The 144,179-nt window shown below is 46.0% G+C and overlaps 1 protein-coding gene across 3 annotated transcripts; it reads left to right on the top strand.

Moving 5' to 3' along the window:
• The first annotated feature begins 32,086 nt into the window (after window positions 1-32,086).
• Window positions 32,087-139,081, top strand: KATNAL2 (katanin catalytic subunit A1 like 2). 3 transcript variants are annotated; one of them, XM_082255113.1, is made up of 16 exons: window positions 32,087-32,211; window positions 55,527-55,597; window positions 57,377-57,543; window positions 62,101-62,146; window positions 67,529-67,652; window positions 79,147-79,239; window positions 81,345-81,443; window positions 90,555-90,632; window positions 98,837-98,935; window positions 101,078-101,141; window positions 105,776-105,894; window positions 116,775-116,866; window positions 128,260-128,370; window positions 132,104-132,266; window positions 134,890-134,992; window positions 138,721-139,081. In XM_082255113.1, the coding sequence occupies exons 1-16, from the start codon at window positions 32,161-32,163 to the stop codon at window positions 138,858-138,860; spliced, it is 1,620 nt and encodes a 539-aa protein (XP_082111239.1). In that variant the 5' UTR covers window positions 32,087-32,160; the 3' UTR covers window positions 138,861-139,081. The 3 variants fall into 3 exon arrangements, with proteins under 3 accessions (XP_082111239.1, XP_082111240.1, XP_082111241.1); XM_082255114.1 differs by lacking the exon at window positions 81,345-81,443; XM_082255115.1 differs by lacking the exon at window positions 55,527-55,597 and having other exon boundaries at window positions 32,116-32,211.
• The last annotated feature ends 5,098 nt before the right edge of the window (window positions 139,082-144,179 follow it).

The raw sequence follows: 144,179 nt of genomic DNA, 5'->3' as shown, positions 1-144,179 counted from the left end.
ATTCTTTGAATAGGCGAATGTCGTTCGAAAATTGTCTTTTGCTTTTAACATTTAATTTTAAAATGAATGTAATTTCTGAACGATTACCACATACACTGCCCGAAAATTCGTTGATCGAGAAAAGTTTTCCCTTCTGCCCCTACGAATTTTCCCGCCGCTGCAGTCGAAAAAGGACATCGATTTAACCCCACTAACGATTAGAAAATCAAACGAATTTTCTTGAAACGAAAATTTCCGGACGAAAATCTATACGTGTATGGCCAGCATAAGAATGGTGGCCTATGGACCTCTAACATGTAGCCCTGCTCTACAGCCGTTTCACGTCACCAGACGGGGACTAAGAATGGTGGCCTATGGACCTCTAATATGTATCCCTGCTCTACGGACGTTTCACGTCACGCGCTTCTTCAGGAGAATCAGTAAGAGCTGTGAAAATGTGGAATAGACTCCCTCCAGAGGTGGTTCTGGCCAGCTCACTAGATTGCTTTAAAAAAAGCCTGGATTCCTTCCTGGGTGTACATAATATAACTGAGTACTAATATTTATAGGTAAAGTTAATCCAGGGAATATCCGATTGCCTCTCAGGGGTTCAGGAAGGAATTTTTTTCCCCTGCTGGAGAAAATTGGATCATGCTTTGCTGGGGTTTTTTCGCCTTCCTCTGGATCAACTGCGGGTATAGGATTGTGTATATGGGATTGTATAGTTGGGTTTTTATTACTGTTTTTTTTTATTGGCTGAGACAGATGGACTTGTGTCTTTTTTTAACCTGACTAACTATGTAACCATGTGAACCAATCACAGCTGATCACATGTAAACAGACTTTACAGTTATCGGAAGTCCTTTCCTCCCACGCTGTAGGAGGAAAGGAGGGCCGTTAACTGACAAGCCTGTCAGCACATCGTTTACACTGATTATCAATGCAGCCTATTACTGCCTTCTCATCAGTGCCCATCCGTGCCTTCTCATCAGTGCCGCCTTTTAGTGCCCATCAGTGTCGCCTATCAGTGCCTTCTCATCAGTGTCACATATCAGTGCCCATCCGTGTCGCCTATAAGTGCCCATCAGTGCTGCCTATCAGTGCCTTCTCATTAGTGCCCATCGGTGCAGCCTCATCAGCAAACATCAGTGAAGAACATTTTTTCAACATTTTCAGTGTTTTTTTCATTTGTTGCAAAAAAAATATATGATCTGGATCTAACATCAAAGTGGGGTGTCTCCATCCCAATATCCATACAAAAAAAAAAGAGAGAAAACCACAAAAGTGGATATATTTGCCCAAGGGACTTTATATGAGGCACCACACTTATTAAAACAATAACATATCATATAATATATAAAAGCTTTAATTAAACAAGTAACAGAAATTGTATTGTCCAGTATGACATGATAGACTGATCAGTAAAAGCAATACAAACAATGATAATATCCCAATATAAGCATACACATGAAGACCATGATGAGAACTACATCTATTGCACTCTACGCGTTTCGCGAAGTATAATTTGCTTCCTCAGGAGTGGATGCACATCATGTGTCTATAAAGTAAAATAGTAGTATAAGTAATATATATATATATATATATATTGAGTATCTAGACTGTGTCAATATCATGAGTATAAAACACGTGTGGCATACTTGGCGTGTGGCGCCGACTATTTATTGCTGGCGCCGCACGCCAGCATGTGGTTCACACATCTGCTGCCATAGTGGGGAGACCACCGACTGCTCATGCACCCGGCGGTCACGCTGACTTCTTGGCGCTCCCCGCATTCTGCCGACAGCAGACATGGCGTTGCGGGGGACGCCCGGTGTATGCATTTGGGGATCTCCATGAGGGAGCAGAACTTCACCTTCTTGCACCAATTTTGGGGTTTATACATTCCAATTACTGCCACAGCAAGTGAGTTTATTTCATTATTTTTTACTTTTTCATTTTTTCTCTTTTATGTATCCACCTTCCTTTCCTTTTTTTGAGCCTTCACTACTCTCCCACTTTTATACAACAGTAAATATCTGTTGAATCATGTGTTCATACCACACATATTATACCTCTACCTTGCCAGTCAGTATCACTCTTTTTCGGTCACTCATACCTATATATATATATATATATATATAAATATATATATTTTTACAATTCCTGATTTTTTTTTTTTTATTTCTCCAAACCTCTCCCCCTTTTTCAATTTATTTTAGATTCATGGTTTATACACCACATCATTTTTTGTTCTGCTCTCCTCGTCACCCCTTTGCTCACTGGTCCCCCCCACGGCTCCCGGGTTAGACTCTTCGGCCGCCCATGTCTTCCTGCTTTTGTCTGGTTTAGACCGATCTAGTGAGTACAAGCTTTGATGGTTTATCTGTCCAATGTTTGATTTTATACTCATGATACTGACACAGTCTATACTCAAAAAAAAAAAATATATATATATATATATATATATATATATATATATATATATATAACTTGTACCCAAAATACTCAAAAAAAAAAAAAAATATATATATATATATATATATATATATATACAGTGCCTTGCGAAAGTATTCGCCCCCCTTGAACTTTGCGACCTTTTGCCACATTTCAGGCTTCAAACATAAAGATATAAAACTGTAATATTTTGTGAAGAATCAACAACAAGTGGGACACAATCATGAAGTGGAATGAAATTTATTGGATATTTCAAACTTTTTTAACAAATAAAAAACTGGAAAATTTGGCGTGTAAAATTATTCAGCCCCCTTAAGTTAATACTTTGTAGCGCCACCTTTTGCTGCGATTACAGCTGTAAGTCGCTTGGGGTATGTCTCTATCAGTTTTGCACATCGAGAGACTGAAATTTTTGCCCATTCCTCCTTGCAAAACAGCTCGAGCTCAGTGAGGTTGGATGGAGAGCGTTTGTGAACAGCAGTTTTCAGTTCTTTCCACAGATTCTCGATTGGATTCAGGTCTGGACTTTAACTTGGCCATTCTAACACCTGGATATGTTTATTTGTGAACCATTCCATTGTAGATTTTGCTTTATGTTTTGGATCATTGTCTTGTTGGAAGACAAATCTCCGTCCCAGTCTCAGGTCTTTTGCAGACTCCATCAGGTTTTCTTTGGTCCTGTATTTGGCTCCATCCATCTTCCCATCAATTTTAACCATCTTCCCTGTCCCTCCTGAAGAAAAGCAGGCCCAAACCATCATGCTGCCACCACCATGTATGACAGTGGGGATGGTGTGTTCAGGGTGATGAGCTGTGTTGCTTTTACGCCAAACATAACATTTTGCATTGTTGCCAAAAAGTTTGATTTTGGTTTCATCTGACCAGAGCACCTTCTTCCACATGTTTGGTGTGTCTCCCAGGTGGCTTGTGGCAAACTTTAAATTACACTTTTTATGGATATCTTTAAGAAATGGCTTTCTTCTTGCCACTCTTCCATAAAGGCCAGATTTGTGCAGTATACGACTGATTGTTGTCCTATGGACAGAGTCTCCCACCTCAGCTGTAGATCTCTGCAGTTCATCCAGAGTGATCATGGGCCTCTTGGCTGCATCTCTGATCAGTCTTCTCCTTGTATGAGCTGAAAGTTTAGAGGGACAGCCAGGTCTTCGTAGATTTGCAGTGGTCTGATACTCCTTCCATATCAATATTATCGCTTGCACAGTGCTCCTTGGGATGTTTAAAGCTTGGGAAATCTTATTGTATCCAAATCCGGCTTTAAACTTCTCCACAACAGTATCTCGGACCTGCCTGGTGTGTTCCTTGTTCTTCATGATGCTCTCTGCGCTTTAAACGGACCTCTGAGACTATCACAGTGCAGGTGCATTTATACGGAGACTTGATTACACACAGGTGGATTCTATTTATCATCATTAGTCATTTAGGTCAACATTGGATCATTCAGAGATCCTCACTGAACTTCTGGAGAGAGTTTGCTGCACTGAAAGTAAAGGGGCTGAATAATTTTGCACGCCCAATTTTTCAGTTTTTTATTTGTTAACAAAGTTTGAAATATCCAATAAATTTTGTTCCACTTCATGATTGTGTCCCACTTGTTGTTGATTCTTCACAAAAAATTACAGTTTTATATCTTTATGTTTGAAGCCTGAAATGTGGCAAAAGGTCGCAAAGTTCTAGGGGGGCGAATACTTTCGCAAGGTACTGTATATTTTTATATATATATATATATATATATATTTATATTACTTATACTACTATTTTACTTTATAGACGCATTATGTGCATCCACTCCTGAGGAAGCAAATTATACTTCGCGAAACGCGTAGAGTGCAATAGATGTAGTTCTCATCATGGTCTTCATGTGTATGCTTATATTGGGATTTTATCATTGTTTGTATTGCTTTTACTGATCACTGTGATCAGTCTATCATGTCATACTAGACAATACAATTTCTGTTACTTGTTTAATAAAAGCTTTTATATATTATATGATATGTTATTGTACTCTGTTTTAATAAGTGTGGTGCCTCATATAAAGTCCCTTGGGCAAATATAGCCACTTTTTCTTTTCTTTTTTTCTTTCTTTTTTTTTAAATTTGTTTAGCAAAAAATAAAACCCCAGTGGTGATTAAATACCACCAAAAGAAAGCGGTTGAAGTGGTTGAAGATGCAGTGTTTATGTTAGAGATTGTGGAGAATAGGATGCTCTGGATAACAAGGAGGCTACATACACCTGACCCCTGCACTTTGTTCGCTGGGCTGTATGTTACTTTCACTCCTGACCCCTACACTTTGTACATTACATACTTATGACACCTGCAGTTTGTACCGAACATTCTCCTGACAAATGCACTGTGGACATTACATGCTCCTGACCCCTGCACTCTACCACCTACATACTCCTGACATCTGCACTTTGTTCAGTACATTCTCCTGACCCCTGCACTCTGTACATTACATTCCCCTGACCCTAGCACTCTGGACATTATATACTCCTGACCTTTGCACTGTGGACATTACATACTTCTGACCCCTGCACTCTGTACATTACATACTCCTGACATCTACACTTTTTTCAGTACATTCTCCTGACCCCTGCTCTCTGGACATCATATACTCCTGACCCTAGCACTCTGTACGTTACTTTCTCCTGACCCCTGAACTCTTGACATTGCATACTCCTGACCCCTGCACTCTGGACATTACATACTCCTGACATTTGCACTTTGTTCAGTACATATTCCTGACCCCTGCACTCTGTACATTACATTGTCCTGACACCTGAATTTTGTACATTACATACTCCTGACATCTGCACTTTTTATGGTACATTCTCCTGACTCCTGCACTCTGTACATTACATACTCCTGACCCCTGCCCTCTGTACATTACGTACTCCTGGCCCCTGCACTTTGTACATTACATACTCCTGACTCCTGCACTCTTTATATTACATACGCCTGACCCCTGCACCCTGTACATTATATATTTCTGACCCCTGCACTTTGTACATTACTTATTCCTAACCCCTACACTGTGTACATTACACACTCCTGACCCTTGTGCTAATTATTTTATTATATGATTTAACTGCACCATGTCACTTTATATTATCCAATCATGTCACACTATATCATCTAATTAATTTGTAGCGCAGCACATATTGTCACTGGATGTTATGTGGGGATTTTTTCTATGATTCCTATGTGCAGCAGCTGGTTTCTTTTATTAATTCTATTTTCTTAATTGTCATCATTTTATTAGCGTGGAATTGTATACGTATTTATCAATGTATGGACTCTGCACAGTACTGCTTCTCTTGTCCTGTATGCCGGGTATAATTCTCGGTATCTGTTTTTATTCTGTATGTATGGAATGTTCACAGTGCCACTTCTCTTGTCTGGTATGTTGGGTAGATTTCTCGGTATCTGATCTTACTCTGTATGTATGGACTCTGCACAGTACCCCTTCTCCTGTCCTGTATGTCCGCTGTAATTCTCAGTATCTGATTTTATATTGTGCTTATAGACTCTGCACAGTAGTTTCTTGTAATAAAATACTTTTTTCTTTTTGCATTTTTCTTGCATTCTCTTTACAGCCGCTTCCTGTCTACATGTACCCCAGAGATGGCTGCATGACATTTCCCGGGCCGAGTTGCCTAGTAATTACAATCGTAGACCATGCCTGTGTAATGTGCACTGAAATGCAGGAGAACAATTAAAATAAAGGGACACTGCGTTGTCAACCCTTAAGAGGAAGTGCCTGAACAAGGACCCTAATGGCAGGACCATTGAGTATTATTTTAGTGAAAGCCGTATACTTTTTTTTTTAATTAAAATACTTTTGAAATTATATTAACATGATACAACTTATAGTTATAGAGGTTTTATTGATGGGGTTACTTGTACTTTAAGTCCCCACTCTCATGATCGGACCAATCAGGTCCGCCTGTCCGTTTTTCAGGCGGACCTGATAGGGCCACTCGTTCTACTCTATGGAGAGGCGGATGTCAGCGGAGATGTGTCTGCTGACACCTCTCTGGCATCCGATCCGACAAGATCCGCTAAAAACAGACAGATGGCGATACGTTCGCCATCCCTTCAGCTGGTCGGATCGGATGAAAATGGACATGCTTTCATCCGATCTCCCATAGAGGAGAGCGGGACTCTGACAGTGAGCAGAGATGGACCTGTCATCTGCCTGTTCTGCGGGGATCAACGGAGCGATCCCTGCTGAGTTATTGGAGTCCGCCGAGCGGATCGGCACCATGAGAAAGGGGCCCTAAGGAAAACTGAAAAAAATACAGAGGCTGCCAGAGCTGATCTCCTGAAAATGTTAGCTGACTGGCTGTCATGTCTATTTGGTGGCTTCAGTACTATCTGTGTCACTGGCCTTGAAAAATCACACAGGTCAGGAAAGTCAGCAAAAAGTCAGAGGACGTACCTGCTCTTATTCATTGACTTAAAAAGTATTTAAACCACTGGAGGAGATACAGTAGAATTGGTTTTACTTAGACCTGTATTCCTGTTCACATTCGTACAATGTGAAAGTAGCCACGACTTTGCAGCGTGACTTTGCCAAAATGCCTGAAGACCTCAAGTCGCATCAAAGTTGGACCAAAGTAGTGCAGGGACTACTTTGAAGTCGATGCGACTTGAAGTCGCACAGATATGGTACTCGTTGGAAATCATGGTACTCGTTGGAAATCATGGAGTAGGACTTGACATACAACATTGCAGTCGCAGGACAAGTCGCTCAAGTGTGAAAGGGGCCTTATAAATACTCTATAATGTACAGATCATTGTAGTCTCAGAAAGGTTGACCTAGCTTTTATGTGAGCAAATTCGCCCTCTACTGGCGGCCTCTAGGATGACATGTGGTGATTATGGTAATACGAAAAGATCACCTTTTTTTTTTTTTAATTCCAGCTCCCCTATGTACCAATACAGTAATCCCCCGCTCCATCGCGGTTCAGTTTTTGTGGTCCCGGTAATTCGCAGGTTTTTTTGTAATGTTATTTTACTATATAAATCATTAAAAATGAAATAATTTTTTGTTTTCCATAGCTCTTGCTATGTCTCTCAGTATCTTTTATGTGTTTAAATGAGTTTCTATTGTTTTAAAAGTGTGTTTAAAGACCTTAAAATGCTTTTACACGTACAGTGACAGTAAACAAAACATGCCTACAATGCATTTTAATAGGATTTTTCTATTTCGCGGATTTTCACTTTTCGCGGCTGGGTCCGGAACGTAACCCCCGCAATGGAGGGGGGTTTACTGTATACCATTAGTGTACTTCTTTAACAGAAATAGAAAGCTTTCTATCTATCTTACACTAAGGTGACCAGATTTTTAAAGTAAAATCCGGGGGCATATACATATATATTTGGCAAATAGTAAACTATTTTATAAGCATATTTTCCTCAAATTATACAGTATCTCACAAAAGTGAGTACACCTCTCAGATTTTTGTAAATATTTTATTATATCTTTTCATGTGACAACACTGAAGAAATGAATCTTTGCTACAATGTAAAGTAGTGAGTGTACAGCTTGTATAACAGTGTAAATTTGCTGTCCCCTCAAAATAACTCAACACACAGCCATTAATGTCTAAACCGCTGGCAACAAAAGTGAGTACACCCCTAAGTGACAATGTCAAAATTGGGCCCAAAGTGTCAATATTTTGTGTGGCCACCATTATTTTCCAGCACTGGCTTAACCCTCTTGGGCCTGGAGTTCACCAGAGCATCACAGGTTGCCGCTGGAGTCCTCTTCCACTCCTCCATGACGACATCACAGAGCTGGTGGATGTTAGAGACCTTGCGCTCCTCCACCTTCCATTTGAGGATGCCCCACAGATGGTCAATAGAGTTTAGGTCTGGAGACATGCTTGGCCAGTCCATCACCTTTACCATCAGCTTCTTTAGCAAGGCAGTGATTATCTTGGAGGTGTGTTTGGGGTCGTTATCATGTTGGAATACTACCCTGTGGCCCAGTCTCCAAAGGGAGGGGATCATACTCTGTTTCACTATGTCACAGTACATGTTGGCCTTCATGGTTCCCTCAATGAGCTGTAACTCCCCAGTGCCGGCAGCACTCATGCAGCCCCAGACCATGACACTCCCACTACCATAGTGAACTTGGTGTTGAGTTTTGAGTGAACTTGGTATTGGTGTTGAGTTGTTCACTTTAAGCTCAACACAGAGGACAAGGGGGCACTCTTTATGTCTAGAGGAAAACAAATTTCGTCTCCAAATAGGGAAAGGTTTCTTCACCGTAAGAGCTGTGAAAATGTGGAATAGACTCCCTCCAGAGGTGGTTCTGGCCAGCTCACTAGATTGCTTTAAAAAAGGGCCTGGATTCTTTCCTAGGTGTACATAATATAAGTGGGTACTAATATTTATAGGTAAAGTTGATCCAGGTAAAATCTGATTGCCTCTCAGGGGATCAGGAAGGAATTTTTTCCCCTGCTGTAGCAAATTGGATCATGCTTTGTTGGGGTTTTTTCGCCTTCCTCTGGATCAACTGTGGGTATGGGATTGTGTTTATGGGATTGTATGGTTGGTTTTTCATTACTGTATTTTTTTTTTTTTTTTTTTATTTATTGGTTGAGCCAGATGGACTTGTGTCTTTTTTCAACCTGACTAACTATGTAACTAAGTAACCATGCTTGACTGTAGGCAAGACACACTTGTCTTTGTACTCCTCACCTGGTTGCCACCACACACGTTGACACCATCTGAACCAAATATGTTTATCTTGGTCTCATCAGACCACAGGACATGGTTCCAGTAATCCATGTCCTTAGTCTGCTTGTCTTCAGCAAATTGCAGGCTTTCTTGTGCTTTAACTTTAGAAGAGGCTTCCTTCTGGAACAACAGCCATGCAGACCAATTTGATGCAGTGTGCAGCGTATGGTCTGAGCACTGACAGGCTGACCCCCCACCCCTTCAACCTCTGCAGCAATGCTGGCAGCACTCATATGTCTATTTCCCAAAGACAACCTCTGGATACAACGCCGAGCACATGCACTCAACTTCTTTGGTGGACCATGGCAAAGTCTGTTCTTAATGGAAACAGTCATGTTAAACCGCTGTATGGTCTTGGCCACCATGGTGCAGCTCAGTTTCAGGGTCTTGGCAATCTTCTTATAGCCTAGGCCATCTTTATGTAGAGCAACAATTCTTTTTTTCAGATCCTCAGAGAGTTCTTTGCCATGAGGTGCCATGTTGAACTTCCAGTGACCATTATGAGAGAGTGAGAGCGATAACACCAAATTTAACACACCTGCTCCCCATTCACACCTGAGACCTTGTAACACTAACGAGTTACATAACACTAGGGAGGGAAATTGGCTACTTGGGCCCAATTTAAACATTTTCACTTAGGGGTGTACTCACTTTTGTTGCCAGCGGTTTAGACATTAATGGCTGTGTGTTGAGTTATTTTGAGGGGACAGCAAATTTACACTGTTATACAAGCTGTACACTCCCTACTTTACATTGTAGCAAAGTGTCATTTCTTCAGTGTTGTCACATGAAAAGATAGAATAAAATATTTACCAAAATGTGAGGGGTGTACTCGCTTTTGGGAGATACTGTATATGCAGTGTATGTAGTATATGTTTATTGAATGATTGTATGATATGTATTTCTCACATTTCGTCCATGAGATAAAGGAAAGAAACTATATATACTTATTTTTTGGGACATGACTACCAAATGTTTTTTTGAATTGTATTGTAACTGTATTGTCTTCCCTCACATTGTAAAGCGCTGCGCAAACTGTTGGCGCTATATAAATCCTGTATAATATAATAAAAAATATAATAATAATGCATATTTTGTATTTTATTCTTACCAAAGAAGTGCAGACAGAGGTGCACTATGTACAGAGTGTAGAGTTCAGGGGTGCGCTTGTACATAGTTCAGGGGTGCGCTATGTACAGAGATCAGGGGTGCGCTATGTACAGAGTGAAGGGGTGCGCTATGTACAGAGTGAAGGGGTGTGCCATGTACAGAGTGCAGAGTTTAGGGGTGTGGGATGTACAGAATGCAGAGTTCAGGGGTGCGCGATGTACAGAGTACAGAGTTCAGGTGTGCGCAACGTTACAGAGTTCAGGGGTGTGCTATGTACAGAGTTCAGGCATGCGCAACAGTAAGAGTGCAGAGTTTAAGCGTCCACTATATACAGAGTTCAGGAGTGTGCTGCGTACAGACTGCAGGGTTCAATAGTGCCCTACGTATGCAGTGCAGAGATCAGGAGTGTGCCATGTACACAGTGCAAAGATCAGGAATGCGCTACATGCACAGTGCAGAGATCAGGAGTGCGCTATGTACACCGTACAGAGATCCGGAATGCGCTACATACACAGTGCAGAGATCAGGAGTGCGCTATGTACACCGTGCAGAGATCAGCAGTGCGCTACGTACACAGCACAGAGATCAGGAGTGCGCTATGTACACCGTACAGAGATCAGGAATGCGCTACATACACAGTGCAGAGATCAGGAGTGCGCTATGTACACCGTACAGAGATCAGGAATGCGCTACATACACAGTGCAGAGATCAGGAGTGCGCTATGTACACCGTGCAGAGATCAGCAGTGCGCTACGTACACAGCACAGAGATCAGGAGTGCGCTATGTACACCGTACAGAGATCAGGAATGCGCTACATACACAGTGCAGAGATCAGGAGTTGTAACGCTCCTGCGTTTTACGTATGATGTGGATTTTCAGCTGCAGAAATATTCCACTTCAGTAGTCATGTAGAGAAACGCTGAGACACCAATCCCAACTCTCAATGACTCATCATGTGTGGATGATCTCAATTCAGCAAGTAAATACACACACTCAATAAGATGTTTCCTAGAGTGACTTATGTATATAGTAACACAGTGATGATAGGCTGAAGAGACAGGTTGGGTAGAGATGGTAGATGACAGACACTTGAAAGGAAATGTTCTTGAAAGTAAGATAGTAGCAGATGGGATGCAGATAGGTTTAGCAATCATGTATGGTAGAGGATGACAGAGTAGCAGGTGGACATACAAGAGAGATCAACCCAGTGCAAGAACAGGTGGTAGTAGGCTCAAGAGCTAGCAATCTTAGATAATGCAGATGTAGTAATAGTCCTTAGTATGCAGAGCTAGATAGTGTAAGCTTTAGTATAAAGGTTATAGAGGTTTCCCCTGTGGGGTACTTATCACTAATAGCAATGTAGCAGAGGAGAGGTTCGGCAAGAGCGGATGATCCGGTAGCGGGATACAGGGATCAGCGCAGCGTGGTTCCGACAGCGAGATATGCTTGCAAGCATGAGAGCTTCAAGACAGGTTAGCATCAAGGCACAAAGCAGTTTGAACGAACACATGTGAGTGAGAGCCGGCGATCTAAATAGCCATCCAGTCCGGCGCTCAGTGATGACAGCATCAGTCTTAAAGGTGTATGCGCACCTTACCAAAAGAGAATGGTGGGGCGCATACACTTATGAAAGAGTAATTAGGGTACCCAAAGGTACCAGAACATTACAGTACCCCCCCCCCTTAAGGCCGGCTCCTGAAGGCCTCTGGAGCTGGTTTGTCTGGGTACTTCGCATGAAAATTGTGGATTAATCTAGAGGCATGTATGTCAGAGGTGTTTAGCCAGGTGTCGTCTTGGGGCCCATAGTTCTTCCATCGAACCAAGTACTGAAGTCTTCCTCTGTGGATACGAGAATCCAGAATCTCTTTTATCTCATATTCTTCTCCACCTTCAACTTGTACAGGAGGAGGAGGTGGGATAGTAGGCCCTATTCCTTGGTCAGGAACATGGGGCTTCAGTAGTGACTCATGGAAAATGGGATGTATTTTGAGGTCTATTGGCAATGTAAGCTGTACTGCAGCTTTTCCAATAAGTTTCTTGATTGGGAAAGGTCCCAAGAACAGAGGTCCAAGCTTTTTGCTAGGGATTTTCAGTCTTAAATTTTTTGTTGAGAGCCAAACGAGGTCCCCGATAGCGTACTGAGGAGAAGGTCTTCTGCGAAGATCATAGTACTTCTTTTGTTGACTATGATCGTGTGCAATGGTAGTATTAAGCAAACCCAGAGAGTCCTTTATTTGGGTAAGATAGTCTGAGGCTACTGGGTTATTTGAAGGAAGGATGCGGGGTGGAAGAATAGAGGGATGAAACCCATAGTTCAAGTAGAACGGACTCTGCTTGGTCGTACTGTGGGTTGCGTTGTTGTAGGCAAATTCTGCCAGAGGGAGAAGATCCACCCAATCATCCTGTTGGTAAGAAGTGTAACAAAGTAAATATTGCTCGATGCATTGGTTGACTCTTTCAGTCTGTCCGTTGGTCTGCGGATGGTAAGGAGAAGTGAGCTTCCGCTCGATCCGTAGTATGTCACATAGTTCTTGCCAGAACTTGGAAATAAATTGTGATCCACGGTCAGACAGAAGAGTTTTTGGGATACCATGTAACTTAAAGACATGTTTCATCAGGAGTTCTGCCGTTTGTTTGGACGAAGGTAGTCTGCGAATAGCAATGAAATGTGCCATTTTTGTCAGATGGTCCACTGACACTAAGATGGTATTAAATCCTTTGGAAGGAGGCAATTCCACTATAAAGTCCAAGGACACAACTTCCCATGGAGTTTGGGGTATTGGTAGACTGCATAGTAGACCGGATGGTCTCGTAGTGTCAATTTTGGACCTGGCACAGACATTGCATGAAGAGACGAATTTTTGTATAGATGTTTTCATGTCAGGCCACCAGAATTGCCTGGTAATCAGATTAAGAGTCTTTGTCATACCCATATGTCCTGCCATAGGCACATCATGCGATAATTCCAAGATCTTGGTGCGTATGGTAGGTGGTATGTAAAGTTTGTCGTTGTAGTAGAGGAAGCCTTCTGCATCAGTATTTAGTTGTGGTGGGGGTGAATCCAAACTTATACCATGCAAAACCTCTTCCTTCAAGGAACGGACAACTCCAATAATGCGTTTGTGAGGTATTATAGGAACGGAAGGGATTTCAAAGTAGTTTTCTTCAGTTAGTCGTGATAGTGCATCCGCCTTTTTGTTCTTATCTGCAGGTGTGTAGGTCACTAGGAAGTTAAACCTTAGAAAGAATAGTGACCATCGTACCTGTCGGTGAGAGAGAGTTTTGTTAGTCTGAAGATATTGGAGATTTTTATGGTCCGTGTATATAAGTATTGGTAATTGGGTGCCTTCGAGTAGATGTTGCCAATTCTCCAGAGCCAATTTTATAGCAAGCAGTTCCTTTTCACCCACGGGGTAATTTATCTCTGGACTGCTTAGGGATTTAGAAAAAAAGGCGACTGGATGAAGTGGTGAAGTGTGAGTTGGTCGTTGGGAGAGTATTGCTCCTACTGCCATGTTTGACGCATATACTTCCAGAATGTATTGGAGGGATGGGTCTGGATGGCGTAATATGGGAGCAGAAGTAAACCTTGTCTTTAACAGGTGAAAAGCTTTATTTGCTTCATCTGACCATTTGAATGGTTTTTTAATGCTAGTGAGCTGTGTGAGGGGTCTCACAATGGCAGAGAAGTTTCTGATGAACTTCCTGTAGAAATTCGAAAATCCAAGGAATCGCTGTAGCGCCTTGCGTGTGGTTGGTGTAGGCCAATCCTGAATGCAGGATATCTTACTCATGTCCATCTCGATTCCTGTTTTGGATATGATGTAGCCTAGAAACAGTACCTCTTCTTTATGAAACAAGCATTTTTTCAGTTTCACATAAAGGTTGTGTGCAAGCAATCTCGATAATACTAGTCTTACATGTCTTATGTGTTCAGACAGGGATCGTGAATATATAAGTATATCGTCCAGATATACCACAACACAGACATCTAGTAAGTCTCTGAAAATATCGTTTATAAATCGTTGAAAAACTGCAGGGGCGTTGCATAGCCCGAATGGCATTACAAGATATTCGAACAATCCATATCTGGTTCTGAATGCAGTCTTCCACTCGTGTCCAGCACGGATTCGAATGAGATTGTATGCTCCTTTCAGATCCAATTTTGAAAAATAGGTAGCTCCACGCACCTGCTCAATGAGCTCAGGGATAAGCGGTAGAGGATAGTGATCTTTTATTGTAATAGCATTCAATTGCCTATAGTCGATGATAGGCCTGAGACTTGAGTCCTTATTGCGGACAAAAAAGAGTCCTGCTGCTGTGGAAGAAGTGGAAGGTCTAATAAAACCTTTCTTCAAATTCTCATCCAAATAGTCTTTGAGATGGGCAAGTTCATCCTGTGAAAGAGGATAAACATGACCGAACGGCAATTTGCTATTTGGGAGTAGATCAATGCTACAATCATAGTCTCGATGGGGAGGTAGTGCTTGAGCATTTTTCTCAAGAAAAACCTCAGAGAGATCCTGATAACATAGTGGTGCAATCTCATCTGTCACCACAGACAGGATCTTCCCGAAAGACGGGAGGTTACACGTACCCTCGCAATAGCAAGAGAGGAAGGTCAGGGTCCGTTCCTTCCAATCTATGGTTGGTTGATGTGTGTGCAACCAGGGAAGTCCCAACACAATGGGAAAGTGGGGTGAAGGTATTAGATCAAAGGTAGTGGTCTCCATATGAGACCCGTTAGTAGTGACTAGGAGTGCCTGTGTCTGATCAGTGATCGGACCAGAGGATAAAGGAACACCGTTAATAAGACTTACTGAGACAGGTTTAAGTTTAGAAATAATAGGAACTTTATTTAAAGCAGCAAAACGTATGTCAATATAATTTCCACAAGATCCTGTGTCAATCATGGCCTTAGTAGTAATCCTGTTCTGGTCCCACTGTAATGTTAAGCAAACAGAAAGGTAAGGGTTAGTGATTGAAGTTGTCAATCCCCCTAGGAGGACATGTGAACACTCACCCTTCTTTTTGTAGACTAGGGGACAGACGTTTATCTTGTGATCCGGGGATGCACAGTACAAGCAGAGATTACCAGATCGTCTTTTGGCTCTTTCCATAGTTGATAGAGGTGGGCGTATGGTTCCTACCTCCATAGGAACGGGGTCAACGGCCGAAATCCGAGAAGAACTGGATAATGGCATTCCCATTTTCTCATCCTTTCTTTCTCGTAGTCTTCTATCTATGGTGATACTGAGTTGTATCAATGCATCCATTGTTTTTGGCAGATCCGCTCGGGCGAGCTCGTCTTTAACGGCCTCTGATAGGCCAAGCCTAAATTGGGTTTTCAGAGATGCATCATTCCATTCTGAATCAAGGGTCCATCTCTTGAATTCTGCGACAAAGTCTTCTACAGGTCTCCTACCTTGTTTCAAGGATCTTAATTGAAGATCGGCAGTACTCTGCCTATATTGGGATCATCATATAGGCTAGTGAGTTCTGCTAGGAACAAGGCATAGGAGTTGAGAAGCTGGTCGTTTTTCTCAAAAAGAGAGTCTGCCCAGGCCCGAGGATCGCCTGTTAGGTAAGAAATAATAGTACAAACCTTAATGTGATCAGTAAGGTAGGTACGGGGTTTTAGCAAGAAAAGTAACTCACATGCGTTTTTAAATTCGCGAAATTTTTTGCGATCGCCTGTAAATACCAAAGGAGGATTTATTTTGGGTTCAGGGGACTGAGCAGTGGTAAGTTGTGTCAGTCTAATTACCTGCTGCGACAGAGCCTGATTGTCTTCTTATAATTCAGCAAGTGCGTGTATTAACGCAGTTACTTGCTGTTTTAATTGTGTCATCTGAGTGGTTATTTCTGCTGAATCCATTTGTGGTTTGTTCAATCTGTAACGCTCCTGCGTTTTACGTATGATGTGGATTTTCAGCTGCAGAAATATTCCACTTCAGTAGTCATGTAGAGAAACGCTGAGACACCAATCCCAACTCTCAATGACTCATCATGTGTGGATGATCTCAATTCAGCAAGTAAATACACACACTCAATAAGATGTTTCCTAGAGTGACTTATGTATATAGTAACACAGTGATGATAGGCTGAAGAGACAGGTTGGGTAGAGATGGTAGATGACAGACACTTGAAAGGAAATGTTCTTGAAAGTAAGATAGTAGCAGATGGGATGCAGATAGGTTTAGCAATCATGTATGGTAGCAGATGACAGAGTAGCAGGTGGACATACAAGAGAGATCAACCCAGTGCAAGAACAGGTGGTAGTAGGCTCAAGAGCTAGCAATCTTAGATAATGCAGATGTAGTAATAGTCCTTAGTATGCAGAGCTAGATAGTGTAAGCTTTAGTATAAAGGTTATAGAGGTTTCCCCTGTGGGGTACTTATCACTAATAGCAATGTAGCAGAGGAGAGGTTCGGCAAGAGCGGATGATCCGGTAGCGGGATACAGGGATCAGCGCAGCGTGGTTCCGACAGCGAGATATGCTTGCAAGCATGAGAGCTTCAAGACAGGTTAGCATCAAGGCACAAAGCAGTTTGAACGAACACATGTGAGTGAGAGCCGGCGATCTAAATAGCCATCCAGTCCGGCGCTCAGTGATGACAGCATCAGTCTTAAAGGTGTATGCGCACCTTACCAAAAGAGAATGGTGGGGCGCATACACTTATGAAAGAGTAATTAGGGTACCCAAAGGTACCAGAACATTACAGGAGTGCGCTATGTACACCGTGCAGAGATCAGCAGTGCGCTACGTACACAGCACAGAGATCAGGAGTGGGCTATGTACTCAGTGCAGAGATCCGGAGTGTGCTACATACAGAGTGTAGGAGCACGCTATGTACATAGTGTAGCATTGAGGCATGCACTCAATAGAGTGCGGAGCTGCGAATTTGCTGATTCTCTTGAAAAGATTGCATTTGGTGATGGTACTGACCAGCAAACTCAATATGAGATAGAATGTATACTAACACGAGAAGAGAGAGATAGTACAGAGAGAAAGTCCACATTACTTTTATTGCGATTCAGGGCTTTTGCACACAGGTGGCTGAACCCATTCAGTGTAATTGCAGCCCAGGTGCAATGATGTACAGCCAGTCATTGACATGAATAGTTGTACGCTGCTGTACTCGTGTTTATCATCGCTGTATAGAGTAATACAGCAGCACACAACTAGTCATGTCAGAGATGGGCTGTACACTGCACCTGGAAGAACTGGAGGGAGGGATGGCGCATAGCGATGTTATGTTCCCTCCTCTCGTCCCATTTTTCTTTTTTAGTTTACTTCTATTTCTTTTTTGCTTTCTGCTCTGCCCACTCCCCGCCCTCCTCATTGGCTTAAAATAGCTTGTGGTTGTCGACTGCCGTGATTTGACAAAGCGCATGCGCGCAAAACATGTAGTCACGGCAGCCAGAAGCTTGAGTTCCACGCCGGCCCGCGCTCCGCCCTGTCCATGGCTCACTGGTTCCTGTGACGTTGTGCTGCACGAGATCCCGGTAGTGATGTGAGGTCCGGCGTATGTGTGTACCGGCCGACACACACGCCGGGCGGATTTCCTTCTCTGTCTATGTATTTCATCTGGATCCACTCCCTGTCCCTCCCAGGATTTGGTCAGTGTCATCCCACTAGACCGAGCGGGACCCCCACTGCACCCTCATGTGATGCCGAGGACCAGTTGACTGGTGGTTGGTTTGTGGATTTTATTGATTACCTTCAATAAACTTTTCAATTGTCATTATGTACTGACTGTTCCTTATGCTGAAGTATCAGTCCCACATAACATTGCTATGCGCCATCCCTCCTTCCAGTTCTTCCACTACATGCAACTCACCCTGTGCTAAGGGATTTGGCAGCACTGCGTGTGGCATTTATCTTATAATATTTTTCCTTTATTGCCTCCATCACTATACAGTTATGGGTCATGGCCAGGGGAGGACTGGGCCAGGGGGCAGGGGGGCAATTGCCCCCTGGGCTGCTCTGATGCCCAATAAAAAGGCTGCACTGCTTCTGCCACAGACATGCCTAAAGGATTCCTGGTAAAGAGAAGTAAAAAGTCCCTGCTGCTGACCTACTGAGTGCAGGATGAAGACAAGGACAGAGCGTGTCCTTGTCCACCCCCCAGCATGGATGGTGTAAACTGTGTTTGAGCAGAAGCCGGTTTAATGCCCCACTGTAGACTCTCCTCCTCTGGCCAGCCCCAACCAAGCTGTCCCAGCTCCCCCCAACAGCCCCCTGCTGGCCAGGTCGGGAACCCGGATTCAGCTGGTGAGTAGAGAGTACCTGGAGTGGAGCTTCAGGCCTGTAATGGGGGTCAGGAGGAGGACAGGAAGAGGGAGACTGGGATGGGAGGCCGAGTCACTGCACCATGGGCCTCTGGTTTGTACTTGCCCCCAGGGCCGAAAGTTGCCAGTCTGTCCCTGGTCATGGCTCCAGTATTCCCATAAGTGGTTTTGGAGGGAGGGAATGGAGTTGGAGGGAGGGATGGATGAATTCATGGATGGATAGGGGGTGGGATGGTTAGATGGATGGAACAAGAGTGTAACGCTTCTGCGTTTCTTATATGGTGTGGATTTTCAGCTGCAGAAATAGTCCCACGTCAGTAGTCATGTAAGAGATATGCTGAGATACCATTCCCAACCTCAATGACTCATCATGTGTGGAAGGTCTTATTTCAGCCAGTAAATACACACAATTAGCAAGCTGGTTCCTAGAATGACTTTATGTATGTGATAACACAATGATGAAGGTTGAGGGATAGGTTGAGTGGAGGTGGTAGGTGATAGACACTTGAAGGTGAGACAGTAGCAGATGGATGCAGGAAGGTTTAGCAATGTTGTATGGTAGCAGCTGACAGAATAGCAGGTGGACATACAAAAGAGATCAACCCAGTGCAGAAAAGTAGCAGTAGTCTCAAGAGCTAGCAATCTAGTTATGCAGATGTGATAAATAGTCTTTACTATGCAGAGCTAGATAGTGTAAGCTTAGTATAAGTTTATAGAGAATTCCCCTGCGGGGTACTTAGCACTATTAGCGATACAGCCGAAGGGTGGTTCAGGAGTGGCGGATGATCCAGTAGCGGGATACAGGGATCAGCGCGGCGAGGTTCCGTCAGCGAGGTAAGCTTGCAAGCATGGAAGCTTCAAGCAAGGTTAGCATCCAGGTAAAGGTGTTTGAACGAACACATGTGAGTGAGAACCGGCGCTTTAAATAGCCATCTAGTCCGGCGCTGGGTGATGACAGCTCCAGTCTTAAAGGTGTATGCGCACCTTTCCAAAAGTAAATGGTGGGGCGCATACACTTGTGGAAAGTGTAATTTAGGGTACCAAAGGTACCGGAACATTACAATACCCCCCCCTTAAGGCCTGCTCCTGAAGGCCTCTGGAGCTGGTTTGTCTGGGTATCTCGCATGAAAATTGCGGATTAATCTAGGGGCATGTATGTCAGAGGTGTTTAGCCAGGTGTCGTCTTGGGGCCCATAGTTCTTCCATCTAACCAAGTACTGAAGTCTTCTTCTGTAGATACGAGAATCCAGAATCTCTTTTATCTCGTATTCTTCTCCACCTTCAACTTGTACAGGAGGGGGAGGTGGAATATTAGGCCTTATTCCTTGGTCCGGAACATGGGGTTTTAGTAGCGACACATGGAAAATGGGATGGATTTTTAGGTCCATTGGCAATGTAAGCTGCACTGCAGCTTTTCCAATAAGTTTCTTGATTGGGAAAGGTCCCAAGAACAGAGGTCCAAGCTTTTTGCTAGGGATCTTCAGTCTCAAGTTTTTTGTTGAGAGCCAAACGAGGTCCCCGATAGTATACTGTGGAGAAGGTCTTCTACGAAGATCATAGTACTTCTTTTGTTGACTAGGGGACAGACGTTTATCTTGTGATCCGGGGATGCACAGTACAAGCAGAGATTTTCATTTCGTCTTTTGGCTTTTTCCATAGTTGATAGCGGTGGGCGTATGGTTCCTATCTCCATAGGAACGGGGTCAACGGCCAGACTCCGAGAGGAAACGGATAATGGCATTCCCATCTTTTCAGCCTTTCTTTCTCGTAGTCTTCTATCTATGGTAATACAGAGTTGTATTAGTGCATCCAGGGTTTTTGGCAGATCCGCTCGGGCGAGCTCGTCCTTAACGGCTTCTGATAGGCCAAGCCTAAATTGGGTTTTCAGAGATGCATCATTCCATTCTGAATCAAGGGTCCATCTCTTGAACTCTGCGACAAAGTCTTCTACAGGCCTCCTTCCTTGTTTCAAGGATCTTAACTGAAGATCAGCAGTACTCTGCCTATTGGGGTCATCATATAGGCTAGTGAGCTCTGCCAGGAACAAGGCATAGGAGTTGAGAAGCTGGTCGTTTTTCTCAAAAAGAGAATCTGCCCAGGCTCGAGGATCGTTTGATAGGTAAGAAATAATAGTACAAACCTTAATGTGATCAGTAAGGTAGGTACGTGGTTTTAGCAAAAAAAGTAACTCACATGCGTTTTTAAATTCGCAAAATTTTTTGCGATCGCCTGTAAATACCAAAGGGGGATTTATCTTGGGTTCAGGGGACTGAGCAGAGGTAAGTTGTGTCAGTCTAATTACCTGCTGCGACAGAGCCTGATTGTCTTCTTTTAATTCAGCAAGTGCGTGTATTAACGCAGATACTTGCTGTTTTAATTGTCACCTGAGTGGTTATTTCTGCTGAATCCATTTTTTTTGGTTCGTTCAATCTGCAACGCTTCTGCGTTTCTTATATGGTGTGGATTTTCAGCTGCAGAAATAGTCCCACGTCAGTAGTCATGTAAGAGATATGCTGAGATACCATTCCCAACCTCAATGACTCATCATGTGTGGAAGGTCTTATTTCAGCCAGTAAATACACACAATTAGCAAGCTGGTTCCTAGAATGACTTTATGTATGTGGTAACACAATGATGAAGGTTGAGGGATAGGTTGAGTGGAGGTGGTAGGTGATAGACACTTGAAGGTGAGACAGTAGCAGATGGATGCAGGAAGGTTTAGCAATGTTGTATGGTAGCAGATGACAGAATAGCAGGTGGACATACAAAAGAGATCAACCCAGTGCAGAAAAGTAGCAGTAGTCTCAAGAGCTAGCAATCTAGTTATGCAGATGTGATAAACAGTCTTTACTATGCAGAGCTAGATAGTGTAAGCTTAGTATAAGTTTATAGAGAATTCCCCTGCGGGGTACTTAGCACTATTAGCGATACAGCCGAAGGGTGGTTCAGGAGTGGCGGATGATCCAGTAGCAGGATACAGGGATCAGTGCGGCGAGGTTCCGTCAGCGAGGTAATCTTGCAAGCATGGAAGCTTCAAGCAAGGTTAGCATCCAGGTAAAGGTGTTTGAACGAACACATGTGAGTGAGAACCGGCGCTTTAAATAGCCATCTAGTCCGGCGCTGGGTGATGACAGCTCCAGTCTTAAAGGTGTATGCGCACCTTTCCAAAAGTAAATGGTGGGGCGCATACACTTGTGGAAAGTGTAATTTAGGGTACCAAAGGTACCGGAACATTACAAAGAGATGGTTGGTTGGATGGATGGAGGGCTGGTTGGATGGATGGGCGGAGGTATGGTTGGAGGGATAGATGGAGAGACGGGCTGATAAAAGGGATGGAAGGAGGGAGGGATTGTTGGATGAAGGAGGGGATATTGATGAGGGAGGGATGGTTGGATGGATGGATGGATAGGGGGAAAGATGGTTTGATGGATATAGAAAGGGATGGATGCGTGGAGGGAGTTGTTTATGGAGGGTTAATACCTTGGATCAGGATGGGAGGTTATGGGATGCCTGCTTGATTTAGCAAAACTTTGGCTACAAATTCAGGGACATCTTCCTATACACCTAGTCTCCTCAACTTACCTTCTGCACAGCGCTTGCTTACTGGCTCCAGCTGAATCACTGTTCACAGGCTGTCAGTCAGATTTAGCAATGGCCCTTTCCAGGCAGGAACTTGCAGCCCCTTGTGGTGTAGCAAAAAAATACAGTGAGACAGCTTGCACTCCTCCTCTGTGGCTACTGATCCCAGCACTACTTCTTCAGGCACTGACAACCCACCTGGCTGTAGCTGCCCCTTTCACTAGCTCTCCAGGCTAACTCTCCAGACCAGTCCTCCATACTGAAAAAAACACAAATAGTGGGGGTGGTCCAGATTGGAACCCCCCACCGAAAAACCAACTAAGGATACTCAAGCAATGAAGTAATGAAAAAAAGTAAATTTTATTGAGGCACGTGTGCCTGTAGGTAAAAAATAAGACACAATGCAGGGCAATGGAGAGACACACTGCAATAACACTGTTTAAAACCAAAACATAAAAAGTGGCACTGAACACATATGAAAGTAGGACTAGAGCATGTCACATAAAACATGAGAGTGAACCAATATATTAGCTGAGATAACTGACACACCCAAGGGGGGTGATATGGGCCCAAGACCAGCTAATAGGTAACCCACTCAAAATGACCTGACATACCGCGCGGCATATGTCGAACTATAAGGTCGGCACAATTGCCGGGTGGTATGTGGTAACCACTATGGATGCATCCAAAGTACAACCTGAAAACCAAATCCAGTGGGATATAAACCCGCTGTCACCTCAATAGCTCACAGTATACCTGTATAGGTGTGCACATGAAACAGGAAATAGCTGTAGATCATACAGTCCTCTCAAGGGAGAGATGTAAGGGGGCTGCGGGGTCCAAAGGAAAGGGGACAGTGGATTGATCACAGGGAGTTGGCAAATGGATGTGATGGTCAGCTGCTAGAGTCCCGTGAAACCTCGGATTCGCTGCTGCATGTGCCGGTAAGGGAAGAGTATCCTCATAGGGCAAGCTTACGTGCAGGAAGCATGGGGAATGTTCCACGGGTATTCGGGTACATACAGCTTTTACCTGCAGGTGTTTAGATGGATGTGCAGTCCGTCTGGGCTCTAGACGGGATCCATTGAGGGGTAAAGCTCCGTCCCAGTCCTGTTGTACTGTGCAGTCCGGTCCACTGGCTTCTTCCGTGCGGCGTTCAACCCGGGTATCGGCTACCACGGCATGAAGGATTCAATAGCTTCCTGGTGTGAGTGGGAAACGTCACTTCCGGTTAGTACGATCCGCCGGGTGCCTGGTAAGGGGAACAGCCGCTGGCCAAGACCATAGGGATAGCAAGCAATGTGGATAATGTTGCACAGGGGGACACAATGTGCGGGGTGCCACGACACCAACGCTGACGCGTTTCACCGACAGACAGTCGGTTTCTTCAGAGCTAGTGGTGTTGTCCAGGGTGCCCGCCTTTATGTTGGAGATAATTGGCTGCAATAGATTAACCGTATCATCACCATCACGGCGCTTAACCCATTCAGGGGATACCTGAGGAAAGTAACCGCCCAATGGATCTAAAGCATCCGTATCTTTAACTAAGGTGAATGTGCCGATCATAAAGGGTAGCACCACGTTCAAATTAATGAACAAACAAGATAAAAATACTGCATAATACATGTATAATTGTACTATAAACAAAAAATAGAGAAAAATTGTTTTAAAAGTTAATGGTCAGTGTGATTGCCACCACCGTGGGGACTCGAACAGGAAGGGGAGAGAAGATTATCGATATCTTATAGAGTCTAACCAATACCTCAGTCTAAGTCTAAGTAGACTGGGAAACATCACAGTATTGAAGGCCAAAGATTAAGGAGATCTGTAAACTAAATAATTCTGTCAGTCAGATTTAGCAATGGCCCTTTCCAGGCAGGAACTTGCAGCCCCTTGTGGTGTAGCAAAAAAATACAGTGAGACAGCTTGCACTCCTCCTCTGTGGCTACTGATCCCAGCACTACTTCTTCAGGCACTGACTACCCACCTGGCTGTAGCTGCCCCTTTCACTAGCTCTCCAGGCTAACTCTCCAGACCAGTCCTCCATACTGACTTTTCACCAGCCCACCCCCTGACTCTTCAGGAGATCTCCTGGGGAAGGATGGAGATTTAAGCACACTGCTGTCTTCAGGGAGAACTGGCTACATGTGGCAGTCTCCCCCTTGTTAGTCCCCAGCAGTGCTAATCTACTCACTCTGTCCTCTCTTGCTCCCGTGCCTCCAGGAAGGGCTTCCTCCCATGTGTAATGGTAGGATCCTTCCAGCACCCGAGCCCCGGCCCAAGGCAGGACCCCCCCCCCCGGACTAGAAGGTACTCCTGAGTTCCACTGACAGCATCCTCGGCACTGTATCTATATCTTCCACCCGTCTGCCCTACTGGCATGGCCCATGACTATTTATGAGATAAGATCTGCCCCTCACCAGCCCAGTACTGTGGATTGGCTGAGGCTTCATTAATATTTGAGGCAGCGCCTCCTCACCTCTACCCACTAATTCTAGAAGATTCTACAACCTTCTAGACCAGGAGGAGGCACTGGAGGAGCTGTCAAGATGAGTCACCCAGCCCTGAGTCACTTAACCCTGACCCAAATTCATAGCTCAGGCTTAGCTCTGAGCTAACTAAAATTGACCTACTCTAACACAACCTACACAACATCTAGCATATACTAGAGGCTCTTTCTCCCCAGGAGAAAATTGAAGTAGTTGACAGTAGTCTGCTCAAAGACAAGGAATCCCATTGGACACCTAGCCAGCTAGTTTGTATATTGAGATAGTGCCACCGTGATTAACAAGTTTGAACTCCCCCCTCCACACACACACCTTTGTGGGGATTTCTTCTCCCTATGGGAGCTATTCATGAGAAACTGGGAGTGATCGGGAGTAGTATGCTCAAGGACAAGGAATCCCATTGGACACCTAGCCAGCTAGTTTGTATATTGAGATAGTGCCACCGTGATTAACAAGGTTGAACTCCCCCTCCACACACACACCTTTGTGGGAAATCCTTCTCCCTATGGGAGCTATTCATGAGAAACTGGGAGTGGAGTGCGCAAAGACAAGGATTCCCTTTGGCAACCTAATGTGCTAGTTGGAATGTGTAGAGAATATACAAAGTATATTCCACGCGCCAAGGGATTATGGTGGAGATTATGTGTGCAAATAACCTATGTGCCTATAAATGGATGAATAAGCAGCTGCTGTAGAACAAAGGGTATACTGAAAAAAGAATGGTCTTATGGAAAAGCCAAATACAGCGCTTGCTAATAAATCACTAATGGATAGCAATATCCATGCCAATCTCTGTGATAGGTATATATGATCAATCAAATGAAGGTGTTATGGACTGTGAATGGATGCAGAGAAGAGAAGACTGCAAATACACAACTATGTAGGAAGATTTGTTTCATCTCTGTGTACCACCCGAGGATAGTCACTTCGCTAGGTATATGTGAGGGATTACAACCGCTATAAGTAGTTTTTCTCTGTCCATTTGGACCGCATAGCGTCATTACGTCACGTAGGTGGAACGCAAGCCGGAAGCTAGCTCGCCATTCTGCGAGGAGGACGCGCAGCCCGCACCGCTGACCACCAGTGATATGTTATTTCTCCTGCATTTTAACCCGATTTATGGGAAATAAACTATTTGAATCCTAATACTACTACACTATCTGGAGCCTTCTTTCTCCTTTCTTTACCACATTTGGTTGTTTACCCCGGAGCCGCCTAAAGGAACCGTCACCAGCCCATAGGACCACAAAGGGGAAACCTATTTAGCCCAGGGGGCTACTAAGCTCGAATGGTTCTAATGCCATAAGGCATATAGGACCCACTAGATCCGGTAAGTCAGTGGTCCTCAACCCTGGCCTACAGGGCCCACTAACAGGCCAGATTTTAGGTATTACCTTGGGGAGATGCAGACTAGAGTACTGCAATCACTGAGCAGCAAATGATATCACCTGGGATGTATTTCAGTTATCTTGCAAATCTGGCCTGTTAGTGGGCCCTGTAGGCCAGGGTTGAGGACCACTGCGGTAAGTGATCCAATCTATTCACTCACACGTGGCAAGGAATCGATGATTCGGCCAATCACACCTGAGCACTTGCACCTTCGAATTTTGAAGACTCACTTTCACTGAGGACTTTATTAATTTTTGAGCACTACAGTCACCATTCATTCTGGACTATTCATATTCATTCATATTTTAATATTGTTGATTGTACTTGTTTTTTACCATTTTTATATCTATTAATAATTTATATTTTATATCTCATTTTATATATCATTCACCAAGTCACTTATGCACATTATGGCACCTATTTCATTATTTATTGGGAGTTTTTTTATGCTAGTTGGAATGTTGAGATAGTGCCCCAGTAGGTACCAAGGCTTCCCCCCTCTGTGGAAAACCCTTCTTCCCACGGGAGACATTTATGAGAAACTGGGAGTCGTCACTGGATGAGTTCTGTAGTTAAAAGCTATGGTGAGCTTAATGGAGATATCCTCCAGTAATTCCCATTGCTCGGTAGGAATTGAATATCGGTTTGCTGAATCCGCTGCATCGATACTTGTTAAATTTCCTTTACTGCTTGGAAAGATAAAATGGAAAGTTTCTATAGGTTAAAGTGCTGTGTGTTCTGGCCTCCTTGATAAAAGTTTGTTTGAAAAAGGACAGTCAGTGTGTTTTGCCCGTGTGGTGAAGTTTACACCCATAACATGTTAATACATGACGCCATTCTTTGCCGCATTCAGAAAACCGCTCACTGCCAGAGGAAGCAAAGGAGGACCTGTGACCTCACACAACTGGACCAATGACTATAGGAAAAATGGCAAATATATTTCGTTTTTTTTAACACAGGGGAGTGGAAAACAGTTGGCTCATTGAAAGATCTGCTTATCTATGGGCAGTGTGATCCCCCTCCAATCCATAGCAAAAGTGAACAAAGAAAGGAATTTACTGGATATAACAAATAGACGGCTTGTCCCGATCAGACGACCTTGTGTTTGTTTTGTCTCTTCCAATCTGCCCTGGTAAGAGCCGCGGACAGTGTTGTGTGACTACAAAACCGCAGTCCCTAAGCACAGATCTACAGAAAGGGTCTTAGTTTTGCTTAAAACATTTAAAGATTAATTGTGAGCTCTTCCTCCTCTCTTTAATGTGTTTTCTTTGTCGTCAGAATAAAAAAAATGATATAATCTTTAATAAACTCAGATCTGCCATATGTCAGTATTTAAAAAGCTCCCTGTGACTTTGTAGGCAAGTTATTTACTATGCTCCCAGTAAGAAGGGTTTTAACTTTCAAGTGTAAAGTACTTAAAGCTGCGCAGAGCACGAGTGAATGGAACGGAGGGGTTGTATAATCTGATTTATATCTGTGTACATATGTGATGTCCCTTCTTTTACTGGTGGGATAAGAACTCAACTGCACTTCAACCTCGCTGATCTCTACATAATCTTTATGTAACAAATACATTTATTGCCGGAGTCAGAAGCCAGAGAATGGGCTTTATTATGAGTAAAATAGCAAGACGGTAAATTGTAGGTTTGTTTGACCCAAGCCTACTGTATGTTCCTGTTGTCTTTTGTTTGATTGCATTGTTCATTGTGCAGCTGTTATAATGACTGTTTTGTAGTTTGTACTTAGTGACCAGGAATTCCACCCTGTGCTCCTACCACTGGCTGCCTTTTATTGTGACTAACTGAAATGAACAAAAAAGATTTTCTGAGTCCCCATCCTGCAGTTGGGCTTTAAACAACATGTATAAAAGGTGACAGCAAGCATCCTTCATGTTGTTGTTGAGTGAAATGGCACCTTACATTGGGAATCAGTAGTGCTCCAATACTTTGATTTCTGTGCCCCATTACATCGCTGGTCAATGGAAGAAAGAATATCTTTTACATTGGTGGTCAGGGGAAGGAAGAATGCCCCCTTACCCATACACTGGTGGTCAGTAAAAGGAAAACTGTCTGTTACATTGTGAGAGGAAGAATGCCCCTTACACTGGTGGTCAGTGGGAGGAAGAATGCCCCTACATTGGTAGTCAGTGGGAGGATGAATGCCCCTTACATTGATGGTCAATGGGAGGAAGATTGCCCCTTACATTGGTAGTCAGTGGGAGGATGAATGCCCCTTACATTGATGGTCAATGGGAGGAAGATTGCCCCTTACATTGGTAGTCAGTGGGAGGAAGAATGCCCTTTACATTGGTGGTCAGTGAGAGGAAGAATGCCCCTTACATTGGTGGTTAGTGAGAGGAAGAATGTCTCTTGCATTGATGGGAAGTAGAGGGAACAATTCCCTCTTACATTGGTGTTGGTGGAGGGAAGAGTCCCCCCTTACATTGGTGGTCAATAGGAGGAAGAATGCCCCTTACATTGGTAGTCAGTGGGAGGAAGAATGTCCCTTCTATGGTGGTCAGTGGGAGAATTCCCATTACATTGGTGGTCAGTTGGAGGAAGAATGGCCCTTACATTGGTGGTCAATGGGAGAATTCCTTTACATTGGTGGTCAGTTGTAGAAGAATTCCCCTTACATTGGTGGTCAGTGGGAGAAAGAATGCCCCTTCTATGGTGGTCAGTGGGAGAATTCCCATTACATTGGTGGTCAGTGGGAGGAAGAATGGCCCTTACATTGGTGGTCAATGGGAGAATTCCTTTACATTGGTGGTCAGTTGTAGAAGAATTCCCCTTACATTGGTGGTCAGTGGGAGAAGAATGTCCCTTTTCATTGGTGGTCAGTGGGAGAATTCCCCTTACATTGGTGGTCAGTGGGAGAAGAATGTCCCTTACATTGGCGGTCAGTGGGAGCTCAGCTAAAGATATTTTTTAAACAGTTACTTACTTTAAACTGGACAGGTGTCAAGGACTGGGGTACTGAGGGTACTAGGGTGAGGGAGGGCAGCCAGCACATGAGGTACCGCTGTCCATTGTGCATCCTCGAAAAACAACCAGTACACTGGAAGAATGTTGTGAGAACCCCAAGTTCCCCAGTCTGGTGACAGGTACAGCACACACACTCAAATACCTCACTGCTGCCACCAAATGTGCCCAACCCCCCCCCCCCCCCCCGCCGACCGCCCACCTAAAAGACAGCATCCAAGCATTCAGGATTGTAAAAATACTATCCCCTGTCATGTTCAGTAGGTGGTAACCCCAAAAAAACCACGACCCATTCAATAAACAGCATTGCGCTACAATGTTATGACATAATATTTACGTAACAAATCCCAGTTTGGCTGTAAAATGCATAAATAAAAGTGTATTCAGGAGGTGACAATAACCCCCTTCTAAATGCCTGGCACAGACACCGCTCTACCACTCCCTGAAAATCGATCCATTGTGGGCCACTTTTTAGAAGGACAACAAGGGCTTCTGCCCATGTGAATAAGCCCTAGGAGAGGCATGCTGTGAATATTCCCATCGATCTGTAAACATTTTGGATTTAAAGTTAAACCAGGGGCATCTGTACTGTTATTAAAGTGGAAGATACTACTACTTACAGTAGGCCTCGTTCACACAGGGATTCACAGGTGTTCCATGCATGTCAGTAGGGACACAGCAGCCGTACAGACACAATTGCCCCCAATTTGACAGCCGTACAGAGGCGCCTGTGTGGCCCCGAACACAGAGTGTGCATTTGGGGCCACCCACCTGATCCTGCATACCTGTGAAATTAGGGCATATGCCTGTGTCCATATACATTAGCTGCTAAGCTGCCTGCACCCAGCTCGGGAAAATCGTTATTTTTTTTCCCGTACGAGAAAAATTATGGAGTTTGTCCCTTCAAGTATTTTCAAACGAAAATTCGTAATCGGCTGTGGAAAGTTGTGTACACACTATACGAAAATCATACAAAACTTCTTTGGATGAAAATGTTCACCCTATTTTCTTCTTAGTGTGTACGAGCCTTAACTAGTAACTGGTAACCTGTAGAAAATTTTAAAATGTCGCCTACAAAGATTTTTAAGTACCGTAGTTTGGCGCCATTCCACAATTTTAAAGCATGACATGGTTGGTATCTATTTACTCAGGGTAACATCATCTTTCATATTTTACAAAAAATCTGGTTATATATTGAGTTTTGTTCTTTTTTAATTCATTAACCACTTGCCGACTGCTCACATGGAGCGTACTGCGGCAAAGTGGCTCTTTATCGTCCAGCGACGATAACGAGGAGGTACGTCGCTGGACTCCTCCCCTTGAGGGCGGCGCGCGCGCCACCAGAGGCTCGCTCCCGCTGTATTCAGACACATCGGGAGTCGGGCCAGGGGAGGAGAGGCGGTGATCACCGCCGCTCTTCCCCAATTGTTGGGGATTGAGTGAGGAGATCTGCCCACTTGTGTAAACAAAGCGGGCGGATCTCCTAAGTGACAGGCAGGGACAGATTACAGGATTCAGCATAGCTGAACCTGCGATCTGTGTCTGTGTCACACAGACCCCCCCCCCACACACGTCAGTAAGCACCAGGCATACATTAACCCCTTTATCACCAATAAAAGTTAACCCCTTCCCTGCCAGCGTCATTTTTACAGTAACAGTGCATATGTATAGCACTGATTACTGTAGTAATGTCACTGGTACCCCCAAAAGTGTCAAACATGTCAGTTAGGGGTCCGATCTGTCCGCCGCAATGTCGCAGTCCCGCAAAAAAAAATCCCAGATCGCCGCCATTACTAGTTAAAAAAAAAAACAATAAAAATGACATAAATTTCCCATAGTTAGTAGCTGCGATAACTTTTGCGCAAACGAATCAAAACACGCTTTTTTGCGATTTTTTTTACCGAACATATGTAGCAGAAAACAAATTGGCCTAAAATGTTAAAAAATTTTGATTTTTACATTTTTTGGGGGGAATTTCATATAAAAAAATGTGGAAAATATTGTTATTTTTTCAAAATTGTCGCTCTTTTTTTGTTTATAGCGCAAAAAGTAAAAATCGCACAGGTGATCGAATACCACCAAAAGAAAGCTCTATTTGTGGGGAAAAAATATTTTATTTATTTAATTTGGGTACAGCGTCGAACGACCGTGCAATTGTCCGTTAAAGTAACGCAGTGCCGAATCGCAAAATATGGCCTGGTCAGGAATGGGGTAAAATCTTCCAGTCTTAAAGCAGTTAAAAATACGCTCATTGAGAATTTTTGTCAAAGACATGTAGCTAAATACATTTTGGCCTAAATATATGACAAAAATTGAATATATTGGATATTTTTTAACTGTCAAAGTAGAAAAATATTGTTATTTTTTCAAAATTGTCGCTCTTTTTTTTATTAATATCGCAAAAAATGAAAAGCGCACAGGTGATCAAATACCACCAAAAGAAAGCTCTGTTTGTGGGAAAAAAAGGACCTAAATTTCGTTTGGGTACGGCGTTGCATGACCGCGCAATTGTCAGTTAAAGTCGCACAGTGCCGAATCGCAAAAAGTGGCCTGGACGTAAAGCAGGAAAATCCTCCGGTCCTAAAGTGGTTAAAGTGTATTTTTCCCCCAAATAAATTGCGTTTGAAAAAATGCTGTGCAAATACCGTGTGACAGAAAAATTGCAGCAACCGCCGTTTTATTCTCTAGGGTCTCTGCTAAAAAAAAAATATATATATATATATATACATATATAATATATTATATTATATTTGGGGCTTCTAACTTATTTTTTAGCAAAAAAAAAAAAACACAGATTTTTACATATATGAGAGAAAAGGTTCAATTCTAATAGGTTGCTATGGGTCACTGCAAACCTCCATGAACAGTGTACACGCTGCATTCTGAAAAATAGACACTAGGTGGCGCTCTGTTCAATGTGTATAATTATCACATGGTTCTTCCTTTCTATCTAGCGAGTTATTTCCTCAGCCCGACCTCTGCTTTCTGATTGGATAACGTCACCCGGCAGTCTCCTGCTATTGGTTAGGACTTCCCGGCCTGCGTGCCTTGCTTGGTGAAGGGGATTCTCTGTTACACATCGCAGAGAGGAGAATGGAGATGTCCTACCAGGCCATTAAGAGCGCTTCACAGAGTAGAGAGGCGGTAAGACGCGGCATGGACTCTGTTCCCAGCCTCCGTGTGGGGCCTGTGGCTGGGGAGCGGGGGAATGAATGGCTTCCTGGTTACCATGGTTACTGTGTCTGCGGGTTGCCGTGGGAACAGACATGCGGCCTCGGTCGCGCATGCGCAGTCGCCATGTCTGTGTGTTGGGCATGCGCAATTGAGCTCTTTGGGCCTTTATACATAGCCATTGGTAAAGAGATGCGGACGATTATACCTTCATAAAGAAGGACAGAAACACCTATAGAGTTTATACAGATGATGTGGTTTCCATGGAAATGCTTATTGACATGAATTACAATGCAGTTTATACCTGCGCCATAATGCGTTAATCGTGCGATGATGAGAATCGCGCTGTCACAGAGATGCGTCACATTGTGCGTTTTATGGGGTTTGCTGCGATTTCAGACAAAAACGTAATACAAATCCTCATCATGGCATTGCGCTTTTCTGCCGCATTACGTTTAATTTTTTATTTTTTTTTCCGTGTGCGTCAAACCTATCCGCTTCCAGTCCCCGCCTTTTCTACCACTTTTTGTTCAAGTGTAAAAATCTGTATTTTTTTGCTAAAAAATGACTTAGAACCCGCAAACATTAAACTTTTTTTTTTTTTAAGCAGAGACCCTTGAGCACAGGTGTCAAACACAAGGCCCCCGGGCCGAATGCGGCCCCCCAGGCCATTTCACGTGGCCCTCGCACCTCTCCTGCAGCTGCGGCACCCCCCTTGTCTCTGTAGTCGGCAGCAGAGAGGACAGAACTTCTTTGCCAGATCCTGTGCAGCTGCAGAAAGGCTCGTCGTTGCCCACCCCCTCTCCCTTTCTCAGCAATTCGCAGCAGAGAGGAGGGCAGATCTCCTCCTACAGATCCTGCACCTCTCTGTGCGGCCGCAACACCACCTTGTCTCTGCCCCCACCTTGTCTCAGTATTCGGCAGCAGAGAGGACAGAACTTCTTTGCCAGATCCTGTACAGCTGCAGAAAGGCTTGTCGTTGCCTACCCCCCTCTCCCTTTCTCAGCAATTCGCAGCAGAGAGGAGGGCAGAACTCCTCCTACAGATTCTGCACCTCTCTGTGCGGCCGCAACACCACCTTGTCTCTGCCCCCACCTTGTCTCAGTATTCAGCAGCAGAGAGGACAGAACTTCTTTGCCAGATCCTGTGCAGCTGCAGAAAGGCTCGTCGTTGCCTGCCCCCTTTCCCTTTCTCAGCAATTCGCAGCAGAGAGGAGGGCAGATCTCCTCCTACAGATCCTGCACCTCTCTGTGCATCCGCAACACCACCTTGCCTCTGCCCCCCCCCCCCCCCCCAGTCTCAGCATTCAGCAAACTCTATAAGCTGACTCCAGCCCTCCTCTGGTTCTCCTCCAGACCCTGCATTTCTTCCCAGACCCGCCCGCATCTTCTTCCTGACAGCTGCACAAGATAAGGGGCTGTATTGTGATGTAAGGAAGGGTGGGTGACTCTTGACTTCTGATGGTGGGGGGGGGTTCTTGTCATCTCGTGTAAGGGGGGGGGGGGGAATGCTCTGAACATCTAATCCTACAGATATAACCGACCCTTTGAGAGCAACCATAATGCTGATGCGGCCCGCGATTAAATGGAGTTTGACACCCCTGCCCTAGAGAATAAAATGGTGGGTGTTGCAATTTTTTTTTATGTCACACGCTATTTGCACAGTTTTTTTTTTTTCAAACACAATGTAAAAAAAAAAAAATGCACTTTTTGAATTTTAACGCACAAAACAATACCCAGTTCTTTGGTAAAACATATAAGGTAATGTTACGACGAGTAAATAGATACCAAACATGTCACACTTTAAAATTGTTCACGTCCGCGCAACGGCGACAAACAACGTAAATCTTATTATTCGCAGGTGACGCTTTAAAAGCCTTTATGGGTTCCCTCTTTAGATGTACAGAGAGGTCTGGTGCTAGAATTACTGCCCATGATCTGACTATGGTGATACCTCACATGTCTGGGACGATCGCTGTATGTGTGCGTGGGAGACCGAGGCATGTGTTCGCCTTTGCGTGTGAGCATGGGGGGTGCTTTACATTTTCTTTTTACATTTTATTTATTTATTTATTTTTTTAAACTGTTGCTTTAATTTTTTTTTTTTTTAAATCACTTTTTTTTTGTTATGGCAGGGAATATAAATTTCCCTTATGATAGCAATAAGCAGGGACAGGTACTCTTTTATGAAGGGATCTGGGGGTCAATAGATCCTCCCGCTGTTTGTAAAAACTATCTAGCAGCTAATTAGCTGCTAGGATTGCACTTACAAGACAGCCGACCGTCAGCTTAAGGCCCCTTTCACACAGGGGGACCGTTCAGATCCGCCTGTCAGTTTTTTAGGCAGACCGGATCGGGTGCCCCATGCATCCCTATGGAGCGGCGGATGTCCGCTGACACCTGCTGTCATCCGATCCTGTCCGTCAAATCCGGAAGGATTGAAACCCTATTTTCCATCTGTCCATCAGATCGGATGAGAATGGACAGGCGGTCTGTCCTCATCCGATTCCCCCATAGAGGACAGCGGGGATCTGACACACAGAGCAGAGACGGAGCTGTCATCCGCCTGCTTAGCGGGGGATCGGCGGATCGATCCCCTGCTGAGCAGCACGGCTCTGCCAACGTAATGGAGCAATACCAGGGGGGATCATTCCAGTATAACCATTTGAAATCCAGTGAGGTACTTGTATGTGGTCATCACCAGCAGGGATCACTGAGCCAAACCCCCCCCCCCCCTTGTGACCCTCAAACCGGGAAAAGGGGAGGGAAACCAGCAGAGATCACTGATCCCCCCCCCCCCTTGTTACCCACAAGCCAAGGAGAGGGGAGGAAGACCAGTAGAGATCACTTTGCCCCCCTTTGTGACCCTCAAGCCGGGAAAGAGGGAAGGGACACCAGCAGAGATCACTTATCTTTCTCCCCCCCCCCCCATGTGACCCTCAAACTGGGGAGATGGGAGGAAGACCAGCAGGGATCACTCATCCCCCCCCCCCCCCCCGTTACCCTCAAACCAGGGAGAGGGGAGGGGGACCAGCAGAGATCACTGGTGTACCCCCCCCCTCCTTGTGACCCTCAAGCAGGGGGGGGAGACCAGCAGAGATCACTGTCATTGTCGTCCCTTGTGACCCTCAAACTGGGGAAAGGGGAGGGAGACCAGCAGAGATCACTGATTCCCCCATTGCCCCCTCTTGTGACCGGATCTTCCCCGCAGCAGCAAGGGTGACATGGTGGCACAGCTCTCTGTGCCATTGATCACTACAACTTGTGCAGCTTCCTCTATAGAGACATCATGTGTCCCATTCAGGGTACTTGGTAAATGTTTACTATGATAATAAAAGGTGATAAAATGTAGCAGATGAGAAACTCTAAGCTGGCGGCACCACTAGAGGGCAGTAGAACACTATGCATGGTTCTGTCTCCTAGCTATAGGAACGTTGTGTGAGGTCAGTGTATTTGTATTCTTGTTACATTGCAACCTGGCTACCTGGAGGGAGCTTGTATTGTGTTCTCAGTCTGTGTCTGAGGTGTGGTAATCCCTGTCATTTGCACAAGCTTTTGTACCATGAAAGCAGACCTGGCAGAAAACAGAGACTGAATATATTTGTTTTATGAAAGTAGATCAGGGGTCAGAAACCTTTACAACATTACGTGCCAATTTACAAACATTAGACAGTCAGTGTGCCAGTAATAGACAGAGCTCAGATACACCCCAATGCATGCACCTTCCCACCTCAGACCACCCCCTGTGCATACACCTTCCCACCTCAGACCATCCCCTGTGCATACACCTTCCCACCTCAGATCATCCCCTGTGCGTGCACCTTCCTACCTCAGACCATCCCCTGTGCATACACCTTCCTACCTCAGACCATCCCCTGTGCGTTCACCTTCCCACCTCAGACCGTCCCCTGTGCATACACCTTCCCACCTCAGACCATCCCCTGTGCGTGCACCTTCCCACCTCAGATCATCCCCTGTGCGTGCACCTTCCCACCTCAGACCATCCCCTGTGCGTGCACCTTCCTACCTCAGACCATCCCCTGTGCGTTCACCTTCCCACCTCAGACCATCCCCTGTGCATACACCTTCCCACCTCAGATCATCCCCTGTGCGTGCACCTTCCCACCTCAGACCATCCCCTGTGCGTGCACCTTCCCACCTCAGATCATCCCCTGTGCGTGCACCTTCCTACCTCAGACCATCCCCTGTGCATACACCTTCCTACCTCAGACCATCCCCTGTGCGTTCACCTTCCCACCTCAGACCATCCCCTGTGTATGCACCTTCCCACCTCAGACCGTCCCCTGTGCATACACCTTCCCACCTCAGACCATCCCCTGTGCGTGCACCTTCCCACCTCAGATCATCCCCTGTGCGTGCACCTTCCCACCTCAGACCATCCCCTGTGCATACACCTTCCCACCTCAGACCATCCCCTGTGCGTGCACCTTCCCACCTCAGATCATCCCCTGTGCGTGCACCTTCCCACCTCAGACCATCCCCTGTGCATACACCTTCCCACCTCAGATCATCCCCTGTGCGTGCACCTTCCTACCTCAGACCATCCCCTGTGCGTTCACCTTCCCACCTCAGACCATCCCCTGTGCATACACCTTCCCACCTCAGACCATCCCCTGTGCGTGCACCTTCCTACCTCAGACCATCCCCTGTGCGTTCACCTTCCCACCTCAGACCATCCCCTGTGCATACACCTTCCCACCTCAGATCATCCCCTGTGCATACACCTTCCCACCTCAGATCATCCCCTGTGCGTGCACCTTCCCACCTCAGACCATCCCCTGTGTATGCACCTTCCCACCTAAAACCATCCCCTGTGTGTGCACCTTCCCACCTCAGACCATCCCCTGTGCATGCACCTTCCCACCTCAGACCATCCCCTGTGTGTGCACCTTCCCACCTCAGACCATCCCCTGTGCGTGCACCTTCCCACCTCAGACCATCCCCTGTGTGTGCACCTTCCCACCTCAGACCATCCCCTGTGCGTGCACCTTCCCACCTCAGACCATCCCCTGTGCATACACCTTCCCACCTCAGATCATCCCCTGTGCATACACCTTCCCACCTCAGATCATCCCCTGTGCGTGCACCTTCCCACCTCAGACCTTCCCCTGTGTATGCACCTTCCCACCTAAAACCATCCCCTGTGTGTGCACCTTCCCACCTCAGACCATCCCCTGTGCATGCACCTTCCCACCTCAGACCATCCCCTGTGTGTGCACCTTCCCACCTCAGACCATCCCCTGTGCGTGCACCTTCCCACCTCAGACCATCCCCTGTGTGTGCACCTTCCCACCTCAGATCATCCCCTGTGCGTGCACCTTCCCACCTAAAACCATCCCCTGTGTATGCACCTTCCCACCTCAGACCATCCCCTGTGCGTGCACCTTCCCACCTCAGACCATCCCCTGTGTATGCACCTTCCCACCTAAAACCATCCCCTGTGTGTGCACCTTCCCACCTCAGACCATCCCCTGTGTGTGCACCTTCCTACCTCAGACCATCCCCTGTGCGTTCACCTTCCCACCCCAGACCGTCCCCTGTGCATGCACCTTCCCACCTCAGACCATCCCCTGTGTATGCACCTTCCCACCTAAAACCATCCCCTGTGTATGCACCTTCCCACCTCAGACCATCCCCTGTGCGTGCACCTTCCCACCTCAGACCATCCCCTGTGCGTGCACCTTCCCACCTCAGACCATCCCCTGTGCGTGCACCTTCCCACCTCAGACCGTCCCCTGTGCATACACCTTCCCACCTCAGACCATCCCCTGTGCATACACCTTCCCACCTCAGATCATCCCCTGTGCATACACCTTCCCACCTCAGATCATCCCCTGTGCGTGCACCTTCCCACCTCAGACCATCCCCTGTGTATGCACCTTCCCACCTAAAACCATCCCCTGTGTGTGCACCTTCCCACCACAGACCATCCCCTGTGCATGCACCTTCCCACCTCAGACCATCCCCTGTGTGTGCACCTTCCCACCTCAGACCATCCCCTGTGCGTGCACCTTCCCACCTCAGACCATCCCCTGTGTGTGCACCTTCCCACCTCAGACCATCCCCTGTGCGTGCACCTTCCCACCTCAGACCATCCCCTGTGCATACACCTTCCCACCTCAGATCATCCCCTGTGCATACACCTTCCCACCTCAGATCATCCCCTGTGCGTGCACCTTCCCACCTCAGACCATCCCCTGTGCATACACCTTCCCACCTCAGATCATCCCCTGTGCATACACCTTCCCACCTCAGACCTTCCCCTGTGTATGCACCTTCCCACCTAAAACCATCCCCTGTGTGTGCACCTTCCCACCTCAGACCATCCCCTGTGCATGCACCTTTCCACCTCAGACCATCCCCTGTGTGTGCACCTTCCCACCTCAGACCATCCCCTGTGCGTGCACCTTCCCACCTCAGACCATCCCCTGTGTGTGCACCTTCCCACCTCAGATCATCCCCTGTGCGTGCACCTTCCCACCTAAAACCATCCCCTGTGTATGCACCTTCCCACCTAAAACCATCCCCTGTGTATGCACCTTCCCACCTAAAACCATCCCCTGTGTATGCACCTTCCCACCTAAAACCATCCCCTGTGTGTGCACCTTCCCACCTCAGACCATCCCCTGTGTATGCACCTTCCCACCTCAGACCATCCCCTGTGCATACACCTTCCTACCTCAGACCATCCCCTGTGCGTTCACCTTCCCACCTCAGACCATCCCCTGTGTATGCACCTTCCCACCTCAGACCATCCCCTGTGTGTGCACCTTCCCACCTCAGATCATCCCCTGTGCGTGCACCTTCCCACCTAAAACCATCCCCTGTGTATGCACCTTCCCACCTCAGACCATCCCCTGTGCGTGCACCTTCCCACCTCAGACCATCCCCTGTGTATGCACCTTCCCACCTAAAACCATCCCCTGTGTGTGCACCTTCCCACCTCAGACCATCCCCTGTGCGTGCACCTTCCTACCTCAGACCATCCCCTGTGCGTTCACCTTCCCACCCCAGACCGTCCCCTGTGCATGCACCTTCCCACCTCAGACCATCCCCTGTGTATGCACCTTCCCACCTAAAACCATCCCCTGTGTATGCACCTTCCCACCTCAGACCATCCCCTGTGCGTGCACCTTCCCACCTCAGACCATCCCCTGTGCGTGCACCTTCCCACCTCAGACCATCCCCTGTGCGTGCACCTTCCCACCTCAGACCGTCCCCTGTGCATACACCTTCCCACCTCAGACCATCCCCTGTGCATACACCTTCCCACCTCAGATCATCCCCTGTGCATACACCTTCCCACCTCAGATCATCCCCTGTGCGTGCACCTTCCCACCTCAGACCATCCCCTGTGTATGCACCTTCCCACCTAAAACCATCCCCTGTGTGTGCACCTTCCCACCACAGACCATCCCCTGTGCATGCACCTTCCCACCTCAGACCATCCCCTGTGTGTGCACCTTCCCACCTCAGACCATCCCCTGTGCGTGCACCTTCCCACCTCAGACCATCCCCTGTGTGTGCACCTTCCCACCTCAGACCATCCCCTGTGCGTGCACCTTCCCACCTCAGACCATCCCCTGTGCATACACCTTCCCACCTCAGATCATCCCCTGTGCATACACCTTCCCACCTCAGATCATCCCCTGTGCGTGCACCTTCCCACCTCAGACCATCCCCTGTGCATACACCTTCCCACCTCAGATCATCCCCTGTGCATACACCTTCCCACCTCAGACCTTCCCCTGTGTATGCACCTTCCCACCTAAAACCATCCCCTGTGTGTGCACCTTCCCACCTCAGACCATCCCCTGTGCATGCACCTTTCCACCTCAGACCATCCCCTGTGTGTGCACCTTCCCACCTCAGACCATCCCCTGTGCGTGCACCTTCCCACCTCAGACCATCCCCTGTGTGTGCACCTTCCCACCTCAGATCATCCCCTGTGCGTGCACCTTCCCACCTAAAACCATCCCCTGTGTATGCACCTTCCCACCTAAAACCATCCCCTGTGTATGCACCTTCCCACCTAAAACCATCCCCTGTGTGTGCACCTTCCCACCTCAGACCATCCCCTGTGTATGCACCTTCCCACCTCAGACCATCCCCTGTGTGTGCACCTTCCCACCTCAGACCATCCCCTGTGTATGCACCTTTCCACCTCAGACCATCCCCTGTGTGTGCACCTTCCCACCTCAGACCATCCCCTGTGCGTGCACCTTCCCACCTCAGACCATCCCCTGTGTGTGCACCTTCCCACCTCAGATCATCCCCTGTGCGTGCACCTTCCCACCTAAAACCATCCCCTGTGTATGCACCTTCCCACCTAAAACCATCCCCTGTGTATGCACCTTCCCACCTAAAACCATCCCCTGTGTGTGCACCTTCCCACCTCAGACCATCCCCTGTGTATGCACCTTCCCACCTCAGACCATCCCCTGTGCGTGCACCTTCCTACCTCAGACCATCCCCTGTGCGTTCACCTTCCCACCTCAGACCATCCCCTGTGCATACACCTTCCCACCTCAGATCATCCCCTGTGCATACACCTTCCCACCTCAGATCATCCCCTGTGCGTGCACCTTCCCACCTCAGACCATCCCCTGTGTATGCACCTTCCCACCTAAAACCATCCCCTGTGTGTGCACCTTCCCACCTCAGACCATCCCCTGTGCATGCACCTTCCCACCTCAGACCATCCCCTGTGTGTGCACCTTCCCACCTCAGACCATCCCCTGTGCGTGCACCTTCCCACCTCAGACCATCCCCTGTGTGTGCACCTTCCCACCTCAGACCATCCCCTGTGCGTGCACCTTCCCACCTCAGACCATCCCCTGTGCATACACCTTCCCACCTCAGATCATCCCCTGTGCATACACCTTCCCACCTCAGATCATCCCCTGTGCGTGCACCTTCCCACCTCAGACCTTCCCCTGTGTATGCACCTTCCCACCTAAAACCATCCCCTGTGTGTGCACCTTCCCACCTCAGACCATCCCCTGTGCATGCACCTTCCCACCTCAGACCATCCCCTGTGTGTGCACCTTCCCACCTCAGACCATCCCCTGTGCGTGCACCTTCCCACCTCAGATCATCCCCTGTGCGTGCACCTTCCCACCTAAAACCATCCCCTGTGTATGCACCTTCCCACCTCAGACCATCCCCTGTGCGTGCACCTTCCCACCTCAGACCATCCCCTGTGTATGCACCTTCCCACCTAAAACCATCCCCTGTGTGTGCACCTTCCCACCTCAGACCATCCCCTGTGTGTGCACCTTCCTACCTCAGACCATCCCCTGTGCGTTCACCTTCCCACCCCAGACCGTCCCCTGTGCATGCACCTTCCCACCTCAGACCATCCCCTGTGTATGCACCTTCCCACCTAAAACCATCCCCTGTGTATGCACCTTCCCACCTCAGACCATCCCCTGTGCATGCACCTTCCTACCTCAGACCATCCCCTGTGCGTGCACCTTCCCACCTCAGACCATCCCCTGTGCGTGCACCTTCCCACCTCAGACCGTCCCCTGTGCATACACCTTCCCACCTCAGACCATCCCCTGTGCATACACCTTCCCACCTCAGATCATCCCCTGTGCGTGCACCTTCCTACCTCAGACCATCCCCTGTGCGTTCACCTTCCCACCTCAGACCATCCCCTGTGTATGCACCTTCCCACCTCAGACCGTCCCCTGTGCATACACCTTCCCACCTCAGACCATCCCCTGTGCGTGCACCTTCCCACCTCAGATCATCCCCTGTGCGTGCACCTTCCCACCTCAGACCATCCCCTGTGCATACACCTTCCCACCTCAGATCATCCCCTGTGCGTGCACCTTCCTACCTCAGACCATCCCCTGTGCGTTCACCTTCCCACCTCAGACCATCCCCTGTGCATACACCTTCCCACCTCAGACCATCCCCTGTGCGTGCACCTTCCTACCTCAGACCATCCCCTGTGCGTTCACCTTCCCACCTCAGACCATCCCCTGTGCATACACCTTCCCACCTCAGATCATCCCCTGTGCATACACCTTCCCACCTCAGATCATCCCCTGTGCGTGCACCTTCCCACCTCAGATCATCCCCTGTGTATGCACCTTCCCACCTAAAACCATCCCCTGTGTGTGCACCTTCCCACCTCAGACCATCCCCTGTGCATGCACCTTCCCACCTCAGACCATCCCCTGTGTGTGCACCTTCCCACCTCAGACCATCCCCTGTGCGTGCACCTTCCCACCTCAGACCATCCCCTGTGTGTGCACCTTCCCACCTCAGACCATCCCCTGTGCGTGCACCTTCCCACCTCAGACCATCCCCTGTGCATACACCTTCCCACCTCAGATCATCCCCTGTGCATACACCTTCCCACCTCAGATCATCCCCTGTGCGTGCACCTTCCCACCTCAGACCTTCCCCTGTGTATGCACCTTCCCACCTAAAACCATCCCCTGTGTGTGCACCTTCCCACCTCAGAGCATCCCCTGTGCGTGCACCTTCCCACCTCAGACCATCCCCTGTGTGTGCACCTTCCCACCTCAGATCATCCCCTGTGCGTGCACCTTCCCACCTAAAACCATCCCCTGTGTATGCACCTTCCCACCTCAGACCATCCCCTGTGTATGCACCTTCCCACCTCAGACCGTCCCCTGTGCATACACCTTCCCACCTCAGACCATCCCCTGTGCATACACCTTCCCACCTCAGACCATCCCCTGTGCATACACCTTCCCACCTCAGATCATCCCCTGTGCGTGCACCTTCCCACCTCAGACCATCCCCTGTGTGTGCACCTTCCCACCTAAAACCATCCCCTGTGTGTGCACCTTCCCACCTCAGACCATCCCCTGTGCATGCACCTTCCCACCTCAGACCATCCCCTGTGCGTGCACCTTCCCACCTCAGACCATCCCCTGTGTGTGCACCTTCCTACCTCAGACCATCCCCTGTGCGTGCACCTTCCTACCTCAGATCATCCCCTGTGCGTGCACCTTCCCATCTCAGACCATCCCCTGTGCGTGCACCTTCCCACCTCAGACCATCCCCTGTGTATGCACCTTCCCACCTAAAACCATCCCCTGTGTGTGCACCTTCCCACCTAAAACCATCCCCTGTGTGTGCACCTTCCCACCTCAGACCATCCCCTGTGCATGCACCTTCCCACCTCAGACCATCCCCTGTGCATGCACCTTCCCACCTCAGACCATCCCCTGTGCGTGCACCTTCCCACCTCAGACCATCCCCTGTGTGTGCACCTTCCTACCTCAGACCATCCCCTGTGCGTGCACCTTCCTACCTCAGATCATCCCCTGTGCGTGCACCTTCCCACCTCAGACCATCACCTGTGCGTACACCTTCAGAGCTCACATTAGCCCCAATGCATGCACTTTAACATCTCAGATTAGCCTTAAAGTGGTAGTTCTGCTATGTTCATTTTCATTTTGGGGGCCCCCAGGTGGGTATGCTGTAATGTGCTAGTATGCACAGCATATTAAACACATTATGGCAGACCTACCTGTCAAACGTTGCACTCCAGCACCATCGATATGGCGGGCCCCTGGCGTTTTCATATTTGCCTGGTCTTGCTTCTAGGTTCAATGTCTTTAGCCGTTTTATTGGCCATCATCACGACACAGATCTGGGGATGTAAATGTTCATTCAGCTGCTCATGCATGGCTGAGAGGCAGGAGGATGCAATTATGACAGAAGAGACCAATAGGGTCTCTTCATTCACAAATACCTTGCCTGTAACCATTTTTTTTAGACATTTTGTGTACTACCACTTTAATGCATGCACCTTCACTCCTCAGATCAGTCTCGTTGGATGCACCATAAAACCTCAGATCTGCCCCAATGCATGTACCTTCAGAAACACAGGCTCTTTATACCTGCTTTGAGGGTTCAAACAAGAGGAAGAGAGTTGTAGGTGTGAAGGTGGGCTTCTTGTACACACCAATATCCTCAGCCCTCATTCTCCAGTTCTAAGCGGCGCTAACATAATTATAATCGGCCAGCCCATGTGAAATGATCCTTAAAGTGGACCTTTGAGTAAGGACTTGTTCACATCAGATGTGTTGTTTTATTCAGCTAGATCATTGGTCTTGAAACTGTGGCTGGAGGGCCGAATGTGACCCTTTGCTTGCCATTATCCGGCCCATGGGGCACTATTTCTTCAACTGATACAAGTCACTATTCCACCCACTGACACCAACAATGGGACACTCTTGTTCCCATTGATACAAGGCAATATTCCTCAAACTGACACCAGGGATTTGGACTCTTCTTCCCATAGATATAGTACCAGCGATGGGACCCTATATCTCCCATTGATACCAATGATGGGGCACTATTCCTCCAACTAATACCAATGATGGGGCACTATTCCTCCCACTAATACCAATGATGGGTACTATTCCTCCCACTATTACCAATGATGGGACACTATTCCTCCCACTAATGCCAATGAGGGGACGCTATTTTTCCCACTGATACCAATGATGGGGCACTATTCCTCACACTAATGCCAATGATGGGGCACTATTCCTCACACTAATGCCAATGATGGGGCACTATTCCTCCAACTAATACCAATGATGGGACACTATTCCCCCAACTAATACCAATGATGGGACACTATTCCCCCAACTAATACCAATGATGGGACACTATTCCTCCAACTAATACCAATGATGGGGCACTATTCTTCCCACTAATACCAATGATGGGGCACTATTCCTCCAACTAATACCAATGATGGGACACTATTCCCCCAACTAATACCAATGATGGGGCACTATTCCTCCCACTAATACCAATGATGGGGCACTATTCCCCCAACTAATACCAATGATGGGGCACTATTCCTCCCACTAATACCAATGATGGGGCACTATTCCTCCAACTAATACCAATGATGGGGCACTATTCCTCCAACTAATACCAATGATGGGGCACTATTCTTCCAATGAATACCAATGATGGGGCACTATTTCTCCTACTGATACCAATGAGGGGGCACTATTCCTCCCACTAATACCAATGATGCGGCACTATTCCTCCCACTAATGCCAATGAGGGGACGCTATTTTTCCCACTGATACCAATGATGGGGCACTGTTCCCCCCACTAATACCAATGATGGAGCACTATTCCTCCAACTAATACCAATGATGGGGCACTATTCCTCCCACTAATGCCAATGATGGGGCACTATTCCTCCCACTAATGCCAATGATGGGGCACTATTCCTCCCACTAATACCAATGATGGGGCACTATTCTTCCAATGAATACCAATGATGGGGCACTATTTTTCCTACTGATGCCAATGATGGGGCACTGTTCCCCCCGCTAATACCAATGATGGGGCACTATTTTTCCCAATGATACCAATGAAGAGGCGTCATTTCTCCCACTGATACCAATGAAGGGGTACTATTATTCCGACTAATACCAATGATGGGGCACTATTCCTCCCACTGATACTAATGATGGGGCACTATTCCTCCCACTATTACCAATGATGGGGCACTGTTCCCCCCGCTAATACCAATGATGGGGCACTATTTTTCCCAATGATACCAATGAAGAGGCATCATTTCTCCCACTAATACCAATGTTGGAGCACCATTCCTCCCACCTTTACCAATGATGATGCACTATTCCTCCCACTGATACTAATGATGAGGCACTATTCCTCCCACTGATACCAATAAAGGGGTACTATTATTCCGACTGATACCAAATGATGGGGCACTATTCCTCCCACTGATACCAATGATTGGGTACTATTCATCCGACTAATACCAGTGATGGGGCACTATTCCTCCCACTAATTCCAATGAAGAGGCATTATTCCTCCTACTAATGCCAATGTTGGAGCATCATTCCTCCCCCTATTACTAATAATGGGGCACTATTCCTCCAATTAATACCAATGATGGGGCATTGGTTATATCCACTGACATTGGGCCATTTTCTGCACCCACTGGGCAAAGTCCCCCTAAAGTCTACAGGACAGTAAACTGGCTTTCTTTTATTTATTTTTTATTTTTAATTTTTTTGCAAGATTGGAGATTCCTGAGCTAGATCATTGCAGGCTCAAAGCAAGTGCCCTGTACACACAAACAACACGTTTCAGCGCATGGCAGCACGCTGCGACATGCTGTTGTGGATAGAGTTGAAATACGTTTTTTTTTTAAACTTTAATAAAGTGAAAAAATGAATAAACATTAACATTGTGATGCTACATAACACTGCATTAGAGCACCTGATAGTTATGCGCACCATAACGTGCACCCACTGGTATGATTGGACCCTTAGTCTGCATGAAAATATTTCATACATGTCATAGCATACAGCAATAGAATTTTTGTGGGGAAAAAAAAGCTCTATCCTTATCGGAAGTTTTTGTGCTCCTTTCCAGAGACTTTGCCTAGGCCGAGATGATGTCATCAGTCTGCTGCAGGCAGGAGTAAGCATTTCCTTAGTCTCACAAAAAAAAAAAGGGAAATGGTATACAGAATCTAAAGGCTCACTTGACGAAAATTGAACGAAATATCCTCCGATTTTTCTCTCTCATGCTCGGCCTTCATTACCGTTTTTAATTCACAGTGCATAATGTTCACAAAATTTCTCATCCAAACTTTTATTTATATTTATTTTTTTGGGATGTTTGTACCCTGACTTCCGGGTCGTCAGCAACCTCAGATCATGCGCGGTCTTTCGTATCCGATTTTTCGCGGACGTACTGCATACACAATAAACGAAAATTGGTCATGCTGGGGTAGACGATAAAAACTATGGTGTTTGTCCCTCCGTTTTTTTTTGTTGAAAATGTCGGCATCGGCTGCTGAAAGTTGGGTACACACTAGACGAAAATCGTTAGATTTTACCTCGGACGCGAATTTTTGGCAGATTTTCTACTAGTGTGTACCCCACTTTAGGGTTAAATGTACACTACAAAAATTCCTTATTAATTACCATTAAGAATAATATGCACAAGTCCAAATCCTTACCCCTAAATATCCCATATTGCTAATCATAGGTGTGTGCAGCCTATTGCATTAGGGTGTGCACCCCAAAGCTGTGTGCCCTACATATGTATGGCCTTGGCACATTCATCTCCCTGCTGGCCCAGTGAAAGAAGTGTGTAAGCAATTCTCATGGCAGAGCTGGTAAGAGGGCAATTTATCCCATCTCCCCGCCTGCACACAGAGCGATAATGCTAATGCACATGAGATGATTAGGGTGTGCCCAGGCACACCCTTCACACCCTGTGCGCTTGCCTATGTTGCTAGTAATAAATGGTCAGCTCACCTTTTCATAAAAAAACACCCTAAACCCTCCCCACCCCTGTCCTGCTACACTTACCTCTTTGGGTGATAGTTTCACCATCCATGCCGCCCAGTGCAGTGGTCCCGCGCTATTCTTCCTGTCTTTTCCCTAGGGATGCTGGGAAGGACCAGAGCAGTTCTGACTGGTCAGCATCGGAATGTGACTACACTGACCAATTAGAATCACTCTGCTTGGTAAGATTAGGAGAATCCGGAAAGAGCAGAGTCTTCAAATACAGTAGCTGCTGACTTTAAACAAAAGACGCTTACCAGCCACCCAGGACGGTTCTCCACTGGTCTGCAGGATCTTGATGCCGCCATCTTGGATGTGGGAAGCCAGCTGTGACTTCCTGGTGATTCACAGTAAGCTCCCCACTATGAATGCATTTGAGTAGGGGGGGGGGGGGGGGGACCATCTTTCCTTGGTCTCGTGGTATTTAAAGAGGAACATTGGTAGTTTGAAAAAAAAAAATTAAAAGTCAAGGACAAATACTGTAGCTGTTGATTTTTAACAAAAGAAGCTTAACAGCCCAGGGATCCAGTACTGTCTCTACCCTTGTCAGTTCTTCGCCAGTCTTTGGGTCCCTGGTGATGCCATCTTGGATGTGGGAAAGCAGCTGTGACGTCATGGTGTTTCACAGCTGGCTCCCCACTGCGCATGCGCAAGATTCACTGCGCTTTCTGATGGTCCTACAGCCTCCTGGGACCTGTCGCATATCCCAGGAGGTTGCGGATGGTGCTGGGTGAGCAGGTCTTCCGCTCTGTTTGCCTAGGCAAAAGTGGGAGGGGGCTTGTCAGAAATAGGAACCTGCTGCAAAAAAATTCTCAAAAACCTTCCAAATTAGGCAAAGGGGGGGGGGGGGGGGGGGGCAATCGGCAGAACTTCAAATGTTAGGTGACGTTCCGCTTTAAAGTATAACTAAAGGCAAAACTTTTTTCTTTAGTTTTGGGTAATGTACAGAGGGATTAGGATGCTTGTTAGTTTTTATTGCTGTCTGTGCCCCCGTTACAGAGATTTGCCCTCTCTATCTGCCCTGTTTACCATTTTTGTTGAAAGTGAAAGTAAAAGAAAATACCAAATTTTGGGTTGTCCCCAAAAAAGTAATAGAGGTGAAATATTTCAATGGGGAAACTAGTTATTGTGTCCTGGGCGTCCCCAAGGAAATACCACTTCTGAACCGGAAGGATTTTCCCCCTTAATGACCAGGCTATTTTTTGCGATTCGGCACTGCGTTATTTTAACGGACAATTGCGCGGTCGTGCGACGCTGTACCCAAATACAATTGACGTCCTTTTTTCCCCACAAATAGAGCTTTCTTTTGGTGGTATTTGATTACCTGTGCGATTTCTATTTTTTGCGCTATAAACAAAAAAAAAGCGACAATTCTGAAAAAAAAAACAATATTTTTCACATTCTGCTAAAAAAAAATTTGAAAATCCCAAATTTTCATCATTTTAGGCCAATTTGTATTCTTGCACAAATTTTTGGTAAAAGAAATCACAATAAGCGTATTTTGATTGGTTTGCGCAAAAGTTATCGCGTCTACAAACTAGGGGAAAGATTTGTCAATTATTTATTAATTTTTTTTACTAGTAATGGCGGCGATCTGCGATTTTTTTTTTTTTGTGGGACTGCGACATTGCGGCGGACAGATTGGACCCCTAACTGACATTTTTGACACTTGTGGGGGTACCAGTGACATTACTACAATAATCAGTGATAAAATATGCACTGTTACTGTAATAATGACACTGGCAGGGAAGGGGTTAACCTAGTGGGTGCTCAAAGGGTTAAATGTGAGCCTAGGGGGTGTTTTCTAACTGTGGGGGGAGGGGCTTGTGAAATGATCACAGAGACCTGTGTTCCTATATAGAAGAATCCCAGGCGCTCTGTGATCATTTCAGAGAGAAGAACGGTCGGCTATGTTTACAACAGCTGACCGCTCTTCTCTCTCAGCGGGGAACGATTGCGGGTGCCCGGCGGCCCCATTCATCGGCATCCCAGCTGCCAGTTCGCCCCCTAGCACCAAGCGCGCGACCAACGTAGGGCTACATTGGTTCGCGTAGGAGCGCCAGCCTGCCGCAGTAAATGCGCAGTGGGAATGTGTTAATTTGCTAGGATTTCCTCTCGCTTCCTGTTTGAATTTGCAACAGGAAGTGAAGGGAAATGTGTACAATGGGACACGGCATGGGGAAAAAAATTCTGACAGGGGTTAAAACCCTTACTTTCTCTATCCAAAATGAAAAACAAAAAAACGTTTTGCCTGTAGTTCTACTTTAAGGTGTTTGGTTAAGGGTAGAGTATCAATTTCCTGGACTAGGCCGGTATCCCAGTCCAGGAAGTAGATGATGACCCTGGATGATGCCTGGATAAAGATGGCTCCGTCTGTGTGGAGAGAAAACCAGAAGAAGGTATTGTCATGGGGAGTGCTGATATTTCTTTGATGGGTAATAAACAACAAAAAAAATTCTGCTCCAAAAAGATACCGTATATACTCGAGTATAAGCGGAGGCACTTAATTTTACCACAAAAAAGTGGGAAAACGTATTGACTCGAGTATAAGCCTAGGGTGGAAAATGCAGCAGCTACTGGACCAAAACGAGACACAAAACAAAGGGCCTGCAGGCATGGTGCAGAAGATGCAGGGCTGTGGGCATGGGTACAGGAGATGGTTCAGGCATGGTACAGGAGATGGCACAGGTCATGGTACGGGCATGGCACAGGTCATGGTACAGGCATGGCACAGATGATGGTACAGGCATGGCACAGGTGATGGTATAGGCATGGCACAGGTGATGGTATAGGCATGGCACAGGTGATGGTACAGGCATGGCACAGGTCATGGTACAGGCATTGCACAGATGATGGTATAGGCATGGCACAGGTGATGCTATAGGCATGGCACAGGTGATGGTATAGGCATGGCACAGGTGATGGTATAGGCATGGCACAGGTCATGGTACAGGTATGGCACAATTCATGGTACAGGCATGGCACATGGTCATGGTACAGGCATTGCACAGATGATGGTACAGGCATTGCACAGATGATGGTACAGGCATTGCACAGATGATGGTATAGGAATGGCACAGGTGATGGTACAGGCATGGCACAGGTGATGGCACAGGTCATGGTATAGGCATTGCACAGATGATGGTATAGGCATGGCACAGGTGATGGTATAGGCATGGCACAGGTGATGGTACAGGCATGGCACAGGTCATGGTACAGGAGATGGTTTAGGCCAGGGATCCTCAAACTACAGCCCTCAAGATGTTGCAGAACTACACATCCCACGAGGCAGTGTAAAACTCTGACATTCACAGACACGACTAGGCATGACTGGAATTGTAGTTCCTGAACAACTGGAGGGCCATAGTTTGAAGACCCCTGGTTTAGGCATTGCACAGGTGATGGTATAGGCATGGCACAGTAGGTACAGGCATGGCACAGGAGATGCAGTGCTGCGGGCATGGTACAGGAGAATGTCCTGTACCATGCCCGCAGCACTGCATGAGGAATAGCAGGGGCTGCGGAGGAGCCTCACTTACCTGTCCGTGAGGCACCTTAGATTTAAAAATGGCGCCGCCCGGCGCCCACATGTCACTGCGCATGCGCCGCCGATACTCTGGAACACCCGTACACGTTCGGCTATTCCCGGGCAGATGGCGCATACGTAGTGACATGTTGGCGCCGGGCGCCATCTTTAAAAAGTAAGTGAACCAGTGACTCGAGTATAAGCTGAGGGGGGCTTTTTCAGCATAAAAAACATGCTGAAAAACTTGGCTTATACTCGAGTATATACGGTAATTTGGTACTACTTGATAATGCAGGATAGTTCCCCCTTAAATAGATATCTACACTTCACAAGCCTATTCCTCTGATTTGGAAACATTTCATTAAGCTAATCCACTTAATAAGCAATGTTCATTTATAGAAGCACTTAACAGTTTTAATTGCTTTTTAGAATGGATGCCTTCCCTGCCTATTTTTTTCCCGTTGCGTACTAATTATTTGTAGATGGAGTGGAGCAGTTGGGTTTAATGAAAGTGTTTTCAGTCATTAGTTTTTAAACATTTTTATGTTAGTTAACATTCAAAGATTTTAACATCTATTTGCATCGTAATAATTACAGCCTATATCCTTTCCATGGCCATTAAGCACTGTGATTACACTAACTAAAATCAGCTTTTCTACATTTCTGGAGATTTTCAGGAAAAATAACGCTTTGCTCGCACCAAGCAAAACTGAACTCCAGGCAGCTATAAGGGCTGCTTTACACTTGCAGCGGAGGGGCGAAAAAACCCTGCAGTTGAGCCGCACTTTTACCTCCACCCAACTATTCCCCTTTTTCGCACAGGGGGTGTACACATGCTGTGGCCGTGATGCTTCGCTTTGCAGCCACGTCAGGAATTCTACCCCCTAAGCGGCGTGATCTGTTCAAGAAAATGGGACCCCTCTGCAAGTGTCCTGCAACTACAATGAATATAAAAAGTCTACACACCCCTGTTAAAATGTCAGGTTTCTGTGATGTAAAAAAATGAGCTAAAGATAAATCATTTCAGAACTTTTTCCACCTTTAATGTGAACTATAAACTGTACAACTCGATTGAAAAACAAACTGAATTTTTATAGGGTATGGGGGGGAGTAAAAAATAAAAAAAATAAAATAATGTGGTTGCATAAGTGTGCACACTATAACCTCCTATAATGATGCTCAGAATAAAGCAATCACATTCTAACTCAAGATAAATAGGAGTCAGTACACACCGGCCATCATTTAAAATTTCTCTGATTAACCCCAAATAAAGTTCAGCTGTTCTAGTAGGTCTTTCCTGACATTTTCTTATTTATTTATTATTTATTTCAGGTACTTATATAGCGCTGTCAATTTACGCAGCGCTTTACATATACATTGCACATTCACATCAGTCCCTGCCCTCAAGGAGCATTTTCTTATAGGCTTATATGTGTTTAAAGCTGCATAAACGCTTGCATATGCACATACATTTATTGCAGTGGCAAGATTAAATGAAGAGTAATTGAACATTAGAGTGGAATTTCACCCAAAAGGGGAAGTTACACTTTTCCACCTCCTCCCTCACCATTGGAAACTTTTTTTTTTTTTTTTTTGGAGACCTGGTTTTGAAAGGTATTTGCTCCCACTTCAGCTCACATTGCCTGGACGTGGAAGCTGGGTTTCCCCTCCCTTTGCCTGCAGCCTGTTGGGACACGTCACAGGTCCCAGAAGGCTGCAGGACCCTTCAAAATGTAGCAGCACAGCTAATGCTGGGCTCGACAAACCCCGGGCGCCAGGTCGCATTGGCGACTAGAATTAGCGACCTGGCGCCTGGGTGCACTGCAGGAGGTGTCCTGTCCCTTTTGCTCCCCCCCCCCACCCACTCACCGAGTGCACGGACTACCGCGCCATCCTTCTTCAGTGAGAGAACGGGGAACTGGCGCCCTCTTGTGGTGGCCAAGAGTTTGACAAGCAGTCACTAATGGCTGTTTCCCCTGCCTGTCCTCAATGCCTGTCCATCTCCTTCCCAAGAGGAGATGAGAGGGAAGTTTTTGCAGGCTTCATCTCCCTGTCCACTTACCTTTGCTTAAAGGTAAGTGGACAGGGAGTGTGGTTATTATTATTATTTATTTATTTATTTTTTAAATTATTTAAAAAAAAATATTATTATTTTTCTATTTTTTTTTTTTAATTATTATAGAAAAAAAAATGTATTTTTCTTTTTTCAATTATTATTATTAAAAAAATATATATATGTGTGTGTGTGTGTGTGTGTGTGTGTGTGTGTGTGTGTGTGTGTGTGTATATATATATATATATATATATATATATATATATATAATATATTTTTTTTTCCCTCATCGCCGTGCCACAGCCACACAGCCGAAGGCCCCTTTCACACGGGCTGTCTGATCAGGTCTGCCTGCCAGTTTTTCAGGCAGACCTGATCGGACCCTTCAGTCTCCTCTATGGAGCAGTAATTTGCCGCCATCTGATCCTGTCCGCCAAAAACAGACGGATGGTGGTTCTTTTTTCTATCCATCCCGTGGATCGGATCAGATGGCATCGGATGGAAAGAGACAGACAGTCTGTTTCCATCCGATTGCGCTATAGAGGAGAGTGGGGTTCTAGTCGTCTTTATGTGTAAATTTAGTATGTTATTTTTATGGTAATAAAGCTTGGTTGTTTGTTTAAAAAAAAAAAAAAAAACTGGCTCCTAACTTTTTTAGCTGGCTCCTAGATTTCAGGCAAATTTGTCAAACCCTGCAGCTAATGCATTGACAGTGGGAAGCCGGCTGTGAAGCTGCAAGGAGTCACAGCCAGATTCCCAAAAGATGCCATTGCCGGGGACCTGAAGACCAGCAAAGAATCGGGACAGCGCTGGATCCCTCAACAGGTAAGTGTCCTTATATTAGGCCCCTTTAACACGGGCTTTCCGATCCAGTCCGCCTGTCAGTTTTTCAGGCGGACCTAATCAGATGCTCCATGCAGCCCTATGGAACAGCGGATGTCAGCGGTGACATGTCCGCTGACACCCGTCGCTACCTGATCTGATCCTGTCTGTAAAATCCGGACGGATGGAAACCCATTTTCATCCGATCTCCATTAGAGGAGAGCGGGAATCTGACAGCTTCGTCTCTGCAATCTCCCATAGAGGAGAGCGGGGATCTGACAGCTTCGTCTCTGCAATCTCCCATATTGGAGAGCGGAGATCTGACAGCTTCGTCTCTGCAAAGTAATTGGAGACGGAGCTGTCATCCGCCTGCTCAGCTGGGATCATCGGATCGATCCCAGCTGAGCAAAATGGAGTCCGCGGGCGCACCGCCTGTATGAAAGGGGCCTTAAAGTGATATTAAAGCTTTGTTTTTAAAAACAAACATGTTATAATTACCTGCTCTGTGTAATGGTTTTGCACAGAGCAATCAAGATCCTCCTCTTCTCGGGTCCCACGCTGGCACTCCTGGCCCCTCTCTCCTCCCAGGTGCCCCCACAGCAAGCAGCTTACTGTGGGGGCACCCATGCAGGTGTCCCCCCGATCTGGGGCTCTGTATGTCTATTTACAGACGGAGCCTCAGCTCGGCCCGTCCCGTTCTGGCTTCTGATTAGCTCACTGACTGTGATTGACAGCAGCGAAAGCCAATGGCTCCCGCTCCTGCCAAAAGCCAATCAGGAGTGTGAGTCCCTGGAGAGGCAAGGCTCTGGTGGACATCACTGGATTGAGAGGGGGCTCAGGTATTAGCCCCTCAAATGGGGGGAGGGGGCTACTGCACACAGAAGATTTTTTACCTCCATGCAGTAAAATACCTTGTGCCTTTACAACCACTTTAAATGTCAGCGGCGGCAGTATTTGTAGCTGCTGACTTTTAATTTTTTGTTCCTAAGGTGAAGATTCTCTTACGCTCATAGGCTTCTAAACGTCATACATCTGTAAATGTGCGTAATTACATGCCAAAGTGAGCATCTTATATGCTTTATTTTTCTGCCAGCTCCTGGCAGTAAGATTCAGAGTATATAGATGTATTTTAATAAGCCCGTGTGCATGAAGCCTAAAGTGTTGGGGCTACGCTGTCAGGTATTGTCCGCGCAGCCCCAACGCATAGACAAGGCAACATGCCTTGTTTCCAATGATGTCAGTTCACACCACAGTGTTGCATGCAGGACATTTTTCAGTACACACCACAGCAGCGAGTGCAGCCATTTGTTTCAGAGCAGCAGGTTGAGACGCAAAGCACCACATCCCATTGCTGCTGTGAATAGATTTATATTGAAATGTTACTCGTGAAAGAAAGTAAACTGTGCGATGCACTGGGATCGGCGAATCAGCACCATGTCTTCCAGCAGCCGCTCATTTGTGTTCGCTGGTATGCTAATGTTTATTACTAAATAAAATTTACCATTTCTGTTTTCAAGGATGAACTCAGGACAGAGGCCAGAAGAAAGAACCTCCTGATCCTTATTATGCATTACCTTATGCAGGAAGGGTGAGTACAGAATACAGATTACTCTATTCTTTTATGTTATGGAAAACCCCAATTTCTCTATCGTTCATTGACAGACGCAGCGCCATATCTTCTTGACCATTGGGTTATGCTGCCCCCTACAGGAGTAGGACACTAGGCAGGTAAAAACTTTACCATGCCTATGGGGCAGTCCCTGCAGGCATAATCCCACACACTCTGCTACAGCCCTCAGTTTGTTTCTGCCTAGTTTAGGAGTAGGATCTAGTTCCCTGCTGGGACTTCAGTCTTAGCTATTTGTTTTTGGGAACCTTTTTTTGTAAAACTTAATTTTTTTAGTTAGTTTTCCTGGGAGAACTACAAGCCATTGCCGGTTGGGTTTCGGACTGGATATCCTAGATCCTTAAGGTCTCCCAGCCTGGCCAGCGAGCGTGAGCAGGTTATAGTCCAGCATTAGGCCTCGCCATGACAGAGCCCCAATGAACGGGGGCAGGCCCGTGAGTAAAACACCTCGCCGGGAAGCACATGACCTGGGATGCCCTGAGTCGCAACATACCCCTTGGCCGTCAGCACCCCCACCCCGGGTGGAGAGGTAGTCTGTTCGGAGTGGTGCCCACCTGCTGCCGTGGTATGGTGAGTAAGTGTCCCCCCAGTTCCCTGGTGGTCTAAGGGTGGATGTGGGCCCCCTCCCTGGGAATATCCGACCTTCGGGTATCCCTCGGTTCCCCTGGCCTCTTGGTGATACCAGGCCCCCTTCGGCTGTCCCCTCCCCCCACAAGCAGGTTCCTACCTCTGGGGGGCGGATGTATTGCGGCCGCTGCAGTGGTTCTGCGGAGGGGGGGGGGAGTCTGTCCTCCTGGGGACCCCCCCGATGCCTTCTAAACCATATTATACAGCACAGTACTTGTGCTGTGTAATTTGGCCCCCTGTATTGCCTAAAAAACCTGGCTGATCCTGCCTGGTTCTGCCCTCTCCAATGTAAACTGACCACGGATTATGATGGCTGCTGAGCCCTGACACCGTGGTCATTTTACATGCCTCCATCACCCGCTGCTATCTGAAGCTCTCCTCTGTCTCCCTCTGTCCTCCTCCCACCTGACCTCCCTGCCTTTCAGCTCTCACTAGCACTGCTCTGCTCCCCTCCCCGCTGGGACAAAACTATCTGATCTTGATACCATCCCCTCTTTTAGAGTACAACCTGTATCCTAGTTCCTTTGCTTTATAAAAAAAAAAAAAAATTCTACCTGTTTGCACAGCGCCTATCCACGCTCACGTCACTCCCGCCTCTCCCCTCTTTTCCTCCCCGGCTGATGTCGGAGGAAGTTCTCGGCCCTGCCCACTAGAGATGTCAGATGGGGAGAGGAGAGAGCCGGTAGTCACGTGAGCACCTGGAGGCGCTCTGAAAACAGGTAGAAATCACAGGAACTAGGATACAGGTTGTTATCTAACAGAGGGGATCGTATAAAGATAACATAGTGGCTTAACAACCACTTTAATGCTTGCATTGATACTTTTGGGGATTTACAAAGTTCCTCTACATGTTTCATGTGTAACTCCTTTCCTCAGGAGGATGGGAGAACAATAAACTGTATAGAATAAAATACACATATTTAGCAAACCAGAAATTGGAACAATTGCAAGTATACAATTAAAGGTAATTACATATTATACTTTTATTTTACCATAGCTTACTCACAGGGAGCATGGCAACTTTAAGAATATTTAGATAGAGCTGAACATACACTTCTAAAATGGATGTAGATTCCCTTTCACTTGAAGTCTTACATTTTTTTTTTGTTTCAGTTATGTGGACACAGCAAACACTATGGAACAGGAAGCCAAAATAAGTATGAGACGCTTTGATGTCTGTGACAACATTGATCTGGAGACCATTTTAATGGAATACGAGAGCTATTATTTTATTAAATTCCAGAAGTACCCAAAGATTACTAAGAAGATATCGGATAATGGTACGTTGTAGATATGCATATTAACCCTTTCGCTGTCAGAGCCGTTTTTGCATTTTTTTGCACACATGCGTAAAAATAAAATGTCCCTTTCATTCATTGACTGAGACAGCTCTTGATCTTTTTAACCATTGGGTTATGCTGCCACTTACAGGAGTAGGACACTAGGCAGAAAAAAAGCTTGACTATGCCTAAGGGCAGTCCCAGGGTGTATACTCCCAGTCTCAGCTATAGGCGTTCAGTTTTTTTCTGCTCAGTCAGGAGTAAGGACCTACTTTTTTCCTTTTCTATTTTTCCTGTGAGAATCTACAATCAACTGCTGGACTGGGCAACGGGCTGGATATTGTTAAAAAAATCCGGTGGTCACCACAGTCTGTCCAGCGAGCGCGTGCAGACAAGAGCTCCTCACTGGTTCGCCGCAGCAGGCCCCATCCTGGACCGAGGCGGCCAGCGAGTTAAATGTCTCCCGTGGACACATATGACCGGGCGCCGATAGTCCACGTCACAGTGTTACCCTGGCCGACAGCCCCTCCATGCGGTGGCAAGGAGGTTCTGTCTTGGGAGTGTTACCTGCACGCACGCTGGACTGGTAAGTAGATGTCCCCACCTTCCTTCTCGGACGGTGAGTGGGGCGCGGGTACTCCTTGGGGTGGTCGATTCTCCTGGGGTTAACCTCCTAGCCCCCCCCACCCCCCCAGTGGGGGTCATGGGCTGACATTGTACATGCCCTGTGTCCCATATGGCGGGTGGACTGTTCTGCTTGCAGAGACCAGGACAACCCCCACAGCACTGCCCCTCCAGCTCGGCCTAAAGGAGGGGCCGCAGCCTAAATTTTGGGATGCTCGGCTGCAACTGTGCGGATCTGAAGAAAAGATGGGACCGGCCGAGGCAGCGGAGTGCCGAGTGGCGCTATAAAATAAGGTATAATGTGGCTTATTTTTAAAAAAATATATACACTGGGGTACATCATTTACTATTACAGAGGGGACTGTAGCACAAACACTCAGTTATTTTACCAGCAGGAGGGGAGGGCCAGGGAGCGATTGGAGCTGACAGGCAGGAGGCAGGAGGAGGACGACAAAGGAGCACTGCGAATGAAGGAGGCACGTAAACTGGCCACGGTGTCAGGGCTCAGAAGCCATGATAAAATGTGGTCAGTTTACAGGGGGGAGGGCAGGACCAGGCAGAAAAAGCCAGGTATTTTATATGATACAAGGGGCCAAATAACACAGCACAAGCACTGTGCTGTATAACATGCTTTAAGGCAGTGGTCCTCAACTCCGGTCCTCGGGGCTCACTAACAGGCCAGGTTTGCAAGATAACCTAATTACATCACAGGTGATCTCATTTGCTGCTCAGTGATTACAGTATTCTAGTCTGCATCTCCCCAAGGTAATACTTAACCACTTAAGCCCCGGAGGATTTTCCTGCTAAAAGACCAGGGGGTATTTTGCGATTCGGCACTGCGTGACTTTAACGGACAATTGCGCGGTCGTGCGACGCTGTACCTAAACGAATTTGACGTCCTTTTTTTCCCACAAACAGAGCTTTCTTTTGGTGGTATTTGATCACCTGTGCGATTTTTTGATCACGCACTATAAACAAAAAAAGAGCGACAATTTTGCAAAAATAGCAATATTTTTCACATTTTTTTATATGAAATTCCCCCCAAAAAAATGTAAAAATCAAAATTTTTTAACATTTTTGGCCAATTTGTTTTATCCTACCTATGTTTGGTAAAAAAAATCGCAAAAAGCGTATTTTGATTGGTTTGCGCAAAAGTTATCGCGTTTACTAACAAAGGGAAAGATTTTTGTCATTTTTGTTGTTTTTTTTTTTAACGCGTAATGGCGGCGATCTGCGATTTTTTTTTGCGGTACTGCGACATTGCGGCGGACAGATCGGACCCTTGACTGACATTTTTGACACTTTTGGGGTTACCAGTGACATTTCTACAGTAATCAGTGCTATACATATGCACTGTTACTGTAAAAATACACTGGCAGTGAAGGGGTTAACTTTATTTGGGTGGGAGGGGCTGTGTGGGTCCCTAGGGGCGTGATTCTTACTGTGATTGGCTGTGGCTCTAGCTGTAAGGACACTGATCAACGGATCTACATACTAGATCCGTGTGATCAGTGTCTTTACAGCGAGGAGAATGACAGGCAGCTTGTTTACACAAGCTGCCTGACATTCTCCCTCTCCCCCGACGATCGCCGAGTGGCCGGCGGACATCGGGTCCGCTGGTCACACGCGCGGGGGGGGTCCGTGACCGCGCGGGAGCGCGCCTCCGCGGGCGCGCGCTTGCTCCCCAGACCCTCCCAGGCTAGTGACGTTAATTAACGTCACTTTGCCTGGCAGGGGCTGACCGCTGAAGTAAATCTACTTGCGGCGGTCGGCAAGCGGTTAAAATCTGGCCTGTTAGTGGGCCCTGAGGACCAGGGTTGAGGACCACTGCTTTAAGGGAACAGAATTCATTCTTTTCTTTTTTTTTTAAGGGTTACAAACAGTTTCAAAATGATGATTTTTTGGTGACAGGTTCTCCTTAATGAGACATCCAGGGTCTAAAAGGCCACGGATCTCTCCCCTGCGCTCCACTGAATATAATGCAATGCAGATTGCATTGCATTACATTCTTTCCCAGGTATACTGGCTGGGGACTTCGAGAGGCTGACCCAGGAGTGATGACAGGTCACTTTCCGGGCCAGCAAGAAAGAAGGGAGGATAGTGGATATGAGTCTGCTCTGCTCCCTCCCCTCTACCTGGGGGTACCCGCTATGTTGGTCCCTGGCCAACAAAAGGGCAAGCGGAGCCTGGGATTTATGGCGGGGGTGCGTGTGCAGGGCTGTTACCGGGAGGGTGTGGAAGCAATCAGGCGGCAGTGCAGCTGCTGGAATGCTTCCACCTGACAGGCAGGAGTTTGCTTGTCAGGTTTATACACAGTGGCAGCGGATGTAGCCACCAGGAATGTGTGTAAAATCCCCCACTGTCAGGTCCGTACCATGTACGGACCTGGCAGCGAAAGGGTTGCTTTGTATTTAGGTATTTGTTGTTTTGTGTGTTATCCTCAGACACGTGTTTCCAGTAATGACAGGCAGTGCTCATTAATATGAAGCATTTGTCCTCTAGCCTGCAACACATGCAGCATATATTTGTGTTAACGTTAGTTGTACCTTAACCAGTGTCATTAAACTGTACAGTGCACAAAGTGAACAGGTTAATACTTCTAACATGCAAAGTATTTACCTGTGCAATACTGAGATGAAATTAATAATAGTATGCATAATACTACGTGTGAGTCTTGTTGTGGTTAGAATCTGGCATGCTGAAACAACCCTGTTATATGCCTTGATAGAAAGCCGCTTCCTATTGGGGCACTCGTGCAGGCTTGCTCCTGAACCTTGCTGCCTGTGTCTATAGACACAGACAGCAGGGATAGGGCCTGCCCTCTGCTCCCTCACTACTGGCTTTGATTGACAGCAGCGGGAGTCAATGGCTGCCTCCGCCTCAGCAAAGCCTCTGAGACCAGGAAGTGAGGGGAGAGAAGAGCTGCAGATGGGCACAGTGCTGGATGGGATGAAGGCTCGGGTAAGTATAAGGAGGGTTGAGGGGGAATACTACTACCTAAACATTTTTTACCGTAATGCAAGGAATGCATTAAAGTGCTTGTAAAGTCTCATTATTTTTCCTATAAAAATAACAAACATGTTATACTTACCTCCTATGTGCAGTTGGTTTTGCACAAAGCAGCCCGGATCCTCCTCTTCTCGGGTCCTTCCTCTGTGATCCTGACCCCTCCCTCCTGTTCCATACCCCCAAAGCAAGCAGCTTGCTATGGGGGCACCCGAGCCGAGTCCCAGCTCCTTGTGTCCATTCAGACACCCCCTCTCTTCCCTGATTGGCTAGCTGACTTTGACAGCAGCAGCAGCCAATGGCGCCGCTGCTGTATCTCAGTCAATCAGGAGGGAGAATCTCGGATGGCTGAGAACACTTGTGGACATCGCTGGAGCAAGATCGGGCTCAGGTAAGTGTTAGGGGGTGCTGGGGAGGCTGCTGCACACAGAAGGCTTTTTATCTTCATGCATAGAATGCATCTTGGGTCCCCCGGCAGCAGTCTTGGCTCCCGCTGAGTGCCCCCAGAGCAAGCAGCTTGCTCTGGGGGCTCCCAAGCAGGCTTGCTCCGGAGTCGCTGCTCTGTATGTCCATTCGCACACAGAGCCGTCGCCCGGCCTTGCCCCCACTCTCTTCTCATTGGCTCACTGGCTGTGATTGATGATCAGCTAATGAGGAGGGAGAGTCCCCAGAGAGCTGAGGTTTTCATGCACATCGCTCAATTGAAATGGGGCTCAGGTAAGTATTAGGGGGGCTGGGGAGCGTCTAAACACAGAAGGTTTTTTTTATCATAACAATGCATAAAATGCATTAAGGTAAAAAATTCTTCTGACTTTAGAACCACTTAAAGTTTTGAAATGAAAAATACTGTATGTCTGATTGCATTTGCAGATTGACATTTAATGCAGGCTTACTCTTCCTCTGTCTTTTTTTTTTTTGCATTTACAGACAGTAAACTTTGCTCAAAGCCACGGAGTGGAGGAAAGCTGAGAAGGTAACTGTAATATTCATGTATGTCCTTAGAACCATATTATAGAATAGTTTTGAAATAGACTGGCAAACACCTCTGTGGTCAGCAGTTCCTCCTGCTGACCCTTACATCACTACTGCGTAATGATCCGCAAAGCACAGATGGGTGCCTGGAAATAGAAACTCCCGATCAGCTGAGAGCCTAAGCCAACCGCTCCTGTCCCCCCCGCAGCCCAGGGCTCCAGTGAGTGCTGGAGGGGCAGAGCAGAGAGCCGGTGACTGACAGTCACGACTCTCTGCTCAGAGCGGAGGGGAGAACTAAGCATTCAGCTGTGTTTGATCGCTCAGTTCTCAGTGCAGAGGCAGCAGGGGATAGATGCAGCATCAGATCGATGCTACTTCCGTCTAGGTGAGTATACATGTTTGTTTTTTTTAAAGTCTATACCAGTGTTTCTTAACCTTTTTTTTGTCAAGGCACCCTTTAAAATTATGGACAGACTTGAGGCACCCTCCTAAATTATGGACAGTCTCGAGGCTCCCTTTAAAATTATAAGCAGTCTTGAGGCACCCCATCCTAAAATGTAAACACTATTCTATTAGATATACATAATGCTGCAACATCCACACATGTAGGAGACCCGAGGTGCAAACTAGCACTGACTAGTATTCCAATGTTTCTCTTCTTCCTCCATCATGGTTTTACTCCATCACTCAGCTAATGTGACCCCAAAGGTGATGGAGAGGGGTAGGGGAGGGTCAAACAAGGATGGTATACAGACGACTGACATCGTCCTTATTAACTGATCACCATTGGTTGTTAGGAGGTTGGCAGCTAGAAGGGCCTAATGGTGCACAATGAAAACCTGTGGCTTTGTGTAACTCAAAAGCAGGGTTCATCCACACGCTACCTTGTATACAATTTTTGTGCAATTTTTAGGCATTTTGCTGAGGCACCCCTGAAGAAACTTCAAGGCACCCTGGTTGAAAAAGGCTGCTCTATACTTCCCTTTTAGAACCGATTCACACTAGCGCGACTTGTCAGCCTGACAAGTCGCGCTCCCTCGCGGTCCATTGACTGCTACAGGACCCGTTCTAATAGGAGCGACACAAGTCGCTCCGACTTAGAAAAAAAGTCCTGTACTACTTGGGGGCGACCTCGGAGCGACTTGCATAGACTTCCATTATGTGAAGTCCCTGCAAGTCGCTCCAAAGTCGTGGTGCATGGGACTGCACAAGTCGCCCCCGAAGTAGTACAGAGTCATGCCACCACAATGTGAACCGACTCTTAATATTATTTATTACAGGTACTCATATAACACCATTATTTACAAATAAATTGTACTTTCACATCAGTCCCTGCCCTCAAGCTTACAATCTAAGGTTACATTCATATATACACATACTAAGGCCAATTTAGACAGGAACCAATTAACCTACCAAGTTCTCGGAGGTAATCCGCACAGAAAGAACATGCAAACTCCATGCAGGTAGTGCAGTGGTTGGTATTTGATGACCCTAGTGCTGCTACAGGGAGTACTAACCACTTAGCTACTGTGTCCTGCCTTGGCATTTGGGGGACACTTGGTGGGTATTGTAACTGTTCAGCGAGTGCCCCTTTAAAGCATCTGACTGTATGAGCAGTATGAGCTGTATGAGAGTCATTGCCAGAGAGTATCACAGTACTCCAAATTATTGAAAAGCAAAGTAACACTTTTAAATTGGCAAACGTGATTTATTTATTTTTTTAGTAGTAAACTGATCCCTTTTAAAAAGCAATTGCATGAACAATGATCACAGAGAATCTTAGCATGATCACAAAACATCACATGATTAGTTTTATTTCCGGTGATCAAAAGTTGTCTGTGTACCTCTAGCAGTACAGGACTTGTTTTCTCTGCTACCTGGCCAGGGCACTCCTGCATTTATTAGTAATATGTGGAAGAGAACAACACTGATTACGTCTGCTGTGAACTGAAGACGCATGTGAAATGCTGATGAATGCAAGGACCCCTCTAACACTCAAATCAGATGTCAAAGTGCTAAAATATCTAAGGGAAGATGAAAGGAATAATAAAAACTAAATAGGGTCAGTAAGGGGTTATTTTCTTATTACTACACTATGCCCATATTGATACGTTATGAATTCAGTCTACATCCGCAGCGTTTATTCACAAAGAAATGACGAGCAGGACTGGGCTGCCACGCAGGAATTAGTATACTGAACACTGCCATTACATGTCACTGTACCTAATTATCAGTATGCAATTTACTCTGCACTTGGGGTCATTATTATTACTATACAGGATTTATAAAGTGCCAACAGTTTGCACAGCACTTTATAATATAAAGGGAGACAGTAAAGTTACAATACAATACAATGCAAGAAGGTTAAAGCAAGCCATGGATGATGCAGTTTTCTATCTTGCAGCTGCAACTATGGGTTGCAGGAAAGAAATCTGCTTGATTTCCCCAACAATACAGTCTGTGTTTATGGGGGAATCCTTGCCACAGCGCTGTTGTGTTCTGCCGGCAGGGAGCATTCCCTGCCGGCAGAACACAATGATTACTGCTAGCGGCTATAGCCACTGGCAGTAATTGCATGCAAGAAATCCAACAGGCTGATTGTACTGAAATCGATTGACTTTAGTACAACCAGCCTGCCCATACATAGCTCGAATCCCAGCCGGTACATCTATGGCCAGCTTAAGAGGGCCCTGCTTGTAAGAGCTTACAGTCTAATAGGGTGGGGTAAGTGGTACAAAAGGTCATAACTGGGGGGGGGGATTAACTGATGGACAAATTTAAAGTTTAGTTGCTCGTTGGAGGGCGGGATTAGCTTTCCTGAAGAGATGAGTTTTCAGGGATCGCCTAACGGCAGCCAGAGTAGGACAGATTAAGGTTGAGAGTTCAAGAGGATGGGAGAGGCACTGTAGAAGTCCTGGTGGCGAGCATGGGAGAAGGAGACAAGAGAGCTAAAGAGTAGGGGGTCTTGGGAGGAGTGGAGAAGGCAGTGTGTGTTATTTGGAGACAAGATTGGTGATGTAGCTCGGGGCAGAGTTGTGTGGCTTTGTATGTTGTTGTTAATATTTTGAATTTAATTTGCTGGGTAATCGGTAGTGAGTGGAGGGATTGGCAGAGAGGAGTGGTGGACACTGAGCTGTTGCTAAGGTGGATGAGTCTGGCAGCAGCATAATAGATTGAAGTAGGGGTCGCCTATGTAGAGGTAGACCTAAGAGAAGGGAGTAGCACAGATGAAGGGATCTGTTTTAGGTGCCAAAGGGTTTGTATTTTTGTCCATCCAACCTTACAAAATTACACTGCTCTGCCGCACAGCACAGCCCTGTCTGGCAGGGCAGGAGACCTGATTTTGCTTTGCTGCAGTTAAGTAACACGACTTGTCCTGCTACTAATCTGTTACTGGACAGTGAAAGAGAAGCAGCAGACTGATGACTTCATCTCAATGCCACTTCACACTCTCCTCCTATAAGCATGCTCCTAGAGCAGCTTCTAGCTTTCCCAGTCTGAGCTATGCTGTACAAGGGATTGTAAGAGGTTCAAGCTAAATCAAATTCAGGTACTTACATTGCTTACAGTGAGGGAAAAAAAGTATTTGATCCCCTGCTGATTTTGTACGTTTGCCCACTGTCACTGACAAAGAAATGATCAGTCTATAATTTAATGGTTGGTTTTTTTTAACAGTGAGAGACAGAATAACAACAAAAATATCCAGAAAAACACATTTCAAAAAAGTTATAAATTAATTTGCATTTTATTGAGTGAAATAAGTATTTGACCCCTTCGCAAAACATTAATTAGTACTTGGTGGCAAAACTCTTGTTGGCAATCACAGAGGTCAGACGTTTCTTGTAGTTGGCCACCAGATTTCCACACGTTTCAGATAAATGTGAATGAGAGATTATGTCCTCTCCAAGTCTGTAGGTTTTGAGGCTGCCCTTTGGTGACTCGGACCCTGAGCTCCCTCCACATATTTTCAATAGGAGTAATGGTCTGGAGACTGGCTAGGCCACTCCAGGACCTTAATGTGCTTCTTCTTGAGCCACTCTTTTGTTTCAACTCCTTTGTTCTTGTGTTCTGGGTCATTCTCATGCTGGAATATCAATAAATGACCCATTTCCAATGCCCTGGCTGAGGAAAGGAGGTTCTCACCCAAGATTTGATGGTACATGGCCCCGTCCATCGTCCCTTTGATGCAGTGAAGTTGTCCTGTTCCCTTAGCAGACAAACACCCCCAAAGCATAATGTTTCCACCTCCATCTTTGACTGTGGAGATGGTAATTTTGGGGTCATAGGCAGCATTCCTCCTCCTCCAAACACGGCGAGTGGAGTTTATGCCAGAGAGCTTGATTTTGGACCACAACGTATTGGATCCAGTTCTCCTCTGAATCATTCGGATGATCATTAGCAAACTTCAGACAGGCCTGTACATGTGCTTTCTTGAGCAGGGGGACCTTGCTGGCGCTGCTGGATTTCAGGCCTTCACGATGTAGTGTGTTACCAATTATTTTATCGGTCCCAGCTGCCTTGAGATCACTGACAAGATTCTCCCATGTAGTTCTGGGCTGATTCCTAACTGTTCTCATGATCATTGAAGCTCCACGAGGTTAGACCTTGCATGGAGCCCCAGACTGAGGAAGATTGACAGTTATTTTGTGTTTCTTCCATGTGCGAATATTCGCACCAACTGTTGTCACCCTCTCACCAAGCTGCTTAGCGATGGTCTTGTAGCCCATTCCAGCCATGTGTAGGTCTACAGTCTTGTCCCTGACATCCTTGGACAGCTCTTTGGTCTTGGCCATGGTGAAGACATTGGAATCTGATTGATTGCTTCTGTGGACAGGGGGTCTCTTATACAGGTAACAAGCTGAGATTAGGAGCACTCCCTTTAAGGGAGTGCTCCTAATCACAGCTCATTACCTGTATAGAAAACACCTGGGAGCCAGAAATCTTGTTGATTGATAGGGGATCAAATACTTATTTCACTTACTAAAATGCAAATCAATGTATATCTTTTTTGAAATGTGTTTTTCTGGATATTTTTGTTGTTATTCCGTCTCTCACTGTTAAAATGAACCTACCATTTACATTTTTTAGACTGATCATTTCTTTGTCAGTGGGCAAACGTACAAAATCTGCAGGGGATCAAATACTTTTTTCCCTCACTGTACATATAAAAAAACATGCATTGAATAATATATTAATAAACACAGAACTTTATATCGGTGTCTTTATGTCTGTCAGAAGTTTATATTTAAATCATTATGAAATAACTTTTTCACTTAGAGAATTTCAGAAACAAAGTACTTTGTACCTTTATATAGGAGGGTCTGAGTTCATATTATACATTTGCAATAACCGGTGTATTACATTGTATTAATTCATCCCATAGAACAGCCAGTAATATTTCTCAGGGTCTTCCAAGGATCACCACCCATAACATTGTACAACGCCCGGTATCCCGGACCAATCCCAGAACAGCAGACAGACCCCCCAAAGGAGAGAATTCCAGACAGGTAAGAAGATGAGTACACCCCTTTTCATTTTGGCATAAAGAGGACCAATTGCATTTAATAACATTTAGGATTGATACAAAACACCAAAGAATACTTTATTGTCTTTTGCTTTTGTGTGTGCACATTGGGGGCTGTATTATAAATAATTAAGGCTCTAATAGGATCGGTCAGGAGGGTAGAGGGCCAGGGATGGAACTACATCTTCAGTTGTATAAGCTGTGTTCTACCAAATCGCCAAGTTACAGAAAATCCTCTGGCAAAGGTACAACGCTGGATCAGATGCCATACTCTGACTTCATGGGGGGCAAGTGTCAGAATGTGGAAGTGTGTTAGACCAACTGAAAGCTCGGCCAGCTGTTTTCATAGAAGGAGCTCACTGAGAAAAGCAGGCAACATACACCATATGGCCAAAAGCTTGTAGACACCCGACAATCACACCTATGTGAGCATGTTGGGCATCCCAATCCAAACTGTGGACATTAAAGAGGAAGTAAACTCTTCCTGTTTTTTTATTTTTTTTATTTCCCCCTGCAACGTGCTAGTAGGCATCATTATGTGACACTTACCTGCAAACGAAGCCCGTGTTGTCCCCGCTGCCAGCCGCATCCATCTTCGCCCGTCTTCCTTCTGGGTCTGCAGATTTCGGCTGTTTTACTGGCCAAAGCGGCGTGACGTCACTCTCTCGCGCATGCGCGCGTCAGCCGGTCACGGCACAGGGCTCTGAAGAAACAGCACGGGCGGCCAATTCTTCAGAGCTCATTCTCCCATGACGTCATCTGTGGCATGCAATGTAGATATCTCCTAAACGGTGCAAGAGTAGGAGACATTTACAGTACCTATAGGTAAGCCTTATGAAAGGTTTACCTATAGGTAAAAGTTCTCAAGGTGGGTTTACATCCACTTTAATATAGAGATGTCTTACACCATTCCACCCCCTTTGCAGCCAAGCCAGCCTTCAATCTTCTGGGAAGCCCTTGGATTGTGTCTGTGGTAGGGCTTATTAATGCTAACAGTGCATTTGACAGACATTTGTATTGCTTTCTGTTTTAAAGGATAGGTTCACCTTTACAAAAAATAAAAATAAATAAATGCACATTTTCTGCAGGTAAAAAAATATGCATTTATTTTTTTATGTTAGGAGCCTGTAAAGCATTGCACCTGTGGTCAGCAGATCATTGGTGTAATGCCACGGTCCTGCAGACTGTCTGTGTAGCGGTCTGTCTGTACATCCCATACAGGAAGGCAGTTACTGAATGACAGGAAGCTCAATGAACTACCTAGAGTACTCAACAACACCCTGGTAGTTCATTGAGAACTACAAGCCGACAGCCGCAAAGTCTATCGGTGCTTGTAGTTTTCAAATTCACAGAACGCTGTGAATAGATGAGGCAGCCTGGCGGGCAGCAGTGAGCGGGGGGAGAAGATCCCCTGATCACTGTCAAAACAGGAGATCGGGGGGTGCAGAGGCTGGTGTATCTGTAACATGTTACATGTTACACCCTAAATATAGAATAAAAAAATATGTTACAAAAGGTGAACTTATCCTTTAAAGTGGTTCTAAAAGTACAAGGTTTTTTTTTCCTTAAGGGTCCTTTCACGCGAACGATCCGATCAGATCCGCCTGATCAGATGCTCCATGCACCCCTATGGGGCAGCGGATGTCAACGGAGACATGTCCACTGACACCCGCTGCTATCCGCTTCCGATCCTGTCCGTGAAATCCGGACAGATGGAAACCCTATTTTCCATCCGTCCAGTGGATGGGATCGGATGAGAACGGACAGGCAGTCCAGTCTCATCCGATTCCCCCATAGAGGAGAGCGGGGATCTGACAGCTCCGTCTCTGCACACAGAACGGAGACGGAGCTGTCATCTGCCTGCTCGGCGGGGATTGGTGGATCGATCCCCCGCTGAGCAGAGAACGGACCTCGTTGGACAGCGCATCATGTGAAAGGACCCTAATGCATTTTCTCATTAAGATCAAAAACCTTCTGTGTCCAGAATCCCCCAGTCCTACTTACCTGAGAAGACTGATAGCATGGGGAACCATTGGCTCCTGCTGCTGGTTATCAAATCTTATGGGGGGGGCGGAGTAAAGCATCAATGTCTTTCATTGGTGCGGGCTGTGGGGCTCAGGAATGAGCCTGCACGAGTGACCCCCTTATCAAGTGTCTTGCTAGAGGGGCTACTTGGAAGGGGGGAGGAGCCAGAAGCACCAGCGGGAAACCCCAGAAGAAGAGGATGGGGCTGCTATGTGCAAAATAATTGCACAGAGCAGGTAAGTATAACATATTTGTTCATTTTTTTTTTTAAATCACTTTAAGGCTCCATGCACACTAGTTACATAGTTACATATAGTTACATAGTAGGTGAGGTTGAATAAAGACAATAGTCCATCCAGTTCAACCTGTGTAGGTGTGTGTGACTGTAATCATCTAACATAGCCCTTTATCTCCTGATCCTTGAGATGTAAGTCTAAGAGTCTTTTGAAAGTCACCATACTACCCGCAGAAACCACCTCTTGTGGTAGACAATTCCACAATCTTGTAGCCCTAACAGTAAAGAACCCCCCACGTTGCCTGAGGTTAAAACGCTTCTCCTCTAATCGCATTGTATGTCCTCGAGTCCTCATGCAATTCCTTCGAATGAACAGCTTTTTTTCTAAGCTGAGATCCCCATTAAGATATTTATAAATTGCTATCATGTCCCCTCTCAGACGTCTCTTCTCCAGGGAAAATAAATCGAGCGATTGCAGCCGCTCTTCATAGGTAAGGTCCTCCAATCCCCTAATTAGTTTAGTTGCCCTTCTCTGGACTCTCTCCAGCTCCAACACATCCCTCCTGAGGACTGGCGACCAGAACTGGACAGAATACTCCAGATGCGGTCGGACCAGAGTTTTATAAAGTGGAAGGATTATAGTCTTATCTCTGGAATACATCCCTTTCTTTATGCATGCTAATATTCTGTTGGCTTTGGAAGCTGCCGCTTGGCATTGCATGCTGTTGCCTAATCTATCATCAACCAAGACTCCCAGATCTTTCTCCATTTTTGAGTCCCCCAAGGGTTCCCCTCCTAACATGTATTGTGTTTTTATGTTTTTGGTCCCCAAGTGCAAAACCTTACACTTCTCCACATTAAACCTCATTTGCCATGTCGTTGCCCACTCCGTAATTTTGTCCAGGTCATTCTGTAGGATATCTGCTTCATGCTGTGCAGTTATTGCCCTGGCCAATTTTGTGTCATCTGCAAAAATTGATAACGAACTACTGATCCCGTCCTCAATGCTGTTTATGAATAAATTGAACAAGGTTGGTCCCAGGACTGAGCCCTGGGGCACCCCGCTTACTACCTCAGCCCAGTCTGAGTATGCGCTGTTTATTACCACCCTTTGGACACGGCCTTTTAGCCAGTTCCGTATCCAAGAGCAAACCCTGCTGTCGATACCTGCAGACCTTATTTTATAAATTAAGCGCTTGTGGGAAACTGTATCAAACGCCTTAGCGAAATCCAAGTACACCACATCCACTGGTCTCCCCCTATCTAGCTCACAGCTCACTTCCTCGTAGAATGCTAAGAGATTGGTTTGACAAGAACGCCCATTTGTAAACCCGTGTTGGTTACTACTGATGATGTTGTTGTCTTTAGCATACTCTACGATATAGTCCCTTATCATCCCCTCCAGAAGTTTACATACTATTGATGTCAAACTGACAGGCCTATAATTTCCCGGGATATGTCTCTGGCCCTTTTTGAATATCGGAATCACGTTAGCCTTCCTCCAATCCCCTGGTACATCTCCTGTCCTAATACTGTCAGCAAAGATTAGGAACAGTGGTCTAGATATAACCATACTGAGTTCCTTGAGCACTCTCGGATGTACGCCATCCGGGCCTGGTGATTTGTTTGTGTTAAGTTTATCCAGTCTTTCCCTGATTTCCCCCTCTGTTAGCCATAGTGGCAAGTCCTGTGTATTACTACTAAACATACAGTCATGGTCAGTGTACCCCTCCTTTTCCTGCGTAAAGACTGACGAGAAAAAAGCATTCAGCACGGTTGCTTTTTCAGTGTCCTCTGTAACCATCCTCCCATCATCGTTAATTATGTGTGCAATATGCTCTGCCCTAGTTTTTTTGCTGTTGATATATTTAAAGAATTTCTTTGGGTTTTTTTTACTATCCTCCGCTATTTGTCTCTCAAAGTTGATTTTAGCCATCTTGATTTCGTGTTTACACTTCTTATTTTCCTCCTTGTATTGCTGGAAGGCCGATACTGTGCCCTCTGATTTATATTTCTTGAAGGCCAATTTTTTTCCCCTAATAAGTTTTTTAACGCTACGGTTTAGCCAGCCAGGTTTGGCTTTGTCTCTTCTAAATTTATTCCCCATAGGAATGCACTGCAAGATGCCTTTGCTTAATATGTTCCTAAAGCATTCCCATTTTTCCTCAGTGGTCAGGGATCCCAGGGTTTGGTCCCAGTTTACCCTTTCCATCATTGAGTACAATTTTGGAAAGTCTGCCCTTCTGAAGTTTAGGGTTCTTATGTTCCCCACTTGCCTTTTTATATTGTTATTTATACTAAATGTGATCATCCTGTGATCGCTAGAGCCCAGATTGTCCTGGACTCCTACCTCCGAGATTATGTCTGGGTCATTAGTGATCAATAGATCCAGGATTGCATTCTCTCTAGTAGGGGAATCCACCAACTGTGACATGTAGTTATCCTGTAAGGTTTCCGTGAATAGACGGGCCTTATGCGAGTGTGCAGTCCCCTCTTCCCAGTCAATGTCGGGATAATTGAAGTCCCCCAATATGATGACTGATCCCAGTTTTGCCGCTTTACCTATTAGTGCTAAAAATTCCAGCTCTACCTCCTCCCCTTGGTTAGGTGGCCTATAGCAAACCCCCTCAACTACTTTTCCCTTATCTTCTTCCCTATCGAGTTCAACCCACACAGATTCTAAATCCATGCTCATCCCATCCGTAATGTCACTCCTTTCTAGCACCTTTATATTGTTCTTGACATAGAGACATACCCCTCCCCCTCTTTTTCCTACCCGGTCCTTCCGGTACACAGAATACCCTTGGATATTTGCCAGCCAGTCATGTGAAGGGTCGAACCAAGTTTCTGTTATTCCCACAAGGTCTATGTCCTCCTCATGTACTAACATGTCCAACTCATCCATCTTATTAGCTAGGCTCCTGGCATTAGCATATACCCCTCTTAGTTTTACGGAAGTTAAACGTGATTGGCGGTTATGTTTATTTTTGTTTGGTCTGCTGTTTTCCCGCACAGACCCGCCAATTGATGTTGTTGACCTAATGTCGCTGCTGACCCTACAACTGCCTTCAGTCCTCTGCTCCCTCCTGACTGATTCTACTTCTGAGCCCTCCCCCCCGTCTCCTAGTTTAAAAGCCCCTCCAACTCGGTGGCCATCTTTCTCCCCAAAAGAGCTGTACCGTCCCCATTAAGGTGCAGCCCATCCTTACTAAAGAGCCGGTAGCCGACTGAGAAGTCAGCCCAGTTCTCCAGGAACCCAAACCCCTCCTTCCTACACCAATTCCTCAGCCACTTGTTAACTTCCCTAATCTCCTTCTGCCTCTCCTGTGTGGCTCGAGGTACAGGCAGTATTTCAGAGAAAACCACCTTGGAGGTCCTTTTCCTCAATCTATTACCTAAGTCCCTGAAATCGTTCTTAAGGATCCTCCACCTACCTTTAACTTTGTCATTAGTGCCCACATGCACCATGACCGCTGGGTCATCCCCAGCCCCCCCCATCAATCTGTCTGCCAGATCTGCGATGTGCCGAACTCGGGCGCCCGGTAAACAACAAACTGTTCGGTTCACGAGATCTTTTTTACAGATTGCCCTCTCTGTCCTCTTGATAATTGAGTCCCCAACTACCACAACCTTTCTAACCTTTCCTGAGTTACGGCCCCCCTTCTTCCTGGAGCCGTCCCTCCCCTGGCAGCTGGGGGAGGGTGCATGCTCCAGCTCTGCCACCCCTGAGTTGATATCCCCCTCAGCCTGCAACTCGGCAAACATGTTAGGGTGTACCAACTCAGCACTGGCCTCCCTGACTCTCCTCCCCCTAACATTCCTAACAGTCACCCAGCTGCGTACCTCTGCTGCTTGCGTCTCCTCTATTCCTTCCTCCTCTATGCTGACCCCTGCCAGCGCCTGATGGGTAAAGTCCAAGCTCCTTTCCAGGTTGTAGATGCCACGCAGTCTTGTCACTGTGCTCTCTAGATCCACGATGTGGGCTTCCAGAGCAACAAGTCGCTCACATCTTGCACAGCAGTATTCGTCCTCGATTGTTTCATCAAGGAACGCATACATGCCGCAAGAAGTGCACTGAGTGGCATCCCCAATCCTGTCGGACATTATTACCCACTACTCTATGGGGATAATGTTAACGGCCTGCTCTTCCTTACCTACACTACCTCTAACTTCCCTGGTACTAAACCTGGGGTACCCACCAGTCGCTAATACCCTCACCAGTCACTAGATACTCACCAGTCGCAAGGATACTCACCAGTCGCAACGATACTCACCAGTCGCAAGGATACTCACCAGTCGCAAGGATACTCACCAGTCGCAAAGATACTCACCAGTCGCAAAGATACTCACCAGTCGCAAAGATACTCACCAGTCGCAAGATACTCACCAGTCGCAAGATACTCACCAGTCGCAAAGATACTCACCAGTCGCAAGGATACTCACCAGTCGCAAAGATACTCACCAGTCGCAAAGATACTCACCAGTCGCAAAGATACTCACCAGTCGCAAGATACTTACCAGTCGCAAAGATACTTACCAGTCGCAAAGATACTCACCAGTCGCAAAGATACTCACCAGTCGCAAGATACTCACCAGTCGCAAAGATACTCACCAGTCGCAAGATACTTACCAGTCGCAAAGATGCTTACCAGTCACAAAGATACTTACCAGTCGCAAAGATGCTTACCAGTCGCAAAGATGCTCACCAGTCACAAAGATACTTACCAGTCGCAAAGATGCTTACCAGTCGCAAAGATGCTTACCAGTCGCAAAGATACTTACCAGTCGCAAAGATGCTCACCAGTCGCAAAGATGCTCACCCACCAGTCGCAAGATACTCACCAGTCGCAAGTCGCAGAGCACCTCTCAGTCTATAGTAACCCCTTAGTAGCCTGTATTGCCTGTAGTGTTTGTACTTGTATGTAGTTTGTACTTGTAGTCCCCCCACCAGCCCGCCCCCCTACCAGGAGATCAGATCAGATAGTGTTTTTTTTTTTTTTTTTATAAGCTCAAAAAAACGCTTGATGAAAAATGCTGATTATTGCATTTTTGTGCCCGCTTTAGTGACTTTTAGGAGCATTAGCATTTTATTAGTGTTTTAACAGTACATGAAGAAAAGAAAAAAAAAACTCAAAATAAGCTGTTATGAGCATTTTAGTAGCTGGAAAACGCTCCAAAAAACTCTACAAAACAATTTTTTTTTTCTACTCCATAATGCTGAAGCTCAAAAGACGCTAATAGCCTAATGTAGTGTGCATGGAGACATAGGATAACACTATTTAGCTTCTAGGAAAAGAAGAAATGCTTATAATAGCTTCTAGGAGCTTAAAAAAAAAAAAAAAACGCTAGTGTGCATGGAGCATTAAGGCTTAGTTCACCTTTAGAGACAGACCTATGTTACATGATACACCAGTATTCAGGGTGTAACATGGTAATAAAGCAGCACCCGTATTCACCTCCGATCCCCCACTATGACAGCGGCACAGGAGGTACGGATAGACAGCAGTACTAAGAGTCTGCAGAAGCCTGACATTGCACCCGCCAATCTGCTGTTTACAGGTGCAATGCTGTACAAGCTCCTATATAAAAAATAAAAAATACCCCTTTTTTACCTGCAAAAAAAATTGCATTTATTACTTTTTTTTTTTAAATAGTGAACTTATTAGGTAAGGTATAATATATTGGGCGAGAGAAGACACTCTCCTAGGGACCACAGCTTTGGTTTTATCTTTCTTTATGATAAATAAATGGTTCTAGAGGCAAATATATTGAACCATCTTGATTAGTATTTTTGTAACCTGATATACACATTTTTGTGAGTAATATTTGATGTACCTGTTGATTTTTTGTTCTTACTGCTCTTTGTTAAAAATCTCAATAAAACTATTGGAAAAGAAAAAGTGAACTTATCCTTTAACCCCCTTGATCCCTGCTTAACCCGCCGAAAGCAACAGGGGGTATAATTCTTGCCACGGCATGTGAACACCCCCGGCCACTGCCCCTGCAGCCTAAGGCTTCTTTCACACGGTCCGCCTCCGTAGGCGGATCAATGCTGCTCAGCAGGGTTCGATCTGCCGATCGCCGCTGAGGAGGCAAGTGACAGCTCCCTCTCCACTCTGTGTGCGGAGAGGAGAGGGAGATGTCAGAGCCCCATGCATCTCTATGGGGGAATCCACAGGCGGTCCACTCTCATCCGATCCCATCCGATCCAATAGGGTTTCTATCTGTGCGGATTTCATGGACAGGATCGGATGCGGATAGCAGCGGGTGTCAGCGGACATGTCTCCGCTGACATCCGCTGCCCCATAGGGATGCATGGAGGATCCGGTCAGATCCGCCTAAAAAACTGTGAAAGGACCCTAAAAGTAGCAGTTGGGGGAGCAGTAAAAGCATGGCTCAGCTGTGGGGTTTTACCACCAGCCCCCCCCCCCCCTCCTCCAACCACTAGTGTGAGTGAATGATTGAGTCATTTGTGCACATTTAACCACTTGCCGACCAGCCGCTGTACTTATACTGCGGCAGGTCGGCTCTGACCCACGAAATGAAGTACCTGTACATCGTTTTGTGGATCAGCTAGTGGGGGCGCGTGCACGCGCCAATTGGCCAGAGTGGGAGCCAATCAGCGGGTCTGGCAGATGCGATGTCCTCCGGGCACCCGCAGTCACTTCCTGTGGAGACAGGACAGGGATCTGCCTATGTAAACACGGCAGACCGCCGTCCTATCAGTGATGAAATCAGGGATCCTGTGTTCTTCTTATTTAGGAACACAGGTTTCTGTGTTCATCCAGAAAGTCCATCCCCCACACAGTTAGAAAGCACCCCCTAGGGACACATTTAACTCTCGGATTGCCCATAGTGTTAACCCCTTCCCTGCCAGTGTCATTACTACACGAACAGTGCATATCTATAGCACTGATTTACTGTAGTAATGTCACTGGTCCCCCCAAAAGTGTCAAAAATTTCAGTTAGTGGTCCCATCTGTCCGCCGCAATGTCGCAGTCCCTCAAAAAATCGCTGATCGCTGCCATTACTAGTAAAAAAATAAAAATAATAAATAAAAATGACATAAATCTTTCCCCTAGTTTGTAGACGTGATAACTTTTACGCAAACCAATCAATATACACTTATTGGGATTTTTTTTTTTACCAGAAATATTTAGCAGAATACAAATTGGCCTGAAAGGATGAAAATATTAGATTTTTACATTTTTTTTATTGGGAATGTTATATAGCAGAAAGTAAAAAAAATATATTTTTTTTTTCAGAATTGTTGCTCTTTTTTTGTTTATAGCGCAAAAAAAAAAAAATCGCAGAGGTGATCAAATAGTACCAAAAGAAAGCTCTATTTGTGGGAAAAAATTGACATCAATTTGATTTGGGTACAGCGTTGCAGGGCTGCGCAAATGTCAGTTAACCACTTAAGCCCCGGAAGATTTTACCCCCTTCCTGACCAGGGCCTATTTTGTGATTCGGCACTGCGTGACTTTAACGGACAATTGCGCGGTCCTGCGATGCTGTACCTAAACGAATTTGACGTCTTTTTTTTCCCACAAATAGAGCTTTCTTTTGGTGGTATTTGATCACCTGTGCAATTTTTACTTTTTGCGCTATAAACAAAAAAAGAGCGTAAATTTTGCAAAAATAACAATATTTTTCACATTTCTTTATATGAAATTCCCAAAAAAATGTAAAAATCTAAGTTTTTTAACATTTTAGGCCAATTTGTTTTATGCTACCTATGTTTGTTAAAAAAAATCGCAAAAAGCGTACTTTGATTGGTTTGCGCAAAAGTTATTGTGTTTACTAACTAAGGGAAAGATTTTTGTCATTTTTGTTGTTTTTCTTTTTTAACGCGTAATGGCGGCGATCTGCGATTTTTTTTTTTTTCTGCGGTACTGCGACATAGCGGCGGACAGATCGGACCCCTAACTGACATTTTTGACACTTTTGGGGTTACCAGTGACATTACTACAGTAATCAGTGCTATACATATGCACTGTTACTGCAAAATGACACTGGCAGGGAAGGAGTTAACTGTATTGGAGAGGGAGGGGTTAAGTGTGTCCTAGGGGCGTGCTTCTAACTGTGATTGGCTGTGGCTGTGTGTGTAAGAACAGTGATCAACGGTCCTACATAGTAGAACCGTTTGATCATCATTCTTACACAAGGAGAACTGACAGGTGGCTGTGTTTACATTAGCCGCTTGCCTTTCTCCCGCTGTCACGGACGATCGCGAGTGCCCGGCGGACATCAGGTACTGATGTTGGATGAGAAGACCTGGCTCACAGTTGGCTTTCCAGTTCATTATAAAGGTATTCAGTAGGGTTGAGGCCAGCGCTCTATGAAGGCCATTCAAGTTTCTTCACACCAAACTCATCAAATCATGTCTTTATGGAGCTGGCTTTGTTCACAGGAGCACAGTCATACTTGAACAAAAAAGGGCCTTCACCTGTTATCACAAGGCTGGAAGTGCATAATTGTCTAAACTTTGTCTGGCTTTGCATTCTGTAGCATTACCACTACCCTTCACTAGAAACTCCACAACTCAATAACTTGAAGGGTTACTAGTACACAGTTTTTTGGCCATATGGTGAATATTAGGAAATGTGGTATTTATTTGTTTTAGATTCATTGATAAATGGGGAGTTTAAAAAGTGACAAATCCTTTACCTTTCACTGCCACCAAATATTATGGTGCGGTAGTACCAGATTGTAAACAATCTCATGGCCGCAAAAGCAGCCGCCTGCTTGTTTCATTTGTATTTATAGTGGTTGCAAAGCTTTTTTTTTTTTTTTAAATAACAAAGAGGTTTTTTACTTACCTGCTCTTTGCAAAATTTCAATTTCCTGTTCTCGTACCCCCTGCCTGCACTCCTGGCTCTTCCCCTCCATCGAGTGCCCTCCTATAAAGCTGCTTTCTATGGGGGCACTCGTGTGGCCTCGCTCCTGAGCCTCGCTGTCTGTGTCTATTGACACAGACAGCGGGATTCAGCCCCGCCCACCACTCCCTTGTCACTGCCTTTGGCTCCTGCTGCTGTCAATTAAAGGAACCCGGGGAAAAATACCCCAGCAGCTTTGTGAGTTGGACTTTAATATTTTGCTGCCTTAACACATGTATGTACCACTGTCTGTATGACAAAAATGAAACAAATAAAACTTTATTCTTTAAAAAATAAAAACACGTGCTCAGATGTTACGATAATTCTACATTTTACAGGAAAATGGCAGCCACAGCCCAGCAGAAGTGGAGATCGCACTAAATGTTTCTGCCATCAACAGGAGCGGCGGGGATGGTGCTTTAAACAAGAGGGTCAGTATCATTCTACAAGAGAAGCTGTGGGGAAAACTCTGTTTTCATTTTATATTAATTTTCATTTAAATTTGCTTTTAATTGCAATTTTAATGGGAAAAAATATTTTTTGGATGAGTTTTATGTTCATTGTTTAAAGTAAAACGTTTTAATTTTATATATAAAACCTTTCACAAATATGGGTACAAATGGGTACACATGTGGACACTATAGGTTTATTAGAGAGCAAAGCAGTAGCTGTTTTCATTGAGTGCCGGTTCACATTTCTGCGATCACAGAGATCGCATGTGATTCGGAGCGCACTGCTCCTAAAATGACATGCGATCTCTGTGCGGTGCAAATTCAGTCTTACAGTTTGTATGGCTGAATTCGCACTGCAATCGCACTAAAACACGCACAGGACCCTTTTTTTGGTTCACAGCAGAATCGGATCGCATGGTGGTTCACACTAGGGCGATCCGATTCTGTGCGAACTTACAGATCGCACTGCGATATGCAATCTGATCTGGGGGTGTCGTTAATTTTTAATTGACACCCCCAGCATATCGCATATGGCAGTGTGAACTGCCAGGGGTGTGGATGCGTTGCGGGAACACGCTGTATATTCGCAGCTTTCCCGCATCGCAGAAATGTGAACCGGGACTCAATCTATTTCTAAATAAAACGCACAGTAGCTGCAAAAAGCTTGTTTTTATTTTTCTGTCAATTTGTAGCTAGCTAGAGAATTGCTGCTGTAGTTTGTTACAGTTCTTCCCCTTGCAGCTACAAATTGATGGAATCAGAGTTTCCTACTTCAGTGCCGGGTCACACTTGTGCGATGCGGGAAGGCTGCGAATATGCAGCGTGTTCCCGCATCGCAAACGCACATCTGGCAGTTCACACTGCCATATGCGATATGCTGGGGGTGTCAATTAAATGTTAACGACACCCCCAGTTTGATCGCAGTGCGATCTGACAGTTCGCACAGGATCGGATCGCACAAGTGTGAACCACTGTGCGATCCAATCCTGATGCGGCTGAAAAAAAGGGTCATGTGCGACTTTTGTGCAGGTGCAGTGCGAATTTAGCCATACAAAGTGTAAGGCTGAATTTGCACTGCACATCCGATCGCATGTAATGAAGGAGCAGTACGCTCCGATATTACATGCGATCGCCGCACACGCTATAGTGTGAACCGGCACTCAATATCACCCTTGTGACAATGGTAGAACCTGCACACAAACCTCTCAGCTCCTACCTTCCCACATCCAGCTATGGCGCCACTGGAGACTCCGCATATAGAGAGGTCAGCATTTCATGTAATATACAGTACATACATATACCCATAGGTGTGCACAGCCTATGGCATTAAGGTGTGCACCCCAAAGCTCAAACACACATGCCTTTCTCTGCAGCCTCGCTGCACGGGGCAGTGAATGAATGGGAAGTGCTCTGTGCTGAGCAGCTTCCTGTTCATTCACAAACAGAAGCATAGTAAACACTTACCTAGTAAGTAAAACACTTTACTATGCTTCATCTACTGTGCGTGTGTTCACTATGTTCATTTAAAAAAGGAAAGAGGCGGTAAATGAAATATTGACTAGCCCCGTACCTGCTCCCTATCCTAAACTTCCTCGCAGCAGCCAGGAGGAGAAGAGAGGAGGGAAGCCGGCAGCACTGCAGGGAGGCACAACACAGGGGAAGTCCGGGCCCTGTTTATCTTTAGCCCTTACTCCTCTACAGCTGTTCAAAGTGCAGAATTTATACAGTGTGTCTTAGCTTTCAGAAAGCAGGGGACAGAGAGCTTAGAGCTATTTGGAGGGAAGGGACAGACCCCTTTACACAGCAGACAGGAACAGAGCTGAGGCTGTCAATCACGGGCTGTGTGTTGGAGATCTCTCCCCTGTCACTTTTTTTTTCTCATGGCGTCAAGAAAACTTGTCAGAAGTGACCCATGCCAATAGCAGGGGAAGAGGCAGACAGAAAAGACACTTACTGCTCTGGATAGAGACAAATACACACTATAGAGGGATATGCATTGTTCATACTTTATATCTGAGGTTAAGCCAGTCGTTGATTTATTAACTTACCATTCACTATTATATTTCTCCCATTCAATGCAATAGGGACAAATTATTGATTTCCGAGGCATGATACAAGACGCAATTAAAGGGGCATCAAATGAAATTGCTATGAACAGTTTGAACTACAATCCGGATCCTTCGGTGAGTTTTAACCATTTATAGAGGTTCATATTACCTGAGGGAGGAACTACCTCAGACAGTCTGTGTTACCCCAGAAACTTAGATACTGCCTCCTATTGTGCAGTATGAATAGTGCAGTAATCTGCTATCTCTGGGCCAGGATTTCTCAACCTTTTTTCAGTAAGGCACCCTTTTAAATTTTGCACTCAGTCTCGAGGCACCCCATTCTAAAGTTTAAAAAACCAAACTAATATTTTTACATATCGCAGCGCACACATAGGACACCCAACATTAGAGGTGATTTTATACTTACAAAGTAAATCCACCTTTCCACACTGGTACTGACTAGTATTTAGTGTTTCTCTTCTCTCTGAGTTTCTCTCCCTCACTTAGCTATCTTGACCCCAGTGCTGAAAGAGAGGAGCAGAGGAGGGGCAAACTAGGGGGCCCTCAGCAGCCTGATGTCCACCTTATCAACCTATGATTTCATTGGTTCTTAAAACGGTTGTATCCTCAAAAAAAAAAAAAAAAAAAAACCCTGCAGGAGGATGGCATAATGAGCTAGTATGCATCACATACTAGCTCATTATGAAATATCTACCTTAGAACGAAGCCCCGACATGGTCGCCCGGACACCGCTGAAGCAGCTTACATCTAACCTCGGCGTCTCTTCCGGGTTTGACGGCTCCGGCGCTGTGAGTGGGAGTTCACTTTCCGGCACCTAGAAGGCACCCAAGGGTGCCACGGCACCCTGTCCTAAACCGTGCAGGTTTAGGAGATATTTATTTTACCTACAGGTAAGCCTTATTATAGGCTTACCTGTAGGTAACAGTTAGAAAGTGGAGTATACTACCGCTTTAAATACTGGCATCTGGGCCACACAGTGGGTTCTAGTGCTGCACAATAAAAAGCCTGTGGCTTTGTTTAGAAAAAAGGAAGACCTGATTCACCCACTTGTTGACAATTTTTGGTCACTTTGGGGCAATTTTAGGCATTTTGCCAAGGCACCCTTGAAGAACCTAGAAGGCACCCAGGTTGAAAAAGGCTGCTCTGGATATCACCATGGAGGCTAAATAGTTCTCTACCGGGGCGTGGCCGACTTCCGGGATGTGAGGAGCGTTCTCTCCTAGCTCCGCTGCCGAACATTAATCCGCAACTGAATCCTGAGCCATCCGGGGACTGACTCACCTTCTAATCGCCTCCTGAGACTCCCTACCTGCTCCTGACTCCTGTAACGATGGTCAAATATGGCAGGGACAGGCCGGTGTCCCCCGCGGATCACGATCTGGGTCCCTCTGCGCCGGTCCAAGATGGCGCCCGATCCTCTTCCCCGGGCAGCGCGCTCTCTGGCACTTCACAAGCATTCTGGCTGGGGGACAGTGCAGAGTGGCCGGCGCTGTCACCAGCCGCCCGGAATGGATCGGAACTCGAGGATCCCCGCATCTCACAGGTACCGGGACCTACCCTGACCCAAATGATGGATGCCATTAAGACTTGCCAAACATCCCTTGCCTCTCACACAGATGCCCTAAGGGTGGACTTCTCCCTACTTAAGGATGACGTGCATAAAATCCGACACCGGGTTACTGCTGCTGAACAGCGCATTAGTACGGTGGAGGATGTTTTCCCTCTCCCTGCGGCCATTAGAGACATACAGGCGGAACAAAAGGTTCAGGCGGCAAAGCTGGGGGACATGGAGGATCGAGCTGGGGAACATGGAGGATCGCCTGCGCCGCAACAATCTCCCCTTCATGGGTTTCCCTGAAGGTGCAGAGGGCAGGAATCCTGAAGAATTTGTGGAAACGTGGCTGAAGCAGGCACTGGGGCCTGATACTTTCTCCCCACTCTTTGCTATTGAAAGGGCCCATAGGGTCCCATTTAAGGCCCCGGCCCCAGGAGCCAGGCCTAGACCCCTATTGGCAAGGATTCTGCATTACAGGGATAGGGATGTGGCTTTGAGGAAGGCCAGGGAGTCGCCGGACCTACGCTTTAATAATGCAGTTATTACTATTTTTCCGGATTTCTCAGCGGTCACCCAAAAGCAGCGAGCTGCGTTTGTTCATGTCAAGAGGCGTCTCCGGGAACGACAGCTACCATACAGCATGTTATATCCTGCTAAACTGCGTGTGGTGTGTAAGGACAAGACGAAATTCTTTTTGGATCCTGCGGAGGCTGATCAGTGGCTGGACTCCTTGGGCAGAGCATGAGGGATTCCGGGGGCAGCAAGTTTTATTCTCCTCCCTGGATTGTGGATCTGTTAACTTGCTGGGGGTACTGAGCTCGTGCTGAGGTGCACGTCGATTGACCTTCGGATGTCTTCTCCTGTTCATCTGCCTCGGATGGCTATACTATTACTGATTGAGTGCTTGATGGCCTTCTAGGAACACCCCTTATGCCAGTTTTTCCACCTCCTTTACTCACTTGGTTTCGTTTGGGGTTCAAGCTCGGGCAAGTTGGGGCTACGGGCAGGGCGGGGGGTTTTGTTTTTTGGTTGGGGACTGTTTCATACCCTTCACAGGTACTTACTATGATTTATATCTACCGTATGGTGCTATCTATGACTACAATTGCTGCACTGCCTTCTGCTGGACAGTCCCTGGGAGGGTTAGTCGGAATGGAGATGATATGTCTACTGTTATGGCTGTGGACACCTTGACTGTACTGTCCTGGAATGTCAGGGGCCTCAATGACAAGGTGAAAAGGGCCCTGGTGTTTAACTACTTGAATAAATATAAGCCCCAAGTGATCTTTTTGCAAGAGACACATTTGGCTGGGTCCAGAGTTCTGGCCCTGAAGAGGGCGTTTGTGGCTCATGGCCTCCACTCCATGTTCTCTAATTATGCCAGGGGGGTGTCTATACTCGTTACTCACTCACTTAAATGTTTGGTGAAACGTGTAGTTACTGATGTCTATGGACGCTATGTCATTGTTTTACTGCAGATTGATAATGTGGTTTATACCTTTTTGTCTCTGTATATTCCACCTCCATTCACTCTGGCCTTTTGGGACAAGGTGATGGCTCAGCTCCTGCAGGTGGCAGAGGGCCCCCTGCTCATTGCGGGGGATTTTAACACAATGATGTCACTCGCTTTGGACAGATGTCCGGGGGATGCCTCGGCTTCATCCTCTCTGGCGGCCTCGGTGGAAAAATACCAGCTGGTGGACTGCTGTAGGTGGAGGAACCCGAGTGGTAGGGAGTTCTCTTGCTACTCTGCCTCATATAAAACGCTTTCCCGGATTGATATGTGTTTTGCCTCTCCTGATCTGCTCCCGCGACTAATGTCTGTCTCCTACTTGCCCAGAGCCATCTCGGATCACTCTCCGATTCTGATTAAGCTTAGCCTCTCCTCTTCGGTTGGTTATAACTTGTGGCGCCTCAGCCCCCTATGGCTTAATGAGGAAACTTTCTTTAACATTACTGCAAAGGAGATGACCCATTTCTGGCTGGTCAATCAGGAGATGGCCTCGGGTGCTATTGTATGGGATGCCTTTAAGGCTACCATGCGGGGTACGGTGCCCGGTGTGATGAAACAACTTAGGGAGAATAGAGCGTGGAGGGTGGAGTCTCTGTAGTCGGAGGTGACTGCTGCTGAAATGGAGTACATCAAGAACCCCTCCTCCTCTAATTATTCCTTATGGAGGGATAGTGCAAGGCAATTAGATCTTGTCCTGCTGGAGAAGACTCAGAAAAAATTGCTCTACCAGAAGCAAAGAGTGTTTGAGTATGGTGATAAAAACAGTAAAATATTGGCATATCTCTCTCGCTCTGAGCATCCGGTCACTGCAATTTCTGGTGTGTATGCAACGCTTGTGTACAGAGGGAACAGAGATTGCGGGGGCCTTTCTGAATTTTTTCAGGTCTTTACACTCATCTAGAGTCACCTACTCTCAAGAGGACTTGGTCTCTTACTTGCAAGATATCCCTGTGGTGACGCTTGAGACGGAGGATAGCTTGTCTCTTGAGGAACCTATTGGTGCGGAGGAGATTGCGGCTGCGGTCTCCTCTTTCGCGGCCAATAAAACACCGGGGTTGGAAGGCTTTCCGATCGAGTGGTATAGAGCTTACTCGTAAACCCTAATCCCACGATTGTCTGCAATGTATGCTGAAGCCTATGAGAGTGGGGTGCTCCTGGCCTCCCTTCGTGAGGCCTTAATAGTGTTGATACCCAAGCCGAACGAGGACCCTAATTACTGCAAATCATACAGGCCTATCTCCTTAATCAATGTTGACATTAAGATTCTGGCAAAGGTTTTGTCCCGTAGGGTGACTACTGTTATCTCTAAAATTATTCACTCGGGTCAAACTGGGTTTATTCCAGGGCGCTCTACGGCCATAAACCTGCGTCGTCTCTTTACAAATCTCCAGACCCCGGCTACTGGAGTGGACACTAGACTAATAGTGTCATTGGATGCCCATAAGGCATTTGATTCGGTAGAGTGGCTTTATTTATTTGCAGTGGTGGGTAGACTGGGGTTTGGACCGAATTTTGTTAGATGGGTAAGATTACTTTATGACTCACCTGTAGCTCGCCTTCAGGTCAATAACAAGATTACTGAACAGTTCTCTATTTGTCGGGGCACCCGACAGGGGTGTCCTTTGTCCCCCCTGTTGTTTGCCCTGGCAATGGAACCATTGGCCGCTCTGATTAGACAGGATGATAGGATTTGAGGCTGCCGGTTGGGGGACCTGGAGGACAAAATATCATTATATGCTGATGACATGCTTCTCTATTTGGCAGACCATCGGGAATCGTTGGATGCGGCTTTGGAGGTGATAGAGTCCTTTGGGAGGTTCTCTGGGTTTAGAGTAAATTGGGATAAGTCTGTGGCCTTCCCCTTTGACCCGCTTCGGGCCTCTGACCTGGTACTTCCACGTAGGCTCCAGGTGGTGATTAAATTTAAGTACCTGGGTGTAGTCATCCAGCAACCTGCCAAAGTGTACGTTGACAATAATATTGCCCCGATGATACAAAGGTTGACGCAGACTTTGTCCACCTGGGGCAAACTACCACTTAATCTTATGGTGAGGATTAATATATTCAAAATGATATACTTACCCCAGTTCCTCTACCTGTTTTGGCAGGCCCCAGTGTATCTACCCAAACAATTGTTTGCCAGTATTGAGTCCCTACTGCTGTCATTTATATGGGGGGCAAAGCCTGCGAGGATTTCCCTTGGCACGCTGAAACTCCCTGCTCAAGCTGAGGGTCTGGTGGCCCCGGACCTCCAGGCCTATTACTTGGCAGCCCAACTGACACATGTCCATGCCTGGTTTTTCCCGGATCTGCCGAATGCAGCGGATACCACATCGGCGGCGGTAATGGGATCGTACGATGCGCTGTTGAACTCGCTATATAGGAAGGGGCCTTATCCGGTAGAGGGAGCTGAGATCATCCGAATGTCCTACAAGATAACCCATATATGTAATACTAGGATGGGGGGATCTCCCTTTAACAGGTCCCCTAACGCCCCCTTATGGTATAATCCGTGACTGCGAGACTTGTATAAACTGGAGGATCCTAGGCGTTGGGCGGGTTTTGACTTAAAATACGCTCACCAGCTATTTGTGAACCACACGTTTAAGACCTTTGCTGAGTTGAGGGCGGAGCTGGGGGTTCCCTCGACATGCTGGTTTTTGTACCAACAACTTCGGCATGCGGTGGCAGCGCAGTTTGGACTTCGGGGGGTCCACTTGGCTCTGACTCGCCTGGAGAGGGAATTGATGGATCCAGATCACACTAAACTTATTTCCCAATATTATGGTTTGCTTCTTGGTGATGGGGGAGAAAAAATGGCAGCATTGCAGGCGAAGTGGCATGCAGACCTGCCCCAGTTGGAGCTGGTGGACTGGGAAGATCTTCTCAGTGCTCAGTTCCATGGGCTGATAGCTTCAGGGGATAGGGTGATCCAATTGAACTACCTACATAGAATTTATTACACCCCTTATCGATTGTACGTGATGGGGAGGCTTCCCTCCCCATCGTGTTTTCGCTGCCAGGGGGCTAGGGGGGACTTCTTTCATATGGTTTAGTCGTGTCCAGTGATTCAGTCTTTTTGGACAGAGGTGTGTACTTTTCTAAAAGAAAAATTGGCACTTCCGAACATTTGTTCTCCTGACAGGTGCCTTCTCAGTAATCTGGAGGAGGAGGGTCTTCGGCAGTCCCAGAGAACCCTATTGTGTATTCTCTTTTTCTATGCAAAAAAACTGATTGCTCTAAGATGGAAACCGGACACGCCGCCTACGGTTACTGTCTGGGTGGACTTGGTTAATAACGCCCTCCCCATGTATAAGCTTACTTATTTGGCTAGGGGTTGCCCGAAAAAATTCAACAAGATATGGTCATCCTGGATGGACTCGGTCTTAAGGTCAAGGGAGGTTTAGGCCCTTGGGGTTCTAGGCTAGGTATGAGGGAATGCCTTCCAATACCGTTTCTGATGTTTTTTCTCTCCTTTCCTGGGGACTCTCCTATTGATGCTGTTTATTCTTGTGAGGGCTGTACCAGCAGAGTTGTTCTATGTTTAAGGCTGGTTGGTTAGTACCAATGTTTATGCTGAAGTTATGCACTATGTGAAGGGTTGCACTAAAACTTGTTTCTAAGAGGGCTTCACGGGTCGCAATTCTTGTTTGCTCTGCTATATTTGGTATGATATAGTTCTGTCTGTCTAAAACTCTTGCTTGTATGATCTCTTACATTATGTGATGCACTCCTTTACCTGTATCGGTTTTGTTACTTGTGTTCGTGTGTTACATTAATAAAAATACCTTTAAAAAAATAGTTCTCTACCAGCCAGTGACTGCTTCTATGTAAAGTTTGTATCATCTTCTGATGATTTTGTTGGTTTTCTCTGGCTGCTTTAATTTATTCCTCCCAATCCAAACACGTACCCAGGGCCAGATTTAGCATTCGGCATAGAAGGCCTGTGGTTATAGCCAGCAGATGTAAAAAGGCCGCTTTTGGCTTTATAGTAATCAGCTATGTACAGTATTTCTCTCATTAATTGCAAATACGGTTAAATAATTATACATTATTTTATTTTATTACATATTGTCATAATTTACTAAACCAGGTAAGAACCAGTAACATAAAAAAAGATGTTCTGTGTACGAGGCGATAGTAGCAGAGGGCTGTTACTGTCTAAGGCCAGATTCACTCTTGAAGAGCATTTTGAACAGCAAGCTTTGACAAAGCATTTGCAGAGCTTTAATTAAGTTTTGTTGAAGCTTTTAAAGCACCGTTCATTTCCAGTTTGTAAATATTGAACACATATCCTAATGGAAGTGTCGCTTCCCACTTTAAGCAAGCTGCTAGAAGGCTTCGGATGGCTTTCAACAAGCTTCAAATGCTAAATTAAAGTGGATGTAAACCCGATTCATGAAATCTGACCTGGGCACACACAGTATCTCACAATAGTGAGTACACCCCTCACATTTTTGTAAATATTTTATTATATCTTTTCATGTGACAACACTGAAGAAATGACACTTTGCTACAATGTAAAGTAGTGAGTGTACAGCTTGTATAAGGCCTCTTTCACACGGGCGTTCCGTATGTCCGTATATCACCCCATCCGTTTGCGGGTGATATATGGACATAATGCATGTCAATGGGATTGCGGATGTCAGCGGACCATCCGCTGACATCCGATTTGCGTCCTTTCAGTTCTGTTCCGTTTTTTGGAACGGAACAAAACCCTATTTTTCCTCCGTTTAAAAACGGAAAGGAAACAAAATCGGATGTCAGTGGTGTCATCCGCTGACATCCGCAATGCCCATAGACTTACATTATGTCCGCATATCATCCGCAAACGGATGGGATGATATGCGGACATACGGAGCGGATGACACAAGTGTCATCCGTGTCCGTGAAAAAAAAAAAAAAAAGTGCTGCAGCGGAAGAAAAAAACTGAGCGGCCGTGTGAAAGAGGCCTAACAGTGTAAATTTGCTGTCCCCTCAAAATAACTCAAAACACAGCCATTAATATCTAAACCTCTGGCAACAAAAGTGAGTACACCCCTAAGTAACAATGTCCAACTTGTTTAGTTAAGTAACTAAATATAAATAAAGTAAAATAAATAAATATAAATAAAAAAAAAATACCCTAAGGGCTCTTTCACACGGTCCGCCTCCGTAAGCGGATCCGTGTTGCTCAGCGGGGATCGATCCGCGATCCCCGCTGAGCCGGGCGGATGACAGCTCCGTCTCTGCTTGCAGAGCGGAGAGGGAGGTGTCTCAGCCCCCGCTGCCCTCTATGGGGGATCGGATGAGAGCGGACCGCTTGTCCGCTCTCATCAGATCCGATCCGATTACTGAACGGATGGAAAAATAGGGTTTCCATCCGTCCAGATTTCAAGCACAGGATCGGATGCGGATGGCAGCGGTTGTCAGCGGAGGTGTCTCTGCTGACACCCGCTGCCCCATAGAGCTGCATGGAGGATCCGATCAGATCCGCCTAAAAAACTGACAGGCGGATCTGATCGGATCGCCCGTGTGAAAGAGCCCTAACTTAACCATAACCCTAACCTAACCATAATATTTACCCCTAACACCTTACAAAAAAGTAAAAAAATTAACAAATAAGTGGATGAAAAGCTGAAAAACAATGCAACAAATGATGAAACAGATTATATTTATTGGCTAATAGAAAAAAGTCAAAGCTCAAAACGGCTTTAAAAACACTGTACAAAAACACCCATACAAATGCCAGAAAAAAGGCCCAACAAAAACTCTCCAAAAATGTAACTCTCAGGTTTGAATGCAGCCTTCAAGTTATTTATTCCTCCTCACAGAGATCAGAGTACTCCCCATGACAATGCCTTCATCTGCTTTTCTGCCCAATAGGACGGCACCATCTTTCTTTAGGCATCATCTAGGATGCTAATCCTCTACTTGTTAGACTGAGGTGTCGGCTCAGAGATGACACAACTATGTAAATCTTGTTGTCTGCTCAGTTCTCAAATGTTTGACATGAATCACCCCTGCTGCAGCCTCTCACCTTGTAACTTGTTAGTTATACTATTCCTGTATATGGGGTCATGGATTTATTTATACAGGCATGTAAAGTCAATTAACTTTTTAATTTATTGGTATATAATTACATCAGTTAATTCCTTTTCCCTTTTTTTATCCCCAGGAACGCTTACTCAAACCGGTCAGTGCATTTATTGGGGCCAACAGTGAGATGAGGGAGCTGGCAGCAGTGATCAGCAGGGTGAGGTTATATGTTATATCACAAATATATCCTCAGGAATGACTTCTGTCTGTTTGCCCTCATCGAAAGATTTCAGTCGGCACATAAGCTTTTTAAAGATACACTCTAGAGTAAAACATTTATAAATGCTACTCTCATTGCCGGAATCTGGGCTGTTTGCTGTAAGTTTATTAGACAGACCCGACTTAAAAAAAAATTGCATGTTAAGGCCCCTTTCACATGGGCGATCCGATCAGATCCATCTGTCAGTTTTTCAGGCGGACCTGATCGGATGCTACATGCATCCCTATGGGGCAGCGGGTTTCAGTGGAGATATCAAGAAGTGGTCAGAGACTGGACATACTTCGGTAGACTGTTGGACTGTGGACATGCTATAGGAGTTGTTGGGGACATGCTTCAAGAGACAGTCCTAGACTGAAGATGTATAACAAAAGACTGCTAGAAATCACTGCTATAACAGGGCAATAGGAAACATAGATTAGTATCTGCAGCCTGCACAGAAAGTGGCAAAAGGCCTCATGTGACCCCCAGACCACAGGTTGGTCACCAGAGCTAAAGATTGTCATTTGAATGACCGCTCTGAGTCTGCTGGGGCTGCTAAAATCACATCCAATATGACAGCAATGCACAAGAATAGACAGAAGAAATGGACGCACAGCACACTACAATGCAGGGTAGTACATTACTGTAGAGTGCAACACATATGCATCAGAGTTGCATTTCCTTGCTGCATCAAAATGAATGGCTCTGCAACTAATGTTCTACAAGTAGTATGGCAAGCTTTGGGTAAAGTCTGTGATAGTGACCAGGTCCCAAGCATCAGTGATTCCTGTGTATATACATTCACCGGCCACTTTATTAGGTGCACATTGCTAGTATGGGGTTGAACCCCCTTTTGCCTTCAGAACTGCCTTCATTCTTCGTGGCATAGATTCTACAAGGTGTTGGAAACATTCCTCAGAGATTTTGGTCCATAGTGACATGATAGCATCACACAGTTGTTGCAGATTTGTCGGCTGCACATCCATGATGTGAATCTCCTGTTCCACCACATCCCAAAGGTGCTCTATTGGATGAGATCTGATGACTGGAGGCCATTGGAGTACAGTGACCTCATTGTCATGTTCAGGAAACCAGCGGTGAGATGATTGGAGTTTTGTGACATGGTGCATTATCCTGCTGGAAGGAGCCATCAGAAGATGGGGACACTGTAGTCATAAAGGGGTGGACATGGTCAGCAACAATACTCAGGTAGGCCGTAGGGTTTAAATGACGCTCAATTGGTACTAAGGGGCCCAAAGTGTGGCAAGAGAATATCCCCCACACCATTACATCCCCACCACCAGCCTGAACCATTCTGGATACCTTGGTTGTAATGAGTGGTTATTTGAGTTACTGTTGTCTTTCTATGATCTGGAACCAGTCTGTCCATTCTCCTCTGACAACAACAAGGCATTTTCCTCCACACAACTGCTGCTCACTGGATATTTTCTATTTTTCGGACCATTCTCTGGAAACCCGAGAGATGGTTGTGTGTGAAAATCCCAGTAGATCAGCAGTTTTTGAAATACTCAGACCAGTCCTTCTGACGCTAACAACCATGTCATGTTCAAAGTCACTTAAATCCCCTTTCTTCCCCACTTTGATGCTTGGTATGAACTTATTAAGTTGCTGCCATGTGATTGGCTAATTACAATTTGTGTTACCAAGCAATTTAACAGGTATACCTAATAAAGTGGCCGGTGGAGTGTATATGTAAAGCGTGGAATCCACTACATACCTGCAAAAGCAAAGCTTGATCTGAATCAAAAAAGGGATTAAAAGCCCCCCCCCCCCCCCCCCGCACCAGCATTCCTAAAATATGCAGGCAGTGTTGGTTGAGGACACAAGCAAGTGTGACAGTTGGTGATCCCGACATTCCAGGAATGTAAGTGTTTTTTTAAACTGTTAAATCTATGGGTTTATGGTTTACTGCTGTTTCTGGGCTCTGGGCTTCAGCAAAATGCCAGCCTCCAGAAGGAAGCAAGTTGTTATTGGTAAAGTTTCACTTTAGGGACTACAGAACACCTCTCCCCTTAACCACTTCAGCTGTGGAAGGTTTTACCCCTTTAATGACCAGGCCATTTTTTGCGATTCGGCATTGTGTTACTTTAACGGAAAATTGTGTAGTCGCGCGACGCTGTACCCAAATACTATTGATGTCCTTTTTTTCCCACAAATAGAGCTTTCTTTTGGTGGTATTTAATCACCTCTGTGGTTTTTAGATTTTGCGCTATAAACAAACAAAGAGCGACAATTTTGAAAAAAACACAGTATTTTTTTACTTTCTGCTATAAAACATTCCCTATGAATTTTTTTAAAAAACTTTATTTTTTTATCAGTTTAGGCCAATTTGTATTCTGCTACATATTTTTGATTAAAAAAAAAATCCCAAAAAGCGTATTTTAATTGGTTTGCCCAAAAGTTATAGCGTTTACAAACTACGGGATAGATTTTTGGTCTTTTTATTTATTTATTTTTACTAGTAATGGCGGCGATCAGCGATTTTTAGCGGGACTGCGACATTGTGGTGGACAAATCTGACCCCTAACTGACATTTTTGACACTTTTGGGGACCAGTGACACTAATACAATAATCAGTGCTAAATAACATGCACTGTTACTGTATAAATGACACTGGCAGGGACGGGGTTAATACTGGGCGTGATCAAAGGGGTTAAATGTATGCCTAAAGTGCTTACTGACTGTGTGTGGGGGAAGGGTTCTGTGGCAGGGACAGACAGATCGCAGTTTCAGCTTAGCTGAAACTGCTGATCTCTCCCTGCCTGTCTGTCACTGAGAAGATCCGCCTGCTTTGTTTACATAAGCAGGCGGGTCTTCTCTCGGTTTTTCTGCTGATTGCGGGAGGGCAGCGGCAATCGCCGCCGCTCCTCCCGCGGCCCCCCTCCCACGGTGTCTAAACACAGCGGGAGCGCGAAAAGTGGAGATGGCTCCCATTTTACCACAGTCTCCCAGAAATCATGAGATTTTGGTAAAAACGTTGCCATTTTGGTAAAATGTATTGGAATCCTATAAAGAAAGTCATGCAGTTTTAGGGGGCAGTGGGCTTTAAATGGCTCCTTCGGGTTATGGAAGCTTTTAACTATCCTGGACCTGTACTCGTGCCAAGAAAACAGCTCCTCCTTAGCCTTATTTTAGATGACCGTGCAAAAATAATGTTTAACCGCTTGCCGCCCGCCCGCCGTCATATGACGGCGGAGCGGTGCGACCATTATCCTGGGCCGCCGTCATATGACGGCGGCACTTTAAGCAGGGCAGGCGCGCGATCGCGTGCGCGCCGCCCTGCACTGCCGGTGTAACGTTAGAAAACCATACCCCGTGGAGAAACCATACCCTCGTCACTTCCGGTGAGAAACAGCTGAGCAGCGAAGGAGTGCGCATGCTCAGAGAGCCGGAAACATCACGGAAGAGCAGAGAAGATGACAAGTGCGCATGCTCAGAAGGTATGAAATAATTACGGTAGTGAAAGTAATGTTAAACTTGCGGCGGTTACATAAAACAGCGCGGCTGCACTATGAGACACCTCCGCTCCTATCCTTGGAACTTTCCTGATGTGGGCTAATAAATATGAAAGCGGCGGCGGGTGTATGAGATGTAAATGTCGGCTCTGTAATCCGCTTTTATATTTATTACCCCAGATCAGGGAAGTGACAGGGAGAGGAGCGGAGATCACTCATAGTGCAGAGGAGCTGTTTTAATGTAACGGCGGCAAGTATAACGTTACACACACTGCCGTGAGAAATCCATACCCTCCGGAAGTGACGAGGGTATGGTTTTCTCACGGGTATGGTTTTTTCACGGAACACCGGTGTCGGGGTGTCCCCGGGACACCCCCCGTCACCGGCAGGGGGGAAACAGCCAATGTGCGTGGCTGTTTCCCACGTGATCGGCTGTGTTCCAATGACACAGCCGATCACAATGAAGGCGCCCACAAGATGACCGCGCATGCGCGATCGGGAGCGCGCAGCGCGGTCATGTCGGTGGCACTGTGTTCCGTAGGAACACAGCTGTCACCGGCGGTAGTAAACAGTCACTGACAGTGACTGTTTACTATGTGATCGGCTGTGAATCCATTCACAGCCGATCACAAAATGTAAACAAAGAGCAGTAACTCAGTGTTACTAGCTCTTCTCTCCTCATACAGTTTCCAGTATGAGGGGAGCAGAGCTAGAAATAGTCAGTTACTGCTCTGTATACCTTGTCACAAAGTAAAAATCACAAAAATAAATGTCCCCACACAGTCCTCAGCCCCCCCCAATGTCACCTGTCACCCAACAGTCACCTCATCAGTGCCCAGAAATTGTCACCCATAACGTTCACATGTGAGCGCAGCGATCGCAGGCAGAATCATTGCGATTCTGCCCGCGATCTGGAAATCATTGCAAATCGCGGGACGCCTGTGCGTTGCCCCAGATTTGCAATAGCACCCCAAACGCTGTGCGATGTTGCCGCCATTTCCGCCTGCCGAATCGCGGTAACATCGCGCAAACAACGCATGACGCCCAAAAAAGGTACAGGAGTTTCTTTGGAGCGTCATGCGTTGTTTGCGCGATGTTACCGCGATTCGGCAGGTGGAAATCGCAGCAACATCGCACAGCATTTGGGGTGCTATTGCAAATCACGGGCAACGCACAGGCGTCCCGCAATTTGCAATGATTTCTGGATCACGGGCAGAATCGCAGTGATTCTGCCCATGATCGCTACGCTCACATGTGAACGTAGCCTAAAGTTCACCGGTCACCAGAGACTGCCATCAGTACCGCCGTGCACCATCGCCCGTCACCTGTCACCCATCAGTCACCATCGCCCGTCACCTGTCACCCCATCAATCACCGTCACCTGTCACCCCATCAGTCATCGTCACCTGTCACCCCATCAGTCATCGTCACCTGTCACCCCATCAGTCATCGTCACTTGACACCCCATCAGTGATCGTCACTTGTCACCCCATCAATCATCGTCACATGTCACCCCGTCAGTGATTGTCATCTGTCACCCCATCAATCATCGTCACCTGTCACCTCATCATTCATCATCACCTGTCACCTCATCAATCATCGTCACCTGTCACCCCATCAGTCATCGTCACCTGTCACCCCATCAGTCATTGTCACCTGTCACCCCATCAGTCATCGTCACCTGTCACCCCATCAGTCATCGTCACCTGTCACCCCGTCAGTCATCGTCACCTGTTTGCCATATACATGCAATCACTTACTGACCGCCTAACGACTATATGCGTCGGCCATTAAAAGCTAAATACTGGGATTATGGCAGCAGATAGCCCCCATAACCCCGGTATTTTTTGAAACGGCGGGCGGTCGGCTTTCAGATAAGGGTGGTCCCAGTGGCGGATTCGCCGCGGAATTACCCTTACGGTGCAGGGGAAGAGGTGCCCCCCCCCTCCTGCCGCGTCCCAGACGTTTTCCAAGCTTACCGGACCCGCCGGCAGCGGGGAAAACTATCCGGTCCCGGATCCTCAGAGACAGGAAGTCGAGTGAGGGTAAAATGGCCCTCATTCAACTCTATGGTCTTGGAGGACCGGAGCTACGTCAAAAGACGTTGCCTAGCAACCGGTTTAAAGGGCCGCTTTTTCTTTTGCTTTTTTTTTTTCCTCTTTCAACAATTTTTTTTTTTTTTTTCTTTTTTAGTGTAGTTGTGAGGTGTGAGGTCTTTTTGACCCCAGATCTCACAATAAAGAGGACCTGTCATGCCTATTTCTATTACAAGGGATGTTTACATTCCTTGTAATAGGAATAAAAATGATCAAAACATTTTTTTTTTTTTAAACTGTGTAAAAATAAAAAAATAATAAATAAAATAAATAGGAAAAAAAAAAAAAATTAAAGCGCCCTGTCCCCGTTAGCTCGCGCGCAGAAGCAAACGCATACGCAAGTCCCGCCCACATATGTAAACGGTGTTCAAACCATACATGTGAGGTATTGCCGCGATCGTTAGAGCGAGTGCAATAATTTGAGCCCTAGACCTCCTCTGTAACTCTAAGCTAGTAACCTGCAGAAATTTTTAAAATGTTGCCTATGGGGATTTTTAAGTACCAATGTTTGGCACCATTCTGTGAGCATGCGCAATTTTGAAGCATGACATGTTGGGTATCTAATTACTCGGCGTAACATTATCTTTCACATTATGGAAAAAAATTGGGCTAAATTTACTGTTTTCTTATTTTTTAGTTCAAAAAAGTGAATTTTTTTCAAAAAAATCGCATTTGGAAGACTACTGCGCAAATATGGTGTGATAAAAAATATTGCAACGATCTCCATTTTATTCTCTAGGGTCTCTGCTAAAAAAAAATATATAATGTTTGGGGGTTCAAAGTAGTTTTCTAGCAAAAAAAATGATTTTAGCTTGTAAACAGTGTCAAAAATAGGCCCAGTCTTAAAGTGGATAAATGGACAACTTTGTGTAAAGCGCTACTTGGATGTGAGGCCTATGTATGTGGCCAGGCTGTGAAAAAGTGTTACACATGTGGTATCGCCATACTCAGGAGGAATAGCAGAATGTATTTTGGGGTGCAAGTTTTGCTATGTACATGCGATGTGTTAAAAATATTGCATAAATGGACAGCTTTGTGTAAAAAAAATGTGTCTTCATTTTCTTTCCACATTTTCCAAAAACTTGTGGAAAAAAATGACATATTCAAAAGACTCATTATGCCTCAAAAATTATACGTTGGGCTGTTTGCTTTCCAAAATTGGGTCATTTTATGGGGGTTTCCATTGTCCTGGTGCTCCAGGGCCTTCAAAAGTGCGATAGGTTGTCAGGAAATTATATGTGTAATTTGTGCTCCTAGAATGCCGGACGCTGCTACTTGGATGTTAGGCCTCTGTATGTGGCCAGGCTGTGAAAAAGTCTCACACATGTGGTATCGCCATACTCAGGAGGAGTAGTAGAATGTGTTTTGGGGTGTAGTTGCTAGTATACATGTGCTGTGTGAGAGAAATAACCTGTTAATACGGCAATTTGTAAAAAAAATAAAATAAAATAAAATAAATCTTCATTTTGCAAAGCATTGTGGGAAAAAATTACAACTTCAAAAAACTCATCATGCCCCTTATTAAATGCCTTGGAATGTCTACTTTCCAAAAAGGGGTCATTTGGGGGGTATTTGTACTTTCCTGACCTTTTAGTGTCTCAAGAAATGAGATAGGCCTTCAGTACATCAGGTGTGATCAAGTGTGATCAATTTTCAATGATTCGCACCATAGCTTGTGGACTCTATAACTTTCACAAAGACCAAATAATATACACTTACTTGGGTTATTTTTACCAAAGATAAGTAGCAGTATAAATTTTGGCCAAAATTTGTGAAGAAAAATTACTAATTTGCAAAATTTTATGACAGAAACAAAGAAAAATGCGTTTTTTCACGATATTTTCAGTCTTTTTTTATTTATAGCACAAAAAATAAAAAACCCAGTATTGATCAAATACCATCAAAAGAAAGCTCTATTTGTGTGAAAAAAAGGACACAATTTTTGTATGGGTACAGTGTTGCATGACTGAGTAATTCTCAGTCAAAGTGTGAGAGCGCTGAAAGCTGAAAATCGGTCTGGGCAGGAAGGGGGTGAAAGTGCACTGTAGGCAAGTGGTTAAATGCATAAATAAAATAATCTCAAGTGCAAAGAAATCTGAGCGCGCGCCGCCGAAGCCACATGCACTCCAGTCACATAGTACTACGTGACTGCACGCAGTCGAGCCGCCCTGCCACAGTAAAAAGCCGGCGGGTGGTCGGCAAGTGGTTATGTTATGAGGAAGATGAGGAGGAGGTGTTCTGTAGTCCTGTCCTTGGGTACTTCTCAATAGATACAGTAGAGTGAGTGAGTGTATGCCACCCTGGCACAGGAAAATAAATAAAAAGGCCAGAAAAGGTAAAAGAATGCGGCCACCACATCTAAGGACTAGTAGGCTGCAATATATTAAATTTTTGGTTTCGGTTTTAGCCACATTTTTTAATTGACACAACACAGGAAGCATACTGAGAGCTGCATAATATTTTTGAAGTGCACATGCCTGACCAGCTGTGTGGGAAATACTGACCTTACTGTTCATGATAAAACAAACTAAAGTTTATGCAACCTGTATACAATCTATAATTGGTAATCGGAGTATTTGTCTTTCTGTAGGATATTTATTTACAGAACCCAAACGTAAGGTGGGATGATATTATTGGACTCGACGCAGCAAAGCGACTTGTAAAGGAAGCCGTGGTCTACCCCATACGAGTAAGTCAGATTTGGCCTAAATATCAATCACAACACAATGTTGTGTTATGATGACACATATTCATTTCTGTAAATAAAGCCATTTTTGAGGAAGATATTTCTTTATTTAAAGTAGTTCCAAAGGCCAAAGATTTTTACCTTCGTTATATAAATGAAGGTTAAAAAATCTTCAGTATGCAGTTCCCCCCACAGCCCCCCTAATACTTACCGGAGCCCAATCGTTTTCCGGTGTTGTGCATGAGAGCGGCTGCTCTCCCGGGCCTCTGCCTCCTGATTGGCTGAGAGACAGCAGCGGGAGCCATTGACTCCCACTGCTGTCAATCACAGCTAATTAGGAGGGAACGGGGCTCAGGAGCAAGCATGCATGAGTGCCCCTACAGTAAGCAGCTTGCTATGGGGGCATTCGGAAGAGGAGGGGCCAGGAGCGCTGGCAGGGGACCTAAGAAGAGAAGTATTGGGGCTGCTCTGTGCTAAACCATTACATAGAGCAGGAAAGTATGACGTTAAAATACCTTTAATATCACTTTAACCACTTCCCACCCATCATATAGCAAAATAACGGCTGCAAAGTGCTTGCTCTATCCTGGCTGGGCGTCATATGACGTCCAGCAAGATAGACCGATCTGCGTGCCCCCGGGTGGCGCGCAGAGTGGCAATCGGTGCTGCGGTGTGTCACTCTGACACCCCGCATCTCTGATCTCAGTAAAGAGCCTAATGACGTAGGCTCTTTACCATGTGACCAGCTGTGTCCAATCACAGCTGGTCACATAGTGCCGTTGATCGGCTTTCCTCAGTTCGTGCCTGACAGGCACAAGTAGAGGAAAGCCGATCTGCGACTCTCCTGACAGGGGGGGGGGGGGGTCTGTGCTGGTAATCAGAGCATTGTTTATCAGTGCAGACCCTTGGGGGGGTGCCAGTAGAGCCACCAGGGATTGCCCACCCATGGCCACCAGGGATGCCCATCCATGTCACCAGGGATGCCAATCAGTGCTCAGGGAGCATGTCAGTGCCCTCCTCATCAGTGCTGCCCACCAGTGCCCACCAATGCTGCATATCAGTGCTACCTATCAGTGCTCATCAGTGCTGCATATCAGTCCGGTCAGTGCCACCCCATCAGTGCCTCCTCATCAGTTCCTGTCAGTGCGGCCACATCAGTGCTCATCAGTGCAGGAAAAAACGTATTTATTTACAAAATCTTATAACATAACAAAAAATGGATTTTACGGTAAAACCCCATGTTATCTTTGTTAAAGAACATATTCCTCACTTTTTTTTCCGGGGGGGGGGGGGAGAACTGCTTTGAAAAAACTTAAGCAAAAAACTTTTTCCCACAATTTTTCCTTTTTTTTTTATTTAGGCCTTCCCATCTCTAGTCTCTATTAAACCAAAAAGTGGAGATGGCTCCCATTTTACCACAGTCTCCCAGAAATCATGAGATTTTGGTAAAAAACGTTGCCATTTTGGTAAAATGTATTGGAATCCTATAAAGAAAGTCATGCAGTTTTAGGGGGCAGTGGGCTTTAAATGGCTCCTTCGGGTTATGGAAGCTTTCAACTATCCTGGACTTGTACTCGTGCCAAGAAAACAGCTCCTCCTTAGCCTTATTTTAGATGACCGTGCATAAATAATGTTTAAATGCATAAATAAAATAATCTCAAGTGCAAAGAAAACAAGCTAATCTAAACTGCCCTAAACCAACCTCCCAACAAAAACACACCCTCTAAATAGAGAAAAAGTTTTTCTCAAGCAAATATGGTGTAAATGACTTTGTGAGTGAAGTTTAGAGTTTTCCTTTCAGCAAAATTGGCGATTTTACTGTGCTGTAAAGTTTGCCAAAATCATTCCGCTTATCCATGCCACAGAGCAGGAAGGAGGCGGGGCAGTGGCACAAAGTCAGCAGAACTTCAGGGTGTGGAAGATGATGCTTCTTGAATAAAAACACATGGCTATATAACACAGCAGGAGGGATGGACTACAGGAGTACATGCATTACTTTACAAACCTTTTTTAACAAGCAAATTCCTGTGTATGTTCTTCAGTTGTTTACTGTATTTAGCTGCATGGCTGGAGTTTCCCTTTCACAGTTTTCTATGTATAAGTTTAATAAGTAATGTATATATAATTCATTATTTTTGTTTGCAGTACCCGCAGCTATTTACTGGAATCTTGTCCCCTTGGAAGGGGCTTCTGCTGTATGGGCCTCCAGGTAAATATATAGGATGCATTCAATTTAAAGATTTGGTGCATTTCAAAGAGATTTTTCAGTTACAAGTGGAGTCTTGGGCTGAGTCTTCTGATAGACCCTAATGTGGACATAGGTTTGCCACCCATCTGGGATTCATCCGGACAGTCCGGGTGTTGAATCCTGTGTCCGGGTTTCAGACCACCTGAAACCTGCACACAATATTCAGAATGGACTGTCGCTCCCCAAGTAACCCAGTACCATAACCGCCAAGTGCATAGGTGTGCACATGGGCCCCATACATGGACAGGAGAGGAGCGAGGACTTAATCTGCTCCTCCTCCTCTCGCCCCTACCCCTCTGTCTGCCCACCCACACTTCAACCCCCAGGACAGGGAAGTGTGGACTGGAAGTTTGAAACTCAGCAATTGGCAGATACATTGTGGAAGAAAGGTGTTGATGCCTGAGCCTCCATCCTCAGGTGAGTGAGCTCACCATCCAATGTCCGTGACTGAAGTCTCCCCCCTTCTCTCTCCTGCCTCCAAGCGAGCACACTAAGGGGGACTTGGATGTAGGGGGTGCCCTGTGGACTCTGATGTAAGGGGGGCTTTGGGAACCCTAATTTAACTGGGAATGCTGGGAACTCTGATGTAAGAGGGAGGTTTGGTGAGCTGAAACCCCCTTACATCAGAATTCCCCTTTACACCAGAGTCCACAGTGTTCCTGATTAAAAATACAATTTTGCAGTGCGTGGCTAAAGTGTTCAAGTTTGGCTTGAAGAAAAGGTGGCAACCTTATGTGGACAGAACCCACAGTGTGTGAAATGAGTGGCATAGGGCCCCATCCCCTGTGGATATTCCAGTGAATTTTATTATTTTACAGGATATATAAACCAACAATATGTGCAGTGCTTTACAATCTATAGGGTACAGTTACAATACAATAAAATACAAGAGGATTAAGAGGGCTTTGCTCATAAGAGGTGAACTCCCCAAGAAATTGCCAGGTGGTTCAACTCTCCAGTCTCCAGTATGGCCTGCCCTCTGGAAAACAAATATAGAAAATGCAATTTAGAATTGCTGAAAATACATTTTAAAAACGCCTCAATGCTTTAAAAATCTCATTTTGAAATGATATTAAAATACATGGTTTAAATGCAGAAACGTGAATAAGCCCCTAGTTTGTTTGATACGGTCTGCAGGGAGCTTACTGCATATGTTCTCCTCGTGCTTCTATAGATTTCCTTTGAATGCTCAAAAAAACATTCTGGTAGGTTGAAGTGTATGTCTAGGCAGAAAAACATTCTGTACATCAGATACAATACATGCACATTTCTCAGTGTTTTGTTATTTTACAAATGCTGCAAGAACAGAAAAATTAATACTTAATACTTCTGGTAGTGATCTGAAACACCGCCTCTGCTGCACTGAAATCCCATGCATCATTTTCAGCCCTGTCCGGCTCTTCCTGGCTGGACTACAGAACACATCTTCCCATCTCCTCATATACATAATCTAAGGAGGGTGTCCTTTGGTCCAGAAATAGATATTTTCTGTTAATGCAGTGTATATATGAAGAAAAGCACGGGGAAATGAACATGTATTGAAGTTTTTTTTTTTTTGTTTTTTTTTTTTTGTATTTTGCCCATATATAAATTTTAATTAACTTCCAACCAGACTAGCACTACTGCATGCATAAATATAATTGTGTTAAAGAGGGACAGTCGGTAATTAACATTTGTACAAATGTAAAGTTTTATTCACAATTTTTATTACCAACTTTAACCACTTTACCACCGGAGGATTTAGCTGTCTTACATCCAGGCCACTTTTTGCGATTCGGCACTGTGCGAATTTAACTGACAATTGCGCGGTCGTGCGACGCCGTAGCCAAACAAAATTTACGTCCTTTTTTTCCCACAAACAGAGCTTTCTTTTGGGGGTATTTGATCACCTGTGCGATTTTTACTTTTTGCGCTATAAACAAAAAAAGAGCGTAAATTTTGAAAAAATAACAATATTTTTCACATTTTTTATATGAAATTCCCCCCAAAAAATATAAAAATCTAAAATTTTTTAAAATATTTGGCCAGTTTGTTTTCTGCTACCTATGTTTGGTAAAAAATCACAATATGCGTATTTTGATTGGTTTGCGCAAAAGTTATTGCGTTTACTAACTAAGGGAAAGATTTCTGTCATTTTTGGTGTTTTTTTTTTTTAACGCGTAATGGCGGCGATCTGCGATTTTCTTTGCGGGACTGCGACATTGCGGCGGACAGATGGGACCCTTGACTGACATTTTTGACACTTTTGGGGGTACCAGTGACATTTCTATAGTAATCAGTGCTATAAATATGCACTGTTACTGTAAAAATGACACTGGCAAGGAAGGGGTTAATTTTATTGGAGAGGGAGAGGTTAATGTATGCCTGGTGCTTACTAACGTGTGTGGGGGGAAGTGACTGAGTGACACAGGGACAGATCGCAGGTTCAGCTATGCTGAACCCTGCAATCTGACCCTGTCTGTCACTTAGGAGATCCGCCCACTCTGTTTACACAAGCGGGCGGATCTCCAAACTCGATTCCCCGACGATCGGGGAAGAGCAGCGGCGATCGCTGCTGCTCCTCCCCTGACCCGACTCCCGCAGTGAATGAATACAGCGAGAGCGAGCCTCCGCCCGCAAGGGGAGGAGTCCAGCGACGTAGTACTACATCGCTGGATGATAACGAGCCACTGTGCCGCAGTAGAGGCACAGTGAGCGGTCGTAAAGTGGTTAAGTTGGTAAAAAATTGTACAGCCCTACCATGAAGGTCTCATTTACACTTGCTTCGACTTCAACACACATTAAAGCGCCTACCACTTCAAAATGCTTTTTTGATAAGTTTGTTACGCTTTGATGATGGTTTTTTGAAGATTTAATGGAGCTTGGCAGATGCATTTTGTACGTGTTGATTTTCTATTTGTTTTAAAGGGGCCCACTAGAACCCCGGCTCAGTAGTACCCCCACTCAGTAGATCCCCAGCTCTTTAGTACCCCAGTTCAGCATTGGTTACCTCATTCAGCAGATCCCCAGAAGATTCCCTGCTCACTTAGTACCCCCAGCTCTGTTGATGCCCCACTCAGTAGTGTCCAGCAGGTCTGCTGATCCTCTGGTTTACTGATTCTCCGCTCTCTCCAGTCCCCACTCACCTCCTGCTACAGTATATTGCTCCCACACTACGTACCACGTGTGACATTGCTCATGTCTCCTCCTCTGGTTCCCCAGCTCTGCTGATCCTCTTCTGCTCAGCCCTCTCTCTCTCTCTCTCTCTGGTCCCTGCTTACCTTCTTCTATAGCTTTCGCATATTGTACACTATGTGTGCTGTCTATTTGCTCCGCTCCAGCCTGGACCCTGCTTATCTTCCTGCTCTCCACGTTTCACACCAGATGTGAAAGCTGCACCAGACATTTTCAGAAATTATATACATGAACCCAAAGTGACTGCTGATGATGTATTTCTGGTTTCCTTGTTGCTTTCCCCATGCATCCTGGGATGTCTCATACCTGCAATACCTCCAAAACAAAGTGAAGCTAATGCTGAATAAAAGCCCACAAAAACTTCCAGGTGCTGTAAGCGAGTTTTGTCATAGACTTTTGTGGAGGCTCACTTTGAAGCACCATGAAAGTGACAAGGGATATAATTTTGGAAGCGAAGCAAAGCAAACACAGTGTGAACAGGACTGTAAGGTAACCATTTTATTTAGTGACAGGAGCTTTGATTGGCATTCAGAGTGCTTAAAAAAAGTCCAATGCCACATTTTGAAGCAAATGTAAAGGGGCCCTTAGGGATGGTGTGTTTTGTTAGTTACTTGTATTCTCTCCCTGTCAGAGCAGCAATATCAGCTCTATGTCAGGCTGTAAGGCTTCCATGCAGGCCTATCTTTTGCTTGAGCTTAGGACTGATATCTGATGTCTTGGCTGTTGGAGGAGAGCAAAACTGTCAGCTAAAAAAACCCTTTAGTTTGTTTTTTCATGTAAACCAAATGATAACTTTATTTTTTTCCAATATTTAATTGTCTGTCATCAGCCCAGGGCTGAGGCAGGACAGAGGATAGCCCTAGTGTTTAAACACAGAGGCCTGACATTTTACTTCTGACAGGGAGGGAATACAAGTAATCACCAGTCAACTAATTCTGGAGTGGTAAGACTGCACTGTTATAACTTTTCAAGTATAGTAGATCCTCATCCACATTATTGCATTTGCCTACTGATGACTGGTTCTCGTCAAGCAGTGCTTTAAGTGGGCCGGTATGCACTGGTACTCAGTACCGCCACTTCCAAATATGGCTTTTGAGCATACCGCCACTTCTCCATGCGCCTTAGCGTACCAGTACGCTCATTTTGGAAATCTGCGCCCTTAATTGCCACCCCCAAGAATATTTCCCACTCCAGAGCCAGACCAGTCACCACTTGTGAGTCCCCCTGCTCCGGAGTCCCAGACCAGGCCATGGGGGGTGCTCTGTGGAGACCCTGATGTGGGATGGGGGGGGGGCGACAAAATTTATAGGCTATAATAGAGTACCGACACCTCTTTTAGGCCACTTAAAGCACTGTCGTCAAGGATGTTAGATTGTTAGATTTTTCAAAGGTAGAGACTGATGTTAGCAGTTGTTTTCTAGGTACTGGGAAGACATTGCTTGCCAAAGCAGTGGCCACAGAATGCAACACAACGTTTTTTAACATTTCTGCCTCAACCATCGTCAGCAAGTGGAGGGGAGACTCCGAGAAGCTTGTACGGGTAAGAACCAACCCAGTCTAAAGAGCATGGTACCCTTACATTCTGTAACATGGCACTCACCACTAAAACGATAACTAAAAATATTTAGATGAATTGACCACTATTGTACCATTGAGTTGTCTCCCTTTTCTTAGCAGACCAATTTACAGCTTTTTAGAATAGAGCAATTTAAACCATTTCCAAAGTCAATTATCCCATGATAGACTTTAGTAACATAAAATGTGCAGCCTCTAGGGAAAGGGGGGCCATGACTGAAACCTTTAAATACATGAAGGATATGAGTAAAGTTCAGGAGGATAGTATTTTCAATATAAAGCTGAGATCTAGAACACGGGACCTAACCTCAAACTTGTAGGAGGAGAGTTCAAAACTTACCTTAGAAAGCAGTGTTTCACGGGAGTAATTCTTTTTTTACACTGCAGCCTGTAAAGCATTGCACTTGCGATCAGTAGATTAAAGTGGTAGTATACTCCTTTATTTGACTTTTACCTACAGGTAAGCCTATAATAAGGCCTATAATAAGGCTTACCTGTAGGTACAATTAATATCTCCTAAACCTGCACGGTTTAGGAGATATTCAACCTGCATGCAGCCGCTGACATCAGTGGCACATGTGCTCTGAAGGTCCGGCGGACCTTCAGAGCTCCTTACCGGAAAGTGAAACTCCCGCGCACATGCGCGGGAGTGACGGCAATCGCGACTCCAGCCACTCACAGCACCGGAGCCGCCGAATCCAGAAGAGATGCCGAGGGAACATGACGGCGCCCTCAGCGTTCTCCAGAAGACCGCGTCGGGGCTTCTTTCTAAGGTAAGTATTTCATAATGAGCTAGTATGCGATGCATACTAGCTCATAATGTCTTTTGTCCTGCAGGGTTTGTTTTTTTGTTTTGTTTTTTTCTCTAGGATACAACCGCTTTAAGGATGCAATGCCAGGATCTTGCAGACTTTCAGTACACTGTCTGCCCATACCTCCGATACGAGCAGGCAGTTACTGAATTGCAGGGAGAATCAATGAACTAAGAAGAGTACTGCGGTGGCTGGCGGTATTTGCAGTTCATTCATTCACAGAACCCTGTGAATGAATGACGCAGCCATTACAATGGTCATCAGAACAAACAGAGAGGTTGAATCTCCCCAATAGAGATGCAGACATCAATAAAAAACCTGATATGGGGTCCTGATCTTTCCCCACTCTATCCAAAATTATAAACAAAAAAGTTTGGCCTTAGATGCACATAGAAAGTACTTGTCAGAAGCAGTGATTGCAACTGTTTTGTTCAGGTCTAATAACTGTGTTATTTATGTTATTTATTTATTTACTTAGTTTTTTTAGGAAGTACCATCTATCTGTTCAAACTAAACTAAAATTATATGGTAGAAATTGGTTCATTTTATCTGGGCGAGAATATTTAGAGTCACAGCTAGAGCTCTGCAATCAGAAAAGCTCACAGTCCCTGTTGATTGCAGAGCTCTAGCTGTGACTCAGTGGGGGCATGTTGGACTACTGCAGTTGAATGCAGGCTAAGCGAAATTTAGGCTGGGGTTCTATAAAACAAGTAAGAACAACAGAAAGCCGTTTTGATTGGCTTCCTATCTATACATTGCAGTAATGCATGCAGTAACAAATCTTACATGTCAGTGCATGACAGTGCATCCTAATTCACCTACACAACGTACCTGTGTTGTAGCGTACACAACATGCCTGTGGGGTACACTGTATTGAAAAACAAAAAAAAAAAAAGTTCAGGTACATTTTTTGTCTGTTCTGGTACATTGGCAGCCAGTTCAAGCGAATGGGTTGTCCTAAAGTGACCTACAGTATCTAAAGTAGTGAGTGTACAGCTTGTATAACAGTGTAAATTTGCTGTCCCCTCAAAATAACTCAACACGCAGCTATTAATGTCTAAATCGGGGGGGCGTGGCCAAGATGGAGACCTGAGCGGTTGCACTTGCCGGAGCTCTGCTGAACCTTCTGTCCCTTCTGCCGGCTATTCTTCTCCTGCAGCTCCCGGACCTGTACTGTCCCACCATCCATGCGCCGGAGGTCTGCGGGGACCACGGGGAGGGGAAAAAAGTTGAAGTTTCCGACCATTTTGGAGGATTCTCCCCCGACGGCTCCAAGCAGGTCACTGGCGGGAAGGCTGCTCCCTCGCTCCAATATGGCGTCACAGACTGATCCGGACATGCAGGCTTCCTCCTCGCAGCTGCGACTGGAGGATGTCATGGCCGCTATTGCTACCTGCCAGTCTGCCCTCACCTCTAAAATCGAGGCGGTGCAGCTGGATGTGGGGATCATTCGGCAGGACGTGGACAAACTGCGCTCACGCCTGTCCACGGCGGAGCAGCGCCTGGGCCAGACCGAGGATCTGGTTGGGGATCATACCGGAGCCATCCGCTCCCTGCAGACCAGGGTGAAGGCGCTGGAGTATAAGGCGGAGGATGCGGAGAACCGTAACAGGCGCAACAACCTTCGCATTGTGGGGCTGCCTGAGGGGGTGGAGGGGGCTAACCCGACGCTCTTTGTTGAGGAACTGTTCCGGTCCCTGCTCCCTGAAGCCCGCTTCTCCCCCTTCTATACTGTGGAGAGAGCCCATCGTGTCCCACCCAAGCCGGGCCCCCCCGGGGCGCCCCCTCGCACACTGATCCTGCGCCTGCTTAATTTCCGGGACAGGGATGAGGTGATCCGGGCTGCTAGATTGAAGGGGGCCTTATCCTACCAGAATACCAAGCTCCTCATCTTCCCGGACTACTCCGTTGAGACTCAGAAGCTCCGGAAATCCTTTGACTCTGTTAAAGCCGCTCTCCGGACCCGTGGCATCAAATATAGTGTGCTGTTTCCCGCTCGCCTCCGAGTCCAAGATGGGGAGGCGGTCCGTTTCTTTGTGAACCCTTCGGATGTGTCTGCCTGGATGGATACCCTGCCACCGCAGCGTTGATGGCCTCTGGTGCTGTCCTGGATGATCAGCCCTGTGGTTCTCCCTGAGAGTCTTGCCATTTTGGCCTTGGGGAGGGAAAAGAGTTCTTACCTACGGTTGTTTGCAATGTTTCTCTAAGTGTGTGCCCCTGGGACTCCAGGAGACTGTGCTGCTGCTATTTGTTCCTATCCTATGCGTTCCTGTCTGGCTCCTGCTGCGGTACCCCAGTACGTTTGCTGTCTCGGGGTTGGAATGTCTGGCTACACCTGAATTGCTGGAACATTTTTCTGTACAGGACCCCGCGTGGACTATTGGGTTATTATTTTTTTCCCCCCTTTTTTTATGTTTTATCTTATCCTGGGCCTTCTTCTGCACCCTTGAGCGGGATGGAGGGGTGGTCTCTCCCCATTTTTGGTACTGGTACATTTTGGCGGGGGGACTTTGCTGCTGACTTGATTGGTGATCCTACTTTTTCAGCATCTCTGCTGCATGGACCGCTGCTCCTTCGGGAAAGATCTCATATGGTGATCGCCCCTCCCGATGGTTGTGCGGTTGCACGGTTTGGGGAACTATGCTCACCAAGATTGGGTTGGTGTTGCGGGGTGGGGGTTGGGGGGCTATTTTTATGTCCTATGCAAGTTTTGGGGGTTTGTTGCTTTTGTTTTTTCTTTTTCTTTTGTTTACTTATGTTGGGAGTGCTACTGTACGGATTTGCAGGTGGTGGGAGATGTTGGCTGTATGCATGTGTGTGGTGATCTATCCGGTGGGGGTGCCCGTCGGCGGTGGGTCCCCGTGGCGGGGAGCTTGTCTCTCTGCTGGGGGGACCGTCTGGGGCCGGGCGCCGCCACTTCCACATAATGTTTTGACCATGCGATGTCCTCTATAAAGGTTATTTCGTGGAATGTTAGGGGGCTCAATGCTGCTGTTAAGAGATCTCTGGTTTTTCGGTTTCTGCAGCAGCATTCTCCTCATATTTGTGTATTGCAGGAGACACACTTACACGGTTCGAGGGTGCGCAGCCTTGGTAGACCCTGGGTGGGACCCCAATACCATGCAACCTACTCATCCTATGCTAGAGGGGTTAGTATTCTGGTACGTAAGTCCCTTCCCTTCCATGTCCTGGAGGTTAAAACTGACCCGAGTGGTAGGTATGTGATGATTCATGCTAGGATCTATGATGTTCCTTTAGTTCTAGTGGGGCTGTATTTACCCCCCCCTGCCTCCGTCCAACTTCTCTACTCCCTTATGGAGACGCTTTTGCAATTTGACACTCCTAATATTCTGCTGTTGGGGGATTTTAACCTGGTGCTCTCCCCTGGCCTGGATCGGCTGCATGCTGCGGGGCGGGACTCCCCGGACCTCCCGCGCTGGGCCGAGGCGTTTGCCTTAACGGAGGTCTGGCGCTTTCTGCATCCGACGGCTAGGACCTATACGTGTCATTCTGCCTCGTATCGGGCTCTGTCTCGTATAGATCTGGCCTTTGCTTCTGCCTCTTTTTTGCGCCTGATAACGGGGGCAGAGATCCTTTCCCGCGGCATATCGGACCACGCACCTGTCTGTTTGCATATTGAACTTTCACGTGCTGTGGGTTCCAGGCTCTGGAGACTATCAAGGTACTGGGCTCAGGATGACCGACTGCAGGCTCAGATGACCGAGGTGATGGCTGCCCACTGGGACTCTAATGTTGACTCTGCTGCGCCTCCGGTTGTGTGGGACTCCTTTAAGGCTTGGATTAGGGGGGAGTACATTTCCCGCATTTCCCATATTCAGAGGAGGGCCCTGGGATCCCTGCGGGAGTTGGAGGAGAGGACGGCTGCCCTGGAGGAGGCCTATGCCTCGGACCCTTCGCCTGAGAGGCATGCGGAGTTTCAGCGGGCTCTCCGTGCTCTTTCGGTGTTCAGAATGGAGGCTTCTACCAAGGCCATGGTGCACTCTGCTCAGCGTATCTTTGAATATGGGGGTAAAAATGGCAGACTCTTGGCTTGGTTGGCGAGGAGTCAGTCGCCGACCACGCCGGTGGGATCTATTAGGTTGGAGGGGGGAGACCTTGTCTCCTCTCCAGACCGGGTTAATGCTCGATTTGCGGAGTTTTTTGAATCTGTCTACTCTTCTAGGGCTGAGTACTCCTTGTCTGATCTGTCCGCCTATCTGGACGGGGTCTCCTTTCCTGTTCTGGAGACAACGGCCAGGGATCGGTTGGAGGATGTGATTACTCTGGGGGAGGTTCGGGCGGCGATCTCTGGGTTGCAGAAGGGTAAGACGCCGGGTGCGGATGGGCTTCCGGGCGAATTTTACTCCATGCATGTGGACTTGCTTGCCCCGCGCCTCTTGTCCCTGCTCGCGGAGTTTGCCTCTCTGGACTCCCTCCCTGCCTCAATGGAGGAGGCGGTGGTGGTCCTTATTCCCAAGCCGGGCAAGGACCCCCTGGAATGTGCGTCCTATCGCCCCATTTCCTTGCTGAATGTGGATGCCTCTCGTTTGTCCACGGTTATTGAGGAGTTGATTAACGTCGACCAGACGGGCTTTATGCCTGGGCGGGGGACCGATATTAATATTAGGCGTCTTTTTCTCAATATGTCTATCACCCACGATAACGCAGGCTCCAGGGTTATTGCTTCTTTAGATGCCGAGAAGGCGTTTGACTCGGTGGAGTGGGGCTACCTCTGGGAGGTCCTACGCAGATTCGGCTTTGGTCCCAAGTTTATTCATGGCCTGCAGCTGCTGTATAAGGCACCTAAAGCGCGTGTTCGCACGAATGGTGACCTCTCTGGGCCGTTTCCTCTCCACCGGGGCACTCGTCAGGGGTGTCCTTTGTCCCCCAGCCTCTTCGCTCTGGCTCTGGAGCCTCTCGCTATTTTAATCCGGGCGGCTGACGCGGTGGAGGGTCTGCGGGTGGGTGCACTGGAGGAGAAAATTTCTCTTTATGCGGACGACACCCTTCTGTATCTCCGGGATGCGGGCTCTTCTCTTGCGGCGGCACTCACCATTTTTGATACCTTTGGGGTGTATTCTGGTATTCGCATTAACTGGTCTAAATCGGTGCTTTTCCCGCTTGATGATTCGGCACGGCAGCTGGCTCCGCAGACCCCCCTCCGTTGGGTGACTGAGTTTAGGTATCTTGGGGTCCAGGTGTCCAAACCCCTTGAGTCCTTTATGGAAAAGAATCTGCTACCTCTCTTGTCTGACCTGAAGGCGCGCTGCGCCGCGTGGGCCAGTCTGCCGTTAAATCTCTTGGGGAAAATTAACCTTCTGAAAATGATGATTCTGCCCAAGTTCACCTATGTTTTTCGTAATTCCCCGTGCTGGGTCCCTGGTAGGTTTTTTCGTGAGGTTGATGCCTGTGTGGGGTCCTTCATTTGGGGGGGCTCGGTCCCACGTCTGGCTAGATCCACTATGTGGCTTCCGCCTGACTTGGGGGGCCTGGCTCTTCCCAACTTTCAGGTGTATTACTGGGCGGCGGTCTTGGTCACTGTGCACTGGTGGTTTCAGGGTTCCACTATGAATGCTGCTACGTGCTTGGAGGCGGCCCATCTGGGCTCCCTGGCAGACTTGCGTAACTTTGTGTACCGTGGCCCTAGGGCTTATGATTCTGTCCCCGGCCCCTCTCGTATTACATGGCGTGTTTGGGTGGTGGCCCGGAAAAGATTTGCGCAGCCTAATCAGTGGTCTCCCGACCAGCCTCTTTGGGGGAACCCCTCTCTCCCTCACCTGCGTATGCTTCCGGACCCGCAGGTCTGGGCGAGATATGGGGTGACGACCCTGGGGGATGTCATGGCCTTGGATGGGGTCCTGTCATTTGCGCAGTTGAGGGACGGGTTTGGCCTGCCTTTGTGGATGAGGTTTAGGTACTTCCAGCTCCGTCATGCCCTCCGATCACAATTCAGGGTGCCTCCTCTCCTCCAGCCCGATCCCATCGAAAAGATCTTGGCCCCTGGGGACTTGTTAAAACCCTTGTCTACCCTCTATGCCTCTCTCCTGGGTTCTGAGTCTCCCAAACTTGAACGCCTCTGGAGCCGGTGGCAGTCTGATCTCCCCTCGTTGGACAGGGAGGGCTGGGAGGAATGCCTAGAAGCGGGTCCTAAGTTGGTTATCCCCTCCCGTGACAAATTGATTCAGGTAAAATTTCTGCATAGAGTGTACTACACTCCTGAGAGGTTGCATCGTATCTATCCTGACAGGGAGGCCACGTGCCAGCGCTGTCGCTCCCACCCGGGGTCCTACCTTCATATGTTTTGGGACTGTCCTGTGATTGCTAGTTACTGGTCGGCAGTTTTCGGGGCTATTAATGCTAAGCTGGGTTTGACTCTCCTGCCCTCCCCCGAACTCGCACTCCTGGGTATTCATGAGGATGATCAGCGCTCTCACCACTCCAAGCTCCTCATCTCGTTTCTTCTTTTCTATGCAAAGAAGGGTATACTCCTCCGCTGGTCGACTCCGTCTCCTCCGGATGTGCCGTTTTGGCTTAAACTGGTGGATGCGGACTTGCCCTTGTACAAGCTAACGTATATGAATAGGGGATGCCCTTGGAAATATGATAAGGTCTGGGCACCATGGACTGCGGATTGATGTTGCCTGCTCTGTCCCTCCCCCCCCTACCCTCTTTTTTTTTTTTTGTCCCTTCTCCCCCCCCCCCCCTCTTTCTTTTTTTTTTTTTTTTTTTTCTTCTTATGTCCATTTCCCCCCCCCCCTTCCCCCTCCCCCCCCCCCTTGTATTCCGTGACTCTTAGATCTGTGCCTCTTGCCATTTTTCGGTTTAGTTGCTATATGATACTGAGATTTTGTGGTATGTCGAATCGCACATGTATTATGTTGACTGTTTATTTCTGGCCTGTTTTCTGTACACATGTTTTTTTCAATAAAGCACTCCTTGTTTGTTAAAAAAAAAATTAATGTCTAAATCGCTGGCAACAAAAATACACCCCTAAGTGAAAATGTATAAAAAAGGGCTCAATCAGCCATTTTCCATCTCCGGTGTCATGTGACTTGTTAGTGTTACAAGGGCGTGAATGGGGAGCAGATGTGTTAAATTTGGTGTTATGGTTCACATTCTCTTCTACTGGTCACTGGAAGTTCAACATGGCACCTCATGGCAAAGAACTCTCTGAGGATCTGAAAAAAAGAATTGTTGCTCTACATAAAGATAGCCTAGGCTATAAGAAGATTGTCAAGACCCTGAAACTGAGCTGCAGCATGGTGGCCAAGACCATACAGTGGTTTACCAGGACAGGTTCCGCTCAGAACAAGCCTCGTTATGGTTGACAAAAGTAGTTGAGCGCACCATATCCAGAGGTTGTCTTTAGGAAATAGTCATATGAGTGCTTCCAGCATTGCTGCAGAGGTTGAAGGGGTGGGGGGTCAGCCTGTCAGTGCTCAGACCATACGCCGCACACTGCATCAAATTGGTCTGCATGGCTGTCGTCCCAGAAGGAAGCCTCTTCTACAGATGATGCGCAAGAAAGCCTGCAAACAGTTGCTGAAGACAAGCAGACTAAGGACATGGAACCACGTCATGTGGTCTGATGAGACCAAAATAAACTTATTTGGTTCAGATGGTGTCAAGCGTGTGTGGCGGCAACCAGCTGAGGAGTACAAAGACAAGTGTGTCTTGCCTACACTCAAGCATTGTGGTGGGAGTGTCATGGTCTGAGGCTGCATGAGTGCTGCTGGCAATTGGGAGCTACAGTTCATTGAACCATGAATGCCAACATGTACAGTAACACACTGAATCAGAACATGATCCCCTCCCTTCAGAGACTGGGCGGCAGGGCAGTATTCCAACATACCAACCCCAAACACCTCCAAGATAACCACTGCCTTGCTAAAGAAAGTGAGGGTAAAGGTGATGGACTGGCCAAGCATGTCTCCAGACCTAAACCCTATTGAGCATCTGTGGGGCATCCTCAAACGGAAAGTGGAGGAGCGCAAGGTCTCTAACATCCACCAGCTCTGTGATGTCATCATGGAGGAGTGGAAGAGGACTCCAGTGGCAACCTGTGAAGCTCTGGTGAACTCCATGCCCGAGAGGGTTAGGGCAGTGCTGGAAAGTAATGGTGGGCCAATGGGCCAAATTTGAACATTTTTTACTTAGGGGTGTACTCACTTTTGTTGCCAGCGGTTTAGACATTAATGGCTGTGTGTTGAGTTATTTTGAGGGGACAGCAAATTTACACTGTTATACAAGCTGTACGCTCACTACTTTACATTATAGCAAAGTGTAATTTCTTCAGTGTTGTCACATGAAAAGATATAATAAAATATTTACATAAACGTGAGGAGTGTACTCAGTTTTGTGAGATACTATACAGTATGTTAATGCATTACATAATGTGCATGAACACGAAAATGTTAGTGCAACACACCAGACCACATAGGTAAAGTGTACGTTTTCTCAGCTCATTCAGTATATTTTTATATCTTACCTAAAAACTTTAAGTGGGCTTTAAATCCAGCAGTCAGAATGTATGTTCATATCACAGTTGTTCTAGTCTTTTGGGGTTTGGGGGAGCCATAGGTCTTATATCACAATGTGGCACCTGTTTGAATACATTTGTGTTTTTGCATTTAAAGGGTAACTCCACTTTCATGGGAAAAAAATAACAAATAAAAAAAATATAGCACATACAATTGTGACTCAAGTCATTGTAATTGAATGTTAATAAAAAATGACCTTTCCTTTTAAATCTACAGCGCTGTCATTTTCTGTAAAATGCAATGCAATATGGCCACCTGGAGGTGTTCTGTACACAGATGGTACCACAGATGGTGTACAGAACGCCCCCTGAAAATGCCACTTCTGCTTGTGTGATTGGCTCACTGATTTGGTCTGCACTAAGATACAAATCAGATTTCTGGCATCATCTGGAGCAAAGAAATTAAATTTTTGGTGAGATGCTCCCAAATGGAAATCACATCTAAAGGGATGCAGACCCTGCAATTCTCCTTATCAGAGCCCTGCAGGTGCAGCAGCTGACTGATAATTATAAAATCGCCCCCATACAGATTTACTGAGCACACGGACACAGACAAACAAACAGCTATTCCTTCAGAGTAACAAAAGTTAGGAATCTGCAACAAAGTTTGTTAAAATCTCTGCAATGTACAGAGATCACCCAGAGGGGAAAGTTTTTCAACAAAAGTGGAGTCAGTCTTTAAAGTGTAATCTTAGGCTAGAAATAACTAAGTTTAAAACTGCTCCCACCCTCTTTCTAACATCTATACTAACTATCCTGTAGAAGGAAGATGCATATACTTACCTATTCTCCGGGTTCCCCGGGGCTCCCAACGGCCGACTTCAGGAGAGAGGAGGGACAGCCGGCAGTATAAGTCTATAGCCTATTAAAGTCCATGTAAGGCATAGAAAGTCTTTTGGTGACATCACCGCCCAGGCATTCCATCAGTAGTCAGTGCTCTTTCCTCTCCCCTGAAGGAGGGTGGGAGCTATTTCAAGATTAGTTCTAGCCTTAAATTCCACTTTAAAGGATCATTTTTCATGTTTAAAGTGATTCTAAGGTCTAACCGCTTTTTACCTTAATGCATTCCTTGCATTAGGGTAAAAAATGTTTAGGCATCAGCATCCCCCCTGCCCCGCTTTTACTTACTTGACCCCCCATTCGATCCAGCACTTTGCACATCTGCAACTCTTCTCTAACCTCACTTCCAGGTCTCACTGGCTTTGCTGAGGCACCGGGAGCCATTGACACCCGGGGCTGTCAATTAATTCAATGGTGGGGATAGGGTCAAGTCCCCCTGTCTGTGTCAATGGACGCAGCAGCAGGGCTCAGGGGTGAGCACACATGAGTGCCCCCATGGAAAGCGGTTTCCCATGGAGGCACTGGACAAAGAGGAAGGGCCAGGAGCACCAATGGGAGACATGAGAAGAAAAGTTTTTCATTGCACAGAACAGATAAGTATAGACATGTTTGTTAATTTTTATTGCTGTAAGCCTCAAAGTTTTTCTCACACAGGTTTTATTTGAACTGGCTCGCTACCATGCCCCCTCCACCATTTTCCTGGATGAGCTGGAGTCTGTGATGAGTCAAAGAGGGACAGGGCCGGGGTGAGTAGACTTTCTTTTTTTTTGCAAACCTCAGTCTGGCACCTCTTTGTTGTTGGCTTTCCAGACATACTTCCAACCAAAAACTGTTCTCTGTTCATCCACCTCTGATTGCCCCTTCCCAGTCTCATTATTTGGATGTGTGAATTTCTCATGGCATGTCTCTTCTGCAATAAGGAGCTGCCTGCTCGCAATTTTGTTCTCTGTAAAATATAGGTAGGACACCCGCGCTCCTGAACCTCACTCAAAATTACAATCGTGTTAATAAAATTAATAAATAAGGAAAGTGGATGCGATTATATGTAACTGCAGCTCACCACATCTCTGTACACGAACGTTACTAAACACTTTAAAGAAAAGTGGTAACGCTGCTCTTTCCTTTTTATTGTAGGTTTAGCTTCACTTTAAAGTCTAACTCCATGTTTAATGTCCCTTTTAAATAGTTCGCTTAGGCCAGGTTGGCTCAAATGAACTATTTACTGCAATAACAAGTGCGCTTGCTGGGGGCGCTGTTGTGGAAATTTTGATAGACATTTCTTTAGTTAAATAGTCATAATGTCTCCCAGTGTCGAGTTTTACCGATAATCGCTATTTACAGTGATTATCGCTTTAACTGTCATTGCAGGAAAGACTTGTTGGTGAAAACCTTCCATTGGATGAGATGGCACAATACTAGTAGCAGAGAGAGTCCATCGCACAGATCTATGTCTGCAGTTCAGGGCCCTGTACTGCTGAGATATGTTTGTGATATGGGAATTCTTAGCATTGTACCAAGATTAATAGATGGCTCCTTTTAGTCACATTCGATCAGTGTGACTGAGGGGCTTCTGCTATTATCTTATGCAGATAAAACCTCATCAACTGGAACAAATAGAATGGTCACTATCAAAAATGCTTTATATGTGAATCATGTTTGATGAAGACCCACTAACAGGTAATGGATTCATGTTTATGGATTGACATAAATGAACAATGAAAAGCCATGTGCCCCTTGTGGCAGTTGAGCCCTTTGTTCGCTCATGTCCATTCATGGGCATGTATTCCACAGTTTCTATTGTATTTTTTTGAATGTATACGTGTTTGTGATTGGTGGTCTTGAAGCCACTCCCTGTAACTCCCTTTTGTTCACTTGCTGTAAATAAACCAAGCGCTGCCCTGAGACACACAGAAGACACAGGAAGCTCACACACAGACCCAAGCTCACACAGCCATTCATCCATGCAGACACACAGAAACTCTTACCCACAAACACTTGCTCTTACCCACACATGCACACACATAGATATCCGGAGAGAGACCTGGCAGATGGCATCGAAATGACCCAGCGTGTCTGTTCCTTTTTTTGTCGCCGAGCGCTTGGTAAACCGGTATACAAATGAGCGGTACAATTGTACTTTTCAGTACAAGCTATTAATGGAGCTTGGTGTGTAATAATCTTGAGCGCACTGAAGCAGGTTTCTATGCTCCAAGCCCTATTAATTTCCACGACAGCGCTGTATTAACTGTGTATAGCCTCAACTACATACAGTATACAGCACTGTGTTCCAGCAGTGGGACGAGAACATCAGCCCGCCTCAGACAATTAGAGGAAGCTTTGTATTCATTTATGGAATACAAAGCTTTCTGTGAATGGCTAAGCAGTGCTCATCCCAACTAGATTTTTTTTTGGGAGTGGAACAGGGAGTTCTCGTCCCACAGCCAGATGTTCTGGCTCGGACTGGTGGTTTCGTGCTTGGTTATTCATAGCAACTGCATTTCTCCTCCTTCCTTTGTCGAATTAAACCTTTGGTAGTAGATGGGCTTCATATCCCAGATGTGCTTTACAGTCCCAGGTTCTTTTGATATTCCAGAACCAGCATGCACCCCTTGACTTCAGACATTACTGATAGAAAAAAAAAAATTGCAGACCAGGCACAGACCTAGAATAGTAGATGCAGCTTTACTTGGAAATCCTTTAACAATAGTATTCAATCTGATCAGAGTCCATACCCTGACCTTAACTACAACTGAATGGCTGCCCAGGCATATCTCCGTATGGTAGTAGTCCATGCTGGCGTTTCCCATGTCTTGGTTGCTTGCTGGAACCTGGTGTTTCCTTCAGCAATTCGAAGTTTATCTTGCCCCGAAAGATAACAAAAGGCCAGCGAGAGCCCCAAACTCAGCCTCCTCCCATGTTTATATTACTGGTGAGTAGGCTGGGTCCAAAAAGCCTGGGAACTGAGCACACGCATTAACTCTTTCCTCCTTCAGCCTGAGCCAGCCACTAACAAACGAATGCAGCTGTAGGCAACCTGTCTACATGCTTAATAGGGCAGTGTGGGGGTTCTTGGGAATATTGATGCTGGTTACAGAATACATCATTCTGTGTTTAATTTTGGGGCAAGTCAACCCAGTGTGTAACATCATTCCCATTTGCCCACACCGGAAAGCAGGCTGGAGAAGTACAGGTACATTTCTAGGTTTTGTCTGGGCTGCAGCTGGGCAAGATTGCGTAGTCAGGCAAATACTCTCAGTGCCAACTAAACTAGAGCATATTCCCAGGGGCCACGGTAAAAGGGACCAATAACAGGTACTGCATGGGACCCAAACAAGCAACCGGTGGCCGTTGACAACAAATGCTGCCAAAAATACTCTCAGTGGCCTTTAACCAGTTATGAACATTAGGCATGTTACACATTCATATAGTATGCCCAACCCCCTCCTCCCTCATAGCTCTTCCACCCCATTTACCAGCAATGATATTTACACTGTGGCATATCTAAGGCTAGGATTACATGTGTGACCCGCGTTCTGCCGGTAGAGCAACCCATCTCTTTCAGTGTGCTGCCCTATCCACAGAAACGAGGGTAAAGAAGTCCCAGACCCTTTTTTAAGGCTTCATGCACGGACATTTTTAATGCTGCTCCTTTGGGTGTCTGGCAGGTTTTTTCTCTGCTTCTAATTCCCCCTGCATGTTACATAGTTACATAGTTACATAGTAGGTGAGGTTGAATAAAGACAATAGTCCATCCAGTTCAACCTGTGTAGGTGTGTGTGGCTGTAATCATCTCACATACCCCTGAATGTTCTGATCCTTGAGATGTAAGTCTAAGAGTCTTTTGAAAGCCACCATACTACCCGCAGAAACCACTTCTTGTGGTAGAGAATTCCACAATCTTGTAGCCCTAACAGTAAAGAACCCCCCACATTGCCTGAGGTTAAAACGCTTCTCCTCTAATCGCATTGTGTGCCCCCGAGTCCTCATGCAATCCCTTTGACTGAACAGCTTTTTTCTAAGCTGAGATCCCCATTGAGATATTTAAAAATTGCTATCATGTCCCCCCTCAGGCGTCTCTTCTCCAGGGAGAATAAATCAAGCGATTGCAGACGCTCTTCATAATCAAGGTCCTCCAGTCCCCTAATTAGTTTAGTTGCCCTTCTCTGTACTCTCTCCAGCTCCAACACATCCCTTCTGAGGACTGGCGACCAGAACTGGACAGAATACTCCAGATGCGGTCGGACCAGAGTTTTATAAAGTGGAAGGATTATAGACTTATCTCTGGAAAACATCCCTTTCTTTATGCATGCTAATATTCTGCTAGCCTTGGTAGCCGCCGCTTGACATTGCGAGCTGTTGCCTAGTCTATCATCAACCAATGTTGGCTTATCTGTTCATGCACACATAGGCTTTTAGATGAGTTTAGAGGCAGAAAAAAGCCACTGCCAGTGCATCCAGGAGCAGCCGCATTTTGGCTGATTGAGGCTTGGAAACGTGTGTAAATGAGTCTAAACGTGCTTTCTCTATCGCTCATTGACAGACGTAGTCCTCGGTGATACAGCACCTTCGGGTTATGTTGCCTCCACAGGAGCAGGACTAGACAGGAAATAAAAATGCTCTGGCCACACCCCAGGGGCAGTCCCCGAGGGTATATCCTCTCTCTCTCCGCCACAGCAAATCAGTTTTTTTCTGTCTAGTCAGGAGTAAGGACCTAGATACCTTGCTGGGATCTTCGGTCCTGGCAAGATTTTTTTCTTAAAAAGATTTTTTAGACAGCTTTTTTCTCCAGTGTTCCTGTGAGATCTTCAAGCAAGAAAGCTGAACTGGGCGACGGGCTGGATGTTGAGATCCGGTGGTCACCCCAGTTCAGCCTACGAGCGCGTGCAGGCCATAGCTCCGCGCTGGGTCGGCCGCGACATAGTCCCACTGGGGGACTGACCCCGCGAGTTAAACGTCTCGCTGAAACGCCAAGGACCATGAGTCACGGCGTCCGTATTGGTCGACAGCCCTCCCGCCCCGGTGGAGAGGGGTACTGTCAGGAGTTGGTGCCCGCCTGGTTCCGGTATGGTGAGTAGTATGTTCCCCCTTTTCCCCTGACGGGTCTTGTGGTGAACGCGGGCCCCTCTCTGTATGGTAAGGTAGAGTCCCCCTCTATCCTATAACATGGCACAGATCCCCCTACTTTGAGTGTGATTTTATGTGCAAAAAGCCAGGAGGCTTGGTTTGGGAGCTAACAATCTAATTGTATACATGTTAAAAAGATTGTAATCAGTGGCAGTATGGGAATCTTACTGTGATAATAATAAGTACCTACCAGTCAGAAGCCACGGACATGTAGACTGCCTTCCTAGTCAAATCTCCAGCAATAGCAGGCCTTCCGAACGGCCATGCGGTCCGCCAGGGCCGGTACCGCCAACCACGCCAAATCCCCATGCAGAGAAGGTGTTGTGTGCTCTGCAGCACGCCGCTATTCGGTACAGGCCACCGCCATTTTTTTTTTTTTTTTGCTGGATCGCACGAGCCGCCATTTTGGCGTAGCCTCGTGTCTCCAGCATGGGGGCGGCCATGTTTGAGGTGATCCAAACACCTCGTGGAGCTAGGGGAGGCGCCGGAAGGCGTGCAGAGGGGCGGAGCCGCCTCCTTTCTTCCTGGGCAGCCAGCCAAAAGACTTCCTGTTTGTGAACACAGCGCTGTAACCTGTTGCAGTTAACTCTGAGCATCAAGTGGTGAGCCTGGGGGTCTATCTCTCTCTCTCTCGATCGATAGGGATCCCTAGCAGGTAACACTAAGGGGCTTTTGTGGCGCTGGGGGTCTGAAAAAAAAAAAAAAAAAAAAAAAGTTTTTTTTATTTAATTGAATTGTATTATCCGGGAAGTTACTGGAATAATCATTGACCCTGCCACACAAATACCCCCACCTGTTTCCCTCGAGGGGGCCACGGGACCCGCCGGTGCACAGAGTATGGATGCATTTACAGCAGTTTTGGAGTCTTTGGTGGCTCGGGTGGAGGCAGCCTGTCAGGGACGGGGGTCAAGGAAGCGACCCCCGCCTACCCCTATATTATCTGACACCTCTGACTCAGATTCAGAGATGGTCACTGCAGCTGCAGGTCCCTCTGCAAGGGCTGTTACCTCAGGTAAAGCTCCCTCAGACAGTGAGGAGGACGTTCCTTCTCCCGCTATAATTCAGGAAGAAGCATTGGTGGACGCACTAGTTGTGGCAGTGCGGGAAACCTTAAGACTTGAGGTTTTACCGGCAGAGGCAACTGAAACAGAGATTCCCTTTGGTACTAACAAGCCCATCAAAACGGTGAAGGTTTTTCCTGTACCCAAGTGTTTTGGTAATAAAATTAAAGGAGAATGGGAGCATTCTAAGCGTACCTTTACGATTTCCAAGCGTATTGCTAGACGCTATCCATTTGAGGAATCCTTCATTAAGAAATGGACGGTACCACCAGTGGTGAATCCACCTATTTCCAGGCTGAATAAAGCCACGGTTATCCCAGTGGAGGACACTTCGTCCTTTAAGGATCCGGTGGATCGAAAGATGGAAGCGGAGTCCCACACTATCTTCTCCCTGATAGGGTCAGCATTTAGACCAGTAATTGTTATTGGTCTAGTTTCCCAGACACTAACGGAATGGGCGAGATTGGTACGCCAAGACCTAAGGGGAAAAGATATCCCCCAGGGAACATCTGATTTGATGGAACAGATTATACAAGGGCTACAGTTTGTCTGTGACGCAGCCTTGGACACTACCCCCCTATTAGGGCATGCATCTATGTCAGCGGTAATCCTCAGACGTGTGCTGTGGTTAAAATGCTGGTCAGCTGACCTAGGTTCCAAAAAGACCTTGACGAATCTCCCCTTTCAGGGGAATCGTCTATTTGGGGCCACCCTAGATGAAATTATTAAGGACGCCACTGGGGGCAAGAGCACTTTCTTGCCACAGGCTGCTAAAGCTAAGGGACCTCGCAACAAGCGAGGACCTTTCTTTACCGCCCATAAAGGGTTCGTACGCCCGGCTGGAACAAGCGGGAAAGGCAAGACTCCTCCAGGAGGGTTCAAGAAAGGCTGGTCGGACAAACAGAGGACCGACTCAGCCAAACCCGAAGCAAAGGATTATACAGCCTGAAGTTGCGCCCCCACCCGGGTTGAGGGTGGGGGGACGTTTTCACCGGTATTCAGGACATTAGATCGAGCATCGACTACTACTACCGGTGCGATTCTTCCCTTCCAACATTTAAGTACTACAGGGAGCGGTAGTCACCGTTCCCTGAATAGATCTTTTCCTTTACCTTTTCCTAAGATTAGTCTCTATTCCCCACAGGAATCGGATCTGGTTGACCAGACAGACCAGGAAGCCTCTAGCCGGGTGACTTCAGTCCCTGAGGTTCAACCAGAAAAGATCACCCTTCCTGATAGGAATCAGGTATCTGATAAATGTGTGGGAACAGAAAACGACCAGACTTTCTCGGATGGTCGGGGCCAGATAGCTCTAGGGACGCCTGGTTCAGATCCAGTCAGCGCCAGTGGTCCTAGAAATTCTAGGCTGGCCTCGTCAAGCCGGCCTGGCCGACTTGGACATGCTAGTCGCAGACGTTCCGTGGGAACTTCGTCTCAGGGAGTGTCTGTGGTCTCAAGGACCAATTTACCATCGTGCTTTACAGTCGCTGGTTTTAATGGCCTGGCCATTGAGACCCAAGTACTGAAGGACAGAGGGTTGTCAGCTTCAGTCATTCCTACCCTTATTAAAGCAAGGAAAGCGACTTCCAGCAAGGTCTATTATCACACATGGAAGACTTATATTGCGTGGTGCGAATCTTTAGGATTTCCTCCACATACCTATTCGGTGACTCGAATATTGGCTTTTTTGCAAAAAGGGGTTGAGCAGAAACTAGCCTTGAGCACCATCAAGGGTCAAGTTTCAGCATTAGCAATCTTCTTTCAAAAACCTTTAGCTACCAAGTCCTTGGTGCGGAATTTCATCCAGGGGGTGCGGCACCTGGCTCCACCAGTCCGCGCGCCCTTACCGCCCTGGGATCTTAATTTAGTTTTGTCGGTTCTACAGAAACCTCCCTTTGAAAACATCAGGGAGATTCCCTTGCTTACTTTATCCCAGAAGGTGGCTTTCTTGGTGGCTATCACTTCTGCTCGCAGGGTGTCAGAACTGGCTGCATTATCATGCCAGTCCCCATACCTAGTGATTCATAGGGATAAGGTAGTACTTCATCCTAAGCCATCCTTTCTTCCTAAGGTGGTTTCAGATTTTCATCTGAATGAAGATATTGTACTACCTTCCTTGTGTCCTCAGCCCAATCATCATCGGGAACATGCGTTGCATTCCTTGGATGTGGTTCGGGCAATCAGGGTATACCTGAAAGCTACGGAATCATTCCGTAAGACGGATTCACTTTTTGTGATCACGGATGGCCCCAGAAAGGGGTTGCCTGCATCTGCCGCGACTATTGCCAAATGGATTAGACAGACGGTGGTACAGGCTTATTCTATTAAGGGTCAGAGTCCTCCGTTCCCTGTTAGGGCGCACTCCACTCGAGCGCTCAGTACTTCCTGGGCCTTTCGCCATCAGGCGTCAGTGGTCCAGGTATGTAAGGCGGCCACCTGGTCGTCGGTACATACCTTTACAAAATTTTATAAAATTGATGTGATGGCATCGGCGGATGCCTCATTTGGCCGCAAGGTTTTGCAGGCCGCAATTTGAGGAGACCGGTGGTCTACCTCGAGGGTTTTTTTCTGTTTGAAAAATTTCTTTTTGTTGAGTCTCATCATTAAGGATGAGCATTGTAAACTTCTAGTTGGCACCGGTTGGGCCTTCTAGATTGGAATTTGATTTCCATTTTCCCACCCCTCATTTGTGATACTGCTCTGGGACTTCCCGAAGGTGCTGTATCACCGAGGACTACGTCTGTCAATGAGCGATAGAGAAAAATGGATTTTTGTAAAATCTTACCGTAAAATCCTTTTCTCTTAGCTCATTGACAGACGTAGTCCCCGCCCCTCTGTTTTTGAGTTGGGTTGGGTTAAATTCTCTAAGCACTGCTTTTGTGACATAACTGATTTGCTGTGGCGGAGAGAGAGAGGATATACCCTCGGGGACTGCCCCTGGGGTGTGGCCAGAGCATTTTTATTTCCTGTCTAGTCCTGCTCCTGTGGAGGCAACATAACCCGAAGGTGCTGTATCACCGAGGACTACGTCTGTCAATGAGCTAAGAGAAAAGGATTTTACGGTAAGATTTTACAAAAATCAATTTTTAACGCTAGGCTATTTTGATGGCATGGCCAGAATAAATGATTATTCTGGCCAATGAATTGAATGAATGCCCAAGCACTTGACGCACCCTTACATGTTACACGTGTTTACAAGGATCAATCATTTTTTCTGCCAAAACACTGCTGCCAGGAGAGGCATCTAGGAGATAGCAAAATGTCCCGTGTGTATGAAGCTATAAAATCCCGGGGCACCATGCAGTTTAGAGTGCACAAAAATGGGGGGGAGGGGGGGGGCAGGGGAATTAGGAATTAATGTAATCCTTTTTGTCTGCTAAAGAGCAACATGTTTTGCCTGTGGATCAGGAACGCACACAATTTTGCAAGCGTTTCTGACCTGCACAAGTGTGAACCTTTACTGCTCAAGTGTGGGCCAACACTCAGAACAGCATTTGCAGTGTCAAGAAGAGTTACAGTGAAGCAGAGGGGGTTATTTACTAAAGCTGGAGAGTGCAAAATCAGGCTCACTTCTGCAAAGAAACCAACCAGCTTCTAACCTCAGCTTATTCAAATAAGCTTTGGCAATAAAACCCGCAAGCTGATTGGTGTCTGTGCAGAAGTGAGCCTGATTTTGCACTCTTCAGCTTTAGTAAATAACCCCCAATGTTATAATGACTTCTCTGGTTCATTCATGGCAGATCAAAGTTGTGCCCCTTGATTGGCATTTAAACTCAGGTCAGCAAGCCATGAAAGTTAAAAAAAAAAAAAAACCGCGCTTCTGTTTATCACCTTACCAAATCAGTGTTGATTAACCCCTTCAGGAGAAATCTTAGAAATAAAAAGTACACTTTTTATAAACCACTTCAGCCCCGGAAGATTTTACCCCCTTCCTGACCAGGCCCTATTTTGCGATTCGGCACTTTAACGGACAAGTGCGCGGTCGTGCTAAGCTGTACGCAAATTAAATTGACGTCCTTCTTTTCCCACAAATAGAGCTTTCTTTTGGTGGTATTTGATCACCTGTGCGATTTTTACTTTTTGCGCTATAACCAAAAAAAGAGCGACAATTTTGAAAAAATAACAATATTTTTCAGATTTTTTTTATATGAAATTCCCCAAAAAAATGTAAAAATCAAAATTTTTTAACATTTTAGGCCAATTTGTTTTCTGCTACATATGTTTGGTAAAAAAAAATCGCAAAAAGCGTATTTTGATTGGTTTGCGCAAAAGTTATTGCGTTTACTAACTAAGGGAAAGATTTCTGTCATTTTTATTGTTTTATTTTTAACGAGTAATGGCGGCGATCTGCGTTTTTTTTTTTTTGCGGGACTGCGACATTGCGGTGGACAAATCGGACCCTTGACTGACATTTTTGACACTTTTGAGGGTACCAGTGACATTACTACAGTAATCAGTGCTATACATATGCACTGTTACTGTAAAAAATGACACTGGCAGGGAAGGGGTTAACTTTATTAGTGATCAAGAGGTTAAGTGTGTCCCTAGGGGGCATGCTTCTAACTGTAAAGGGGTGTGGCTAGTGATGTAACCACAGAGACATACGATCTTACATAGCAGGATCCTATGATCTCTGCAGTTAGATCAGGGAGAATGACAGGCGGCTTTGTTTACATTAGCCGCCTGCCTTTCTCCCTCTGCATCGGGAGATTGCGAGTGGCGGACATGTCAGGGAACGAGCGGGGGAGGGGGAGGGAGCGCGCCCCCTAGAGGCTCAAAGGCGAGCGACGTAGTACTACATCACTTTGCCTGTACGGGGCTGACTGCTGCAGTAAATAGTCGTGCGGCGGTCGGCAAGTGGTTAACAGGAGCATGTGTTGTTTAAAAACTTTCCCAAACTTTTTTTTTTTTTTTTTCGGTTTTGTTGCACCTTTTGTCTATAGATTACATAAAAGATGAAATAAAATTTTCCAAGGAAAGTCTTGTTTGTACAAAGAAAAAAAAAAAAAACTTAAAGCGGAACTTCACCCAAAAAGAAAAGTTTCACTTTTTCGCTTAAACCCCCCCCCCCCCCCTTTCGCACCTGCTTCCATTTCTGCTATAGCGGAAGTTCGACACCCCCCCCCCCCCCCCCTTTGCCCATAACCTTCTGGGAACCATCACAGGTCCCAGAAGGCTGTGGGATCATTCACAAAGCGCAACGCGGCTCAGGCTAGCACAGTGAGAAGCCGGCTGTGATGCCACAAGGAGTCATAGCCAGCTTTCCTTAGTAAACATTCCATCTTTGGGGACCTGAAGACCGGGGAAGAGCTGGCCCTGATGAGAACTGTGCTGAATCCTTGGACAGGTACAGTAAGTGTCCTTTTATTAACAGTCAGCAGCTACAATATTTGTTGCTGCTCACTTTTAAATTTTTTTCTTACAGCCTGAAGATCCTTTTAAAGAAGTGACGAAGGTATTGACAAATCAGTAGGCCCATAGCAGAAATGTAAAAATTGATCTGGTCCATAAGGTACAATGTATAAATTTGGGCGTATTTCCTTGCCTGGGAGCCGCAGGTGTCATCCATAATTCAGCTTCGGTACACACACGCTTTCACACACATGCGCATCGCACATGCATATGGACGTATGACCCGGGAGGCAGACCGTATCGAGGAGTATATGTCTGTACACATCCACGTGTTTATTGACGTATCTGCATACACCCGCATACAACCATTGATTTCTCTGGGCATCAATATGCAGCACCTATGCCTCCTAGATATGGAAACACACCCAAATTGTAGGTTGTACAGTCCCAAGTGGTATATAGGTGTGAGAGCTGAACTTGTTACTCTCCTTATATTGTACTGTAAAAGTTGTAGTATTCCTATGTATCAAAAAGAAATAGTTTCAGATTGTTCTGACACAACATATGTGCTCTCCTTACAAGCCTTTTTATAATTCTCACAGGGGTGAACACGAAGGCAGCCGCCGCATGAAGACTGAGTTACTGGTACAGATGGACGGCTTGTCCCGATCAGACGACCTCGTGTTTGTTTTAGCCGCTTCCAATCTGCCCTGGTAAGAGCCGCGGACAGTGTTGTGTGACTACAAAACCGCAGTCCCTAAGCACAGATCTACAGAAAGGGTCTTAGTTTTGCTTAAAACATTTAAAGATTAATTGTGAGCTCTTCCTCCTCTCTTTAATGTGTTTTCTTTGTCGTCAGAATAAAAAAAATGATATAATCTTTAATAAACTCAGATCTGCCATATGTCAGTATTTAAAAAGCTCCCTGTGACTTTGTAGGCAAGTTATTTACTATGCTCCCAGTAAGAAGGGTTTTAACTTTCAAGTGTAAAGTACTTAAAGCTGCGCAGAGCACGAGTGAATGGAACGGAGGGGTTGTATAATCTGATTTATATCTGTGTACATATGTGATGTCCCTTCTTTTACTGGTGGGATAAGAACTCAACTGCACTTCAACCTCGCTGATCTCTACATAATCTTTATGTAACAAATACATTTATTGCCGGAGTCAGAAGCCAGAGAATGGCATATCATATTAAGTTATAATTTATAATGTTTCTGAGGGCATTGTTTTGGGGTTGCAGTTATATAAATACATTATTCTGGGGTTCAAAGTTCCAGCATGCACTGTTCTGAGGTCCCAGGTATCAGCATGTATTGAGAAAACAAATTTTTACCCCCAGCGCCACTGCTAATGTGGAAGTCAATGAGCTAATCTTGTGCTCTAGCCAGGGCGTTCGGGTCCCATAGTTTGGTCCTTTGATGAAGGCTCCATAGCTGAAACGCGTCAGCATATAGCCTGTACCTGTGTACCCACGTAACAAAGAAAGTACTTTTATTTAGGAGCATCTGAGTTGCCAGCCTCCCTGATTCAAGTATAAGCATGTATTTTCCCGGATATCCAAGTATCATCGTGCACTATTCTGGAGTATTAAGCCCCGTACACACAATTAGAATATCGTACAAAAAATAGCGCTTTGGACCCGATCGTACAAAAATCTAATCGTTAGTATACAGCTTTCGTCCGAAATTTTCCAAAGGGACAAGCACGAAAATGTTTCTTGTACAATTCCTGATCGTACGGTTTTCGTTTAATCAATACAGTTTTCGTCCGAAAATACAATACAAATACATTACATCACTTCTAAATTTTTATTCTGTTGTACGAGAATTTTTGTACTTTAATAACCTATTAGTTTTCGATATGGAGACTAGCATGCAAAAAGAAAAGAAAAACGGACGATCATTTGTCCGATAATCTCATTGTGTGTATTAGGCTTTAGGTATCAGCAGGCAGCATTGTTCTCAGATCCCAGGCATCAGCATGCATTGTTCTCAGGTCCAAGGTATCAGCATGCATTGTTCTTGTTTACCAAGTGTCAGGATCCACTGTTCTAGGGTCTCAAGTATCAGCATGTATTGTTCTGGTGTCTCAGGCATCAGCATGCATTGTTCTGGTGTCCCAAGTGTCATCATACATTGTTCTGGTGTTCCAAATGTCAGCATGCATTGTTCTGGGGTCCCAAGTATCAGCAGGCATTGTTCTGGGGTCCCAAGTATCAGCAGGCATTGTTCAGAGGTCCCAAGTATCAGCAGGCATTGTTCTGGGGTCCCAAGTATCAGAAGGGATTGTTCTGTGGTCCCAAGTATCAGCAGGCATTGTTCCGGTGTCCCAAGTATCAGCAGGCATTGTTCTGAGATCCCAAGTATCAGAAGGGATTGTTCTGGGGTCCCAAGTATCAGCAGGCATTGTTCAGGGGTCCCAAGTATCAGCAGGCATTGTTCTGAGGTCCCAAGTATCAGCAGGCATTGTTCTGGTGTCCCAAGTATCAGAAGGGATTGTTCTGAGGTCCCAAGTATCAGCAGGCATTGTTCTGGGGTCCCAAGTATCAGCAGGCATTGTTCTGGTGTCCCAAGTATTAGCAGGGATTGTTCTGGGGTCCCAAGTATCAGCAGGCATTGATCTGAGGTCCCAAGTATCAGCAGGCATTGTTCTGGTGTCCCAAGTATCAGCAGGCATTGTTCTGAGGTCCCAAGTATCAGCAGGCATTGTTCTGGGGTCCCAAGTATCAGCAGGCATTGTTCTGGGGTCCCAAGTATCAGCAGGCATTGTTCTGAGGTCCCAAGTATCAGCAGGCATTGTTCTGAGGTCCCAAGTATCAGAAGGGATTGTTCTGGGGTCCCAAGTATCAGAAGGGATTGTTCTGAGGTCCCAAGTATCAGTAGGCATTGTTCTGGGGTCCCAAGTATCAGTAGGCATTGTTCTGGGGTCCCAAGTATCAGCAGGCATTGTTCTGGGGTCCCAAGTATCAGCAGGCATTGTTCTGAGGTCCCAAGTATCAGCAGGCATTGTTCTGGGGTCCCAAGTATCAGCAGGCAATTGATCTGATGTCCCAAGTATCAGAAGGGATTGTTCTGGGGTCCCAAGTATCAGAAGGGATTGTTCTGAGGTCCCAAGTATCAGTAGGCATTGTTCTGGGGTCCCAAGTATCAGCAGGCATTGTTCTGGTGTCCCAAGTATCAGAAGGGATTGTTCTGAGGTCCCAAGTATCAGAAGGGATTGTTCTGAGGTCCCAAGTATCAGCAGGCATTGTTCTGGGGTCCCAAGTATCAGCAGGCATTGTTCTGGGGTCCCAAGTATCAACAGGCATTGTTCTGGGGTCCCAAGTATCAGCAGGCATTGTTCTGGTGTCCCAAGTATTAGCAGGGATTGTTCTGGGGTCCCAAGTATCAGCAGGCATTGATCTGAGGTCCCAAGTATCAGAAGGGATTGTTCTGGGGTCCCAAGTATCAGAAGGGATTGTTCTGAGGTCCCAAGTATCAGTAGGCATTGTTCTGGGGTCCCAAGTATCAGCAGGCATTGTTCTGGGGTCCCAAGTATCAGCAGGCATTGTTCTGAGGTCCCAAGTATCAGCAGGCATTGTTCTGGGGTCCCAAGTATCAGCAGGCATTGTTCTGGGGTCCCAAGTATCAGCAGGCATTGTTCTGAGGTCCCAAGTATCAGCAGGCATTGTTCTGAGGTCCCAAGTATCAGAAGGGATTGTTCTGGGGTCCCAAGTATCAGAAGGGATTGTTCTGAGGTCCCAAGTATCAGTAGGCATTGTTCTGGGGTCCCAAGTATCAGTAGGCATTGTTCTGGGGTCCCAAGTATCAGCAGGCATTGTTCTGGGGTCCCAAGTATCAGCAGGCATTGTTCTGAGGTCCCAAGTATCAGCAGGCATTGTTCTGGGGTCCCAAGTATCAGCAGGCAATTGATCTGATGTCCCAAGTATCAGAAGGGATTGTTCTGGGGTCCCAAGTATCAGAAGGGATTGTTCTGAGGTCCCAAGTATCAGTAGGCATTGTTCTGGGGTCCCAAGTATCAGCAGGCATTGTTCTGATGTCCCAAGTATCAGAAGGGATTGTTCTGAGGTCCCAAGTATCAGAAGGGATTGTTCTGAGGTCCCAAGTATCAGCAGGCATTGTTCTGGGGTCCCAAGTATCAGCAGGCATTGTTCTGGGGTCCCAAGTATCAGCAGGCATTGTTCTGGGGTCCCAACTATCAGCAGGCATTGTTCTGGGGTCCCAAGCATCAGCAGGCATTGTTCTGGGGTCCCAAGTATCAGCAGGCATTGATCTGAGGTCCCAAGTATCAGCAGCCATTGTTCTATCTTTTGCCCGAGTGTCTGTTATACCAATTGTACTGATTTTCTTTCCTCACTGTGTGCACTCATGAAGTTATTAGTACTAATGTTGGGAGCAAAGATATAATAATGATATAAAAGGAAAGTGTGTGTTTATACCCAGGGAGCTGGACTATGCTATGCTAAGGCGGCTTGAGAAAAGGATTCTGGTAGATCTGCCCAGTAAAGAGGCGCGGGAGGCCATGATCCGTCACTGGTTGCCTCCTGTGAGCAACAGTGGAGGGGTGGAGTTGAGAACCGAGCTGCAGTACAGCACCCTGGGAGAGGTAAGAATATTCTGTACCCATAGACTACATGAAGACTTTAAAGTTGACCTGTCATCAGATACAGGTTTTGATAAGTTCTTGCATGCAAAGTAATATGCAGGTGTAACACTTCCAGATATTTAATACCTCTCACACAGAGATCACAGCAATCCTCTTAATGATGCCTTCATCTTCTATTCTTGTTCAGAACCATCTTTGTTCAGGCATCATCTATGTTCACTGTAGCGGCCGCCCCAATAGAAAGAGGGGTTTCGCCGCCAGAGATGTTCTCTTCCCCCTAGTGTGAGGGATGCTGTAGAGTAGAGCAGGAACCGCTCTTACCAGAGCTAGGGATTTAGCGATCCAAGCCGAAGGGAGATAGAGCTGGTATAGCCTTCTCCCACAAACATGAGATGACACTCTATGTTGTAAATCTAAGTAAGAACTGTTTATTAAATTCCAAGACATACAGTTTTACACAGTTATGAGACACTCCCCTTAGCCTTGCCAAAGGGGGGGGGGAGGGGACAAGGAACAAGCCAATGGGAACTGAACATTTGTACATTGAAACAGGCAGTCTCTCAATACACACCCCCTGCGGAGAGATGTCTCCAGTCCAGACCATTGTCTGTGTCATGAATCCACACAATTAGACACAGAAACAGGAGGGGATGGGGGGAGAAGGGCTGTAGCATTACATTACATTAACTCAATGCCATGAGTCATGCCATATTCCGCTGTTCAGAAGATGCATAAAGGGAACATAAAATGCAATAAAAGGCAATGTCCCAAACTCATAGGAAAATGACACGAAGGGGTTTACAATCCAGGGACAGGGTGATCCGTCACACATAGTGACGGTTAGTACCGTCGCAGTCACCATCTACTTCCTGGACTAAGGTGTTAACTCGGAGATGACACAATCATGTAAATCCTGCGATATGTGCAGTTCTTGGCTGTGTACAGAAATGACTGACACAGATTACCCCCTTCTTTACTCTCTCCCACCCCATGACTGAATACAGTTACAATATCCCAGCAAACAAAAAAGAGAGAAGCGGCTCTCATAAAAGTAAACTTTTAATTAGCTAATTTGCTAGCTTCGCTAACTCATTTCACTCCACTAGGAGCTTAATCGTAGAGTATACAATTAGGCTCCTAGCAGAGTGAAACATGTTACAGGAGCAGTTGCATTTGCCAATTAAAAGTTTACTTTTAGACGAAAAGCAGCTTCTCTCTTTTATGTTTGCTGGGATATTGTGAATGGATCACGGACTGGCTGGAGCCAGCACCCATCTATTGTTGGAGCTGGGGTAGGAGAGCCTTGAGCGGAGTAATTGGGGCTGTCTGCAGTACAATGCTACAATGTATGTTCTGATCACTCAGATGAGGAAATTAAGATAATACTTTCTCCTGGCTGCAATAGATGACAGCATCTCAGCCAAGGAAAAGTCACCAGACTTATAATGATGCGATGCAAAAAAAAAAATTGTATTTTGTTATGTCAAGAATGTATTATTCAGACTTGAAAGTTACCGAAAGATCCAATTTAGGGGGGTTTACCTAACAAGTGGCCCAACCAGGCTCCTCTCATGTAGCAAGAGATTTGGAACCGTTTTTGTCAGTGTTTATGGCTCCTGTGCTGCGACCATAGAGAAGACATTGAGAGTTTTTCAGACATTTGTGACTAATATAATGTATTTGCAACACAAAAAAATGTCATCCTGTAAATTGGAAGGCTTGCCAAACCAGCTACTGGAGACTTCAGTCTTTGCTCTGTTACAGAGCTAACAGCGTTGGTAGAATCTCCAGCATCCTACATGTATAGGTATGTCAGATATCTCAGTTTCTCTTCCAGACACCACTAGTGTGTTCCTTTGGTCCACTAGAGACATAGCATTTAAAAGGGACATAAACTGGGGAAGCTGTGCTCAAAACAAAGGCAGAGGGCAAACAACAACTGGTATTGCTTGTGGTCCATCTGCAGCTGATTTTTCCCCATTAATGACCTACCTTGCCATGTTCTGCTAAGTATCCTGTGTGTAGGCACCAACTTGGTAGAGGCAGGGCTTTGCTTCCTCCTGGCATGCCTCCAGCAAAGAGAACAGCGAGCAGCACAGCAGTGACATCAACAAATTTCACCTCAATTCTGGTGAGATTAGCAGTCAGAGGCAGCAGTGCCCTAGACCAGGGATTCCCAAACTATGGCCCTGCAGCTTTTGCAGAACTTCACATCCCATGAGGCATTGTAAAACTCTGACATTTACATACATGACTAGGCATGATGGGAATTGTAGTTCCTGAACAACTGGAGGGCCATAGTTTGGGAATCCCTGCCCTAGACCTTAGATTAGTTCACACTGCAGATGTACAGCTTGAGGCTACAGAAGAGAAGTGCCTAGGCCCAGGGTACTACTTAGGCCCAATCGAATATTATACACCTATAATATACCAAGTCTTCCCTTTTTGAGCTCAGGTCAACTTTAAAGTTTCCAGAAATTAGCCTCTTTCTGTTAATTCTCTACCCCCTCTTCTTATGATTTGACTTCTTCCATCAGTTGTCATGTAATCTGCCTTTTGTAGCTACAAACACAAGCCAAGTGAGTCACACTTTAACCAAAATGAAATATTTGTGTGTCACCAGGAGACTGACGGTTACTCTGGATCAGACATTAAACTGGTGTGTAAAGAGGCAGCAATGAGGCCCGTGAGGAAAATATTTGATGCACTAGAAAGCCACCAGCCAGGTAAGCAATCAAATGTCTCAGACTGGGGAAATTCAATGATCAAGGTCACCTAAAATTCCATATTTTACTGTCATCTCACCAGGAAGCACGTCTACTTTGGACACACCTTGCCATAACTGGGAATTTTCCATGTAAACTGAGATTCTTTATAAATTTAATTAAGAAAGTTCCAAAGGGTCCATAAAACTACTTGCAACATTTTAATGAGTCCCATGTGCCATGTATGTACTCCCTGACCATCCCATGTGCCATGTATGTAATCCCTGACCACCCCATGTGCCATGTATGCAATCTCTGACCACCCTATGTGCCATGTATGTACTCCCTGACCATCCCATGTGCCATGTATGCAATCTCTGGCCACCCCATGTGCCATGTATGCAATTTCTGATCATCCCATGTGCCATGTATGCAATCTCTGACCACCCCGCGTGCCATGTATGTAATCCCTGACCACCCCGCGTGCCATGTATGCAATCTCTGACCATCCCATGTGCCATGTATGCAATCTCTGACCATCCTGCGTGCCATGTATGCAATCTCTGACTGTCCCATGTGCCATGTATGCAATTTCTGACCACCTCGTGTGCCATGTATGCAATTTCTGACCACCCCGTGTGCCATATATGCAATCTCTGACTGTGCCATGTATGCAATCTCTGACCACCCGGTGTGCCATGTATGCAATCTCTGACCACCCGGTGTGCCATGTATGCAATCTCTGACCACCCCGTGTGCCATGTATGCAATCTCTGACTGTCCCATGTGCCATGTATGCAATTTCTGACCACCTCGTGTGCCATGTATGCAATTTCTGACCACCCCGTGTGCCATATATGCAATCTCTGACTGTGCCATGTATGCAATCTCTGACCACCCCATGTGCCATGTATGTAGTCTCTGACCATCCCTTGTGCCATGCCTGCAGTCTCTGACAGTCTATTGTGCCATGAATGCAGTCTCTGACAATCTTTTGTGCCATGTATGCAGTCTCTGACAATTTCTTGTGCCATATATGCAGTCTCTGACCGTCTCTTGTGCCAAGTAAGCAGTCTCTGACCGTCTCTTGTGCCATTTATACAGACTCTGGCCATCCCCTGTGCCATGTATGCAGTCTCTGACAATCACTTGTGCCATGTATTGTATACAGTCTCTGACAATCTCTTGTGCCATGCATGCAGTCTCTGATCAACCCTTGTGCCATGTATGCAGTCTCCGATCATCCCTTGTGCCATTAATACAGTCTCCGATCATCCCTTGTGCCATGTATACAGTATCTGACTGTCTCTTGTGGCATGTATGCAGTCTCTGACAATCACTTGTGCCAAATATATACAGTCTCTGACCATCTCTTGTGCCATATATGCAGTCTCTGATCATCTTTTGTACCATGTATGCAGTTTCTGACTGTCTTTTGTGCCATGTATACAGTCTTTGACCATCCCTGTTGCCATGTATGCAATCTCTGATAATCTCTTGTGCTATATATGCAGTCTCTGACCATCTCTTGTGCCATGTATACAGTCTCTGACCATCTCTTGTGCCATGTATACAGTCTCTGACCATCCCTTGTGCCATGTATGCAGTCTCTGACAATCTATTGTGTAATTTCTGCAGTCTCTGATCATTCCTTGTGCCATTTATACAGACTCTGATCATCCCTTGTGCCATGTATGCAGTCTCTGACTGTCTCTTGTGCCATTTATACAGTCTCTGACCGTCTCTTGTGCCATATACGCAGTCTCTGATCATCCCTTGTGCCATGTAAGCAGTCTCCGATCATCTCTTGTGCCATGTAAGCAGTCTCCGATCATCCATTGTGCCATGTAAGCAGTCTCCGATCATCTCTTGTGCCATGTATGCAGACTCTGACCATCTCTTGTGTCATGTATGCAGTCTCTGACCATCTCTTGTGTCATGTATGCAGTCTCTGACCATCTCTTGTTACATGCCTGCAGTCTCTGACCGCCTCTTGTGCCATGCATGCAGTCTCTGGCTGTCTCTTGTAAAATGTCTGCACTCTCTGACCGTCTCTTGTGCCATGCATGCGGAACCACTATAGCTTAATGGAGCACAAATAAAGTGTATGCCATATGGGAGGGGGTGAAGCGGGAGGAAGAATGGGGGAGGGGCACCAAATTGCACCTTCGCCTGTGTAGTCAAAAATCCTTGCACCGGCCCTGTGGGTCTGTTCTCAGACATCCTCAAATGTAGATATATCCTCGCACATCCACAAATGTAAGTCTAATTTCAAATGTAGGTATTCTCAGACATCATAAAACATAGATCTATCCATAGACCTCCTCAAACATGAGTCTCTCCTTAGACATCATTAAATGTAAGTCTATATTCAAACATATGTCTATCCAGACATCATCAAACATGGGTCTGTACTTAATCATCCACAAATGTAGGTCTATCTTCTGACATCCTCAAACGTAGGTCTATCCTTATACTGTACATCCTCCAACGTAGGTCTGTCCTCAACTATCATCAAATGTAGGTTTATCCTCCAAAACCTCAAACATAGGTCTGTCCTCAGGCATCGTCAAATGTAGATAAATCCAGCACCGACCTCTAAGCCCCCGTTCACACTAAGGCGACCTGGTCGCCTCACAGGTCGCCTTCCATAGGGAAGCTGTGGACCCGTTCTAATAGGAGCGACACAAGTCGCTCCGACTTAGAAAAAGGGTCGGAGCTTCTTTGGGGCAACCGCCATAGACTTCAATGTTATGAAGTCCGTGGCGGCCGCTCCGAGGTCGCGGCGCGCTGCTCACACCGCGATCTCGGAGGTCGCCCCGGGAAGTAGCGTCGAGTGTATGTGAACCGGCGCTAATACCACACAATACTTTATTTACAACAGGATAAGAACAATGTATCCTCCATGCTCACACGTTTTGACCCTTAGGGGGCCTTAATCATAGCGCAAGGAGGTAACAGTAGGATCCAATGTAAAAACTTTTGCTTTTTGTATGGTCTTTGTCCAATTTTGTTATATTTGTATCAATATACCGATTACAGTGATACAGCTACTTCATTATGTATCTGTTCCACAATATGTGGAGGGGTGCTGGTTAGTTTTTATTCAGCACTTAGGCGAGCAGTCACAGATTGGATGAAGAGTTTTTTTTTTTAAATTGAATACCACTGTGACCTCCCATCGCTGAGATTAAGGCCTGCTAAGGGCAGAAACACGTGCGCATGGAGGATATATTGTTCTGTTTTATCCTGTTATGAAATAAAGTATTGCTTGTGTCTAGGAACTTGGTGCCGGATTTATCTATTCATAAGGAAGCTGGGCTTGCAGGAGCCTTCCATGCACCACACCTCACACTGGCGGTCAGCGATATAAGGGGAGTAACGGTTTGCTGTTTTATGATCTTCCAATGTAGGTCTGTCTTCAGATGTCCTCAAACAAACTCCTATCTTCAAACAGACATCCTCATATATAGGTCCATCCCTAGGCTAGAATCAGTTGACAACTTGGTTTTGACTGCTGCTTTCAGAGTATGCTAGTATTGAAAGTGTAAAATAAGACATAAAATAAATCTGATACAATAAAATAATTAGTGACGAGTCTGGCGTACAAATTCCAAGCTTCTGGGTCAAAACTGGAAAGTTCTATGATGCACATAAAATTACTTTCTCCCAACTGTTTTATTATACATGCATGCTGTACTTTCTATCCAGGTAGTATTTCCATACTTAACCTTTGCTCATCTCTTCAGGTAATAAGGACATGCCAGTGATTCGTCTGGACACGGTCACCACATCTGACTTCCTGGAGGTTTTAGCACACACCAAGCCTTCCGCCAAAAGCCTGGCTGAGAAATACAGCGCCTGGCAGAAGGAATTCGAATCTGTGTGATGAACACTTCACCTGACCACCAGCAAAGAACAGACTGCCCTCCCCTGGACACTTCTGTTACTGCAACCAGGGGCGACTTAATATAGATGACAGCTGGTATTTTTTTTATACCAGTTTTTATACACCCCCTGTGGCACAAACACCAGAGACTTCTGACATTTTAGTTGATGTGTTTATTGTGGCATATTTTGCACTGAAGTTAATAAAGACGTTATTTTTTTTTCCTGGGTGCCCTGGCTGACACAAGTGGACATTTGGAAGGTGGAAGCAGGCAAAGTACTACATTTGCTTGATTCACTAATATATGATGATAGTGTTATTTGCCATTACAATAGATCATTTTTAGCTATGTGACTAGAAATTTTAGTTCTCATTAGCCCCTTTACTGAGAGTATTGGTTATGAAAGCATACCGAAACCCAAGGACAAAAATTGTATAAATTGCAGTTTATCAATCCTTACATGTGGTGGCTGCATCAGATTTCTTATTTTAGGATTCCATTTCTTTAATTTTCAGCTTGTGATCCTGCCAGTAACACACTTCCTGTCCTACAGTGACAATGCTCTCTCTCTGTACGGTATGAATGACGGAACCCTGCGGCAGGGCTAGAGAACATCTCTCTGTTATATTTTCCATAATATAACAAAGGGGGAAGGGTTCTGTAGCTCTTAAGGCTCATACACATTATAAGAAAATCGGGTGAACATTTTCGTCCAAAGAATTTTCGTATAGTGTGTACAGAACTTTCTACAGACGATTCAGAATTTTCGTACAAAAATTCTCGATGGGACAAACTCCAAAACGTTTCTTGTACGGGAAAAAAAGAACAACTTTTGTTTAATGTGGACCGTTTTCGTACAATTTTTGTACCAGAAAAATCAGAAAAGAAAGACTGCGCATGATCAGAAACAAACAACAAAGAAAAAGCCTTTGTTGTACAAGAATTTTCGTACGAATTTTCGTTCATCGGTTTCGATTTGCTGTGAAACAATGAGGAAAATCAGACGATCGTTCACCCGATTTTCTTATAGTGTGTACCCCACTTTAGGCCCCATTCACACCTCAGAATTTTGTAGCTTGGCTCCAAAACGCTGGAGGAGAAACAAATAATTTACTCTCTATGGAGATGGTTCACGTCTCCTTTAGAAGATAAACATCTGAAGCTCCAAAAAGTTCTGAAGCTTTTTTTTGTAGCCCGAATTGGGCAGTTTGGTGTGTTTTTTTTTTGTTCCTTAGAAAGGCATTGAAACACTTGATTTGAGCATTTGTTAGCGGCTTTCTGCTCAAATACATTTATTAAATGAAAATACATTTAAAAAACCCTAACCCCAACCCTTAACTTCCCTGGCCATATTCCCGAGTGTGGCTCGGGGTTAATATACAGTGCCAAAAGCGGTAACCCTGAGCCACACTCAGGATTACCACACAATCACACTTACCTTCCACTATGATCCCTCGCCGTCTTCCAGCCCAGCCAGCCCCCCGCTGTCCTCGCTGTGTGCTCTGCCGATGCCGGCACCTGTCTTCCGATTCCCTTCCCTGCGAGCGCGGCGACGCAGGGGGGTGGAACCGGCGGGAAATTCAAAAAATAAATAAAACAAATGACATGATGCAGTGTAATATGTTAGGATTACAACTTTGTATCAAGCCATTTTACCACAGCTTTTCACCTAGTGGCTTTTCCAGTGCCCTGCCTGTACTTTTTGCGGTTCTTTGTGCCTGGAAAATTGAGAACGTCCATGGCGTCCAAAAAGCGTTCTTTTAGCTCAAAGGCGCTTTTAGACAAACTGGAAAACAGCGACGGTGAATCAGAATTATTTGAAGAACTGAGCGATCGTGATTCATGGGAAAATTCATCATCAGGTACTGAAAGTGAGGACAGCGACGATTCTGTGACTGAGCTAAGCGATGTGCGAACTTGGTGCTCTATTGACTGCGGTACAGATCAGGCAGTGCCCCAAAGATTCCCATTTACTGGAGCACCTGGTATGCAAGTTGGCCTGGACCATGACAACCCCTTGGCATACCTACAATTATTTCTGACTGATGAGGTTTTTGAAAAAATAGTTACCGGTACAAAGAGCAACAATGCGCTACGCTTCGGAAGTTTCCAAGATGCAGAAAGTGGGAACCACTGACCAGAGATGACATTTGAATACAATTTATTATTATTATATTAAATTTATGATTTCATGTTTCAAACTTGAGCATACCCAGAATGTCTACTAGACTCTTGTTTAGACAGATTTAAATTAGTTATTCCTAAGAATTACAGGCCTAAAATATAAAACAGATTAATGTACCACTTTGAGATCAAAATTTCTGACATAATCAGACCGCCAGGGAGGTTAAAGTGGGTGTAAACCCCATTCATGAAATTCGACCTGGGCGCATATATCTGTAGTGTTTACCTATCTTCCTCCAAAGCCCTAAGTCCCGTGTCTTTCTGTTGCTTCATTCCTCTGTTATCAGCATGATAACTTCTCACAAGTTCTCCCACACAGTAGATAAAAGCAGCTGGAAATTTGTGTTGGGGTGGTTGCATAGAGATAGATTTAGATTAGCAGAGAGCTGGTCTATTCACAGCACAGCTGTGCATATATTTTATCCTTTCTCTGCCTATGGGGAGGGGGTGTGTCCCTTTCCTCCAATCAGCTGTCTCACAGTGTATGCCAAGACTCTACACCCAGTGCTGGAAAAGGAAGAAAAAATTCTAACATGATGTGCACTTTATAAAGTGTGTAAAAAGCCGAAGACAGCAGATATATAAATAAAACTTATGTAGGGAGATTTGTTTCATCTCTGTGTATCATCTGAGGCTGTTCAATTCACTGGGTATATGTGAGGGTTTACATCCAATTTAACTCTAATATTAACCCCTAACCTAAAAAATAAATAAGAAGTAAAAAAAATAAATGAACTCCAAACCTTAACTTTTATCCTTTACAAAATAAGTTAAAAAAAAAATGGTCAAATAAATAATAGAAATATTAGATACAAGCTGAAAACCATAGCAACAAATGATGAAACGGATGATATTTTTCTCTATTGGCTAGCTAAAAAAATTGCAAAGATCAAAACTGCTGGACACAACCGCTCAGAAAGGACGCATACAAATGATCGAAAAAAAAGTGGAGCTCAGGTGTGAATGCAGCCTTAAGCTGGATACACACTATACAACTTTTGTTGTCAGATTTCCTTTAGATTTATCTTTTCTATGTAGTGCAAGGGCATGCCAGATTGCATACGAATTGAAAGTGTTTAGGTTTGACCTCATATTATATGGTTTTGGTAAATCTGAAGGAAAAAGTCTAAAGAAAATTGTATAGTGTGTATGGCCCATCAGAGATAGCTGAGAACATTGTAGATGATGACCATGCAGGGCAGGCAGAGAGCAACGTTTGCTGACGATGAGAGCTAATGACGTTTCCTGGAAGGATCAATGGGCTTTATTTTTTTTAAACAGAAAATCACCTTCAATGACATATTTAGCAGACCAAATGGAAGCACATAAGAGAGTAAAGAGACGTTTATTGTTAGGGGTTGCATTTGTTTTATTGAATTGAAACTAAAGGCTGAATAACTTAACTTTTTTTACTTAAATAGTTAGTCATTGTCAGGGGCAGTCCGTGGCATTGTCAGTGGCTTTAGGTACAGAGGCTCATCTATCAGAAAGCTGTTCCTATGAACATTTATGCCTGGCTCATCCAAACATACATATTTATGTGAATAGAAAGAGGTAGCAGTGGTAGGACAGCCCTGACAAGGTCTATTTCAGACAACACAAGGGTGACTTGACAACGTTTTCAAACTGATTGTGTCTTCCTCCCCCCCCCCCCCCCCCCCCCACACACATGGTCATGTTGGAAAGATAGGTGTTCCTATGATGAGTTTTACACCTTAAGTACAGCTGTACTCAAATGACAGCTATCCCACCCTTCCTAGCTCTGGTGAGTTAAGGTGGTATTGTGGTTTAGCATAGAGCAGCCCCAATTCTCCTCTTCTTGGGTCTCCTACCGACGCTCCTGGCTCCTCTTCCTTGAGCAAGCTACTTGCTATGGGGGCACTGGTGCATGCTTGCTCCCGAGCCCTGCTCTTTGTGTCCATAAGACACATAGAGCTGCGGCTTAGCCCCGCCCCACAGCTTTTTGCTCACTGGCTGTGGTTGACAGCAGTGGGAGCCAATGGCTCCCACTTCTTTCTCAGCCAATGAGGCGAGGAAGTCCCATGATAGCTGAGGCTCCCATGCCCATCACTGGATCAAGAGGGGGCTCAGTTGAGTATTGTGTGTGGGGGGGGGGGGGGGCTGGGCGGTGAGGGGAGCAACACACACAAGTTTTTTTACCTTCATGCAAAGGGCGCATGAAGGGGTAAAACATTCAGCCTTTACAACCTACAACTTTAGACTACACCACATGGCTCCACCTAATCTGCTTACTTATCCTAGTAGCTCTAGAAATCCTTTTGGGGCTGCACACCTCTCATGGACGTATAAGGCCTTGCCTTGTTTCCAGGCCATACAAATCCATGAGGTCTTCTTCATCTTTCCTATGCTAAATACCCAACATCCCTGCACATGTGAGAGGCATGACCCACTCCACACCCGCATAGCACCCAAGACTTTAAGACCGGGTTCACACCGGAGCGAACTGGATGAGGGTTTCCCCGCCTCCAATTCGCATGTCAGTAGACTGTGATCGGCTCTCAATGGAGCCAGTTCACACAGCTCCGGGACACCTGCGGAGCGGTTTACAGAAGGGTACCTGTCCGTCTTCTGGCCTGTTTCCGAATTCGGACCTAAAACGGTGAACAGGGACACACCGGACCCCCTGCTGCGAGCCCCAGTGTGAACCCAGCCTTAAAGAATTGAGGAGCAACTATACAAAAAGACTTACCAGGGGTGTATTATATACCTAATTTAAAAACATCTGTAATTTGAGTTCCTCTTTAACCCCCGACAGGAGCCCACCTTTTGATGCTGGTAGGTGGGCTCCTGCTCATGTTATCATAGTGATTGGCTGTCACAGTGATCACATGATGATTGGGAGCCCACTTTACCTAATCAAAAACAGTGACCACTCAGTCAAAGTACTGGAGGGGCCAAGGGAGCCCATACATGTGGCAGCACAGCTTTAATTTCCATCACTGAGCTGCCACATGTATGTGTATGGCCGGCAGGAAAATAATAAAGCAGGTTGGCTTTAATCCCCAGCTTATATTTACCTTTCCTTCACTGCCCATGTGCTTTATTCATTGCCGGGACTAAAGGAAATACCCAGTATGGAGGAGCATGTGATACTGCTGGACCAATCAGTGCTA

This window comes from Pelophylax lessonae (assembly GCF_965119305.1).
Source record: "Pelophylax lessonae genome assembly, chromosome: 1".
Taxonomy (NCBI): Eukaryota; Metazoa; Chordata; class Amphibia; order Anura; family Ranidae; genus Pelophylax; species Pelophylax lessonae.
Note: the sequence above shows the minus strand (reverse complement) of the source record. Positions and strands in the feature narration are given on the sequence as shown.

Bases quoted from the DNA above. Each gene is read 5' to 3' on its own strand.
- KATNAL2 (XM_082255113.1), top strand. From the start codon at position 32,161: ATGGAGATGTCCTACCAGGCCATTAAGAGCGCTTCACAGAGTAGAGAG. The intron at 116,867-128,259 runs GTGAGTAGACTT...TAATTCTCACAG, and splicing joins CAAAGAGGGACAGGGCCGGG to GGGTGAACACGAAGGCAGCC. The intron at 128,371-132,103 runs GTAAGAGCCGCG...GTTTATACCCAG, and splicing joins GCCGCTTCCAATCTGCCCTG to GGAGCTGGACTATGCTATGC.